Raw genomic sequence first — 121,896 nt, forward strand, 5'->3', positions numbered from 1 at the left:
GTATGATAATACAATACATACATGAAAAAAATTTGGCTGAATACATAGTTTGACCTCTGAATTTGTACCTTTTTATCCATCTAACCCCTAAACTTAACATCTCATCTATCGAACCTTTGAACTTGTTAAATAATTCGAGTTGACCCCTGAACTTGATGAATACGTAAACATTGAACCCCTTCGCACACAATTTATTCTAGAATGTTTCAAATGACAGGTGGACACGAAGGGGTTCAATATTTACATATTTATCAAGTTCAGGGGTCAAATTGGATTATTTAAAAAATTCAGAAGTTTGATATGTAGACGTTAAATTTAGGGGTTAGATGGATAAACGAGTACAAATATAGGGGTCAAACTATGTATTAAGCCAAAAAAATTACAGAGAAATTATGGCAACTAGATAATAACGGTATGATACCTACATAATAACGGAATAAAATCATAATTATTTTAAAACCAAGAGAAAAAACATAAATCTAGAAAAAACATGGAGTATTTTTTAAATTTTTTCCATGTTGAGGTAAAAACAATTATTATCATTTTTTAATACAAATACAGTTTCAATAGATATTTTATTCATAACCAATTAGAATTTGATAATTAGTCTCTCTCTATTTGAACATTATTTTTCATAATTATTTGTTCATTTAAATTTTTAAAATATATTTTAATTATTGTTATTAAAATTTATTCATTGTTAATAAATGGATCTACAATTATATTTATAAAATATTTATTAAATAATAGAAATAAATTAGTATTTGTATCTATAATTTAAAACAAAAGGAACATATTTTTGGTATGTTCTCATTTCGTTCCATTTTATTGCATATTTTTATTTATGTATATATTAAAAGAATATTAAACGTGATAAAATAATTTTTTATAAATCTTTTTATTTGTGTTGTGAATATGAGATAGTCAAACGCATCACTAATTTCTATTTAACAAATTTATTAATATAAAAAAAAGAATCATTATTAATGAAATAAAAATGACCATTTTTTTACATCAAGAAGTATAAAAAGTGAAAAATGTAGGGGTAGAAATGAAATAAGAAAAGAGTATGGGAAGGGAAGACATATTAGTTGGAAGAGAGGGAGAGGGGCATTTAATGGAAGAGATGAGGGCAGAGAGGGGACAACCAAAAACAGATTGAAGCGGAGAAATGATAAATTGGGGGACAAGAAAGCGGCTTTTTATTTGCATTGCCGGCCACAGAATACGACATTTAACTTCCTTCTCTCATTATTTTGCTTTCCCACGCGCTCCTTACTCGTTTGTTACGTCACGCTTCAGAATTCTGTTTCGCAAAGCCTTTTCGTACTTCATGTTCTTTTCCTTCTAGCGCCTGGGTTTTGTAATAATAATAGCAAGACTTGATCACTCAAAAATTACCCTATCTTTTCAATTTTTTTTATGAATTCACCTTTTAAGAATTTCAATTTGGACTCATTTTTTAATTTTTTTTTAATTATATCCATTTGTCCAAATTAGAGCGGAAAAAATTTTAAAAATTTTATTTATATTACTTTACATTTTTATCATAACAAATTTTAAAATAAAGCAATATAAGAGATTTATTTAAACTCTTTCTCATTCTAATTTAAACAAATGGCTACAATTGAAAGTAAACATTAAAAATTTGACTAAAATTAAAAAATTTAAAAGGTGAAACTATAAACGGAAAAAGTTAAAAAGATGGTGTAATTTTTTAGTTATTAGGTCTAATAACAATACGTCTTCTATTTTTAATTTTAAATTTATCTAGAGAAATAAATTTTAAAAAACCGATTAATAATTTCTTGAGATTTTGTAAACCTAATATTTTTTTTATTCCATTTTAAAAGTCTCATTTTATTTTATATAAAAATTTAAAAGTAATAGTGTTACTGGCGTTTTGCGTTTGTAACAACAAGCGTGTGAAATGCGGGCGTGCCAGGAAGCGGATTCCAAAATGTAACTTAACTTCTTAAACGAGCGATTGGGGTTTGGTTAACCTTATAACAAGTACTCCAATCAAGTAATGCTAAAACAAAGAATCCAATTGTAAATGTGTTTACTAATTGAATGAAATGAAAATACAAGTGTTTGAGTAGAAATTGCAAAAGTTCAATCGTAAAGTTCTTTACTGATTGAAGAAAACTGAGAATGCTAAGTGTTGAGTGTTTTTGCCTTTGGGCTGGTTTTTGTTGGATTTGATCGGGGGCTGCAAATTGGCTGCTCTTCTCTTATTTATAGCTTCATCATTTGAAAACTGCTGCTTCATGAACCAACTGCACACGTTCTTCCCCACCTTCAGGAACTGCCAATCGTGTCTTTACTTCTGCTGCACGTGCTTTTTAACTTCTTTTCTTCTGGAATGGACTTTCTTGGGCTTATGGGCCATTTAAATTAATATTTAATGGCCATCTCAAATTTGGGCTTAATCTTCTGCAACTGGGCTTGGACTTTTTGAATTAGCTTCTGGAGTAGTCAACTTCTAGAAATCAACCTTTAGAAACCAACCTCTAGAAATTAACTTCTGTCAGCATTAGTCAACCTCTAGAAATCAACCTTTAGGAACCAACCTTTAGAAATCAACCTTTAGGAACCAACCTTTAGAAATCAACCTTTAGAAATCAACCTTTAGGAATCAACCTTTAGAAATCAACCTTTAGGAATCAACCTTTAGAAATCAACCTTTAGGAATCAACTTCTAAAGTCTAGTCAACCTCTAGAAATTAACTTCCTAGTCAAACAGTCAATTTTTAGAAATCACCCTCTGAAATCAAAATTGGTCAACCTCTAAAAATTAATTTAAGCCAATCATTAATAATACCTCTTTTATCTTTTGAAAAGAATAGGGGCTTTATGGCCTTTAAGCCATATTTTTAATTTTGGTGCAAACAATGCCCCCTGTATAATTGGCTTTTTAAGAATAAAGCCATTTATATATATTCTTTTAGCCAAAATTAATTATATTCCATCATAGAGAGTCTAAAATTAGAGATTCTGAAAATTCGCGGCATGTGTTTTAGCCGTTAGATTTTCAAAAATTCAAATTTTTCTAAGAACTCCAAAGAATATGCAAAATTCATATGGCTTAATATTTTTTTTTTTTTTTTAAATTCAAGGCCTCTAAAAAGCCCAAGTGCTTTAATCTTCTTCCTCCTCTAAACCACAAACTCTTAGCACAAATCTAAAATCCCAAAAATTTAAATTAATGTATTTATCTTATATTCTCTCAACCCAAATTTTGCCCAAATCAATTAAATTAATAATTGGGAAAAAGGAGGTTCACCCGCCGGCCACCAACAGGGAAGCGGTGGCACCAACGGCACGCACTACAGCAGCTGATCCACCGCTCGGCAGCTCTTCTCTCCAACCTGCTGCTCGTCGCCGGCTACTCCAGCTGACCGCTCCTCGCCGTCCAGCTCTTCTCACCCAGCTCCAACGGCAGTCTTCTCAGAAACGGCAGTCCTCCCAGCTGCACGCCGTCACCGTACCCAGCAGCTCCAGGCATGACGGCGTTTTCCTTGCCAGCAGCAGTGGCGTCTCGCGTCTTAGCAGCAGCGGCGGCGTCCTAGCAACGATAGTCACCAGCTCCAACGGTCATCAGCAACTCTCAACCGGTCACGCCCAGCAGCTCGCCATCTCCCTCGCGGCTTTGCCCGCCAAGCTCTAGCTGCAACCCGACGGTGACCTTAACAAGTCCGATCACCATCACGGCAGGTATAACTCTTCAATTTACATTCTTACATTTTAGTTGCCGTAATGTGATCTTTGATTTGGTTTATCAGGCAAGATTATGAAATTAATTGCCTAAAATTGGAGTCAATGTCAACATTTAAATTTAATTATTCAAAATCTGTATCAATGTCAACAATTGAGTTTAACTGCTAAGAATTTTAGCGTCAATTTCAGACTCTACCACGGCTTCTTCATCTCTGAAGCCGTCGGTCTTTTACTTTTTAGACGGGTCAATAGCTACTCCGCCTTTGAGACCCACTATAGCAACTAATCCTTTGCAAGAAAATGTAATCCAATCAACATATAAAGATTAAATTTCAGAATTTTTGATATTGTTTTGTTGTTGATTTTGAATTGTTGAATATGTTTGTATTTAAATCTTGCAGAATCTCCTACATTGGCAACTACAAGCACCAATTTCTCTGACTTTGCGGCTCAGAAGCCAGCTTTTAATGCCTTTGCCATGTGATCCACATCCAACCTTTTGACAAGTACAAGTAAGCAAAATTTAGTTTCATTATAATTGCTTGTTTTTTGTGGATTGGTTGGTATGGATTTGGCATAGTGTTGTTTGTTTGGAATGGATTTTCATATGCAGGTATTGTTTTTAATGGTTTTTAGGATACCATTGCAGTATTAGAAATCTTGCAACTTCCTCAGGCTATGAATTAGTTAAATTGCTTTTAGCCTTTAGAAGTCACAAGATCTCTAAATAGTTAAGTTAAACAAAATTTAAGGCCATATGGCATTTTGGCCTAATTTTGTCATCTGCATATACCCTGTTCACTCTAATTTCCTTTGAACCATTTAAAAAACCAAATTGGCCAAGTAATTAGTTTAGATTCGCTTGTTTTGAAATTCATAAAAAAAAAAACCAATTACTCTGCTTATTTTCGCCAATTTTGAATAAGTGTGCATATTGCTTATAAGTAGAGTTTATACTTACAGGTTCTGAGTTAGTCACGCCAGCTGTGACTATTCCAATTTATCCTCTTTTGGAAGGGTTTGCCAATGGGAGAGAAAAGAATGAAGTAAATGGCATTGTTGATTATAGAGATCCTGTCTTTTTCAAATTTCAACATTTGCACGTCGCCATCCAAGAGAAACATCATGTCATGAATTTATAGGCCGTTTATCCAGAGTTTGTGAAAGTGAAGTCCGTTTGCCGATAATAATGAGATAAGCTGAGGTGTAGCATCTCTTTTCAAATTTTCCTCCATCTCACTTGTCACATACTGCTCAGGACTCCTCCACCAACTTTGATACTATTTAGCAGTATTTGTATATCGAACTAGTCAAGTAGTTGATGGTTGTAATAATTTAGTACCTTCAAAAGTTGTTGGATTATGTTCCTTCTATTTATCTCAGACGATATTTTTCTCACACGGCCTTTTGGCCATTACTTGCTTGTTGTGACACGTACACTTGCACATATTCACTTGTTCATGCATTGCATTACAGAGACGCCATTCAGGTACTTTCTAAACTTCAAATGTCTTGGTGTGAAGATGGCTCTCCAGCCATTTGTTTGCTTGTTGTGTTCCACACCAAGATTCACTTACAGGTACAGCCATGCATTGCATTTTCACTATGTGTTTATGTTCCTGGTATGAAGATGGCTTTTGCCATATACTTGTGTAGTGATGTGATGTCCATACCAGGACTTGTTTCACGAACAAATCACATATGTCACTTACAGCCATGCATTGCATTACAGGGCCGTTTTTGTTTGCTGTTGAATGTTGTTGAATTTTCTTTTTATCCCTTTAGCTTAGTTAGCCAAAGTTTAAGAAGTCTTAGCAGAATAGAGACTTATAAACATAGTAGGAGTTTGACTTTCCACCTTTGACAGTCAACTCTTGACATCAACTTTTAGAGGATCAACTGACCAGTCAACTTGAACTTCTAGGAATCAATTTTTAGAAATCAACTCCTAGGACAAACTTCTGGAATTAATTTTTAGGAGTCCACTTTTAGAAGTCAGCTTCTAGAACTTCTAGGAATCAACTTTTAGGAGTCGACTTCTAGAACCAACTTCTGGAATTAATTTTCTATAGTCGACTAATTATAGCCTCACCAATTTAGCTAAAGTAGCCAAATTTTAGAATTTTAATTATCAAAAATGGCTAAAAGCCATTACATTACATCTTGTGCCAAAATCCATAAGTTAATGAAAAAGTACAGGTTTAGCCAAAATAGCCAAACTACTAAAAATCTGATAATACACTCGGCTAAAAAGCCACAATGTTACGACTCATGTACTGATATTGCTAAAACAAGTTACATAATCTGCAGTACATGTATGGCTAAAAGCCATTAAGTCATTTCTAAGTTGTATTTCTCCCAGATGGTGGGAGTGTATTTCTTCAAGTACTTTCCATTAATAAATTTTCTATGAGGCTCACCCTCTAGACTTGATAGCCAGTACGCATTCCCCTTCATCACCTTGTGGACTAAGAATGGCCCTTCCCAATTAGTAGACCATTTCCCATATTCTCTATCTTTAGTACCAGGGGGTAAGATCAACTTCCATACTAGCTCATCTTCTTGAAATGTCTTAGGTCTAACTTTCTTGTTGTAGCTTCTGGAGACTTTCTTCTTCTGTATTATCATGTTGTTTAAAGCCTGAAGTCTCCCTTCTTCTAGATTTTCTAACTCCATCATCATGGTTTCATTGTAATCTTCTGGAGTCAAATGATTCTGCTTAGCTACTCTCAATGACCTCACCACCACCTCCATGGGTAACACTGCATCATGACCATAGGTTAGCATAAATGGACTTACTCCTGTAGCATTTCGCCTAGAGGTGCGATATGCCCAGAGTGCTTCTGATAAAATCCGATGCCAATCCTTTGGATTTTCTTCCAACATTTTTTGAACTATGTTGATGATAATTTTATTAGAAGATTCAGCTTGGCCATTGGCCTGAGCATAATAAGGTGTAGAGGTCAATAATTTTATTCCATAATCAGTGGCAAATTCTTGCATCTCCTTACCAGTGAACATTGTGCCCTGGTCAGTAGTTACTGATTGTGGAATTCCAAATTGATGAATAATTTCCTCTTTAATAAATTTAATAACATCTTTTTGCTCTGTCTTTACCAATGGCTTAGCGACTACCCATTTGGTAAAGTAATCAGTAGCTACAATTATGAAACTGTGATTTTTAGAAGATGGAGGATATATTTTACCTATCAAATCTATGGCCCAACCTCTGAATGGCCATGGTTTGATGACAGACTTCAACTCAGCAGCTGGAAGTCTTTGTATGTTTCCATACCTTTGGCACGATTGACAACCCTTTGCAAAAGTCATGCAATCTTTTAGGATAGATGGCCAGAAGTAACCATGTCTTCGGATCAGCCATCTCATTTTCACTCCGGATTGATGTGCTCCACAAACTCCTTCATGAGTTTGTTTCATGACCTCTAGTGCCTCTGTAGTTCCAAGGCATCTTAGCAATAGGTTGTCGAATCCTCTTCTGTATAAAACATCTTCTATGAGCACGTAGTTAACAGCTCTCACTCTTACTTTATACATCATCTTCTTGCTAGGATTCTCCAGGTACTTTTTAATGTCTCTCCTCCAATCCTGTACTAAGTTATCATCAATATTGAAAATATCTAGTTGTACTCCTCTTTTAAAAATTGAAGGGTGAGTTTTTCTTTGTACCATTACTAGTCGGTGAGTTAACTCCTCCGACAGACGTAGGCCAGATGCTAGCTGTGATAATTCATCGGCCTCCCAATTTTCCTCTCTAGGAACATGTACTAATTCAACCTCTTCAAAACTCTCTATTAACTGTATAGCAATAGCATAATAAGAAGTTAAAGAGTAACTCATACATTTATATTCGCCAGACACTTGTCTAATAACCAATTGAGAATCACCAATTATTTTGACCTTTTTAGCACCTAGATCTAGGAGGATTTCTAATCCAATAATCAAAGCCTCATACTCAGATTGATTATTTGTACATTCAAAGTCAAGATTAAAAGACAAGGAGGTCTTAGCTCCAGAAGGTGATACTATTATGATTCCAGCACCCGCAGACCTATCTGTACTAGACCCATCAAATTTAAGCATCCAAGGTCTATGTTCATTCATAAAAACCGGTAAGTCAAATTTACTTTCATCTCCTAGGTTTATACATGGATGGTCGGCTAGGAAATCTGCTAGAGCCTGACCTTTGACCGACTTCTGGGGATGATAAATCAAATGAAAGTCTGCCAAACTTAATAACCACTTTCCAATATTTCCTGATAAAACAGGTTTGTTTAGCATATATTTCATCAAGTCGGTTTGAGACACCACATAGACTCTATTACTAAGCAGATAGTGTCTTAACTTAGTGCAGGCAAAAAACAAAGCCAGACACAATTTCATGATAGGAGTGTATCTAACCTCTGTAGATGTCATCGAACGGCTCAAGTAATAAATAGCCTGTTCATGTCCATCTTGGTTGCTCTGGGCTAGCAGACACCCAATTGAACCTTCGGCTGCTGAAATGTACAACCTCAGAGGTATACCCTTTTTGGGAGGCATCAATACAGGAGGCTTCATTAGATAATCTTTAATTTCATCAAAAGCCTCTTGATGGATGGTTTCCCATCTGAAGACATCCTCCTTTTTTAATTTCAACAGTTCTGAGAACACTTTTGTTTTTCCTGCAAGATTAGATATAAATCTCCTTAAGTAATTAACCTGCCCAAGAAACCTCTGAAGTTCTGTTTTATTTCTAGGCGGTTTAGCTTCTCGAATAGCTTTGGTTTTGTTTTGGTCCACTTCAATGCCTCTTTCATGGACCAAAAACCCCAAAAAATTTCCAGCTTTTACACCAAAGGCGCATTTCAGAGGATTGAGTTTTAAACAGTGAACTCTCATCCTCCTAAATGCTTCCTCTAGATTTTTCAAATGATCTTTCATTAGTTTTGATTTTACAACAACATCATCAATATAAACCTCCATAGTTTTACCTAAGAGGTCGTGGAAGATGGCATTCATAGCCCTCTGATATGTTGCACCAGCATTACGTAAACCAAACGGCATGACCACCCATTCAAATGTCCCAATAGATCCTGGACATCTAAATGCCGTTTTGGAGATGTCTTCTTTAGCCACCATAATCTGGTTATATCCAGCAAAACAATCCATAAAAGACAAAAGAGAATGATTAGCTGTAGCATCAATAAGAGTGTCAGCAATTGGCATGGCATAAATATCTTTAGGAGTTGCTTCATTTAAGTCCCTAAAGTCTATGCATATTCTAAGTTTTCCATTCTTTTTAACCACTGGAACAACATTTGCTAACCAATTACTATATTTAGCAGGCCTAATAAAGCCTGCTTTACACAATTTTTCAATTTCCTCTTTTACCTTTAATTCAACTTCTTTTGACACTCTTCTTGGAGGTTGGCGGTATGGCTGAAACTCGGGCTTAATAGGAAGCCGATGTTCTACCAATGTCCTGCTTAACCCCGGCATATCAGAATATTGCCATGCAAAGCAATCTTTGTATTCCTGCAAGAGTACAATTAATTTTGTTTTTAAACCAACCTCTAGGTTTTTACTAACAAAAGTTACCTGAGGTTCCTCAGAGGTTCCAAGATTCACTTCTTCTAACTCCTCTCTAACATGGATGGCTTCATCATCTATCCAAGGAGGTGCTTGTTCTAGCTCCTCCAAGCCAATCTCATGATCTTCAGAAACTTCTTCTTCTTCATAAACCACTTCAGCATCTAGAACCTCTGCCAAGTTGTTTTCCTCCATAATTCCTTCCATAATGTACTGCATACGTTCTTTTAAGATAGCAGATGCAGCTGCTGCAAACTCACTAGAGGTGAGCTTAATCATTAATTTCTTCAATGGTGATGGAGGAACACGGCTTGTTGTATGGAATAATAGCCGTTGATCCAAGTATCTCAGTTGCTTTTCTTTTGACCTCTTCATGCACATTCAGAGGTTTGTCGGATTTCTCTTTCTTCTGCCCTTTTTTACTTTTCCTAGTAAATTGGATGGGGCCAACACATGAGTCATAATAACGGGCTTCTACCATGTTGGTGGCAGTGGTAAATGGCTTTGTGTCTGCCCATACCACCTCCACCTCATTTCCCTTCCAAAAGAGCAGAAATTGGTGTAAGGATGAAGGAACGCACCAATTGGCATGAATCCAATCTCGTCCCAAAAGAGCTTGGTAGCTGGCTGATGAATTTACAACAAAGAACGCCGATAGGGAAGTTTTGCTCCCTACAGTTACCTCTACTGGGAGAACACCAATAGTTTTTGTGAGCTCTCCAGTAAAGGCAGACACACTAACCTCTGTAGAGATGAGATCTTCTGTAGTTTTTCCTAGAGGTTGTAGCATGTTGAATGGCATAATATTCACGGCAGAACCATTATCAATCAAGACTCTGGAGGTTGGTCTGCCATTGAAGTGAGCCTTTATGTACAAAGGCTTAATATGTTTGGTCATTGCCTCTGCAGGTTTGTCAAAAATCACCCTCTTTGGTCCACCATCTGCAGCTTCTTGTATGGTGACCTGGCTGCGACACTCATCTTTTGGAGGTTTGGATACCTCCTCTCTCTGAATTTCTTCTACTTCCTCAGAGTTGTCAGGACCTTTGAAATCACTTGGAAGAATCAAGGAGAAAGCATTACAAGTGAGGGGAATCTCAATTTCACCCACTCTGATGGATCTCTTCTTATCACCTTCTGTGTCTGATTCTGAGTCGCCATTCTCCAGAGACCTCCTCTGAAATTTGCCGCTTTCCTTAACGGGTGGAGTATCATCAGTATCCTCTTTCAAGAGGTCGTTTAGTCTCATGCCCTCCTTTAGGATTTCCTCATCCACGAGATCATCCAACTCCATGTCGTCTTCTAGGAGATCATCTAAGTTCATGCCATCTCCTGCAAATTCTCCTTCAAGAAAAGCTTCCAACTCCATATCCGAAATTTCCTTCTTCGAAGGCACGTGGGAAGTTTTATTTTTCACTTCCACTGCCTTTGAAGATTTTTGGCTTCCAGATTGCTCTTTCTCAATTAAGATCTTCTTTGACCCCTTTTCCTCTACAACTTTTCTAGGATCTTCCAAGTGCCTGGACTGCCACTCGTTTCTTGCAGCAGCCCTCAACCTCTGGCGCCTCCTCTTTTGAGTTCTTGTTAGTGGAGGCGGAAACTTCTTGTGATAATTGGTATGCCACCTTGGACTAGGTGAGACCAATGGTGGTACCACGAATCTTTGTTCTTTTCTTCGGTTTTCAAAGGTAGAAGGAACCTCTGACTGTTTTTCTTTAAGTGCCAAAGGAGCTTTTGGCTTTTCCTCCCTAGGTGCCAAAGGAGCTTTTGGCTGTTCCTCCCTCTTCCACACGAAGGATCGCCTCTCCGGGAAGACATGCCTTTCTGGCCTCCTTTGATAGTAAGAGGCCCTGTTTTGTTTTTTCAAAAGAGGGCGGTTAGTAGAAACAAAATTATTAGAGTTTCTAGATACCTGCCTTCTTTCTCCTCTGTAATCCCGCTTTACCTCTGCTCTCCTTTCCCGTTCGAATTGCTCTCCCCTGACTCTTTGGTCATTTTGCTCCCTGATTCTGAGCTTTCTTTTTATATCTAATAACAACCTCAAGTCAAGTTCCGAGAGATCACTGGCATTCACAGACGCCACAGCCGGAAAAGGATCTTCATCTATTACCAGTGCCTCCTTTTTTTCTGGGAATTTTAAAACTCCCTTGGCAATCCTATCCTGTATAATATTTTTGAACCCCCAACATGAATTGGTTGAGTGGTTCCAGGAGTTGTGGAACTTGCAATATTCTCTGCCTTTCAACTCATCTTTTGAAGGCATTTTATGATCCGGAGGCAAAGTAATGAACTTCTCTTTCAACAGAAAATCAAAAATTTCTTCTGTTTTTGAAACCTCAAAAGTATACAGAGGTTGGGCATTGGAATTCTGTTTCTTCCACCCATCAGGTGCTTTTTTGATCAACATAGGGCAGGTACATGAACCGGTGGCCGTGAGGTCGGCTACCGCGGTTTCATATGCTCCCACCTCCTGATAGTAAGTGCCCATTGCCACCTTCTTCTTGTGGCTTTCTTCTCTTAGGAGTTCTTCATATTCAGAGACTTTAGCAGCTAACTCATAGAAGTCCCTGAATTCCATCCCCTGGAACTTTTTTCGGAGCTCAATGTCCAAGCCCCTCTGAGCCATTTTTACATACTCAGTTTCTGGTAGAACAATTTTACACCTGCTCCTCATTCTTTTGAAGCGGTGTATATACATGTCGGCATCCTCTCCCGACCTTTGAGAAACTCTTGACAATTCTGCTATGCAAACCTCTGGCTCTGCACGGTAAAATTGAGTATGGAAAAGCCTCTCCATCTCCTGCCATGTGAGCACTGAGTTCCTGGGCAAAGTAGCATACCAAGTAAAGGCAGTACCTGTTAAAGAATTTGGAAATAATCTCAGCTTGAAATTTGCAATGTTATCTAGGTTGGCCAAGACCCCACATTGAATTGTGAATTTCGCCACATGCTCAATGGTGGAGTGGCCATCCTCTCCAGAGAATAAAGAGAAGTTAGGAATTTTATAGCCTCTAGGGTAAGGATTCTCCCTGTCAATGACATCTGGATAAGGCTTGTGAAATTGCGGTCGGTCAATCTGCCTTAGACTTGGACCATACAACTCCTGAATTGCTTCTCTTACAGCCTCCATGTCTAGTTGCCTTCCCAAAGGTTGGGGTGGCACCTGAGGCTGATTTCTCTCTTGGGGCATGTAATTGCCCCCCGTGCCCAGAGGTTGAGGAAAATTTTGATTAACCTCTAGGTCGTCCGAAGTCGGACAATTAGCACCTGCATTAAACGGCCTGGAATTCCGGCCAGTTTGATTATTAGTTTTAAAAGAATTAAAATACACAGGTTCATCTCTTTTGTGAGGAGGAACGTACCTTTCTTCAGAGGGCGGGTTTAAGATTGGCACATGACTAGTGCTCCCAATCTCCTGGATTCCTCCAGATGGCTGCCCCCCGTGTCCCTTAGGATCTTGTTTGGCCGTGTTAACAGCCTCTGGTACATCACCACCATGAGATGACACTTTGACAGCAACTATCAATTCTGCCAAATAGCGTTCCATTTCGAACTGCTTCTTATCCATTACCTCATGTTTCTTGGTCAACTCGGCTTGTGCTTGGTTAAAGCTAGCCTGAGTCTGTTTCATGTCTAACATGGCTTTTGACAGCATGTCTAAAGCCTCTACCAATCTTGGCTCAGAATTTCGCCGAGTTGGTGTCTGTTGCTCTCCAAAGCCAGGAGGCACATCATCACTCGCCTCTCCTAGAGGCAAATTTTCTTTTTCAATGCTTTTGACCATGTGAGCCACATAGTCTCCATGTCCTACATTTGTAGTAGTAGGATCATCCACTGTATCCTGGGATACAATAACATCTTTTCCTTTTTCACTTCGAGTTCTAGCCATAACTCTTAGTGTCCCACTGGGCGTGCCAAAAATTGTTACTGGCGTTTTGCGTTTGTAACAACAAGCGTGTGAAATGCGGGCGTGCCAGGAAGCGGATTCCAAAATGTAACTTAACTTCTTAAACGAGCGATTGGGGTTTGGTTAACCTTATAACAAGTACTCCAATCAAGTAATGCTAAAACAAAGAATCCAATTGTAAATGTGTTTACTAATTGAATGAAATGAAAATACAAGTGTTTGAGTAGAAATTGCAAAAGTTCAATCGTAAAGTTCTTTACTGATTGAAGAAAACTGAGAATGCTAAGTGTTGAGTGTTTTTGCCTTTGGGCTGGTTTTTGTTGGATTTGATCGGGGGCTGCAAATTGGCTGCTCTTCTCTTATTTATAGCTTCATCATTTGAAAACTGCTGCTTCATGAACCAACTGCACACGTTCTTCCCCACCTTCAGGAACTGCCAATCGTGTCTTTACTTCTGCTGCACGTGCTTTTTAACTTCTTTTCTTCTGGAATGGACTTTCTTGGGCTTATGGGCCATTTAAATTAATATTTAATGGCCATCTCAAATTTGGGCTTAATCTTCTGCAACTGGGCTTGGACTTTTTGAATTAGCTTCTGGAGTAGTCAACTTCTAGAAATCAACCTTTAGAAACCAACCTCTAGAAATTAACTTCTGTCAGCATTAGTCAACCTCTAGAAATCAACCTTTAGGAACCAACCTTTAGAAATCAACCTTTAGGAACCAACCTTTAGAAATCAACCTTTAGAAATCAACCTTTAGGAATCAACCTTTAGAAATCAACCTTTAGGAATCAACCTTTAGAAATCAACCTTTAGGAATCAACTTCTAAAGTCTAGTCAACCTCTAGAAATTAACTTCCTAGTCAAACAGTCAATTTTTAGAAATCACCCTCTGAAATCAAAATTGGTCAACCTCTAAAAATTAATTTAAGCCAATCATTAATAATACCTCTTTTATCTTTTGAAAAGAATAGGGGCTTTATGGCCTTTAAGCCATATTTTTAATTTTGGTGCAAACAAATAGTTATTGCTATATTTTTTAGTTTTACTCTTATTGATATGATAGTAAACTTTTCCGTATAATTTATTGCAAGATGATTCAAAGAAGATGAAAAAATTAATTTAAAAAAAACGTCTAAAATATTTAAAATAAGACATCGCAAAATGAAATATAAGACTTCTAAAATGGGATAAAAAAATATTTTTATATCTAACTTTTGAAATAAATGTACACTTAGTCAGTTAAATTTTTGTATTTTAAGTCTTCAATTTTAATACGATAAGAAAAATCAAACTATTCAAAAAGGTTAATTAACGGGTAATTTTTACCAACTGTCCCTGAACTTTCGTCTCTCTCCTTCAACCGTCCCTGAACTTTAATTCTTACCCCAACAGCCCCTGAACTTTATTTTCATATTTCAAAGGTCTCTAACATCATTTTTATGGTAACTCTGTCCAATATGTTGACCTGAAAACGTGACTAGGCGCCTAGGTGGTACAAATTAAAAATAGTGAGATGACGCTTCCGAAATAAAAAAATAAAGACGTATAGTCATGTTTCCAGGTTAGCATATTGGACGGAATTACTATAAAAATGACGTTAGAGACTTTTGGAGTATGAAATTAAAGTTCGGAGATGGTTACGAATTAAAGTTTAGGGACAGTTGAAAGAGAAAAACGAAAGTTTAGGAATAGTTGGTGAAAATTACCCGTTAATTAACCATTAAATTTATTTTTGTAAAATAGATGCAGAAATAAGTTTAATGTTTGACAATATAACTCCATGATAAATACAAATAAGAAATTTATGAAGAGTATATTTGAAATTATCTTCATTTTAATTTGATCACCAATACATATACTAAAATCTTGTCAAGAGAAGAGCTGATATGAATCTGATGATGATTCGCGTACATGCGCGTTGATTTTGTTAATACGAATGAAAAGAAGGAAAAAAGAGAGATTTTATGACTGATCTGCCATGCCATCCATCACCTTAGCACGCCTTGCCTCAACAAATGCAGCTCTATATCTTCATCTTCCCACCTCATTCCTACGCCATCACCTTAACACAACTACTTTTCTACACTCTACGGATCACCGCTCCGTTTTTAACCATAACATTAGTCAGGAATTCGGTTAGGATAAAATGAGTTTTTTTGTTGTTTTTTTCTTTTACTTATCTAACTAAAGTTTAATTACATGAAATAAAATTGAAAATAAATGAAAATTGAACACCTGATTTATTAAAATAAACAAAATAACATGAAAAATTAGCGGAACAAATATTTTCCGCGTAACAGTAATGGAGACGAACTCGAATACCTTTTGCATCTAAAAATATTAATTTCTTGCTTCATTTTTAATCATAATATAATTTGTCAAAAAAAAAAAACTTAAATCATCAAGAATTTAATTTTGAAGACAGAGTAAATACCAATTTTTTTTGCATATTTCAATACTCGACACATATATTATTGAAATAAAACTCAAACAAAATACCTGACCTCTCGCTATGATTATAAAAGAATCAGAAATAGTTAAAAATGGCTATTTGTGCCGATTTTTAAACGTTTGTCTATAACTGACCCATCGCTCGTACGTTTAGCATTTTATTATGATTACGCCAAAAAAACATTAATACTGTTCAGTTATAAAATAATAAGAAAATGAATTCTATGTAATTATTATTAAATAAAGGATCAAAAAACTCCCGAATTTGATACGAAATATCAAATACGTCAAGGTCATGAAACCAGATCAAAAAAACTCACACTTATGGCAAACCGGATCAAACGCACCCCTTAAACACCCTCGCCCACTCTCATACCACGTATGAAACGTACTCTCCTGATAAAAACTCTAAAATAGTCCTTACTATTTTTAAAAAATCACAAATTAGCATCTAAATTTTTTTAATTTTTTTTGAAAGATTTTGGAGGATCAACTCCTTGTTGAGGAGCAGATTTGCTCGGCGGTTATTGATGAGTGTACGACAGTCCGTAGTCGGAATGAAAATGGACGGATAATTTGATCCGGTTTTTACACAGTTTAGGGGGTGGTTTCTCCTCACCTGAGGAGCAGATTTGCTCTTCGGAAGAGGAGGAGCACTCCGGATTTTAAAAATAAAAATAAATTATCGGTAGTTTCTGGTGAGTGCGGTCAATAGTTGGAATAGAGCGGATTTTGGTGAATGGAGGGTTAATTTGATCCGGTTTTTGAATAGTTTAGGAGGGTGGTATTTCTACTTTCTTTGGATATTTTTGAGTCATCTTCGCAATTATTGGATTTTTTTGACCCTTTGTGATAATTTTGGGCCTATTTGATATTTCGTGCCAAGTTGAGAGGGTTGGAGGTGGGCTTAATCGTTTGTTCAACTATTATTTCAGTTAATTATTATTAATCCCATGAGGTTTGGTTTGAAATACTATTCCTTCCATGAGTTTTACAAAATTAATTGTTTTATCTTTTGATATTTGCGTTTTTTGAACTAATACCCCTTTCATAAGGGGGTTTAGTTAGCTGATATATAAAACACAAGAGAAAATACTCCATTTTTAAAATTTATAAGAAAATATTATTTCACACCAAATCTCATAAAAACAATAATAATTAACCCTTATTATTAGGAAAATGATATTTAACCCACCTAATTTAACCCACCTTATTGTACCGCCTTACGTGGCATGTTTTTATTTGCTCAATTCCTATTCAAAAGTGTATACATTGATTTCCCTCATTAAATTGATCCACTCGTTTATTGCCACGTCAGGTGGTACAAGAAGGTGGGTTAAAATAGTTGGGTTATATAGCACTACTCTTATTATTATTATTGGAGACTTAAGGAGGGATAACGATAAGAATGGGCCTTGCTTTGTCTGCCAACGAATTGAAATGGATCCTACACGCGCAGATATTCCACTGTCTCCTTTCAAACCTGAAGTGACACAACCCAAGCCCATCTTTCCTTTAAATCAAATACTATATTTTCAAAGACAATTTAATAATTTAAATATTATTTTATTTACTTTTTTATTATGTCAAATACTTCAAAAATACATATTTTTACATTTTTAATATACATATATTTTTAATTTTATTATCTTTTAAAAGATATTAAATAATCAATAAATAAAAGTATTTTTTTTAACAAAAAGTGAGATAATGAGATAATTAAGTATAAAGCTAGTTCTTCTAAAAAAAAAGTATAAAGCTAGTTAAGGCGCGAATTTAACCAACATAATGGATGAATTAAAAAAAAAAACCAACATAATGGATTAGATATGGATTGGTGATATTTTATGCTAGCATCCAAGTGCAAAGAATTACAAGGTAATTCCCTACATGATAATGATCAATTGTTTGAATAATTCCCATTTGGGATAGGAGTGAAGCAATTTTTCTTTGTGATACATTTCACATAATTTATTTTCTTAAATATCGCTTTAATCTTTGATATATGAAATTAAAAATATATAACTATATCTAAATACATATTGATTTTTATCTAATTAACACTATTTTTAAAATTGATTATTTGTTTACATTATTTTATTTTGTTAATAAATTAATATGAGATAAATTTGCCAAAAAATAATAAATTTCCATTTTAGTATATTATAAATCGATAAATAATATGTACCCAGAGGAGAAAATATCAAGGCAAAAATACTTAAAAACCCCCCACCTTTGACTTTGTTTTCAATTGCACCCCCACGTAGGAGAATTTTCAATTACACCCTATTTAGGGTTTTCAGTTTTCGTTTGTACCCCAATTGACTAAAATGACCTCTTTTTATTTAGAAAAAAGTTTAAATTAATCCTTCATATACTAATTTATTTGTTTTTTTTTTCAAATGGAAACAATAATGATACAATCCCTCTATTTAGTTGGTTTAATAATTTTATCATAAAATTATTTTTTTTATTTTGAGGTACAGATGAAAACTGAAAACCCTAAATAGGGTGCAATTGAGAATTCTCCTAGGTGGTGGTGGAATTGAAAAAAGGTTTAAAGATGGGGGAGTTTTCAGTATTTTTGCCAAATATTAATATGAAAGGAAGCACTTATTTAAGTGGTTAGTCTCATACACTATGTTTTTTCTCATCCAACGATTCAATCAAGCAATTGAATTGCATTTTGAATCTTGTCTTAAATGTAGATTTTTTTAATTTTTTATGTTGATAAAGCTGCATTTCGTCCAAAACGAAATGAGTGCTAGTTTTATCCGTAGCTGATCAAGTACATGAAAACTATACTCAGCAAAAAAAAAAAAAGTACACTAACTATAAAGCGGCCATAGAAATTAATAAAGCGGGTGACAAGGATCCTTTTTCAGGGACCTATATTCGTTCAATAAATAATTTAAGGCTATTTTTTCATTTTCATGACAAAGAAAGATGATTATTTAGACATCTTAGCTGGCCCGGTTTGGATGGGTTCCAATGAATCGAGTCAAATAGTACTTGACGGATTTACGATCAATTTAATTCTGATTTAACTTTGAAATGACATTTTTTTAATTATCCAGACTCAAAATGAGTTTACGCGGGTTTATTTCAATTTTTTCAAATTAAAAATTTTATATCCATTTAAGAAACTTTGAATTCTTTACGAGTTTAGAAAACGTCAAGTTTTGAAGAAAATAGTATTCAAATTCAGTTCAAAATTAATGGATCACGAAAGAGATCAGACTAACATTTGTGAATAGTTTAATTTCCCTCTCTCGTCCCACCGGGCCGGTGAAATATTAAAAGAAATTAAAAAAATTGAAAAACAAATCAACAAAAATATATGCTATATGATTGATCAATCTGCATCATATACAATAAATAATTAACCACTGAAATATGAAACAGTGAAAAAAAAAAGTTAATTAAGTAGTAGCTTCTACACTTGCACTAAGATATTCTTAACCATAGGAGGCTGACGTGGACAAGATACTGCGATAAACTTTGGCATTTCATCTCCTGGCATCAATACTGTCAACGAGCTCTTCCCTTGATTTTTCTTTAAATCCTGATCCATAAAATTATAAAATAAAAATTTGCTCTCTATATTTCATGAGCAACACTGTTTAATTCACCATTGATATTTGAAATAATTATCCATAATGAAAATTAATACTCGAATTAATACCTAATTTATATAATCTTTCTATGCACGGATAAAAAAAATAGCTAAATCCATTTGACACGTGATTTAATTAGTTAAAATATACGATGAATAAAAGAAAAGTTAATATCAATAAAAATTCAAAATTTGTACGAAGAGGCAGAGAGATAAGTATATATACGTATAAACACAGGTACATACCTGATAAATCGGCGAAGATTTACGGGACGCATGCTCGATATCATCTTGATCATCGTCTTGACCGAAAGGAGTTGAAGTTCCGAGAACTGATCGGATCCGGTTCCAATGGAGGCAGCTAAAGAACAAGCCACTCATGAAGCATAAGAAGATTAAAAGAAGAGCTAATCCTAAAGGAAACCCTATGGAAGGTTGAGTAGAAATTGGATCTTCGTAAGCGTCACTCCCCATTTCTTGGTAGATTAATTATACTAACTTATTTTTGTTTCACTCTTCTCTTATGAATATGAAGAAAAAAGAAATAAAAAGTTGGTGATATGGCACCTTTTGACAGTGCTTGCATTAGCGAGCTGTAGTACCAACTTTATTTAGGTAGATTAGATTAGATAGAATTGGATTGGATTGGTTTTGTTGGCTCCATTTTTTTCTCGTACCTTTTGTGTTTAATTGGTACGGAAATAAAGTTGGGATAATTGCACCCCTAGTAAAATTAATTGGTTCTTTAATTATTCCTTTAAATTATACTCTATTTAGTAAAATCTCATATAATAATAAACTAAATGTATCGTAAATTGAATTGCATTTTATACATATTTAAAATTATTAAAGAGATAGAAATAAAAATTTAATATAAATTGACACAAAAAAATATTATATAGACTTTTAAAATGAAATATTGCAAAAGTGGAATATATCAATTTTAAACAGGACGGATGGAGTATATTTTAAAAGTAAATACTCAATCCTTTATTACTTGATTGAGTGAAATTCATCAAATGAAAAAAAGTTTGAGAGATAAATATTTATAATATTATTTGATACTTCATAAAACTAAAGGGTCTGAAATATAATTCTAATCAACATTTGAAAGAAAATAAAAACTAAATCTAAACAAAAATGATAAAAAAAATAGAATTGATGAAATATATCTTTAAATGTCCGATAAGTGTCTTAAAGTGATGACGTTTAGAACTGAAAATCTATCAGTTACAGGTAAATTCTATACTTAATAAAAATTTCTAAATGAGTTTCAATTTGGTACATTATACACCACGTAATTTCAATCTACTCAACAGTTATAGTCATCGAAAACTTATGCTCTGCATCATATGTTATGTGCATTTCATTGAAATATTATTTTTATTGATTTTCTTTTGTTGTGGTCTAAAAAAACAGTAAATGATGGTTATTGATGTTTTGTGCATGATTTATGTATAGATATAATTTTTGTTCCTAATTAAAAAGTCTTAAAATAAAATTTAAATTCATTGCACATTTTATATCGAATAGTGTAAGTGTTGGACATCATTTTTAAAATTGCGAGTTTCCTTTTTACTATAAGGTCTTCTATTTCACAATGATAAAACAAAAATGTAACGTAAACCATTTTTAAATTTGAATACAATTTATTAATTCAATTAAAACTCATTAAAACTATAGTAACATTTAATTATTAAAACTCATTGATTGAGTATGGGTCCTACTTTGTTCCTTGTCTATTACATTTCAATTATTGATTGATTATCTCTTTGATCATTAAAAAAGTTAAAATTTCTATATATTTTACTTTAATTTTCTACTTTCCACTGATATATTTGCATGTATGATTAGAGTAGAAAGTTAAAATTTCTATATATTTTACTTTAATTTTCTAGTATCTCTTTGATTACTAAAGTGTTCGTCCTTTTTCAAACAGTGGAATTACATGTGTAGTTCTATATATTTGCATGTATGACGTGTAGTGACTGAGACTATACATTCCCAAATAGATATCTGACTATATATTTAGAGTTTTTGTACAAACTGCCAAACCAAAAAACAGAAGAAATGTTATAATTTCAAGAGAGTGACATTTTACATTCTTACACAAAAAAACACATAAATTTGTAGACAACGCATAAGGTGCTAGTATTTGCATCAGCTTTGTGATGTGCCTTTTCTATTCAAATCAGTTTCTATATGAATAAAAAGGACTATAATCGCAGAGTCTTAATTTTTATATTTATGCAGCGGTTATACTACGTCATTTTTATAACAAATTAATGAGTAGTTGTGATATGAAATATTTGATCGTTATTTGTTTTAAATGTCTAAACATTACACACGTCATTATTTTGTTGCACACCGTTGTGTTGCGTAATTATTCTTATTAATCATGCATGGAGTATACAAAAACCGAATCAAAATTAATAACTAAATTAAATTTATACATGTTATATAAAAAATATTTATTTTTTAGTTCAATTAGTTTTGTTTGTAAAACTCTCAGTTTTCTTTTAGAGTAAAATGAGTTGAAAAATCGAAATGAATAAAAAACATTGATTAAAAATGTGTTATAATTCCTCTCAAAAAAAATGTGTTATAATTATTATTAATTCGGTCGATTTAACTTTTTTTTGAAAAGGTATAATAGTGTTGAAAAGTCAATTTCTTTTTGATTTTTTAAAAGTCTATTTAAACTTTCTATAAATAATACATTATCTCAATTTGAAAAGTCGCTGAAAATCTATTCAATGCTCTAAAATTGATTTAATTGTATTTAGATGGCACTGCCAAGACGCAGGTAATGCCAATGAAACGAATCCAACCAATTTTTTTACCATCTCAATGTCAGTATTTTGATACTGATTTAAGAAGAATATCAGCTAGGTAAACTAGCAAGTTATGTTAATTGTGAATGAATACTACTATTAAAAGGACAATAAATATAAAGAAACTACAACATTTGAGGCATTTCTTTATTTTATTTTTTTAAATGTAAAATGTAAATAAATACTATCACATAGGAAAGAATTACCTATTGTTACTATAACACTTTCATTAGTGTGATTATTATGAATTTCTTTAATAAATCACTTGTGATTTGATTGAATTGGATCAGCGATAGAGTTACCCAAAGGCGGAAAATATGGATATGGTCCTTTCAATAAATCTGATGAATGACAAGTAGACAGCAGGCCGATCAAGCCTTAGAGCAGCAGCCTATTTTGTCACTAGGCCCAACTTCCTGGGCACATAATATAGAGCTTCAAGCCTTAGAGCAGCAGCCTATGTTGTTCGAGCTCAAGCTCGAGCTTCAAAATTTAAGCCCGGTCGAGCTCGAGCCTATAAAACACACTCGAGCTTGGCCTAATTCGGGATCAGCTCGGCCCGTTTACACCCCTATCAATATCACATCATCAATAATGCAATACCAACGATATCCTTCATTAGACTGATCAATGGTGATAGGGATATACTCAGTTGTATGGGATGAAGTAGGGGTGTGCAAAACCGAACCGAAACCGAAAAACCGAACCGAACCGACAAATTCGGTTTGGTTCGATTTGAGATTTCAAAGAAATTTCGGTAGGTCGGTTCGGTTCGGTTTTGAATTAAAAAAAATTCAGGCAGATTTCTATGTAAACCGAACTGAAATAACCGAACCAAACCAAAATAACCGACCGAACCGACTGATTCGGTTCGATTTGGTTTGAAATTTCTTCTTTTCCTAAAATTTTGGTTCGGTTCGATTTTTAAAAAAGGCCAAAATCCGGTTCAGTTCGGTTCGGTTTGAACCAAATGCACACCCCTAGGATGAAGGGGAAACTTCCCCCAACCCCTAAATCTTTTGATTTTTATAATTTTTCAAGAAAGATGATTATTAAATTTCTATTGAATTAGCAAAAATACTCGTGGGGACGTACTTTGATTTCCGTTTAAATCGAGTTCATACCCAATCAAGGAACGCAAAACAAAGAAGTGCCCTGTAATGTTTGAAATTAAGTGGCGCGTTCCGCTACAACTATTTGAGATCGCATTACGTTCAAAAAATAAAAGGTATGTCACCGTTAAGCATAACTACCGATACAATCTAATTTGTCTTATAATACGATGGACATGCTAAATACAGTTCTATGTGGACGTTGTTACTGTTAATCTTTTGTCATGTGACGCTTATAGAAAAAATAAAAAATGGTGTTCGTTCATATAGAACTATAGATGGCACGGTGTGTCATTAAAAATTGGCAAAGACAGCTTTGGACTAAGGGCAGGGACAATCAAATTATAAAAAATATTTTAAGAATAATTGGAGCAATTAAAATTTAAGAACAGTTTGAAAGAGAGACGATAGTTCTGTGATTACTATTGAAAATAATCCTACCAACTGTCAATCATATTTGAAATTTCTTTTGGAATCATAACATATCTTATCATAAATAAAAACGTAAACAGCTTTAAAATATGCGTGGATACATTCTGATTCACCATTGCAGAAAAAGGCAAAATTATTAAATATTCTCAAAATCTTCATCTACAATCTTTTGAAATAATTGATGAACTCTAGTGATAGCTTACTGATTACAGGCCTCATTTTTGCTGAAAAGGACATAAAGTTAAGGGTGGGCTCATCTAAGATTCATAGGATGATGCCCTCTACATTGTCCTTACATTCAAAGCAAAATTGAGAATGATGTGTAACTCCATAATATTAGATTCTACCAAATTCCATTACCACATCTAAAAGTTGGTTGTTTCTGGATTTGGTTAAGTGTACAAAAATTTTGTGCACTATTGTATTTGGGTAAGCTTCAAAAATTGCCAAAATAATTTCCATTACTTTAAAGCAATTCAACTCACATATTCTCTAATTGAAGGAGATCAAAGCTCTCATGGTTACAACTTATTACCTATGTAGCATGGAACATAAAAAAAGAAGTTGAAATGATACATGCCGAAAAAATAACATTTTTATTAGAATATGTTGTAAATGTAATTTTTTTAGTTTTTAAAGTGCTTGTAAAATAAAACGAAAACCCGAAATATAAAATTTTAAAAGTTTCAATGCAATATTTTTGCTATTTTTTTATAAATGGCAAAAGGTAATACTGAGATTTGAACTCGAATTTTAAGGGCTCCTTTACACTGAAGCTTAATGCTTGTTTTTTTCTACAGACATCTGCCTACATATCCTGCAGTTGTAAATAGAGCTGCTTTTATATCTTCAGAACTTATCAAGCTTCTTTGCTTCAATTCCTATCACCACCACAAAAAATAAAATAAAAATGGAACCAGACATTTATGCAAAAGATGGTTGATTAAGAAATTAATAAATAAATCAATAAAACTATTCCCTCCGTCCCATTTTTTTGTCACATTTCAATTTTACACATATTAAAAATACATTAAATATGATGAAGTAATTTTTTAAAAAAACCCTTTTTTTTTGTCTTGAAAATATAATATAATCAAGCACGCCATTAATCTCTATCTAATGAACTCATTAATATCCAGGATAAAAAAGAAAAAGTAGTGTTAATAATATAAAAGTGGCATTCTTTTTGGGACATCAAAAAGTGTAAAAAGTGACGAATAAAATAAAGGCTTAATCACATTAAAATGCCAAACGTTTGCGGGAGAGATCAGTTATAGCCAAACGTTTAAAAATCGGCAGATATAGCCAATTTTGACATATTATGATTCTTTTGTAACCATTCTCGAACCAGACCAATTTTTTTGCCACGGGAGCTGCTTTGTCAGCGCTTAATCATCAAAACGGCGCCGGTTTGCATCATACGTGGCACATTTCAAACCCAGCCCGAGCTGGGTGAGATTACAAACCGGCGCCGTTTTGGTGAATAAGCGCTGACAAAGCAGCTCCCGTGGCAAAAAATTTGGTCTGGTTCGAAAATGGCTACAAAAGAATCATAATATGTCAAAATTGGCTATATCTGCCGATTTTTAAACGTTTGGCTATAACTGATTCCTCCCGCAAACGTTTGGCATTTTAATGTGATTAAGCCTAAAATAAAACATAGGGAATAATAAAATCTGAGTAAAAGATCATTGCAATCCTTAAATTTATGCGTTAAGGTCAGTTAACTCACATTTAACAATTTTCATTAATTAGAGAGAATACTCTTTAATTTTAGGACAATTAACCTCCAAATTATACAAAATGGACGCATTCACGGGCAGCGACCCAATTCGGGATTAAATGACCTAAAATTATAAAATATTGTCCCTAATTAGTCAAAAGAGCTAAATATGAATTAATGGATCTCGACTCACAGATTCAGGAACCATAATGAGCCTTTTGCAAAATAAAATGGTGTACCTCTGAGCAAGAAGCTTGCAAAGCAAAGTCATTAAAGCAGCTAATGACACATTGTTGAATCTCAAGGCCTAGCGCATCTAATGTCGTTACTGTTGATAGCAACAATCCTGGTTTTGATGAGCAGCAAATCTCAATCTGAGTCTCCTCATTTCGTCTTTCTACATCAAACTGCAAAATTTAAAACAAAATTTAAAATTTTAGTAAGGAATTGGGCAACTGAAGTAAGTTTTTTTTTTTTTTTTTTATAAAATGTACTATTTCGATGGCTTTTAGCCTTTTTATTTCCATAACACATAGGATAGAGTAGTGCACATAGAAGTGAGCAATCGACAAGTTTAGTTAAAAATCGACCGATTTAATTAAAAAATGAATGATGTTTTTTTAGCCTAACCAACTGAATTAACTAAATTATCCAAAATTACATTAACTAAATTGATAAAAATTACAAAAATATAAAACCGAACAAATATCAGGTTAAACCGATTGAACTAATCGAATTAACCAAAATAATTTGGATTACCGAAACAAATTGGTTAATTCGGTTCAACCGAATTTCTGCTCACTCCCAAGTGCAGAACTTACTTTAGGTGAATTTCTCACTAAAAATTCATTTGGCATTGTGTCTTTCAAAATCCTAAAATGAGTTGAATCAAATTCAATTTCTTGCTGCAATCTGTTGATTTTTTCCAGTAACTCCTTCACATAATCTACTGTATCTCCAACAATTGCAGTTCTGTCCATCTGCATAGATAAAAAAATCATGAAAATTTGCAAAACCATCCTCCATTATAAAAACATAACATTTTTAGTTAAATTTTTTGCTAATTTACCTTACTTATCTTAGGAACAATTGATCTAAGCATCGACAGCCGATCATTTAATCTCTTTCTTCTTCTTCTTTCAGCCATTAGATTCTTTGATGGCTCTCCTTTTATTTGTTTACCTCTAAATTTTCTTTCTGGACAAATGCCAGTTTTTAAAGCAGCTTCTTTAGTAGATGACTGATCCTGCTCAACTTTACTTTGATCTTGACTTTGTAGCAAATCTGTTCCTTGATCATCTTCCTGTAACAACATTTTAGTATAATCTTCTTGAACAGGAAACGGCGGCGTATCAGTAAACTGTGGAGCAGAGAGTTCATCAGCAAATGGACAAGAAATTACTTCATTGAAGTAATAATTGTTGAAATCTTGTTGCTGAAGAGAAGAAGACGAAGAGAAATCTTGATAGAAAAAATTTGCAGGAAATGAAATTGCTAATGAGTTTATATCATCAAAAGAATCAAAGCTCCATCTATTAGGGGTAATTTCTGATGGCAAATTTGGCAAAGTTTCTGAATTTTCTCTTCTTTCCCATGGAAAATCTTCTAAGAAGTCATGTTGATTCATGTTTCGCTTTTTTGTTTTCTTTCGGAAATTAAATGATAATACGTTGAGACGATAATAAGTTGCACCAGGTTTATGAATTTATAGTGCTTACAGGGTTTCTAGTTTCTACTGGCCGCTACTTCAACATTTTATTTAAAATTAAGAGCATTTGCATTGCATCTACAATTTGTGCTATTTTTAGCATAAATATACCAAAATGCTAAATATAGCATAAAGTTTAATTTTTTTTATTTCAATGTACAATACTATATTAAATGACAAATTTATAATTTTATATTACTTTTATTTTACATGCAATAAATATAAAATATTAATTAATAATTTCAATTTTCATTTAATATTTAAATCACATTAATAATTACTAATTAAATATTATAATATATATTTTAATAAACAAATTATTTTTTAAATTTAAATATATATAATAAAAAAAATCAAAAAATATTACAAAATATAAATTATTTTATATTTTTTTATAAGAAACACTATTAACTAATTATTTAAAATATTATTTTTAATAATAATAATTTATTTATTCTTGTAAAAAGTTTATTATATTAAATAAATTTATTATTTATGAGATTTTTGTAATTAATTTAAATGGATAGAAGAATTTGGCATATGCTAAATTTGGTGCCAAATTTATCACGAAGTTTAGCATATGCTAAATTTAGCACATGATATAAGAGCATCTCCATTGCATGTTGTATTTTTTATGCTATTTTTAGCACAAAATAAAATAAAATGCTACATATAGCACATATTATTGAAATTCACTCCATTGCAAAATGCTAAATTAAATGTTAAATTTATGATTTTATAAGTGATTATCATTATTGATGGCAAATCTGTAAATAATTTACATATAATAAAATTTGGCATATGCTAAACTTTCTAACAAATTTGGCACAAAGTTTAGCATATGCTAAATTTAGCACATGAAATAGAAGTGCAATGAAGATGTATTTTTTATACTAAATACTAAATTATAGCATTGTGAGGTAATTTGACACTATAGTGGAGATGCTCTAACATAACCATAGAGCTGTGCTTTTCATTCTAAATGTTAAATTTAACATTGTGAACCTAATTTACCATAGGAGTTGAGATGTTCTAATATCTTAAAAATAGTAAACATTGAAATTGGATGTCAATTTTAATCAAACCTTTTCAAACCACATTTAATCCGTTTTGAAGGTTTGTGTGTCAGTTATTATTGTTCAATTTGTTATATTTTTGTAATCAAATGTTCATTTTTATATTGAAGGAGGTTATATACAATTTAGGTCAATAATTGCTTATGTGGTAATTGGAAAGTTGTGTGGTTATCCATTTTTTTTTTCATTTCACATGAGCAATTATTGGCGTGAATTGCTTGCTACATTGACCTTTCTGTTGATATAATAGTGTATCAGATATGAAAATGTGACAAATTAAAAGATGATAATCGCTATATAAAATATGTGTAGTTCAGTAATCCCGTCAGACTTTAAACCCACTCATTAACAAATTGAGTTTTATCATGAATTTGTACTTATCAAACTTGTATGTTCATGAATCTTCGGTGTCGGTTAATGTTTATTTATGCAAGCTGTTTTCTGGCTCAAATGAATGATATTGCTTTGAAAGGCTTATCCCCTTAAAAACCCCTCACCTTTTACCCCCAATTCATTTGCACCCTCACGTTGCAAAACCACCAAATATACCCAAATTACGACCTTTCACTTTCAATTGCACCCTCAAGCATTAAATTGATCTCTTTTCACTTGAAAAAATAGGTTTATTTTTGTTTTAAATAAAATATTAAGTCCTATTTTAAAATATATGCTAAAATTTAAAGTATTGATTTGAACATTTTTCAAGTGAAAAGAGGTCAATTTGATGCTTGAGGGTACAATTGAAAGTGAAAGGTCGTAATTTGGGTATATTTGGTGGTTTTACAACGTGAGGGTGCAAACGAATTGGGGGTAAAAGGTGGGGGGTTTTTAAGGGGATAAGCCGCTTTGAAAATAGGTATGTGCTTTTTTTGGTCTATAATCAACATAAAAATTCCGAAAAAGAGGTAATTTTAAAAAGTTTAGCTATAATTGACTGTAAAAGTAAACCTTTGATATTTTTAAGAATAAACCTTTTATTTAAAGACTATTGTAATTTATTCTGTTCTATTAATTAATTTTCATTTTTTATTTGATATCTTTTCACCGAATTCTTTTAAATCAAACAAATTTAATATGCAATAACATGAAACATAATAAAAAAATAAAAACAAAATTGATTGTTCTTGAACACTTTGACTCTTCACTTCTGTCCGAAACGAAAAGGATGAAGTTGGCATCATTGTCGACCCTGGCAGATGGAAAATTATGCTTCTTTGGAATTATTAGTGGAATTAAATGGAACATTTTACATTTGAAAGATTGGCCCAGTTGGCTAAACTCTAATGATATGTGTATGAGCTTGAGGGCGAACCCTCAGCACTCACGGGCAATGTGCCTATTTGAAAAATGTCTATCATTAACTTCCGTTAACCCTTTCTAACAATTAAAATTGGCTATCTTTGATCAAAAAAAATGGAACAGTTTTAGTTTCTTAATTAAAAATAACTCATTGGCCGCTAGAAATTGTTTTCTTCTACACTTTTATTTTGAATTAATCTTTTATATTTCTTTTAGTATCTTAGCTTTTTTAAAATTATAACAAAAGAGTATTTCTGGTTGAATTTTAATCATTTACTACCATTAGCAAAATCTAAAATTTATTTTAAATTTGCTGATGTGAGTTGCTATTTTAATTTCAGGTATAAAAATGTATTGTTTTACACATTACTATCATTTTTTTGTTAAAATAATAAAAAAAAATATTTCTATTTAAGCACATCGCCAGATTTATTTAGGCCCCGTTTGATTCAACTGTTTCTTGTAACTGGTAGCTGTAGCTAATAGTTGTGAGCTGTTGCTGATAGCTGATACACTTACGTTTTGGAGAAAATCTATTAGTTGTTGCTGTTTATATGTAAAATGATCTTAAAGGGTATAATTTTTATTTTTACTTATTAAATTATAAATATATTAAAACTATATAATATTTAATAAAAAAATTAATTTTTTTAATTAGAAGCAAAATTTAGTTTAGACTTGTTTATATATTTTTTTTATAAATTTATGATTTATTTTGAAAAATTATTGAATTATAGTTGTTCTAATATAAATAAAATAATTTTATATAATTTATAAATTATTAGAGTATTTAAAAATAATTTAAATAAAAAAAATGATATATTGTAATAGGGGTAATTATGTCTAAATAATAAAAAATGTTGAAAAAACTATCAGCTGTTGGCAAAAAGCTCCAATATGGAGTTTTTGCAACAACAGCTGTTGGCAAAAAGCTCCGATATGGAACTTTTGCAACAACAGCTGTTGGAGGTTGAAAAAACTCCACCAAACGCTTAAATGGAGTTTTTTGAAAAGTAAAAGTTAAAAACTCCACTGAAAAACTGAACCAAATGCCCTAAATATATTTTTAAAAAGATAAAATATTAATAAGACAATGAAATACAATTTATATATTGAAATAAAAATTTAAATTTTTTTTTACATCAGTCATGTAATTTTTACTCCTTTACCACTTGACTAAAAAAATAATTTTTAAATTACTTTTTACAATAACTTCATTGGCAAAAAATGATATAAATGTACTCTCTAAATAACATAAAAAGTTTCATATATGGTTTTTTTATGGTTTTCTATTTTATAAATAAATATACTAAAAACAGAGTAATGGTCGAATTTTCTACGGTGATTTTTTGTAAAATTTAGAGGACAATGTTTGATCATTCTTAGAAAATTTAATGATATTTTTGCATTTTTGTGCATTAGTTATTTTAGGTTAAGTTGATGATGCTTGTTAATTAGTCCAATCAAGATTTATTTTGTAGATTAGGTGGAAAAACATAAAAAGTATACAATACAGCAATTGTGTTTTGTCAATCATATAACAAAGTATTGAGGCATTTGTTATATTGAAAAATTTAATAGTAAGAAAATTGAGTAATAAGTAAAAACTTTTGTAAAAAAATTGAAAACTTTTTATCGTATTTTTTTTGCCAAAGATGAATTATCTTTAATAATAAAATCAACTACACGAGTCTCAAATCTAGCCATAACAACGAGCTAGATAAGTACAGCAAAAAAGGACATTTCGGCAAAACGATCTATTACAACCCCGAACAAACTAAACCATATATAGATTTAGACAAATGGGCATGATAATATATAGGTTTAAAAAGAAATACAACAAGGAAATCATAAATCTATCACAAATTTAAAGGACAAAAATCAAGTTGTAAATTTTTTAAACCAGTAAGCTGATCTTCCAAACAAAAGCGAGACATATCAGATTTGTAGATTAGACAGCTTGGAGTATTCCTCAACAATCTCCGATAAATATTCCAAGAAAAGAACCACATATAAGGTAGAAAAAACAGAGAAAAAAAGGAAAACACTACTAAAACATATGATAGAGGCTAAAATATTATTTATTTGTTGTGAAAAGAAAAGCTTTAAAGGATGGGATGTGATTTTGGGCAAAACAATTGGCTAAAATCACTTTCGTCGGCTGTGGTTGAGTTTTAGATCTAGGGTTTGAAAAATGTGGGGAGGGAGAAAGTGAGAGAGAGATGATAATGTAACATTGTCGTAAATTTTTATTGACTTGTTGTGAATAAATATAATATGGCATAAATGTCTGAAAAATAAATGAAGTTGATTTTTTTTTGAGAGGGGAAAAAAAGAAAAATCAAGGGCTGATTTTGGCAGATATATTTGGTGTTAGCAAAGGCAAGAATATTCAATTGCACCACCACGTAAGAAAATTTTCAATTACACCCTATTTAGGGTTTTTAGTTTTCGCCTGTACCCCATAGACTAAAATGACATCTTTTCATTTAAAAAAAGTTTAAATTAATCCTTCATTTTCAACCTATATATTAATTAAATGTTAATGTTATTAATATTATAAAAATGCTTTCTTCCTTAAAAAAAAATCAACAATTAATGATTTACTTTTTTTAGTTTATATTAATTATTAATATTTTTTAAAATTAAAAATTGTAATCCTTTTTCCAGAAAAAATAAATTAAAACCTTAAAATTTAACAAATAATAATTATTTTTAATTTAACAGACCACCGCTGGTGGTGGTCTGTCCTTTCTTAACTGACCACCGCTGGTGGTCTGTCCTTTCTTAATAGACCACCACCGGTTGTCTGTAGAAGACCGCCGGTCCGGTGGTCTGTTCTAAAAACAGGCCACCGGTGGTGGTTTGTTTTTTTTTTTTTATTTTTTTTTTAAATTTAATTTATTTTAAAAAAATATAAAAAATCAATTAATTATAAGGATTTGTTTGAATTTTTTTAAAGATGAAGAATTTATTTGTATTTTTTTAAATGGAAAAAATAATGATATATTTCCTCTATTTAGTTGGTTTTAATAATTTTATCTTTAAATTAATTAAATTATTAATTTTTTTATTTTAGGGTACAGACGAAAATTGGAAATCCTAAATCGGGTGTAATTAAAAATTCTCCTAAATGGTTGTGGAATTGAAAAAAAATTCAAAAATGGGGGAGTTTTCAGTATTTTTGCCAAAAGAAAATTCAAGGGCTGATTTTGGCAGATATATTTGGTGTTATCGAAGGCAAGAATATGTAGATATAGTCACGCCTGGTCTCGCAGTTTTAGCTCGACATGCACTGCCCACTGTCTATGTCATTAGAGACTCCTCTGTATACTATTTGTCAGTTTCATGGCTCTATTTATCCTTCATTTATCAATTAAATGTTAATTTATCTCTCAAATTTTGTATCAATAATTCATATCAAAATTAAATTATTTTTTAAGTTTAATTGTACAAAAATCACTAATTTTCGCGTATTTTTAATATTTAATATAATTATTTTTAGCATATTCAACATTAACTTTCATTTTTTGGCATATTTGGTCACAAGACCGTTTTGGATGAAAAACGACGTCGTTTTGAATGTGAAACGGCGCCGTTTTATATCCGAACCAGCACAAATTTTCAAAGAAAACGCAACCGTGGACAAATATGCTAAAAATTAAAAGTTAGTGTCAAATATGTCAAGAAAAAAAAAATTATGTTAAACACTAAAATAAACACTAAAAATACGTAAAAATTGGTAATTTTTGGTGCAATTAAGTCTTTTTTTATCAATTAATTTAGTTTAATGTATTTATTATTTGATAAGGTGTCAGAATTTTATAATGGAAAGGTCTATATTTCAATAATTAACAACTTGGCTGTGAGAGAGAAAACCGTGGGCTGTTTTTCCCAACCATCCCGACGCTAAGCGGTTTTACTATAGTGTTAGTACTTACTCCAGTTTTCTGTCTGTGTCTATGAATATTACATAGATCTTAACTATGAAAGCCCATAATATTTGATTTAGGATTTTCATATTCCACCTAAAAATCAGTACTCTTCGATCCCTCACTCTCTAAATTTGGGGAGTGGCTCTCTCAAGTTTTTTTTTTTTTTTTGAGAAAGGAATAATTTCATTAAGACAAAGCTTGTACATCAGCCAGAACAAAAGGAATAATTTCATGAGGGACAGACCCCCTCCATGAGTATTGCACATAAGATTCAGAACTTGCCAACCTTGCCAGATGGTGAGCTACTTTGTTTGTGTCCCTATTGGCAAACCTGATTCCTAAACAACCTACATTCTTCAACAGAATAGAGCAATCTAAGGCTATCATACCAACATCATTACAAGACAATCTATAATTGTTGAAGGTGTCTACTACTACTTTTGCATCAGACATAATTACAAAAGGAGTTAGATTGCCTTCTATTGCCTGTAAGACGCCTTCTCGGATTGCGCAGGCTTCTCCCACCTCCACCGAGGCCTTCCACCCGTGGTTTTTGTAGCCTGCTTTCATGACCCTGCCGGTGTGATCCCTTACCACAAAACCAGTTCCAAACACGCCATTGCGACTGTTGAAGCTCGCATCTACATTTACACAATAGACCCCCGGATCTGGTGGGACCCATCTTTTGTCTCTGTCGCCTGCTTTCCTTTGACGCGCCTGATTCAAAACCACTTTCTTAGAGGCCATAGCCTGTTGAAACTCTTCTAAGTAGCTCGTTGCCCAAGTCAACAACTGTGGGACAGGTTTGCAATTGCCTCCAAAGACCTTGCTGTTCCTATTACTCCAAACTAACCAAAGGATCTCACAGAAAAGGAGGAAGTCTTCATTTTGCAGCTTGTAAAAAGCATGGATTAAAAGGTCAGCCATACTCCATCCTAAGCCAGGCTTGAGCGGAGTTGTCGTATCCCAACTATTCCAAACTTTCCTGATCTCTTTGCAAAACCAGAGGGAGTGAATACCCGACTCTGGAAAACAATGGCAGAGAGGGCAACGAACATCAATTTGCATCCCTCTACGCATTAGCACTTCTCTAACAGGCAGCCATCCATTAAAGCATCTCCACAAGAAGATTTTGATCTTCGGAGGCAGACTCAGGCCCCAGAGACTCTTCCACCACTTGAGATTCCCTAGGCCGTTTGAACTCGACGGGTTTTGTTTCATCTCCCACGCCACTCTGTAACCGCTTCGCACTGAGTAGGTCCCTTATCATAGTGCCAAATTAGTTGATCAGGGATATCCGACACTGCTAGAGGAATGCTGCAAATAACATCCCCATCATCGGGAGAAAAAGATTCTCTGATCAAATCTCTATTCCAACCACCTTCCTCCGAGAAAAGGTCCCTGACCACCGCATTGCTTGGGAGCTTTGGGGCATCAAAAATTTGGAAAGTCTTCTCTCTCGGCAGCCATTTGTCACCGTATATTTTAACAGATTTCCCGTTCCCAATCCTCCATCTCATCCCCTGTACTAACACTTCTTTTGCCCATATTAGACTCTTCCAAGTATATGAGGCTTTCCTTGGCGTTGTGGCTTGTAGAAAGGAACAATTCTGGAAATACCTGAACTTGTAAATTCTGGCCAGTAAGCTTTCCGGATTACTCAAGATCCTCCACCCTTGTTTCGCCAACAGACTCTTATTGAAACACTCAATATCCTTAAAGCCCATCCCTCCTTGGCACTTTGGTTTACATAGAGCAGACCACTTGCTCCAGTGGATTCTTTTTGTCCCTTCATGGCTGCCCCACCAGAATTTGTTGCAAATTTGTTCAATTTCTGCGATCAACTGTTTTGGGAATCTAAAACAGTTCATATAGTACGTTGGTATGGCCTGGATGACCGCTTTTATCATGACCTCTTTGCCTCCGTTAGAAAATAAGATGCCTTTCCAACCTTGTAATTTCTGCCAAATTCTTTCTTTGATAGATTTAAAACTCTCACCTTTCTTCCTACCCACCGACGAAGGGAGACCCAAGTACTTCTCGTGGCATTGGACGATTGGAACTTGGAGAATTCTTTGAAGTTCGTGTTTTGTAGCCAGACAGGTTCCACTTCCAAAGGATAGCGCTGACTTCTCGAGGTTGATAATCTGCCCAGACGCTTTAGCATAGACCTGCAACAGATTTTTTATATGCAAACACTCAGCTGTATTCGCTCTCGCAAACACTAGGCTGTCGTCAGCGAAAAAAAGATGCGAGACATGACAGTTGCCACCAAACTTAACCCCACAGATTCGACCTTCAGAAACAGCATTATTTATAAGACTGGATAGGCCCTGAGCACACACCAAAAAGAGGTAAGGGGATAGGGGATCCCCCTGTCTGAGGCCCCTACGCGGGATAACTTTCCCTTCGACGCTACCATTAATCAAAAAAGCGAAACTAACTGAGGCAATACAGTTCATGATCTTGGTAACCCAATCAATGCTAAAGCCTAATTTCAACATCATAGCTTCTAGAAATCGCCATTCCACCCTATCGTAGGCTTTTGACATGTCCAGTTTAAGTGCTAGAGGCCCATTCTTTTTTCTCTTAGACTGTTTTATGACATGGACACATTCGAAACCTATGAGAGCACTATCAACAATTTGACGGCCGGGAATGAACGCACTTTGTGCCTCATCAATCACCTCTCCTAATACTAGTCTGAATCTATTTGCAAGGGCTTTGGACACCACCTTATAGACTACATTGCATAGGCTAATAGGTCTGAAATCAGTCATACAAGTAGATAATTTAATTTTGGGTATCAAAGCAATAAGAGTCTCATTTACACAGTCAGCTCTAATATTATCATTCAATATGCTAAGGCATACCTTTGTAACGTCGCCTCCCACAATCGCCCAATATTTCTGAAAAAATAGAGCAGGGAAGCCATCCTTTCCGGGGGCTTTGGTGGGCGCCATTTCTTTTAGAGCTCTTGTGATTTCCTCTGCTTTAAATTTGCCACAAAGCTGCTGGTTCATCTCTTCAGTTACAGATTGGGTTACATGTCTGGTGACCTCAAACATTTCCTCCGGGGTTGGGTTGGTAGTTTCAAACATTTCTTGGAAATATTCCTGTACAATATTTGTCATTGCCCCCGGTTCCTCTTTCCATATACCCAGGTTATCCATGAGGCCCCTAATTCTGTTCCTCGCCTTCCGCTTTGAGGCTCTCAAATGAAAGAATCTAGTGTTGTTATCTCCGTGGGCTAGCCACTCCGCCCTTGCCCTTTGTTTCCAAACTATCTCTTCCTGGTGCATCAGATCGCGAAGATCAGCTTCCACGGCTCTAATATGGTCCACTGAAATATTTGGATCATTCAGATCAAGGAGAGACTTCAGCTCTGCCTTTTTTCTACCGATATTCTTTTTTAGGTCGCCAATGGTTTGCCTCCCCCACTGTTTAAATTTAATGGCACACCTCTTCAGCTTCTTGGGCATGGCCCCGACATCATCTACTACTCGGTCCTCCGCCCGCCAGACCTCCTCAACAACCGTGGCAAACTCATCTTTTGTAGTCCAAACCTCTTCGAAATGGAACCTATTCCTTCTGACTTGTTTATCTAGGGCTGCTTCCTGCTTCTTGCCATACATCAAAATGGGTCTATGATCTGATCCCCCAAAATCAAGGTGAACCGCCACATGCTCTGGGAAAACAAGCTGCCAATCAAAATTAATTACGAAGCGATCTAACCTCTCTTTAATTAAGCCATTTCCCCTGTTTCCCCACCATGTGAATCCACTGCTTGCATTTCCTGTGTCAAACAGGTTACTTTCTTCAAGAGCTCTTCTGAAATTCCTCATTAGATAGTTAGGTTTTACCGACCCTCCTAACTTTTCAGCTTCCACAAGGATCTCGTTGAAATCCCCCCCACAGAGCCAAGGTCCATCAAACATCTTGCTAAGTCTATACAACAGGGTCCAAGAATGGGTTCTTTGGGACTGAATTGGATTCCCATAAAACCCGGTAAATCTCCACTTAAACCCACAAACATCTTCAACTAGACAGTCGATATGGAAAGGAGAAGAGCTAAGAATGGATACCTTGCCGGAGCCGTCCCAAAACAGAGCCAAACCACCTCCTTTCCCTTCGCAACTGACACCAAAAAAACCTTCGAAATCCAGTTTCCTGCGAACGGTCTCCAACTTATCGAGCTTCAACTTTGTTTCCATCACAAACACCAGGCTAGGCTTAAATTTATGAACCATGTCATAAAGGAACTTGAACGTTCTAGGGGAGCCTAAGCCCTGAACGTTCCAACATAAAGTTTTCATTGCGGTCGGTGGTCCTGCTTGGCAGGAGCCACCGCTGGATTACCCACATTTTCCTTTCCCCCAACATAGTCTCCAAATTGAGATAACGTCGTTGGATTCGAGCTAATTCCTTCGTCTTTGTCACTGCATGTTGATGTTCCTTTCCCTTCTAGATCTGAGATTGGGTTCAGAACATTAGAAATGTCAAGAAACGGCAACGTTTTGCTTGTCGGCTGTGATTGGGCTTTTTTGTTCTGATTGGATTTTGACGTGGGCTTTTGGACCCCTCTTGCTCTAGCTTTCAACCTAAGCCCACTCATACTTTCCTTCTCCACTTTGAGTTTCCCCTTCACTCGCGCCAAAACACCCATATCTTTTGGCATGTTCTCCTTTCCCGTGTCCACCCTGCTATGGTGTGTAATTGTCAGAAACTTTTCAGTCTCGACGGCTGGGGGATTATCCTTCCTCAAATCACTCCTAGGTTCCTGGGGAAGGGGAGCAGCATGGTTCTGCATCTCGGGGGGCACGTGACCGCCATATTCATCCTTCTCTGAGCTCCCTTGCTTCACCAATGGCGGATTGCTAGTCTCTCCATCATTCTCAGGGCTTGGTTTATGTCTCTTCCCCCGCCCAACCAGCCCTTGGATATGGCCTGCTCGGATTAAATCCGAATACTTGTAGCTATCTTGAATCGAACCATCCCCTTTGCTGCACTCCAATAGGGGGTGACCCAAAATTCCACAGTTATAGCATAACTCTGGCAACTTTTCATACCTTAACACTGCAATAATGGTGGAGCCATTATCATCCATCCGGATTCTCAGGCCCCTCTTCAATGGCTTCGTAATGTCGATCCTCACACGAACCCTGATATATTTGCCCAAACAGTCACCTGAAGCTCCCGGGTCAACCTTCTCAACTACTCCAATCTGGGACCCCAATGAGACCCCTGCCTCCTTATTCAGGCACAGTAGAGGCAGATTGTGAATTTGGACCCAGAAGGCCATATGATCAAATTTCATCTCTGAATAGTTTCCCATACCTATTGGGATTTCCAGGACAATTAATTTCTCCTGGTATTTCCATGGACCACCTTGTAAAACTCGTCGTCTATCTTCCTGACAATCAAAATGGAAGACATACATGTTTTCCCCTAGGGATTCGACCACCATATTCTTTTTCGTCTTCCATAGGTAGTTTACTGTTGAGATTACTCCTTCACGATTCATCTTCTTCGTAGCGAGAATTTTGCCGATTAAAGAAGTAGCGACTTTTTGTTCACCAGCACTTCGTGCTTTTGCTCCCAGATCACACACCACTATATCCTCATCATCGGAGAGGGATAAGGACTGGCAAAGAGAGGAGATATCCATTTCTAACCCAATAGAACTAGGGCAAGAGGAGAAGCTGTTCTGCAGAGGCAGAGTAGTTTTTGGGTCAAGTCCCCGTTATTCGGCTCTCTCAAGTTTTCAATTACTTCATTTTCCTCCATTCCATTTTTAGATGATTGACACCACATTAAAATTTATCCAACGGTTCAAATTTTTATGATTAAAAAAAAAAAGAAAAAAGAAAATTAATACCTAGTAAAAAATTAAAAAAATATATCCAAATAAATCTCTATACTATATGAATTCAGCACTATTTATAAAAATTAAATAATAAACCTACATTTAAATTTATTATAATATATCGATTGACCAATTATTTAAAATAATTTCTAAACCTACATATAATTTCTTTATATACAACCACTGTTTCTAAAGCATTTGAAGAGATCCATGTAATTTTTTTCTTGCCACACCATTCCCATCTAAATTACCTGGACAACTAAAATAGATTCACTAGTAAATAAGTGGCTCGGAAATTTTCTTAATATCACAAAACCTGCAGGTTTAATAGTTTCTTTAAATAAAGCAGGGTAAATTTTACGGCCAAGCAAAGAAATGCTCAGGTATCATGTACGCTCAGGTATCATGGTTTTAATTTCTTAATAGTTAATACCACAAAATATGTAGGTTTAATATTTAATTGGATTTTTATAAATAGTGCTGAATTCATACATTGAGATTTATTTTGAATTTTTTTTTTACTTTTTACTAGGTATTAATCTTGTTTTTTATTTTTAGTCATAAAATGAGATCTGAACCGTTGGATAAATTTTAATGTGGTGTCAATCATCCAAAGGTGGAATGGAGGAAAATGGAGTATTTAGGAACTTGAGGGGAGCCACTACCCTAAATTTGTTCGATAGTAATTTGTTTGCCGGTGATCAAGTGTATTGCGAATCATGACTTATGTATCGTTCACCGGGACTGAACCGGCGGTTGAGCCGCTGATTTAACTGTTTACACCATTTTTTTTCTATTTTTTTTTGAAAAATCTAAACTTTATTTTTAGGCATAGTTGATTCAATGATGGACCGATAGTGGAACCGATTGAACCGGAACCGGTGACCTTACCTATCCGCCCTCCTCCTTCCGGTTCGATTTTTAAAACAATAGTATTGAGTTACTGTTTCAATATGGAGTATAACTAATTAGTAAACTTTTCGGAACTAATTTGCATTATTATTATCTTCTTCCTATAAAAAGTTGATTGATAAAATTTAAATTATATGAAAAGTAAAAAATAAATTTTTTATTTTTATATAATTTTTCATTATACTCTTAAATTAAATATTTAAATATTTTCAATATCATTAATTATATATTAAGTTATGCTTAATTAATTAAATATTATAAAATTAATGGATTTCTACGTAAGAAAAAAAATAGGGATGTGCAATCGGTCGGTTCGGTCGAACGAACTGAAAAAACCAAAAATCGAAATTGAAAACCGAAAAAAGTATTTGTGAAATTAAAAAAAAAAGTATTTTTCGCAAATAAAAAAGTCAGAAAAGAAAAGTCAAAACTTGACATGTAAAAGTGTAAATAAGTTACCGAAACATGTATTTCAGGAAATTACCACACATAAAAAGGATAGTAATTAATATGAACAATTTAGTAAAAATATGAACAAATCAAAACATATTTATTAGTTTCTTTATTTATATAAAATAGCTAAATGCGACAAATATAATGGACCAGCGGGAGTACTAGTTTGTTTTAAGTACAAGTCACATTTGATTAGCACATAGCTAATAATCCATTAATATCGCTTTTTAATAATTTCTTAAATTATGCAGATATAATTTTTATTCAATATATATATATATATATATTTAATCTTCAAAAATAAAATTGTATTTAATAGTTAAGTTTTTTTGTGTTTTTTTTAACTATTTTACTACTAAATAAATTTTATATTTAATCCTTTAAAAAAAATTGAAATAATATTAGTAAAACTATGATAAAGTTGAAATCGTTGTTTGTAATATCTTTTTGAAAATTTTACCAATTACAGTATATTATTAAAAATTTAAAAAAAAAATACTGCAATACAGCTGGTTATTAGTAAAAATGGATATTTTTATTCTATTTCCATGTCAATGACGCGGTTAAATTCAAAAAATGGAATATTCGAAAGATCTAAAAAGTGAAATGACAAGTGTAAGCAGTTGTGTAGTCAAAATGATGGCTTACGTTGTCAGCAAATAGCAAGCAGCCAATGAGGAAAGCACAACACAGCATAAACTCGTATGGGATTTCGAACATTAAAATAAAAAAAGACAAATCGACTGTATTCACGCTGTTCAAGCCCGACTAAATCGGAGCAAATGTCAGCTGTATACAATTGTTATAAATTTAATATTGGCGGCTCCATTTCCATTTCAACATTCTCAATCTCAAGTAAAAAGCAGCCTCATTTTCTAGTTCCATCGCCACTGCCACATCGTCTGCTTCATTCTCCGATTTGTAATCGTAAATCTCCTGTTATTTACTTATCTTCTATCTCAGGTAAATTTCTGTTGTTTGATATATAATTAGTGACTTTGATTTCGTTTGATTTATTATGTTATTATGAGATTTGCAGATATGGATGCCACAGCCGGACAGAGTCTGTACCCGCTGCACCGTACCAAAACTCTTCACCTGGTATTTTCTACTCCTAAATCTTTATTTAATTGATTCACTTTTTTTTGAAAAGAAATGATTTAATGGGTGATTTGTTTGATGAAGGTGAGGCATGCACAAGGGATTCACAATGTAGAAGGAGAGAAAAACCATGATAATTATTTATCTGAAACACTTTTTGATGCTTATTTAACTCCTCTTGGTTGGCAGCAGGTATTCATTCAGATTTTTTACTAATTTGGTGTCTTGTACAAAATTTAGTGTTTATTTTTAGTTTCAAATTGTATAAAGACTAACGTTTTCTTTGATAATTGGGGAGGGGAGCGCTTGTGGGAGGAATTGAACTCACGGCAGTCTGTCTGATGCTTATACCATTTGAGCTACAACTTGTTGAAAAGCCCTTGTAAATGTTTTTATAACTGTGCAATGATTTTGTGAAAACAGGTTGATAACCTGCGCAAGCATGTTCGAGAAATTGGGCTTAATAAGAAAATTGAATTGGTCATTGTTTCCCCTTTGTTGAGGTATTTACTTTCTGAATGTAACTCTTGAATTTTTTTGATGCAATTGTGCTCTTGAAATTTTTTCTGATTCTTCAGAAGGTTGTGTTCTGCTTAGTGCGTAAATGAATTTTTTTATGTTTATAACCTGAAATATTGCATTGTAGGACCATGCAAACTGCAGTAGGAGTATTTGGTGGTGAAGGGTATACAGATGGCATAAATGTCCCTCCGTTGATGGTGGAAAATGCAGGGAAAAGTAACCATCCTGCAATTTCAAGCTTAAACTCCCCTCCTTTTGTTGCTGTTGAGCTTTGTCGAGAACATTTGGTATTTTCTTTTATACATTCAATTGCTTTCCATTTCATGCTCTTCTCAATGCCAATGCCATGGAGTAACTTTTAATAAATGCAATTGCAGAATAAAGTATTAGAATGATCATCAAATGTGTTGAACAAATGCTGATTCCTATATCTGAATTCCCTGCATATTATAAGACAAAATACATCATGCCGCTTTTATCAATTCTAACCAAACTTTTTAATTTTGTCAGTTATAACCTGATTTGGAAGTTTTATGTCAAGTGTAGTCAAGTCTTCTTAATTGAATAAATTAAACATGAATTTGCTCACATTGCAGTCACAGAATGGTGGCAGGCATATTCATTATAGGGCTGCCACGTGAGCAAAATCAAACTCAATCCATTCATTTGTGCGGACTTGACTACAATTGAAACAAAATTCTTTAAATCATACTATAATTAATAAAATTAAAAGAATTAATTAGAATGATAAAAGCTGCAAATGTTTAGGTTCTTTTTGGATCATTACGCTTGAGGAAAAATGATAGTCTTTGCCATCAGTTTATTTCCATTTTTTTTCTACTTGTAATTTTATTTCGTATCAAACTATAGGGAGTTCATCCTTGTGACAGAAGAAGAAGCATCAGCGAGTATCGGCCTATTTTCCCGGCAATTGATTTTTCACTGGCAAGTACCTCGACACGGTTTCTCTGCCTTTCCTTTTGTTTGCGGTTTCTTTGATTATGGACTGACTGGAAACAGTTTGGTTTAATATTCTGCACAGATTGAAAGTGATGCCGACATTTTGTGGACTGCTGATGTCAGAGAAGAGAATGCACATGTTGCGGCAAGGGGGCAGGAGTTTTTGAAATGGTGATCACTTTGAAATTTGTATGGTGAAAATGGATTGCTTGTTAGAAAATGAAATAAGCTAAAAAATCTCATTTTAGAATTTTACATATGCAAGAGAATTTTGACTTGCAACACAATCAATCTACATGAACAAAAAACAAATTCTTCGTCTGTGTTTCTGTTTTCTTCACCTTCTTGCTCAATTACTCAGATGTGACATTAAAAGTGCATTATTAGTAATGGAATTAACTATAATCTTTTCAAAATTTGATTCAGGTTGTGGACAAGGAAAGAGAAGGAGATTGCTGTTGTTTCACACAGTGGATTCCTGTATCATACTTTAAGTGCATTCGGTAATGATTGTCATCCAACTGTGAAAAGTGAAATTTGCACACAGTAAGTGTTGTTTATGGTAGTAAACAACTTGAAACATCTTTTTCCATATGATTGATAAATAATCAGACATTGACTGAAAACCTTTCCGAATTAACCGAAACAGATTGGTTTACTATTCTGTTAATTCGGTTTAGATGAACTTTTGCTCACGGCCTACTAATCAGATGAATCTTTCCTGTCCATGCAGCTTTGCTAACTGTGAGCTTAGATCAATGACTTTTGTCGATAAAGGGTGAGCTCGTCTTTTCATAATGCTAACAAGCAACTTTTAAACTGATGCAATAAACTCACCTTCCTACTTGTTATGCAGCATGCTGGGGTCAGATCCTGCGGTCACTAATTACCCTGGAAAAATTCCTACTGGCCTTGATCTCCCAAGTGATGTTGCACAGGAGAAGCATCCATAGAGAGATAGGTCCAGATAATTATTCATAGTAAACGGATAAACTCTGTTCTGGTTTACGTAATGTCCTACAGAAGATCTGGGTCATCAAACTTTTTGGGAGCTCACTAGCTCCACTAGGAAATTTGGGATTTCTTTTTAAATACTAACATTTATGTTTCGAGACCCTGTTTAGATGGCTTCAAATAAATATGATATAATTATTGTTTATGATTGATGGACAGAGAAGAAAAACTTGTTCTTTTATTTATAAATTCTATTTCTTTATGTTTGGATTACATGTATTATCAGAATGTTACATTGATCAGCTGCTGTCATCAGGGGTGTGCAAAACAAACCAATCTGAATAATAAAACCGAGCTAACAAATTCTGTTCATTTTGATGTTACATTATGAAAAAACTTTAGTTTTCTGGTTCAATCCGATATTGATAGTAAAAACATTTTGGTTAAATTTTAGTATAAACCAAATCTAACTGTAAAAAAATCAACAGTTCGATTATTTCAAAAACTTTATACCCTCATAAATTCAATTCATTTCGGTTTTAAGAAAATAAAAATCTCAATTTGGTTTGGTTAGAATTGAACAGCTGACATAGCATCAGAATGGATTTTCAGAATATTAATTCAGTCCAGCATAAAGCACTTGTAATTTGTAAATCTATTAGTCAATAAATTCATGTTCAGATTCTGTTTATACTGTAAGTATATCTCTTGCAAATTCATAAGCCCAAAATTCACTCATCTCAAAACTCTCGCACTCTTTTTTCTTTGAACAAACAAACAAAAAAATCAATAAAATGAAGCCATGTGATAGTATAAGCCAAAACTCTCATTGTCTGACAAGTACAAAGCCTACCAAGATAGAAAATAGGAGAAAGAACACTGCAGCCAAAATGCTGAAGTTCAAAGCCTTTGGAGATGCATTGTTGCCTGCCACACCACTTGTGTCAATTTTCCTACTTTCCTCTAAAGAAGATGTAGATGTAAATTGGCCTGGATCTGCCACATCCCAAAAGGTTTTAGCAATAAACGGCCGGGCTTCTACTTCTGGTTGGAGAATTGTTGATGAATCAGTTGGAGCTTCCATGGACATCAACTCCACACAATGATCTTTTAGGACCTAAAAGGCATGAAAAAGTTCAATTCTATCCAAAACAATGAAAAGATGAATTCTATCACAAGAATTTATAATTTCTTCAGTAAGACAATAGAACAAACCTCAAGTGTCTCAGATGGTTGTAAGTAGTCACATACAAATGTACCCGCCAACCAAGGAATGAATACTCTCCGAGGAAACACAAGACTGCATGGTTTCCTGTTTGCAAATAAGAAATGTGATGAGTAGGTGGACATGTTCTGAAAGGATAACATATGAACTTTCTAAGTGGTGGTTCACAAATAACATTACCGACAGTACCCCTATAATGTTGACACTATTACTGTCGGAACTGAAAATATTACTATTATTACAGCTGACGCACCTCAATAAGCGAACGACAAGTCTGGAAACAGGCTGCTCAGATGTTTTTTCTTTGTTTGCTTTCTCATTATGATCATCTATTGGACTTGGATCTTCATCTGCTTCATCACAGATGATGTCCAGTCTGCTTTGTAGACTCCTGATAATATCATCCTGAAAATAAATAGCTAATCAATTGCAAAAGAAAAGACAATCAATCATGAGTAGAACACATACAAATCACTAGTCACTGCAGAAAAGATCCAAATCACACAACATTTCTAATTTCAGAATTTTTTAACAATGCTGTCTAAGACTCGAAACAGTTCACCAAGCTCATCAAATCAAAAGAGACTGGTTTCTCCAGAATGCATAAAATTTGGGGACACTCAAATGTCTAGAGATGCACTTCTGCACTGAATTGTGACATGTCTCAGATGTCCCCGACAGTAGAAGCCCAAGCTAATGCAGGATCATTGATAAAACATTTTCCTAAACACTAGAAGCATGGAACAGAATTGAAACAGATTAAAATTTCTTTAACACCTTTATATCAACCACAGCCTGTGAAACTGGTTCTTTTGAATTCAAGTATGCAAAAGAGCATACCGACCCACTGAGCATAAGAACACCAACAACCTCCTTTTGGCTGCATGCTTTACAGAATAAAACAATTCATTTGTTAGTAAAAGAACAAGTCAAAACCCCAAATAATAACACTAAGAATTATCTTGTCCAATATTTCAATAGTGCCAACACCTTCGCTTAATGTATTCTTCATGAATGGCAGAAGCATTTCAACTTCATGCACACCCTCAGCGACAAATGGTTCTTCATTTACAACCTAGAACCAAATAAGCAAAAATCACAAATTTTTACTCAAGGCTGTTGTAAGAAGCACCATAAGATAAATTTTCTAAAAAATACTATTCCAGACAAATGAAGTTAAAGATTATAAAAACAACTGTCCATTCCATGCCGGCAAAATGAACGGTAATCTGATGCAGACTAAATCTAATAAAGATGATGACTCTAGGAATATATCGACATCCGCCACACTTTCACTTTTCACCCGTGCATTACTAAATTTCTATGACGCATGTCACTTTATTTGAACAAACCATGAGCTTTCAGAACTCAGTTACAAATTTCATGATGTGGCGTAGCTGCAGGTACACAAATCCTAAGAAGGATGTTATTACAAAAAAATCGGATAATTTTCCATATTAAAATCCTACTGCAAAGTCATGCCACCTCTTACCATTAATCATACTCCAGATTTCCCTCTTAGAAGGATAAGCATAAAATTAGTGACCTACACACTTGATTTGCTTCATCAATTTATGCCTCTCTAATTTCAAATTCATGTAACAGTGGATTTGCACCCATCAACAGATGAATAAATAGATAGACTTCTAGGACATGTTAGTATTGAAATGAAGCATCATGATAAGAATAGTTGTGAGGTACATTTGGCAATTTATAGTAGCAGTCGATATCCACATGTCATGGATGATTAAGGTTCCATTTAGAGTATTAGATATATTTTGGTTTTATATAACCTCTCAGAGGAGATATAAAATAGATTCCAAGATCAGCAATGTCAAATTGCTTCTTACCAGAATTCCATCAATTAACGCCTTTGCACCTCTTAGCACTTCTATATGAGCTGAGATTCCGTCTAGAAGTATTGCACTCAATGTTGAGGCATTTGACGCATTCTCTTGATATATGGGCAGGCTGGTAAAACACAGCTTCAAATTTAGTGTTGGCATTGGTTGTTTCAGGAATTTTAAATAATGAGCCACAAAGCTAAAATTGTTCTAACACAGTGTTCTGCAATTGAGTATCTTGATACCAAATACAAACTAAATATCATAATCGAGTAGTTGGCCTCATAATAAGATTTGTAAAAGCAATATTTTTCTTTAAAATGGTGATCCAATCACATACAAAGATCAATATGCCACTGTACTGGACGGTCCTATTCAAGCCAAATTCAGATTTATAATATTTTTGTTCAATTTCTATAATAAATGACAGCCAAAAGAAAGATTTGATCCCCATCCATTGAAAAAATACTCAAAGAAAGGATTTACCTTAATTCAAAGTTGTATGTGCACCTAAATGTTTGAAGGGAACTTAAAACCCTTCCCATCTTGAAATCACAAGGCCGTATGTTGCTTGACGTGATATTTGAAGATAGCATACATTTTCGACAAGTCCACCTATACAAGGTTGCAAACTCTAGTTAATTGTCAACAGCAAGCATAAAACATATACTAAAATGGCATGTACATTGGAATTATAGAGTAAATAAATGGATATGTCTGGTTATGTAAGTAATACCTTCTGGGACTTAAAGATATATGAATAAGCAACCTTTCATCCCAATCAGTCTCTGAAACAGGTGCAGCATCAGCAACTCCTTTTACCGTTTGCAAAAGCTATCCATTAATAATAATGTATCAGCTCAATATCAACGATGGTTAATTAAACATGGCGGAATTACTAACAAACTCACAACTAAGAGAGAAGGAATCTGAGTAAAATTAAGTAAAATGAGAAATGTAAATGATCCACCTGGCAAAGGGTGATAGTAGAATTCTTAAAAGAGGCATCACCAACCCATACATAAATCCCAATCACCTTCATGCCACCTAATAACATTCTTGAAACCTAACAAAATCAGAACCCATCAACTGAATTACAAAGTTATAAAATAAACCAATAACTGAAATTGAAAACAAAATTAGATAAAAGGAATAAGTAAGAAGTGAAGAATAATAGACCTGGCGAGCATGCTCAGCGACCCATTCATTATCGATGGTCAAAGTGGAGGAATCGGCAATCTGTGACTTTGATTTAGCAGAAGAGGAACCCTTTTTCTTGTCATCTTTGAATGTATCGACAAGCGAACAAGCTGGCTGTCCGGCGTCGTTTGAGGGTGTAGGTACTAAATCGTAGACAAAACCACGATCCAGTGCGGAGCTGAGCTTGCCAATTACCAGACCCACCTAATCAAAAAAATGAAAAGCTGATCATGCTGATTTTGATATAAGAATGGGTACAGATTGAGAAAGGGATGAGAAAGAGAACCTGGGAGATGAGGCCGGAATTGCTGAGACGATTCTCGGCTAAATTGAGTTGGGTTTCATCTCCAATTACAGATTTCACCATTGCTTATTTTTTCTTATAACCGAATCTGATAAATGTACTGCGATTCGATAATCTAAGTAGTCAAATACTCATAATAAACCCAGCTCCAAAGGGTTTTTTCATTTTGGCGCGCGTGCTCTGTAAGTGTTTTTGACTCTCTTTTCTAATTGGGAGCCGACTTAAAAAGCACGTCCTTACCAATAAATACGTGGGAACAATCTTTTAAACACAGCTCACAAATTAAATAAGAAATTATGATGAAATGGCAGAAGTATGATGTTTAGTTTAGGGAAAATGCCCGTATGGGCCTACATGGTTAAAACGTCTTTAAATATATTATAAAATCATAAGTTCGAATTGTATACCTCCATAGCTAGAGGTGTGCAAAAACCGAACTAAAATTTTGATATTAGTTCGGTTTTTTTGGTTAAAATGGTTTAATTTAATTTTTATTAATCTAAAAGTTTGATATTTGGTTTTTAATTTGGTTTTTGATTTTTGCAAACCAAACCGACCGAAAACCGAATAACAAATTATTTTTATTTTATTCTTTGAAAAAATTAAAATTTATATGTTTATTTATACTTTTTAGTATTTATTTTTTAATTATATGTAATCTATAAGTTAATAAATTTATTATAATAGATAAAATATACGAATAACATATGTAAAATTATTATTAATCAATATTATTTTTTAATTTTTTATATTAAAAACTGAAAAAAAAAATTAAAAAAATCGGGTTTTAACCGAACCGAACTTTTCGGCTCGGTTCAATTTTGGTTTTTGGTCTTATTCAGAACCGATTTGGTTTTGAATTTTGGCCTATTTTTGGTTTTGGTTTTTTCAGTTCGGTTCATCAAGCCGACCAAAACCGATCGATACATAGGCCTATCCATAGCTAACAACTAACAATTTGAGGGCTAGTTATACGGTACCACTTAAGCTGTGGTACCATTTATGTCATTCACCTGCTATAACCTCCTATAGCAGATAATTTTATCTTTTTTCATTTAATTATTTTCTTAAAACATTTTCTCTGATTTTTTTTTGAATTGTTTTTCCTCGCTTCGTTTCTTCTTCTCTAGCTTACTCTCCCAGGTTTGCTTTTTTTTTTTTGGTTGAAATTGAATTAAAGAGATACTGGAGAAGGAAAAAAAGGTATGTATTTTAATTTTTCTCTTCTTTCAATTATAATTTTTAAGATGCCAACTACTTGACCTAATGAGGTGATTGAAATCATGTTATGAATGTTAGCTTTTTCAATAAACATTTTCATAACCCTTCCTATCAACAACAATCCTTACTAATTTATAAAATTGTCCATCAAGTCTATCAACTTACCCCTATTTTTAAAAGATATGATGCCAGGAAATACTTTGGTAGCAAGTTCCAACTGTGATGAATATTGCATGAGCATAATTAAGACTCGACTGTCTTCATAATTTTGAAAGCCTTTTCTATCACACAACTTTGTTCTGGCTATGTCTTGGCTAATTGGTTTTTCTTTCTTTACTTTGTTTGTGGTTTGATTTCCAGTTGTAAACTAATTGCAATTTAATTGTATAATTTGTCTTTCAACATGGAGGAGATCAGGAGATAATTAATTTTCTGGGCTGTATTTGAATTGGATTTTTGAATTACATGATTAAAGTATGACTTCTATTGGTAGAATTGAGATACCAAAGCGAACCTCTCTATATGCGTTTTATTATGTTTCATATGTAGCACGGGAACAATAGGACTGGCGAAATGGTATTATTTTAAGGTTTTCCATTTTAAAATTAAAGTTTCATGTCTGAATTGCTAAGTTTCCGGCATATTTTAGGAATTGCGAATGTTGATTGAAGAAGTGTCCTTGCTACTTCAGTGACTTTAGCTTTTTGTATTCTTTTTATTTGTAAGTCATTGGTATTTGTTTTGCCTATGAAAATAACCGTTTTTTCGATGTTCAAAGCAAATTACTATGTTGATTTGCAGTCCAAGGGTATCATTATGTGGATGCAGCATTCGTCATCCCTCGGATGCTCGAGTTAATATTCGAGTTCAAACAACAGGTAATCTTAGCCTCTGACTAGCAGGTTTTATGTAACACATTATCTACATTAGCCTTAAGTAGATTTTAACTGATTTTCAGGCTGCATCCTTATCAAGAGTTCAATCTTTTAACTGATTATGCAGAAATTTCACTACTCTTTTCTGTTGCGAGTTCGAGTTACATGGATTTATTTTTTCAGGTAAATCAGGAAGGGAAGTATTGAAAGATGCATGCCAGAATTTGATGTTCATGTGCCAGCAAGTTAGGAGCACTTTTATGCGGGATGTTATTGATTTTCTTCTTCCTGGCACATACTGTTATTTTTCCTTATATTTTCCCTTTTATCTCCCAAGTAGTTGAACTTTTTTTGGCCCTCTTTAGAATAATGAGGTCCAAGTGATGATGCTATAATTTATATTACCAATCTCAAGGAAACCATGTTTAGATTCATCTTCCGATTAGATATGCAAAAATGTTTAAGCGACAAACACTTCAAGTATTTCACTATTTATTTCATCTTGATTAAATCATTACTGCTGCTATTGTTGAAATTTGCAGATTTCAAAAGCTGAATATGATCTGTTCCAAAGTGTTTAAGAAAATGCAAACTTGCGATCCAGATACATATGCTAACTAAACTTTTTCTAACATAGATGCTATAAATCACGTTGTACCTTGGTGATTTAGTTGTGATAGTATGGTTATGCATGATCAAAACAATATTTCTGGATTTGGGTACACAGTACACTCAAGACATCAGGGAGAGTTTGACATTGAATTTTAGGAAAGCTCTTAAAAAATTCAACATTTTTTATTTTTGAAATCTTCTGTTTAAGAAAAGAAGGTAAATAGATAATATTTTTGTATCATGGATAATATTAAAATTATCTTGTATCATGGATAATATTTTTGTCTTCTATTTCAGCATTTTCTGCTTCAGAATTTTCAGTTTCTTAAACCATTAATTTGATGAGTTGGTGACACCAAACAGAGCATTAAGGGAACAAACCAGACACGAGTTTAGAATAATCTAATGTTAGTAGAGATATTATGTACAAACACGGAATTTCCAAGTTCAAACCTTATCTCCCATTTGTAAAAAGAATAAATAAATAGAAAGAGAACGTACAATTGAGAATGTTTGATACTAAAAAAATTAAATAATAAATAAATATCGCTGAAGAACATAATTTTGTCGCTACAGACAAATTGAGCTAAAGAACTAAGGTTAGTGCACATGCAAACTGTGAATCACATCATTCCATGGAAACTAGTTGAATCAAAGAGTACTGCTTTGTTTTTGCTCTGGTGACGCATCTTGACCTTTCCTGCATTGAGATATAAACAATTAAAATTTGATGTTCCATTGCTTAAATTTCTATTTATACATAAATTATTTACGATAATCAACATATTTTGTTCTTCACAGATGTCTGAAAACCCCTCAAACAGGCCATTCCTGATGATTAATTGGGCACCAAATCTGTATATGGGTATTTTGGTACCAGAAAATAATAGCTAAAGTTCAAAAATCCATTTTAACTATTCAAGCAAAAGACAACACAGAAAAGCAACAGACAACAGACAACAATAGATAATCTCAGAATTAAACCAACACTATTTATGTTGAAAAACCAACACTATTTATGTTGAAAACCAACTGTTTTTCTGTTTTATCAAAATCATCATGTTAGATGCAGTTTACATACGTTTTAATGTATAAATAAGAACAATAGTAAATCACATGTGAAAAGAATAAGAACAATAATAAATCCATATGTTTTTCTCTTTTATCAAAATCATCAAGTTAAATGCAGTTTACATACGTATTTAATGTATAAATATGTATATAAATGTAATAAATATCCAGTTCAGGATGTACAAGGCCTTAAATTATTTGAACAACAAATTAGGCTTTCATGTGCGAATATATTACAAGAGACTTACATCCGATAATAGAGGACCAAACTGGTTCATAATTTTAAAGAAAAAGTTTGCCGCATATAATGTTTTTGCAGTATTTTTGTAAACAAGTACATAATGAATCAGAAGGCATTTAAATGCACTATAATGCAATAGGTTTACTGATACCAAAGTCCCAGCATAAGAAAAGCAAACAGAGAAGCACAACAATGGGACCTTCTCATTATTTCTAAAATGCCCAAACAAAGAAGCGAACTCATGTCAAAAACCCACAAATAAGATTAAATCACTTCATTACAATAAGTTAGGGCAACAACTAATTTTGTTACTTACATAACTTAAAGCAAAATTTCCATATTCACAGTGCTGCTCATGTAGCATCTTCATTCACTAATGCATGATATTTCAGATGCAACTTGTGTTTTGTTTTACAAAACCAACCTACATTTAGCAAAGGGAACAAATAACAAAATCAATCCACAAAAAAATGGGTCAGTTCGGTTTGAAATTTTTATATAACCTTTATATTTAGACTAGTTCAATTTGAATTAAAAAAAAAGGTTTGATTTGAACCTAATCAATCCTAGCTCGAGGTACAACAAGATCATACCATTAACTAGTATAAATTATTACCTCATACGTTGACCTAAATTCACTTTTATTAAAAAATCTTAATTAATAACTAATCAAATTTATATCGTTAACCTAAATGGAGGAACCTCAGTAAACTGAAGAACAGTATATTGTAGTTAAGTATGACAAATAATAACTAGTTAAGTGACCCTGTCAAGTAACATTTTATAATTGTCATAACTGAAATTAATTTGCATATCCAGGAACCTATGGTAAACGGACCAAACACAAATGATTGCGAGCAGGGTGATAGATAAGAGGACATTTATGTCTGTATATGAAATTTCATGTTAAAACACTATGCATTTTCTTATATGCAGAATTGATGCATCAAATTAAATGAGAAATCATAATTGTACGAAGCATTATAAGAAAGCACAGCAGGGTTCTGTCAAGAATTTATAACTAGTCAAGTCTGCAAATGAATTTAAAAAGGAAATTAAATTTGCTTCAAGTCTGTTGTAACAAAAAAAGGGATTGCTTTAAAAATGATTGATTTACTTCCCAACGTACTAAGAAGTAGAAAAGGCTCCCATAATAAACAATTAACTATAACTACATGGCTTGAGCAAAACTCAGTTGGATATTTGGAATTAACAGTCACAGGCAATTTCATATAGAAATTTGAACTAAGCAAAGAAAAAGCACACCAGAAGAAACGGGTCCCTTCCAGAGCCAGGTCCAACAAGAAGACAATCAAAGCTCTCTAACCGTTTATCAACCTCGGTCGCATCCTTTTCTGATATGTGCTTTTTGTTCCCTTCCCTGAATCAATTTTTATTTCAACAAAGTGCAACGTTATACCTAGGCACAAGGTTCTGTAATCAAAATAACTATGTAGAACATACATTAAAGACAACCAAAAAAGAAAGTACCTAATTTTATAAGACTCCTCTAGAATAGGGTGCACAATTAACTCATGGCTATAGCTTTTGATCACCAGCGCAGCATTATTTTAACATCTTATTTAATCTCTGTAATAGAAACGTTTCGTAAAGAAATTGACAGAGTTTGAAGAGAGAAATGAGATGGGAGGGATGATGATCCTAATCATCACTTACAGTAGAACGACCCTAAATCGACGCTTACAATCTCGAAATTAAGCTTCCTTAGAACGTGGTTGCACTTCTTAGTTTCCTCGGATGCAGCGGCACCTTCCCCTTCCTGCTATAGACAATATATAAAAATGACTTCTCAAGAGGCACAAAATCAATGGACACTAAAGCAATTTATCAACAGTGATCAAATTTTCCCACTAAAATATGACCACATGCTTCTAGTACAAATCATACCATTTGCAGCAACACAATAAACTATCAAACCTATAAAAAAACTGAATACTATATTGCTAAGAATACTATATTGCTAAGTATGTCACCAGCTGAATACAATGGATGAAATTAATCAGAAAAATCTCATAACCGAGATAGAAAACTCAAGAAACAAAAAAGAGTCATTACCCAACATTTAAATTATGCTGAAAATCAAAGAAATTTCAAAATCTGAACTACAATGACATCAAAAAACTAATTGAAAAATTAAAAAAAAGTGTTTAGGTACCTGTTCCAAGTGTTATCAGTGTACAGTTTTGAGAGAACTAAAGGGAGGAGATTGTAAGCGTCAATTGAAGAGAGGAATGAGATGGGCGGGACGATCGGAGTCGGCTAGTGAAGAAAGGGAGAAGGGAGAGTGAGAATCTCATGAGAGGAGAGAAGAGAGGGAGAGGATACGGGAGCGTATTTTGGAGGTTGATTTTCACCATGAATACATTGAATCGGAGGAGGTAACGGTTGAAGTTGTGGAGGAATGGAAGTAGTTCTTCTTAGTGGTGAAGTTTATTCTTAGAGCAGAGGCATAATTGTGACTGTGATTTGCGTATGTCACCACCTGAAAACATAACCGGTCATGTAATCAACAGAGGAAATTAATCAGAAAATAATCCAACAGTTGTGAATGCCAGTGGTACCAAAGCCTAAGTGGTACAGTAGAACGACCCCAATTTGAGATCCTAAGAGTTATAAGTTATTTTTCACAAAAAGTGGAAATTATACAATACAACTGTTGCATCATATTATTCGTGTAATAAACTAATAATTCGTTAGCCTTTGAAAAATTAAATAATAAAAATTATATAATTATTGAAAAAATTTCTATCGTAAATATTGATTAGTTTGTTGTAAAAATAACATGATGGATAAACCCTCTTAACTTAGTCTTAATTGTTTTTACTAGGGAAAGATTACATTTATTTTTGGCTTAATGACAAAAAAATGTTGATTTTTAAAATATTTTTATATTCTTTTTAGTTCTCAACACCCGCAACAAAAGCATACTCCTTTATTTTGCCTTTTTGCTTTGACTCTTGGCAGCTCCATGCCTCTCTCTTCTTCTAAACCCTAATCGGCTCTTCAAGAAAGCACAAAAACATAACCGAATTCTAGCCATGGAAAACTTATCTTACTCTTCCTATCCAGATTCCACCAACTCCTCACCTCGCTCGCGTGACATAGACGATACCCAATCTTTTGACGAGCCGTCGTCCAACGCTAACAACAATTACAAAGTTAAATTAATGTGCAGTTACGGTGGTAAAATCCTACCCAGACCTCACGATAACCAACTCGCTTATATCGGCGGCGATACTAAAATCCTCGCCGTTGATCGTAACATCAAGTTCTCTCTCTTTATTAACAAACTCACTTCTCTTTGCAATACTGATAATCTTCAGAATAATAAATGTTTGAAGTACCAATTACCTGGAGAAGATCTCGACGCTTTGATTTCTTTAACCAACGATGAGGATCTCGAGCATATGATGCTCGAGTATGACCGCATGTACCGGGGTTCTGCTAAGCCTGCCAGATTGAGGTTGTTTTTGTTTCAAATTAATTATAAATCAGCCAGTAGTTTTGGATCTGATGAGGTCAAATCGGAGCAGCAGTGGTTTATTCACGCTTTGAATTCTGGTATACTTCAAAATCTACAAGTGCCGCCAAATGGGGCGGATGCGGCGGCGGTTGTGCCGACTGGGAATGCAGACTTTCTGTTTGGATCGGAGAAGATTCTCTCGGAAGTTGGACCGCCGTCGACGGTTCCGGAGAATCAATTATTTGGTAGTCACGAGCAGGTTATGAATAGGAAAATTGAGGATGTGAATTCTAGGGTTTACAGTGTAGAATATTACCACCAGCAGCAGCAGCAGAATGTAGGTGAACACATTACTCCGCCGTCTCCTCTGCCTCCAACAGCGGCACAGGTGCCGGTCGTAATGCAGGTTCCTGCTTACTCACCGGAAAGACACGTCATAGGTGGAAATGAGCAGACATTTTATCAAATGCCTTATCATCAGACGGCGGCGGTGAGACCGGTTGCCGGACAAGCAGGTCAACCTTATTACGGAATGCAGCAACAGTATCAACCACTGTATAATATGGCCCCACCACCACCAACGCAACAGCAGCAGCAGTATTTGCAGGTTGGTTATGATAGTGCAGGCAGGCAGGTTTATTATACTACTACTGCTCCTACTCCACAACAATATCAACCCATGGCGGCACCACCACCACCCACATCAACACCACCACCGATTGGCGGCGCATTAACTCAAGATGGTAAAGTTCAGGTTGTTGCTAATGTAACGCCCCCGCAAAATTCATCCGTGTGAGTTTTAATTTTTTGTAATACTAATATTGTTATGTTTGTGTTGTGGAACTAACTTGTAAGGTTCATTGTTTGACATTAATCTAATATTTTTTTTATGATTATTTGTAGTATGATCTAGTCAATCTTCTAGCAGTTTGTGCATTATCTTAGAACTGTTTTATTATGCAAATTGGGGATTTTAATATTTGCTGTCAAAACTTGAATTATGACACTATGAAGATTCAAATTTTCATCTCTTTTATTGTATAGAGCAGTAAAATACATTATAGAGGCAACGACTTGCTGGTAATTACATAGTATAAAACTTGCTTATGAACGCAACATTATTTAAACATAAAATAGGTAAAGAAAGCGGCTGTATTGTGTCGGCTGAAATACCGGTAGAGCTATTTATTTTCGTGGCCACAGCCGCCACCCAGACAGCTTCCTCCCCCACATGCACCACCACCACAACCCCCAGAAATACAACTACAGGCAGTGTATCCGAAATCAATGCTCTTAACTCTGTTTGCTATAATGCAACTGATGTCACACTGTGGAACATGATTATAGTTACTCCCTCCATTGCAATTGCCCCCTCCGTCCATTTTAACTGAGTTCTGCATGACCGGTGCTGCAATCGGAGTTGTGAAAGATATTGCGGTGTGTAGACTGATAAGCTCGGAAATTACTGCAGTTTCAGAATTGGGCATCAGCTTGAGCCATTTTTCGACTGACAGTGGTGAGCCGGCAGGTTTCATAAATTCCTGCAAGGAAATTGATGTTGCCCCCAGCACTTTGGCAGCACAAGCAGTTGGTGAATGTGAAACAAGTTCACAGACGAGTTCTCCTACTGGTTCACATTGGAATACTGCAATTTGTTTCTCCTTTCTTTCGGACAAGATACTTAATCTTGTCTGCCCTTGGAAAAGCATATCTGGTTGTTTCTTACTGAATGTTATAACAAGATTTCCTTTATGCTCAGCTGGTATGTCTCTAACTTCCATAATCTCTACCATAACCTGAAAAGAATAGCAATATTATCCCATTTATGCAAGTTTGTTTGGCATTCATGTACGCATTCTTTTGAAAAATGATCAATCCATTCAAAAACTCCAAATATTTTTGACTTTTTACAAATATTATCGAAATTTTATTTTCGTTATTTTAGTCCAATTTTAAAGGTTGAAAGCAATTCTATCCAAATTTTCAAAATTGCTTAGTTGACATATGAGATGATGCATTAAGAAATAATTTTTAAAGTTATATGTGCAAAATTATCGAAATATTAAGTGAAACTTCACAAAAATGCATATATTTACATTTTCTTAATTTATCAAGAAAAGCACTAAAAGCACGTATCAAAATGAATTAAAATTACTCGTATCCTCTTCATTGGACTAAAATTGCTGAAGTTGAAAATTTTGTTTAGATTTATAAGAAAGCGAAAACGTTTTGATTTTGATTGTTTTTAACATGAGGCCTCTCAATCATGAGAAAAACATCAATTCGAGAATACCTCCACAAACATTTCCTTGGAAATTTGATTGGAGTCCTCCACTTTGTTGCTCAGAAGTCCCAGTTTGGTCGCATTAATTGCGAGAGGAGACGGAGCATTGCCTCTATACATAGCTCCTGCCCGGCAATATCTAGAACCAAATGTGTCTTCCCATTGCTTCGTAGTTCCTGAAAATCCAGTGTCCAGCTTATGACCTTTGGCTCTATCAGAATCAGTGTCATCATGATCCAACACCCTCCCCATCATCCCCACCAGATCCTCACAATAAGCAACAGGCTGCAGTTGGTGAGCATGCCAGATGAGATCAATATCATAAGTTGGAACACAGAATTCCCCAAGTGCCCTCTCCTGATTTCTCTTGATCAAATGCAGGAATCCTCTATATCTAGCCACAGATCCTTCGAGATAAGCATCGTCATTCATATAGGATCCTGATACCTGTAAGGCAAATTTGATTAGCAAGACTCAATTGTCTTTAAGGTATATGTTTTAATTAATTTTAATTTCCATCACCTGATAATAGAATGAACTCTGTCTTTTGACAGCAGAAATCAGATCGTAAGTGGTGCTAATACTTCTGTCAGTAGCTGATGATATCTGAATGTTCATATTTAGCTCATATGGCTCGTCAGGATACATCTGATTCCAGATTTCTTCAGTTTGGTCTTTGTAGATTGCTTCAGTGGAGGATACTACATTCCGGTTGCCGAGGATTTTCCCGTAGAGTTGCTTGCAGTCAACTATGTAGCGCACCTAAAAAGACCAAAATCGAATTAGTTAATCCCTAATGCTTTTCAGAAACTATATCAGTATGCCTATAATTTTGTGTACAGAAATATAAATAGTAAAAACGGGAAACAGTCAAAGGAATTTCTTATAAGTATATGTATATATTATAAATATAAATTTCAGAGTTTCAGAAGCGTTTCTGCTCCAAATTTCCGTGCAATATAGTGTATAAATATCATTTCTTTACCGGATTGAGCCTATGACAATGCCAAATCCATTCACAATCAAGCGGCACGACTACAGCACCTTCTGAAACCTGGCCTTCAACATGCTTGGCAAGCAAAGGAAGCCAACAGTATTTGTACCTGAAGTTGGCAAAATTATCTTTCAGAAAGTTGATGTGGACTAAGCTATCTCTATATATGTATACGACATTGTAATTTGTACCTGTGAATGGCTCTGTCCAAAGCAGGACCGTCATGGAGTTGTGGATTCTTATAAACCTCAGCAAGAAAACGTAGCTGCTGTTTAGCTGCAGCGAAAAAGTCTACACTTATTGCAATCCTCTGTGCTTCAGCCCACTCCAGTTTTTGCTTCATATCCATCTTTCAAAATTTTCAAATGGAGCTAAAGGGACTTGTTTGTTTAATTTTTGCTTTGAATGTGTTGGATATTTATAAGCTGAAACTTCCATTTCGGATAAGATGGCAAGCATATAGTAAAAATGACCAAAACGGGTATTCTTCCTGAAAATAGTGTCATGTATTGTGTATGTCTCAGGTTTCCTTACTATAATGATTTCTTACATCAATTGCTTGTGAAGGGAAAAAAAATTAGATGGATTAACAACGCTAGTCTTTTAAGTGTTATTGGAAACCCCTTGAAAATGAATTTTAACGTTTGTATCCGCCGAAACGGAGAAGAAGTGGTTGCGCGGATTGGATGGCTAACTTTGGTTTTTCCCATTCACTAGGATTGGTCCTTTACGAAGACATAGAGGACGGAATTTCTAATCTCATCATGAAAGATATTACCGGAGTCTCCTTTCCTAGAATGTATAGAGCATTTTAACTTTGACTTTAGTTTCTCCTAGTGTGGGAAAAAAAAAACTAGATGGAAACTTGACTACAAGAAAGTTGGGTATAGCAGATACTTGTTACTAATAGTATAATGGGGATGTAGCTCAGATGGTAGAGCGCTCGCTTAGCATGCGAGAGGTACGGGCCCGCATCTCCATTTTAAGTAAATTCATTTTTACGAAAGGATTACACCAACTCAAAATGTCATTTGGCCAATCCATCCTTGTCCTCTTACTCCTAGAATAGCATTATACTTTTATAAGGGTAATTGTAGAGTAAATTACAATATTTTATAATTTTAGCATATAATTCTTTTTTAATTTAATTGATTTAAAAATTATAAAATTTAACGTGCTTTTTAAAATTTAATATAAATTTTTTATTTTTATAATATCAGACACTAATTTTTAAAATTTTATAATTTGAAGCATTGAATATTTTTTTTGTTTAAAATTTATTGATATGGTGCCGGAACAATGTATATTCCAATGTCAACATCAATATTTTTTAAAACGGAAAATTGTTTGTTGTTTCGAATTATAAATAAATGAAAATATATATTTTTATTTGTCAAAATCAAAATTTTATATTAAAATTGCAAACACGCTAAAATGTGTGAATTTTAGAATAATTAATCAATATTTTATCTGTGACTTTAAAATATAAATAATTATTTTATTGTCATATAAGACATCTAAAATAAATCGAATAAAATACTGATATTGAAGTATTTCTTTAATATGTGTTGGCAAAATACTGCAAGCGTACAGTGTCAACTCGTAATACAGACTGTGAAGTCCGAATATCGTACCCACAAAGAAAGCTACTAAAGACAACCAATTAGGAGACTCGATTCGGATAGTTAACAAGATAATTTGAACGATGTAATTAAACTAAATAGACTAAATAAACTACAAACAATAATAATAATTAAAATAGACTAAAATTTGAATTTAATAAGCTGAAATTAAACTAAGAAGAAACTATGTGAGAAGGAAATCAGGGATTATTAACTATACTTATGTTATTCAATAAATTGGTTATGGATTTAGTTGTTTTAACTGCAGTTCAGGCTATTTTAAACTACCTATATCGCTCTCTCAAGTCGCTACAGGTAAAAACACACACACAACAACTAATAGGCAAATCACTCACTCTCGTGTTATAATCAAACTAATTAATTAATCAAATGGCGTTTATTAAGCAAACCCTAAAAACACGTAATCGTCAATTCACTCTCGCGTAATTAATTTCTACGTTGTTAATTGCTATAGTCTATCTCAATTTAGCTCTCTCGAGTCAAAACTAAAACACAAGGCAATAGTCTAGTTGATCAGATTAAACTAAGCATTAAGAACACAATTAACATGCAATTTGAACAATAATCTATAAACCCAATTCAATTAAATAAGCATAATTCAGTTAATAATCCTCAATTAAGGGTTTAGCTACTCATTATCGAATATAATTCAACAATAAGATCAATATAATTCATAATGGAAAAGATAACAATGATATAGATCTCTCTAAAATAATCGTACCTTAGTCGCAATAGATTCCACAATAATAATGAAGAATAATCCAGAAAATTCAATAGAAAACGATGAACGAAACTCAAAATAAGCTAATCTAATGTTTAGGTCTAATACAATGATAAACCAACCCTAATTATGATGTAAAAAGTGTTATTTATATGTCTTCCGCCTTAACTACTGACTTTAGGTCGAAGTCCTCTGAAAACCCAGAAACGTCCTTGAATTTGGTGAAGATCGGTGACATGTCGGGTATTTTTGTCCAATTTTCGTCAACTTCTGCCGTCATGTGCGCCTGCACATTTCTCCTACGTGCCCGCACATTCCTGTGTATGAGCCCGCATACAGTCTCTACTCGCCCGCACAAAATCATGTTTAGAAGCCAGTATGCTCCCGCACATAATACTTATGCGCCCGCATACACAAGATACGCGCCCGCATATCATGCTGATGATTTGCATCAGAAAATCGATCGTTGATTCTGCGACTCAGCTCTGATTCATTCCAACGTCGAGTAGCTTCTGAATTTCACCAATTTAGCTCGATATCTTCAATATATGCACATTTATCCTGAAAAGCTCATAATGCTAATAAGATGACAAAACAACTTAAAAACATACAGAAATATGCATATATCGAATCATAAACGCACCTAAATATAGGAGTATTTCTACTCCTATCAATATGCACATGGGTATTTTTATTAGGAAATTATTTGATATTTTAAATAAAAAAATTGATAGTTTATAATCTAAATTATTAAAATTAAAAGTTCGCGTTATAATTATAAAATAGGCTGGAGATTATTAATATATTTTGAAATTACAGTTGACTTATACTATTCTCTTGTTTTTTTGTTGCATTGGATAAGTATAGTTACCTATCAGTAGGGATTTTTCTGTAATTATTACAGTTGTATCCTAAATATAACTGATAGGAGTAGAAATACTCCTATATTTTATGTGCTATATGTCATATATGTGCATTTGACGTTGGTTTTGAGCTTCTTTATACTCATTTTTGTGTTTGAGCATTTCAGGCATAATGTGGAGTTTTTCATGATATTCAAGCCATTTGGAAGCCATTGGGATCATAATTGAAGTTTTGAGGAAAGTTGTGCGAAAATCCGATGAAAATAGGTGCCGAGAGCACAAGTTTCTACTTGTGGAATTGACCCCTCTTCATTGATTGAAGATTTTGGAATACTTAGAGACTTCAATCTACTTTATGTTCTTCTAAAAAAATAAAGTAGACATCCTAAGCTTTCCATAGAATCAAGAATCGACTCATTCCGACGTTTCCACACTGAGTTATGACCTTTTGAAGTTGACAGTTGTGCAGCAGAAAAAGTGCACGAACGTGTAACCTAAAGTGCACGAACGTGTACTTTGGCCGAAGGGAAATTGAAGGCGAAACTGAAGAAAAAAGTGAAAAATTGGCTAAGTGTTAGAGTGCACGAACGTGTACCTATGGAGCACGAACGTGCACCCCCAGAATCAACAAAATGTGCACGAACGTGCACCAAAGTGCACGAACGTGAACTTGAGGTTCCTGCGACCTGTTTTGGACAAAAATGCCCCGAAACATTGCCAAACACCACCAAACTCGAGGGCACTTCTGGGTTTTCACTTAAACTCGACCTAAAGTCATTCTCTGAGCCAAAAGACATATAAATACCGCATTAAGACGTTGAAGGAAGGTTCGCTTAATTCGCCACATTAGACATTAGTTATTACATTAGATTAGCTTAGTTTTTGATATTCGTTCATCGTTTTAGCTTGTATTCTGGATTTTCTACATTATTGTTTTGGAATTATTGTCGATCAAGGTACGATAACTATTAAGACATTAATTTTATTGTTTCTTATTCAGCCATGAATTCTTACTACTTTATTGTTGAATTATCTTTGAATATGTGCAGCTAAACCTTTCATTAGGGATTATTAATGGGATTTATGTCTGTTTAAACGAACTGGATTTGTGGGTTGTTGTTATTACTATATTTTAATTATTGTTCTTAACGCTTGAATTTATTTGGCCAATTTATTCATTGTCGCGTGTTTTGGTTTTAGCTCGAGAGAGTAAAACTGGGATAGACCAACATAATTAAGAACATATGAGTTAATTGCGCGAGAGTGAATTGACGAGTACGTGTTCTTAGGGTTTACTTCATAAACATTAATTGATTAGTAATTTAGGTTAATCATTGTGCGAGAGTGAGTAATTAGCCTGTTACTAGTTTGTTGTCTGTTTTTGCCTGCAATTACTCGAGAGAGAATTTTAGGTGCTTACGATTAGCCTGAACTTTAGTAGAATAACCAAATCTATATTCCAATCTAATTAAACAACATAATGAAGTTAATAATTCCTGTTCTTTCCATTATTGTTAAAACCTTATTTTTGTTATAGCTTTAGTTAATTTTAGCCATAATTGTTATTTCAGTTTATTTAGTTTAATAACAACATTCAAATTATCTTTTAACTATTCAAATCGAGTTTCCTAACCAGTTGTCTTTAGAAGCTTTCTCTGTGGGTACGATATCCGGACTTCGCAGTCTGTATTACAAGTTGGCATACGTACGCTTGCGTATTTTCACCAACAAGTTTTTGGCGCCGTTGCCGGGGAAAGCGTATCTTTAACAACTAAGTTAGGATTGCTTGGCTTGTTTTAGTCTTTATTTTCTTGTTTTACGCGTGGGTTTTGTTTATTTATCTCCAGGTGCTTCTTCTATGGTGTACTTATTTAAATAAGTGTAATGGCTTGGAATCAGAATTGCGTTGTTTGTGGGAGTTTCTATCACACTGAGGCCGAATGTCCTATACTTTTTCAAGCTTCAAATGAAGATGTCAACTTTGTGGGCAGTCAATGTCAAGCTAATGATCCCTATTCCAACACGTACAATTTGGGGCTGGACAACCATCAAAAGTTTTATTGGAACAACAATTGGGGGAACTTCCATACATATCAAGACCAATGTAATTCTAATTTCAACTTTGGCGATGAACTGCAGTATTCATATGAGACTGAAGAGCATCAGAGAGCTCTAGAAGAGTCACTTTCTCGCAAGATGGATATGCTACTTGATATGATGGAAAAGAGTGATGCTGAGTTCCAAAAGATGTCTAAGATTCAGTCTGAATCTATTCACAATCTTGAGGTACAATGTACTCAATTTTCCAGTGCTTTACAAGTTGAAAACCAAAACGGGTTACTGACAACAATGGAAGCTACTCCAAAAGAACAATGCATGGACATGGAGTTGGAGTTGGAAAGCGACAAGGCATTAGTGGAATGTCATTCCATAAAGGTGTCTGCAGAGGGCGAGAAAGAACAGTGTGAGGGTAGTAATCTTGAAGCTTCAGTTCCTGACCCACTTACTTTTTCCATGAGCTTCAATGAGGAAAGTGGGGAGGAATTTGGTATTACAGTACTCTATGAGGAAATCGACAAAACCTTTGATTACAAGGATCCATTCTTAGAAGGGTTTGATTCCGAGTATGATGGAAATAATATCAAACATATGAATATGCTTAACACTCCTCCTGTTCTTTATTACAGGGACAATGATTATTCTGTATTATCTGATCTATATTTGAAGGAGCCATCAAAGGAAAGGAGGGAGAAGATGCTACCAAGACGGCTTCCTCATGTTAGGTTGTATTATTAACAACCTTACACGAAGAGTCTAGCTTTGGACTCTAACTAAAGCGCGCTTGGGAGGCAATCCCAAGGGTATCTTTCCTTTCACCCTTTACACTTTTATGTTTCAGTTATGCTTTATTTTTTTTATTTCATTGCATTGGGGACAATGCATGAACTAGTGTGAGGGTGGGGAAAACATTATGTTTTATGTTTTTAGCTTAGTTTTTGTTTTTGGTTTTCGTTTTTTGTTCATGTTTGGTATGTAGGATGATTTGTGGCGAACCTCTTTATAGATGTTTTTGTATGTCTTTTGCTTAGCATGTCATGCCTTGCTTGTTTTGTTTGTCCTCTATATCATGCCTATGCCGTATTTCTTGCCAATGTCAGAATTTTGAAATTTTATTGTTTTTGTTCCCCCTATTTAATGAGTTAGTTAAGTTGTGTTTTTGTGATTGAACAACATGTTTAGAATGACAGTCAAATAGCTGTGTCTTTTAGCCGACATGATCTAATAGGACTGAGGTGAAAATTTGTACTTCACAAATGCATAATTTATATTGAAAATCATTTTTTAGGGCATATGAACTTGGCAAGAACATTGTTGAACAACTGAATCTCTGAGCTTGTAAGCAGGATGTATAGCAAATCGTAGAGTATTCCCCAATTTGTGAGAGGTTTTGAGCCATATCGAGCATATTATTTTTATGTCTCATTTGTTGTGGTGTGAGTCAATGAATGTTAATTCTCTAGAATTTGCCATGTGTCCGTAGTAAAATTGCATGATTGGTTGAATAAATTGAAAATGATAATTGGCACCTAAGATTACCCATTTCCTTAAACTACTTTAAATAGCCTACCCAATTTCCCCTAGATAACCCAAGTTGAGCCTTAGCCTTATTTTTTGTTACACCTATGTTTACACATTTTCCTTTTCTCATTTACCTCTTTCTACCCATTTGACTTTGTCAAATTGAATAAGTATTAAAAGAACTAGTGTGAGGATGGTAAACATCCAAAGCTCGTGTTGTTAGTTGATTATCTCTTGTGCTATATGATTAGTATGCCTTGTGAAGTTAAGAAAAAAAAAAGCGAGAAAAAGAGAAAAAAAAACTTGTTGGTAAAAAAAAAGTTGAGCTTAAAAGATAAAAATTATGAAAAACAAAAGTGTAAAGCTTGAGGCATGAAAAGTAAAGAAAAAGAGATTGAAAGTGTTTATGAGCTAAGAGTTTAAGTGTTAGTTTCTTTTGATATTTTTTTAGTTTGTCAAGTCACTTTACCCATATTTGTTTATCCGTACCATACCTTAACCCAAACCCCATTACAACCCATGAAAAGTCCATTTTGATTCTTTTTATTTGATTTAATTAGTAGTGGAATTGTGGACTATTGGCAAACTTATGGTAGAATTGCATGTTTTGGCATGAGAGTTTTATTGATTACCCTTAAACACTTGTGTGTGAGAGAGTACCTTGTGAGACACATACTTCTTAGTTGCTATGCATGTTGTTTTTCCGCTCAGAGTTTGTTGTTCATCGTTGTTTTGAGATTGTTTAGACCGCCTTAGAGATTGAATTGATTTTTGAGTTATGCAAGAGTGAGTACATTTGAGTATTCTCGGTGTTATTATTTCATGTGTGAGCATTGGACATCATTATTTGTTGTTTTTCTCTTTACGTTGTTCTTCTCTAAAGCATAATTTGATTGATTCATTACTTAGGGGGGGTGAAAGTGCTTTAATTTCTTATATTCTGACATGGTTGTGGATTAGCATTTGGGCATTGTTCGGTAATTGCTTGAGGACAAGCAAAAGGTAAGTGTGAGGGTATTTGATAGGAGTAGAAATACTCCTATATTTTATGTGCTATATATGTCATATATGTGCATTTGACGTTGGTTTTGAGCTTCTTTATACTCATTTTTGTGTTTGAGCATTTCAGGCATAATGTGGAGTTTTTCATGATATTCAAGCCATTTGGAAGCCATTAGGATCATAATTGAAGCTTTGAGGAAAGTTGTGCGAAAATCCGATGAAAATAGGTGCCGAGAGCACAAGTTTCTACTTGTGGAATTGACCCCTCTTCATTGATTGAAGATTTTGGAATACTTAGAGACTTCAATCTACTTTATGTTCTTCTAAAGAAATAAAGTAGACATCCTAAGCTTTCCATAGAATCAAGAATCGACTCATTCCGACGTTTCTACACCGAGTTATGACCTTTTGAAGTTGACAGTTGTGCAGCAGAAAAAGTGCACGAACGTGTAACCTAAAGTGCACGAACGTGTACTTTGGCCGAAGGGAAATTGAAGGCGAAACTGAAGAAAAAAGTGAAAAATTGGCTAAGTGTTAGAGTGCACGAACGTGTACCTATGGAGCACGAACGTGCACCCCCAGAATCAACAAAATGTGCACGAACGTGCACCAAAGTGCACGAACGTGAACTTGAGGTTCCTGCGACATGTTTTGGACAAAAATGCCCCGAAACATTGCCAAACACCACCAAACTCGAGGGCACTTCTGGGTTTTCACTTAAACTCGACCTAAAGTCATTCTCTGAGCCAAAAGACATATAAATACCGCATTAAGACGTTGAAGGAAGGTTCGCTTAATTCGCCACATTAGACATTAGTTATTACATTAGATTAGCTTAGTTTTTGATATTCGTTCATCGTTTTAGCTTGTATTCTGGATTTTCTACATTATTGTTTTGGAATTATTGTCGATCAAGGTACGATAACTATTAAGACATTAATTTTATTGTTTCTTATTCAGCCATGAATTCTTACTACTTTATTGTTGAATTATCTTTGAATATGTGCAGCTAAACCTTTCATTAGGGATTATTAATGGGATTTATGTCTGTTTAAACGAACTGGATTTGTGGGTTGTTGTTATTACTATATTTTAATTATTGTTCTTAACGCTTGAATTTATTTGGCCAATTTATTCATTGTCGCGTGTTTTGGTTTTAGCTCGAGAGAGTAAAACTGGGATAGACCAACATAATTAAGAACATATGAGTTAATTGCGCGAGAGTGAATTGACGAGTACGTGTTCTTAGGGTTTACTTCATAAACATTAATTGATTAGTAATTTAGGTTAATCATTGTGCGAGAGTGAGTAATTAGCCTGTTACTAGTTTGTTGTCTGTTTTTGCCTGCAATTACTCGAGAGAGAATTTTAGGTGCTTACGATTAGCCTGAACTTTAGTAGAACAACCAAATCTATATTCCAATCTAATTAAACAACATAATGAAGTTAATAATCCCTGTTCTTCCCATTATTGTTAAAACCTTATTTTTGTTATAGCTTTAGTTAATTTTAGCCATAATTGTTATTTCAGTTTATTTAGTTTAATAACAACATTCAAATTATCTTTTAACTATTCAAATCGAGTTTCCTAACCAGTTGTCTTTAGAAGCTTTCTCTGTGGGTACGATATCCGGACTTCGCAGTCTGTATTACAAGTTGGCATACGTACGCTTGCGTATTTTCACCAACAATAACCTTCTTATTAAATAATTTTATTAAAAAGTAATTCAATTTTTAAACTAAATTATTCACTCGGGGAATTTGTATTTCCGTGTGCAAAGGTAAATTCTTTCATTAGCGGAATTAATAAACATAGCTTATTTTTTATAATTTAAAATAAAAAATTTTTGATATTTTCATTAGCAATTAGTTGAGGAAATCTCACAGAATATTTTGATTTAGATTTTCTTTACCACGGTATCCAGTTTTTTTAACACTTTTACATCTCATATCTTTTTTATTTTCCAAAATGACCTTTCTTAGTTTGTTAATTTCAAAAATACCTTTTTTACATTTTCGTTGACATCTTATCTCCTTTATTGATTTTGTCATTCTTGTCGGCAGCTAATCTCTGATGTTTCTATAGTGTTTTTTTACCTTTTTTATTTGGTGTGTTTATATGTATTTTTATGGTGTATTCATAGTTTTTAGTGTAAATAAACCAGTAGCATCAAAACAAAAAGTAAAAGAAGATATAGATTGAAATAATATGTAATCTAAAGAAAAAAGGACAAAATTGAAAACATAATGGACAAAGAAAAAATGTTAGTAATTAAACATATTAACATGAGATCTAAAATAATTACGTGTACAAAAAAAATCAGATTACAAATAACAGTTATGAATCTTATAAAAAAATTTACACATTCACAGAAAACGATGGAGTAAAAGAAGTATATGCTCATGACAAATTGTCGGATGCCATCATTTTTTGAACACAACACCACCAAAAAAAAAAGACGACGGTGACGTTTTATTTTTGTTGGAGTTGCATGATTTGAAAAGGAAATCAAAATAGACATAAAAAAAAATGGGGGACCTATATGATTTAAAAAGAGAAATGGAAGTAGATGGAGAAAAGAAATGGCTAAAAAAAATTAATTTTGGGAAAAAGAGGTGAAGAAAGTATTTTTATGAATAACCTATAAAACTGAATACTAAATGAAATTATCAAATGACAAGTATTTATAATTTTATTTTTAAATTAGAGTAGTTTGATGATAATTCTAATTTAGTCTACATCAAAAACTAAATAAAAATTGAAGAAAGTATATGATAAATTGGAAAAGATCAAAAGATACTAAGTAGAATAATAATTTAAATAAGTCAAACAAATTGAGTGTTTATTCTATACAACGAATCTTACGTTATTTAATAAATTAATAAATATTTACGATAAAAATATTTATTTATTATTTGTTCTTTTATTATTAAATATTCATCCATAATAAACATAATTGTTATATTGTATAACTTTCCAAACAAAATGACTAAAATGGCTTTTGTAATAAATGTGTTATATTTTCCCATCCTCCTTTTTAAATTAGGCCAAAACAAGTAAAATGCAAAATTGTCTTAACCAAAAGTCAGAACTAGTGAACAAAATAATTGTTGGTGCTGTTTCTTTTTTTTTTCCCAAGGAAAAAACACCCAATGTTGAGTGTTTTAATAATTTATAAGCTCCATACATTAATACACTTTTACATCTATAATTGTTATGTTTATTAAAATAATCATATTACATATAGTAAATTGTATACATTTGATTTTTTTTTGTTTTGCTTATAGCTAAAATCTTCTAATCTTTATACGGGAATAATTATATAATATAACAGTAGCGCCATGTTATTTGTAAAACAAATCAATGAGGCTAATATTTAATGATAAAAAATACTTAAATATTTTTTATCGCAAATGCTCATTGGCTTGTTATAAAAATGACGCGGTATAACTGATGCATGAGATAAACACTCCTTTATATAAATGTTGTTTTGAAATAAAAATAAATATGAAGTATCCAAATGCGTCAATTTTTTGATTCATCTTAATTAGAAATGATTATTAATTTATTATAAAGTAATTAGTGAAACAAATACAGAAAGGCAGGCAGAAGCTATGCCCCCAAATCATGGAAGATTGTTTTAGGGAGTCAGCTAAACAAACAATCATGGAACACTAAAGGTGTCCATTTTTAAAAAATATTATCTTTAATTTTTTATTATTTTTTGGGGTACATTCATTTTACATGATAATACAGCTTAACTCACCTAATCCAACAGATCATTCCTAGTTCATATAAAAAGTTTAATCTTCAAACACTAATCACAAGAAATGAATCAAGTTGGTTTCAAAAGATGAATTAAATTAATTAATAATAAACATTCTTTTAAAGAATATTAAATTAGTTAAACAACTCTCTAGTTTTTTAATCTCCGATTAAGATAAGAATCAGCGGTTTACCCCTTAATATAACAGTCAATGAATAATTATTTTAATAGAAAATAGGACAATTTGTATTAAACAAAATTAAGACAAAGATCAAAGTTCCCGTAGCACCTACCTCCATTAGCTTTACTCTTAAGACAAATACTAATCTTCTTCACTTTTTAGCTGTCTTAAAAAGAATTAAAGAAATTCTTCCATTTCTGACCTAACATTACCTGCATTTCATGCTCTACTTTGAATTTAAACATTAACTAATCTAATTTACTCTATCACTTTCTTCCCCAAACAAAAAAAACATAATTTCCAATCCCAAACAACAATCTAAAGCAAAAGCAAAAAGCTTGTGGTTTCTTCAGAACCAAAGCAAAGCTAAGAAATCAAGGAGCTATAGCTAAAATAGTATAAACATTGGATAGTATTTTTTTTAAAATTATAAGTTCAATTTCTCCCACAAGCGTTCGTTCTGTAGTTTTATATTTAAATAAAAAAGAAGAAGAAGCAAAGCTAAGGAAGTTTCAAGATAAGTGTTTTTGTTTCTGGAGAGAAGATGGTGGTGAGGAAAGTGGGAAAATATGAAGTAGGAAGGACAATCGGAGAAGGAACTTTCGCCAAAGTAAAATTCGCCCAAAATACGGAAACCGGCGAGAGTGTGGCCATGAAAGTTCTTGATCGCTCCACCATCATCAAACACAAGATGGTTGATCAGGTCATCTCTCTCTCTCTCTTTTTTCTTATCACTATTTTAGTCTTTATGCTTTGAATTTAGTCATGATCATGCTTCCAATTCATTGATTCAATGCCTTGTGCTCATGATCTCTTCTATGGTTTCTGTTGCAGATTAAGAGGGAGATTTCCATAATGAAGCTTGTTAGACATCCTTATGTTGTACGCTTGCACGAGGCATGGGGTTTTATTTTTATAATTCTATTATTTTCTTGGATTTTGTTAAGTTTTGAAGTCTTGTATGCCATGCTTGACACATTTTTGCTGCTTTTCTTTAGGTTTTAGCGAGTCGAACTAAGATTTATATAATCTTGGAGTTCATTACAGGCGGTGAATTGTTTGATAAAATTGTGAGTAGTTTAAGTTGTGATTTACATTTCCAGATGGATAGCTCTCCTCAGTATAAGTTTAGGTTTCATGTTTGACATGTCGATGACTCAGGTGCACCATGGACGTCTTAGTGAGGCTGAAGCTAGGAGATACTTTCAACAGCTTATTGATGGAGTGGATTATTGCCACAGTAAAGGAGTTTACCACAGAGATTTAAAGGTTTTTCTTTTAACATCTGAAATATTCGGTGTGGTTTCTGTTGCATTAGAATCTTAATGCTCTTCTCATCTTGTTTGCAGCCTGAAAATCTTTTACTCGACTCTCAAGAAAATTTAAAGATTTCAGATTTTGGCCTTAGTGCATCGCCTGAAGAAGTAAGGACTCTTGTTGTATCTTTATTTGGCATCATTATAATTGAGGAAATAACAATGACTGAATTGTTACTTGATCTTTGTTGTACGCAGGGAGTTAGCTTGCTGCGAACAACATGCGGAACTCCTAACTATGTAGCACCTGAGGTAAATGCAAGAGTGTATGAGCATACATGTTCTTGCAAGCTTATTTTTCAAAAGTGCTTTTGTTGATTTTTCATTTGTCTGCTCTAGGTACTTAGTCACAAGGGTTATGATGGTGCTGTCGCAGACGTTTGGTCCTGCGGGGTTATCCTTTATGTTCTGATGGCAGGATATCTTCCATTTGATGAACTCGATCTCACGACATTATACAGTAAGGCATGAAACTACATTGCATGTACTTTTATAATATAGTGTACAAAGTGATTTTTGTGAATGAAAGTCTAAGTATAGGCAAAACTGAATGATTGTCTTTGTATATGTCCCTCCACAGCCCAAGAAACCAAAGCAGTACTTTCTAGTGCTTAGTTTTATAAAATAGCATTCTCGCTATACTTCACTGTCATTTTTCTTGTCCAAAAGAGTTGTTGAGATTAATATATACTTTTTCAAATTTTCTGCAGATTGAGAGGGCAGAGTTTTCGTGCCCTTCATGGTTTCCTGTAGGAGCAAAATCCTTGATTCACAAAATTTTGGATCCAAAACCTGCAACTGTGAGTACTCAATGCATTGGTTTTATTTGCAATTTAAGCATCTATAGAGCATGCTTGAAAAATTGATAATAAATTAAAATAGATTAAGCCACCTTGATGAGTACATTTGGGAAAATAAATGAATGCTTAGCCAAAAAAATATAGTATTATTCTCTGACTGAACCCCATTTCTTGAGACTCCCTCTCTCTCTCTGCGCGCGCGTATATAACACACACACACACACATATATATATATATATATCCTAGTGTGCAAAATGCTAAATAATCTAGATTTTTTCTTTCGTATCATAGCTTCTGCTGCTGCCTGTAAATTGTAAATTTTATCAAAGATATTGCAGTGGATTTAATAGAATTTAAACTAATTAATGGTTTTGATTGTTTCTAAGAAGCACTCTGTCTCTATCCATGCAGCGTATAACCATTGAGCAGATAAGGGATGATGAGTGGTTTCAGAAAAGTTATGTACCTGCGAGACATACCGAGTATGAAGATGTGAACCTTGATGATGTAGATGCAGCTTTTGATGACCCAGAGGTTGGTGCAGTGCCACATGTCTTTCAATTACAGTAGGTTTTTGAAAGTTTAGCGTATCAGCCATGCTCATGGCTTATATTGCTGATCTAGCTGGTCAATCATTTGGTTGCATGCCAACAATATTAAGTCAGTCCATAATGTTTCATATACATCACATATTTTGATATGTCATAGTTGGGGACTAATAGTTTCCATAGATTCTGCTTGCCAAAATCTGGACTAAAACACACTGGCTCAAATTGCTATTTTTGTCTTCTGCTTTAATCTAAAAGAATGCTTATAATCCATTAAACTTTGTTAAATGTCCATCATGATTAACCAATCAAGCATTTAGTTCCCGTTTTGCTTGAGAGTGCCTGTCATCCACACTAAAGTTTTTTTCCTGAAAGAGATGGAATCTTTACCAGATGTTACATAATGTTTTATCGTTTAATATTCTACTCCGTTATAGGGTTCTTGATGGTTTCTTATAGGAACAGAATGCTGATGAACAGTGTGGAAATGAGGATACTGGTCCTTTGGTTCTAAATGCATTTGACATGATAATTCTGTCACAAGGATTGAACCTTGCAACACTATTTGATCGCGGAAAGGTTCGAATCATCCAGTTGCTATTATTATTCTCTTCATTGGGTTTCACCTCAAGAAAACACTTGTTCCGATAGAACAGCTTTGTATTCATTGTTTAAGTAGCCAAAACCAAAATGTGATTATTGAATTTCTATTTTGTTTCTACTAGGACTCTGTGAAGTATCAAACACGATTTGTCTCACGCAAACCAGCAAGGGTTGTGTTGTCAAGCATGGAAGTGGTTGCACAATCAATGGGTTATAAGACACATATTCGTAATTATAAGGTAGAAAGCTTGCAACTCATTATGATACTCTTGCTCTTCAGTTCTTTATTTGTTTCTTTTCAAAAATATTAGTTGGCTTACACGCTTGTAACTTCGTTATTTGGTTGTTCTTTTCAATAGTTATGCATATCTCATTTGAATTTTAGTATACAATTTGTCTAACATGACCTTGCCTAGTATTTTTACATTCTGCCTAAGAAATAAAATGTTCATTTCATAGATGAGAGTGGAAGGCCTTTCAGCTAATAAGACTTCTCTTTTCTCAGTATTTGTTGAAGTAAGCCTTCAATCCCACCTCTGAACTGCATTTTGAGCTTCTTGTTAACTACTTAATTTATATTTAAAACTTTTTTTTCGTGACCGAAGGTGTTTGAAGTCGCTCCATCGTTTCTTATGGTAGATATTCAGAAAGCAGCTGGAGACGCTGCCGAACACCTGAAGGTCAGTCATATAGTATCATCTTCATTAGCCGACATATGTGATACACCTTTCTTTAGACTTGACCTGATAATTTTTCATTTTAAATTCTGCATTTTATCATTCTTAAAACACTCAGATTGTCATTAGAAAATGTTGAGCTTTTTTCTTTTGCAGTTTTACAAGACCTTTTGTGGCAACCTTGAGGATATTATTTGGAAACCATCGAATGAATCAAGTAAATCCAGGATTACCAAGTCGAGGAGCAAAAAACGTTGATTGGACATCACAATTTCTACAACTTTGGGCATGTGTATCTGGTTTCGTTCATGCTCAAGAACTACAATAAGGTCTTTGCAACATTTGAAGTTGCAATTAGAGCTTACAAGGATCTGCTTTTGATGTTTTACCTAACATCTTCAAACTATTTCCATCTCTTCTGCGGAAGGCGAAAAAGGGTGAAGGAAAATTGGAGGAAACTGGTATTTAATGATTGTACGTGTAATGTATTTATATTTGTAGATTTTTTTGTATGGAGTTTGTTTGGTCTCCTAGAATTTCTCATGCTATTTTATAGCTGTGAGCCTGCTGAGTTTTATAGATTTCAACCAGAGTGTTGTAACCCTGTAATTTTACCCTTGATTGCAAGGACTAGTTTTTGATGATAATGGATTTTACTTTTTGGACTTACCCTTGATTGCAAGGACTATATATAGAAACTATAAAATTTTATAATTTAAAAAAAATAGAGAAAAATGCATAAAATTTCCTAATTTCTGATTGCTTTATTCATGAATAATGTATGGATCAGGAAAAGGCAAGAACTTTCTGAAGCCAATAGTTATCCCAAATATATTTTAAATTGATTTCTCTTTACTACATTACAAATGTCAAATTTGTCAAGAAAACATTGTATATGATTCAACTCACTGCATTAAAGAAGATCATCAAAATCTGCACATGAACACTGCCCATTAACAAACTTGTGAAGCCGCCTGCTATCTCTAATAATGATTTCCCTATTGCAGAGTGATGAAACAATCTTAACAAAATCATGGCAGTTTTTGCACATTGAAACACTCTTGATAACCCTTACTGGTGCACCCTTTCCCACATTCAACAACCCAAATGCAACAGCCAACCTCTCACTATGTTTCAATGCAGAAGAAAATTTATCTTTCTCCATTTCATCCTCCGCCACGTCACCATCCTCGTCCTTACCATCATCATCATCATCATCATCATCATCATCATAATCGTGATCCTGCATACATTTTGGTGGCAGGTATCCGAAATCTTTTGCTTTATCAAGCAATTCCTGCAATAAACCATACACCTCTGCATTCTGGCGACGTGAACGCCTTTTGGTTTTAAATGAATGAATCCGATCCTTTATGCTAATCCAGCTCCAATCGTTTAACTTTCCGAGTTTTTCCTCTTTCATGAATTTTCTCAACCGGGTAACATCTTGCCACCTCTCTGCAGATATGTACATATTCAACAGCATGACATAAGTCTCAGTATCTTTTGGCTTGAGCATTAGCAACTTCTCAGCAGCATAAAATCCCAGTTCTTGCTGATCATGATTTCTGCATCCTGCGATCAACAGTGACCATATGAACTCGCTAGGCTCGAAATCCATTTTCTTGACAATATCAAAAGCCTCATCTATCCGATGCATTTTCACAAACATAGCAACCAGGCATCCGTAATGGTCCATTACCGGCTTGAGTTTATATTCCTTTTGCATCATATCAAAGTATCGAAATGCTTCATCAACCATTCCAGCATGGCAACAAGCGGCGAGAACACCCACAAATGTGATCTGGTTCGGCCTTAATCCGGCTAGCCTCATATCCTCGAAAAGTTGCAGTGCTTGCTGAGAAAAACCATGCTGTGCAAAACTTGTTATCATTGTAGTCCATGAAATTAGTGTTCTCGTCGACATCTCCACAAAAACTTTACTTGCTTTCTGAATGCTTCCACACTTGGTATACATATTAACAACGGCAGTTCCCACAACTACATCCGAAAGAAATCCAGATTTGATTGTGTGAGCATGAAATTGTTCCCCTTGTTCTAATGCCAACAGCTTACTGCATACAGTCAATACACTCGACAAGGTGAATGGATCAGACTTCATGCCTGTACGATTCAGTTTTAAATAAATATGTAGCGCCTTTAATCCACTTCGGTATGCGACGAAATCATCCTTTGCAGTATCCATTGCCTGAGCATGGCCTGCAATCATCGCATTCCATGTAACCGAGTTAGTTATTTCCATCTTATCAAACAAATTCCGCGCCTCATCCATGCACCCGCATTTGAGGTACAAATACATGACAGAATTTGATATCCGTAGGTTGGATTGATAGCCACGTTTAATGCTCAACGAGTGAACCTGTCTGCCTACATTCAAAGCCAGCATCACGCAGCACAAGCTAAAAACAGTTGCAAATGTGAATTCGTTAGGCATAATATCCTCGTGAAGCATCTCATCAAAGAATTTCAAACCCTTAGCTGCATCACCATTACCACCACAAGCCGAAATTACTGCAGTCCATGAAATCACGTTTTTTTCTCGAATGCTCCGAAAAATATTAATAGAAGATTCCAAGCTACGAAAATTTGAGTATAAACTACAGAGAGAATTTCCAATACTTGAATCATAGTCAGTCAAGTACTTAATAACAAAAGCATGCAACTGTTTCCCCAATTCAATCGAATTAATCGAAGAAGAAGCGTTTAAAGCGATTCCCAGAGTGAAATTTGAAGGCAGAATCTCAGAATCCAACATATCTTGAAAAACTTCAATAGCTAAATATGGTTGAGAATTTTGAACAAACCCAGTCATGAGTGAAGTCCAAGCAACAACATTTCTTCTACTCAACTTATCAAAAACTGTTTGAGCATTGCTCATTGATCCACATTTTCCATAAACATTGACAAGAAATGTCATGAGAGAAAGATCTTGATGGGCTCCTGTTTTAATGATGTGGGCATGAATTATTTGTGTTTCTGAGATAGAATTATTGGCTATGCATTCATGTAATAGGGGAAAATAATAAGAGGGCTCAACCTTTGCTGCTTCATCATCTCTAATGAAAGACAAAGCTTCTTTAGAGTCCAAAGGCTTAATAATTGCTTCAAAATTTCCATCCAATTGAGTGTTTATTGAACCTCTTTGGTGTGGAATACTCTGGCTCTGAGATACCAAATGTAATTTGGTATTAACAACAATTCAAAAACATCAATTCAAGAATAAAAACAACAACAGCTTCATAGCTCCAATTTGGTTAACATCAAATACCCGTAAGTTAAAACACTATCCTCAAGAAATCTAACACAAAAGTAAAACTTCTTGAACATATAAATCCACTGGTTATTGTCATGAGAGAGAGAGAGAACCAGAGATACCCAAAAGAAAAGAAAAAGATTGAAAGTACCTTTTCAGTAGGAAGAGAAGAGGAGGGATGTCTTTTGAGTTCAGGTTGAAGCTTGAGAGAGCCGGTGAGAGTAACTGAAGGCAAAGAAGCCATAAAAGGAAGAGAAAATGAGTTCAGTAGCTTAGCTACCAGGATAGAATTGTGGAGGGAATAGAGGCAAGGCAGGCACCAAACTCATATCTTTTCCTATTTTAAACCCAAATTAACAACCGCTAACCGTTAAAACAACACATTACTTTAGCATATTTACACATTGCTCCCCCAAGACCTCATTAATTATACTATATCTAAAACTTTTTGCTATTTGGGTTTTCCGCCTGGCTTTGTTTTGTTGAGGGGGGGCTGACGGAGGGCAAATTCAGAGTATAATTGATCATGTCGTTTCAAAGGTCGTTTATGTTCAAACTCTAGTTCCTCAACACATAAACAGGTAGTTTAGTGAAAAGGGCTCTCGACTTATATCATAAGGTCAGGATTCGAACCCTGACTGCAATATGAAGGTAGATTTTTGAGCAAATTACTCTAAGACCCCTCACGTTTGTCATAATTCACAGTTGGGTACCCCTTGTTTGAAAATCAAACGATTTGGTACCTCAGTTTTGATTTTGTAAGCTATAAGGTTCTTCTGTTAAATATAGATACCAAATCGTTAACGGAATGAAACGTGAGGTACCAAATCGTCTGCAAACGTTTGAAAATGAGGTACCAAATCGTTAAAATAATTAAATGTGAGGTACCAAATCGTTTACATAATTGAAATTGAGGTACCAAATCGTTTGATTTTCAAACAAGAGGTACCAAACTGTGAATTATAACAAACGTGAGGGGCCTTAAAGTAATTTGCTCTAAATTTTTTGTGTGCAGTTGTATAATGGAATGAGGATTGCCTCCTATTAAAAATAACTCTAGTACCTTGCAAACAAAATTGATACTCTTACAAATGGCAATTAGTCCAGACTCGGTGTACAATTTCACTTCATTTCTGCCTTTGAATCATCCTCATATATTCAAATGATCGACATAAAAAGAATGATAAAAAAAACCCTTCAGGCAGCAAACAAGAGCCAATAATTATTGTACAATAAATTGGCATTTTGTTTTTGAAAACAATATATTGGGATATTAAAGTTGGTTTACAGTTGCCACAGCTTGCAAATTATCTTCTGCGATCCGTCCATGCTCCTCAAATGAACAATATTTTGATCACTGGAGCACTCAATCTTCGCCCATTAAGGCTTTAAAGAAATTCGTGGTAGGTTCTCCACCAGCTAAACAGATACACCATGTCACCACCCTTCATATATATGTAATACATTCCGCTGAAAAAAAAAAACTCAAGCCCCTACAAACCTAAATAATGATGGGGACGGACATACTTTTACTCTCTTAGTTCTTGTATTTCATTGCTTCTTTCTCAAAACCAACTGTTGGGAATTGCTTCGCAAATTCCTCAACACCATGGCGTAGCTGTGCAATCTCAGATTGAATGTCTGAGGATTCCATGGCAGCTACAAAATCCTTTAATTTTGTTCCTGAAAATGAGTAAAAGAAGGTTTATTTTTATCACTTGTCGTTATATGCCTGTCACACACCAGAACATTACAGGTTAATTTACGAAAATACAAACTGAAGGAAGAAAAAAGACCTGTAGCATTTGCCTTGATTTTCAATGCCAACTTCACAGCTGCATCAAAGAACTCTGCTACCTTTGCAAAATCTTCCTCAACAAAACCCCTGGATGTGAGAGCCGGGGTTCCTGAAGCACCATAAAGCTAGTAGTGAGAAAACTGAAATGTCAATCAGTTGGTGAAACATGTGTAAGATGGATAAGACTTACCCATGCGAATTCCACCAGGAACCATGGCAGATATATCACCAGGAACAGTGTTTTTGTTAGCTGCAATATGAACTGATTCAAGAACTTTTTCAACTCTTGACCCATCGATTCCCTGTTAAACAAAACTCATCCATATCACATGCTATAGATCGCAGCAAATGCAGCCAGTAGTTAGTCGGCAATATGAAATCCAGATTTTCTTGAATAAATAATAGAATTCAGAAGCAACATTCTCATGATACTCTCAGTAGCCAATCGCCTTAGTGAAATTTCTCAAACTGAAAATAGAGAAGTGTTCTCGAGGATGTTATCAACCATGAATCTCTTAGTACAGTTCTAATACAGATATTATCTCGTTCTTTCTTTCTACCAACTTTTAAGAAAAAGCTTTACAGATTAACAGTTTAAACAATATTTACCTTGTCTCTCAAGTTGACCAAGACTAAATGGTTTTCTGTTCCACCAGATACCAGTTCATAGCCCTTCTCTAGCAAACTCTGCATAAAATGTTGAACTTTTGAGCAGAACAACTACTGTTATAGCACTCGGCAAGATAAGGAAAATTCAGCCGTTATGTGAATATTTGCACCAATACAATGTTAAAAGGCATTATAACAATACCTGCGCAAAGTTTGAACAGTTACTCAGAACTTGCTGTTGGTAGGCCTTGTACTCAGGAGTCATAACCTGAAACAATAATTAATAATCTGAATTACGGACTTGGATTAAAATGATTCCATCAATTTCCATTTCCAGCATTAAACACCAAAATATTGCTTTATTGTAACTAGTAGGGCAGCAATTTAGTAGGCCGCTGGGGGAAGCTTACCTGCTTAAGAGCAACTGCTAAACCAGATATCGTGTGATTATGTGGACCACCTTGAAGTCCAGGAAAAACTGCCTGATTAATTTTGTCTTCAAAATCATACTTCACCTGTTGGATTAGGATGGAACTGATTCATCAATATAATAATCCATGAATTTTGCCGGCAATGGGAATGACAGAAATGAGAATGGAAAAGCAGCAATATGAAGGTGAGTGTTAACACAGCTAAGTTGAGCAAAGAATGAAAACAATGTTATTCCCTTTTATAAATTTTTTCTCTTTTAATTGAGATTTAGACTCACTTCTTGCCCTTGTTTGTTGATCTCCTTTACTCCCTTCCTGAAGAAGATCATAGCTCCACGTGGACCACGAAGGGACTTGTGCGTAGTGGTTGTCACGACATCCGCATATTCAAAAGGAGATGGAATGACACCTGCAGCAACCAACCCACTAATGTGTGCCATATCAGCCAACATAACTGCTTTTTGCTTGTTGCAAACCTGTTAATTGAACAATTGTTTATAAGAATCAAGGGTATTAAGCATCATGAATAGCATATTATCACACATGTCAATAGTCTCTTGAAGGACATTCACCTTACGAATACGTTCATAGTCGTACAGGCGTGCATAAGCGCTTGCACCAGCAACTATAAGTTTTGGTCTAAAGAGTGTCGCACTTTTCTCTAGCTGCAAATTGTAATCAAATTCAGAGATTAATCATACATCATATATAGAATGAAAATAGAAAAAAACATAGCAACCTCTATAGAACAAGTATTATGAACTTTTTAAACTCTTCACCAAGCATACCATAACCTGAACTAACATTAGGAGCATTCTGAAGTGTAGAGTTTCTAACAACTGAAATGAGATCAAAATGGAAAATTACCTGATCATAGTCAATATAACCAGTACTCTCATTCAATCTGTAAGGCATTGTCTCGAAAAATATGGATACGGCAGATATCTTCTTTGTGTCAGTCTGCAAAATGGGAACAAAACAGAAATAATAATCTATATCGTACTCTACCAGTCCAACATATACAAGTAAGATATTAACATAACTTCAGACTTATCCAGTTAAAAGAATCTATTATGAACGCATTGGATGGAAATGAAGTGGAGAGGACAAAGTTGGAGGAAAAGCATCTTCGCAATAGTTAAGGAAAATAAAAGTCATACTAAAAGTGCTTATACATGAAAATTATTTCTCTATGAAGTTTCAAGAGCATGCAACTTAAAAAGAAAACAAGGAAAATAAGGTGGCTGGACAGTAGAAAACAAGTGTGGTTTACAATTAGCGAGACAAGAAAAGATGCAATGGAGTCGTTCAAATAATTGTGTGAACGTGTGCATGTATAGAGGAGGTTATACACACTTGATAACCATGTGAAAGGTGTCCACCATGAGGAAGATCCAGTGACATGATTCTCTCATGAGGTTTCAACAATGCAGTGTAAACTTGAAAGTTAGCAGGAGATCCAGAGAGCGACTGCACATTTACTGTAATAAAAAAAAGTGTGCTATGAGTAAGCTGAAGAAATAGAAAAAGTGTCAACATAAACCCCATAGAAAGCATGATACATTTAATCATCATAATCAAATTCATCAATCAAATCTCTAGTTATAGCCCAATATCTTAAACATAGATCCACAAGACAGGAAATGCACAAAGGTACAAGAGCAGTACTGTAACTACATGATAAACCTGTCAACTTGTATCAATTTATCAGCATAAGATCATTCATTTACCTCCCCACTTCTCAGGATCCAATTGAAAAGCTTCTAATGCACGCTTCTGACATAACGTTTCAGCCATATCAATGTACCTAATTTTAACAAACTTAAACGGTTAGGTATCATTTAATCCGCAGTGTGCTAATCATTTCACACTAGTTAACTATGCCAATCCTTCAATGCACACATCCCGTACAAAATGATGAAACATTACTAACAACATACTCATTTCCGCCATAATATCGAGCTCCGGGATATCCTTCACTGTATTTATTAGTCATAACAGAGCCAACCGCTTGCATTACTGATACAGATGTAAAATTTTCTGAAGGAATAAGTTCAAGTCCCTAAAACATTCAAAAATAACTATAAATATATAAAAGAAATACAATCAAATTTATTCATATGCATATGAATAAAAGGAATAGAAATAGATTACCTTCCATTGCCTAGCTTTCTCATGTTCGATGATGTCAGCAATTTCAGGATCTATTTCCTCTAGTGGAGCATTCAATTGCTTTATCCACTGGTGAAATCGGAAACATTAATTTAAAAAAACATTGTATGGATCTTAAAAAGAGAAACATAATGCGAGCGTATAAATAAAGCAAAATGAATCTGCAGAAAGAAATGGCATACAGTGGCACGAGCTTTTTCTTGATCCGGAAGCGCTGGATTAGGCAAAGAAGACTGCAAAAACAGATTTAAAATTGGAAAGAAAAGAGACAGAACCAGTTCAATATAAAACTAACAATTAATTTAGAATATAAATGAAATGAAATGAAGGTTTCAGAAAGGAACCATGTAGTAGAGGGAAGCGCCATGTTTGGCTGGCTTACGGAGAGAGGAAGAGAGTCTGCGAAGAGCCATCGCCATTTGGTATTGGTGGATTCTGTGCGTGCTTGGCTCAAGAGTTGGTGCTCTGTGTTTATATTCGTGTTATGCTCGAACGAGAGAGTTTAGTTTAGCACGATGGATTATTCTTGGTTGGTGTGATTGCGAGTGCGGTTGGTTGGTGTAGTGACGAGTGACCGATCACTCTGGCCCCATAGTCTTTGTAGTAGTCATATTTTGGTTAAGTCAAAAAGACAAAAGTGAGAGTCCTATTCTGCAAATCTCAAATTTTGGAAGCTGGTTGTACTCGGCCGGAAGCCCACTCAATCGCGGTGTAATACCAACGTCCATGCCGCGACGCAGTGGATCTCCCCTTTGGGTTTTCGGGTATGTGAAACGTTACTGTCTTATCATCCATTGAAGTATGAGCCGTGGGCCAAGGTATGTGGGCTTTGATACATGGGCTTTGGTATGAGCGTTTTGGAAAACTTAAAAAAAAATTCAAAATATGTACTTCTCAACAAAATTTATGTTTAATATCTAAAAAGTTTACAAAAATATGAAATAGATTTTCACGTTTTACGTACTGTATCAAAGATATATTAATTATGTATTAAAGTATTAATAATGCATTTTTGTAGTAAAAATATTATATAAATTATGTAAAAAATTAATTTTTAGGTAAATTAATTTTTTTTTTAACTAAATACGTATTTTTATAAATTTAGTGATTTTTTAGGATAGTTTTATAGTTATCCCAAACGCTTTTGTATGCCGGCTTTCTAAATGTGTAAATATATCAATAATCATCAACTAACTATTATATAAGGAGGAACATATAAAATTACAACACCAACCTTCAATAGGTAAAAGATTTTCTAAATAAAAAAAAACTCCTACTTTTAGTTAAGAACCAATTCTAAATTAACTACAAATAATTAATAGTTAATAAAAATTAAAAACAAATACACAATCCAATATATACTAATTGCTACAAACTCAACATGTGGCATAATAATTTCAACATAAAAATTAGGAAATTACCTAAATAGGAAAAATATTAGCATTTGTTAACTTCAAAATTCTAACTTGATTTACATACCCTATCGTGTTTGCCGATTTTTTTATACCCCATTTATACTTTATATGTTTTAAAGCTGCTTTTGCTTTTGCTTCTTCTTCTTCTTCTTCTTCTTCTTCTTTAGCTCATTCAAAGAAAATAACTAACAAAATAGCAATTTAATTTAAAATCTTCAACTCACCATAATTTAACAAACTGATTTCTCTAATTATATCATTAATTATTGAAAATTTATTGCAAATTTCAAATTTAGTTTTCGATCCGCTTGAAATTTCAATTCGTAATCAAATCATTTCAAAATTTGCTCAAATTCATGTTCAGCGATCAAAAAATTTTCCAAAAAAGGAAAAAAAAATAAACTATCAGTTAATTTTTTCTAATTAAAAAATCTATTAACAACATTTTCAAACTGTTTTAAAAGGTTTTTTAAACACAATTTTATTATCATTTAAAAACAATTATATAATGGTTTCAAATAGTTTATGAAGATTTCAAACCGTTTAAAAGAAAACAGTCTCAAACAGTTAAAAGGTTTCAAATAGTTTATATAAATTTCAAATAGTTTATAAATGTCTAAAACAATTTATAAAGGTTTCAAACAGTTTTAAAAAATAAATATTTCAAACAACTTACATAGGTTACAAAACAGTTTATAAAGGTTTGAAACAGCTTACAAAAGTTTCGAACAGTTAAAAACGGTTTCTAAAAACAGTTTCAAACATTTTATAAAAAATTGAATTTGTTATAAAACAGTTTCAAAAACACTTTCAAACAGTTCTCAAAAACACGATTTGCAGCCTTTATTTAAAAACAGTTTCAAAAATTTTACAAATGTTTCAAACAATTATAAAATAAAAATGTTTCAAACAGTTTACAACGATTTCAAACATATGAACAAAATCGTCAATAAAAATTGACAACGGATAAAAAAAATAAAAAGAGGAAGAAGAAGATCCAGAATAAAAAAATATGAAGGCGGCGATGGTAAATTATGTTGTTTCATGATACTTCAATTTTTTTATCGATAACTTTTTACTGGTTTTATATTTTTGATTGATTATATTATAGATCAAAGATGTTAAATGAGTTATAGAAAAATTAGATAGAATTTGTTAGGAAAGTCTAGTGAAAAAAAAATAAAAAAAATGATAGAGAAGAAAAAAAAAGAAGAAAAAGACGGATAAGAAGAAAAGAGAAAGAGAAAGAACAACAAGGAAAGAGAAAAAATGAGAGAAAAAAAATAAAGATAAAAGAGAAAGGAGAAAAAATGTGCAAGTGTTAAAATTAGGTATTTTTACAGATAGAAAATAGACATAATTACAACTAAAAATATTAAAAAAATAAAATAAAAATCTAAAATTGAAATAATAAATACATATAAATTTAAAATTAGAGTAGTTTTTGCAAATTCCTCAATTTGAATGGCTTGGACTCATTTTAGCCCATTACACAACTGTTTTATAAGAAAAGTTGAATATAAGAGTCCCTTTTTATTATTATTTTATAAAAAATATTTCTTTTGATTTTTTTTAAAAATATTTTGGTTTATTTTGGTTTATAAACATACTTTATAATGTCGAAATTTTTGGAACTTTTAACACTTTGAACTTATAATATAACTAGTTGTAAGTCCCGCGTATTTACGCGGAATTAAATTAATATTTATTTTAATAACAATTTTATTAAGAAACATATATAAGAAAATGTACAAAAAAATCATTTATATTTTATATAAAATATGAATTTGTTAAAATTTTAGATTAATTTTATTTTTATAAGACTAATATTCAATAAAATGAATAATTTGTAGAAATTAGATGTTAGTATATATTAGAACACTATGTTATGGAGAGATTAATTTTATATAGATTATAATACTTATTAAAATAAATATAATTTAAATAAGTGATATAGCAAAAATGGGAATTGATGAGATTACTCTATTTGGTGAGAATTAATAAGAAAATTCTATTTACTGAGAATCAATAAGAGGGATCTGTTGATCCTCCCAATTGTATAAGTATTAGTCGTAATCCCGCGCATTTGCGCGGAATCAAATTACTATGTAGTTTAAATTATGATTTGTTTAAAAAAATGAATACAAACAATGCCAATAAAAACTAAAAAGAAATCATTTAGGATTTATTTTAAAAGTTAAATACAAATAATGCCAGAAATACTAAAAAAAATCATTATATGTAAAGTAACAAAAGAAAATTAATTAAAAGTTTTTATTATAATAGATTTTTTTTACTATATTGAATATCAACAATATTTTTTTGTTGATGAATATTAATATTTTTTTTCATATTATAATTTTATAATTTTATTATGAAAGGAATTTGTTTATGAAAATGGGCAAGTTTTATTATTAACTCATAACACATTTTAGTAAAAAAATTTATATAATAACGTATCAGTTTAGAATTCTTAATAAAAAAATAGTCATCGGTTTATTAATTTATATAGAAGTGTTTGTGCATCAATCTAAAATTTCTTGCAAACGTTAGAAATTATCTCTAATTCTATTTAGTTTGGAACTTAATAAATAATTGATTTCTAGATAATATCGATATTATGTATGGGTGTGTGTTTTTATTAATTGAATCTTATTAAAATTTGAACTTTAGTATATAGCTTAATTATAATTTTAGGCATTTAACTAAGTAATTTCACTAATGTCATGTTTCTTTAGCTAATTCTTCTTTTGGACATTTTTTTTTAAATATGAAGCTATAAAAATATTTAATTTAATTTATCATGCTGTACATCAAAAAAAAATTCTAAAAGGAAGATAAGAAACACAGAGTTTATTTTTTGTCAAAACAAAAAAATAAAAATATGCGAATTTTAATTTATTCAGTTTAACATTGGAATTAATGATATAGCTTTTTGATTGTTATAATAGTTAAACTGATATTTTAACTGTTTTTATGAATATTTAAGAAAACCATAACTTATGTCAATAATCATTAAAAAAAGGGAATTAGAACATTGAAAGAATTTAAAAAGAATTCAATAATGCACACAAAGTGGAGAACTTAATGAAAATAAAAGAAAAAAAATTATGGATGAAGAAGATGGGTTCTTAATCTTATTATTGATTGCATTTTTCAAACCCTAGCCGTCTCTCTTTTTGAGAAACCTCTCAAACCCTAGTAAGTTTTCTTCTTTTTGTCATTTGGGAGGTGGTTTTTGGCCATTCTTGGCCTAAAATCACCTCCCTAATCTCTCATATTCAGTCTTTTTAGCTTTGTTCATATTTTTTATCTTTAATTTTGAATAAAATTTCTTTTTTGGCCATTTATGGTCTAGATCTAAAAATTATTTTTTATTCTAGTATCTTAATTTCATTAGATCTGATCTAATCGAAATTAAGAATAGTTTATTTTCATCGTTAGAGATGAAATTGTTTTTTGCGATGCAAGCGACTTGGATCTCTAAAACAATTAGAGCCACCATCTTACGACGGATTTCATCAAATATCGGTATGTCTTGCGTCAATATCAATGATGTCTTTAATGTTCAAGAGAAGAGATATGTCACAAAAGATGTGATCAGAGACTTTAACGATGAAGTTATAGCTGCTAGCTGTAGCAGTCGTGCGATTAAAGGTAGTATTATCATGGCGAGCGAAGCTAATCTAATTCCTTTTATTTTAAAGGTTGTAATGGATGTCTTCAACAACAACTCTTTGCTTTGTAATATTATCAGTTTGATAGCACATGACTACTTTAACTTATTTGAGATGCATAAATGTTGTTTTAATAGAAAATCTCATGTGGTAGCATGTGACTATTTTAGTTTATCTAATTGGTTGGGGCATGTCCCTCCGATTATCAAATTCTATGTATTGACTGATCAATCAGCTTTTGATTAATAGAACTTTTTATCTCAAAAAAAAAAAGAATTCAAAAATTAAATTAATTAGTGTTGGGGGTTCTTCCACACATGGGATTCACTTTGAATCAAACCTGTTAACGTTACTTGATCAAAACCCAAAAGAAATTATTACACAAAAAAAAATACCGTTGATCAAAATCCACTTTCATATTCATCAATAATCAAAGTACAATTACACAATTCTTTTTTAGGTCAAATAAATATCAAATCATTAAAATAAATAACTATTAAATTACCTCTATATATAATTCATGCTTGTGTAATATTTTCTTTCCTCCGTGCCATAATTAGAGATTTTTTTCGGTTGTTATTTAAACTAAGTAGTTTAATTCTTTAAAGAGATTGCTAATAACTAAAATAAATAAATTTAATTATTTAAAAAATAAAATTAAAATAAGAAGTTTAAAGAAAGTGGCAACTCATGAGAATGCTCCATTTGGTGAGAATAAATGAGAGAGCTCCGTTGGTCCTCTCAATTATAAATATTAAAAATCAATAAACATAAATTATTGTGTACATGAATCAAATTTAAAGAATAAAAATCGGTATCACTATAAATCATACTAAATTTGATGGGTAGGACATAAAAAAAACAAAAACATCCATTAATCGTCGCATGTATATCGTCACATGTATGTGCAATGTCCGTTGCTAAATTTCCTTTCTCCTTGGTGCAATATATAGAACGGATTAGTTTCAGGGGAGGATATCATGAGAAATAAATGTCTTTCTGTTGATTTAGAAAAATGCTAAATTTCCTTTCTCCTTGGTGCTTCATCATATTAGACTATTGATGATGAGTGATCAGTGGCGGATCCAGAATTACAATGTGGTGGGGTCCATATGTATATATGTATATATTGAAAAAAAATTAATTATAAAATATATAAATTTTAACTAAAAAAATTACAAAATAAAAAAAATTAAGATAATCATGTATTGAAGATTATAGATAGATTAGATTATAAAATATTATATTAAATTTAAATAAAACAATTGAATAGATATAATGTTTGAAAATTTAATAAGTATTTTTTTATTATTGGAAAGATAAATTATTTACGTTTATGGAAGAATTTGATATCAAAATCTTAATAGAAATTTGTCTGATACATACTATTTGTATTGTAGTTTATTGATAAATTAATAAACATCGAAAATAAATAAAACATATACATTTTATTAAAATTTTCGACTGAATTTATTGAAATTTCTATTCATAAATTATAAATTTTACATTTGAAATTTAAAATAGTAAATATTAACAATATTGTTGTCTATTTTTTTAGGCATACGGTTGTCTATTTTTCTATTGTCAAATTTGTGGTGAATTTGGGTTTTCAAACTTTGTGCTGCAACTTTTAATTAGGACTTGTTTTATTCTATTTTACTTATTTTTATATGTAGAAAAGCTTTTATTTTGAAAATAGACCCCACCATGCTAGGCATAGATCCGCCTCTGTGAGTGATAACACAGATGGAAGACAATGTCTTTCTGTTGATTTAGAAAGTTGATATATAGTAGGATACTAATTATCAGTTGGCAGGTTTGATTTATTTTGTTTTTTTACCGAATCACTTACAACTTATGATAATAATTTAATTAAAATAATTAATTTAATATAAGTAGTTTAGAAAAAGTGGGAATTAATAAGAATGCTCTATTTGGTGAGAATTAATGAGAGAGTTTTTTTGGTCCTCTCAATTATATAATACTAGACGTAAGTCCGCACATTTGTGCGGAATCAAACTAATATTTAATTAAAAAAATAATTTATCTTAGAAATTAATACAAATAAATATTAAAATATCATAATTTACAAATGGCTTAATTTCTTAAAAAAACCCGACCTTTCATCCCCCTTTCAATCATAACCTGACGTTGAAAAGTTGTCAATTTTACCCCAGTTTGCATTTTTTCATTTCAATTGTACCCTAAAGCATAAAATTAACCTTTTTTTATTTGATAAAAGTTCAATAATTTATTTTAAAAATGGTCAATTTAATATAAAAAGTTAATCTAATGTAAAAAAGGTCAATTTAGAGAATTTTTGCCAAATAAAAAAAGATCAATTTTATACTTAAAAGAAAGTGCTTACATTAAAGAGCAGGTGAAGTCCACGATCATATATAACACGCAAGGGAAATTGAGAGTTTCCACAATTAAAGGAAAAAATAGTTAACTTTGGTGGAACATCCCAACGATTTTTGAAGTTTAATTATGATCAAATACTGAATTATTTTAATGAATATGAAGACTAATTTAAATTAAAAGTATAAATTTGAAGAATTATAAAATTTAATTAAAATAAGTAGTTTGAAAAAGGTGGGAACTAACAGGAATGTTCTACTTGGTGAGAATGAATGAGAGAGCTCCGTTGGTCCTCTCAATTATATAATATACTAGTCGTAATCCCGCGCATTTGCGCGAAATCAAATTTATATTTAATTTAAATAATGACTTAGATAAAAATATTAGTATAAATAATACTAAACCCCCCACCCCCGTAATTTTAAATTAATAAAGCAAAATAATGTATAAAAATATTCAGATAATTTTAATAATAAATTGTTATAAAATTTTGAATATTGTAAAATATAATTTTCTTTACGATACTAATCAAATCTTTTTATGTGGTATTGGTTGTTTTGAAACTAAAAATAGCATATTTTTTGCACTTTTATAAATTAGTATCATATTAATTTATAAATCTTTTACCGAACCGCCTGAATTAAATAAATTTAATTTAATTAATCAAATTATAAAAAATTTAAAAGTTAAAGAATGAAGAGAAAATCACAAAATTACCACAATAATGATTCACTATTTCACAAATTACCACCCAACTCATCTATTTTACATTCCTACAAAAAAACATAAAAACTTTACACCACCACCATCCCTATAATACGAAGACACGTGTAATAGAGAGATTATTATTGTTAGGGAGAATCAACCACGGGATCTGCGCTGAAATTAAACAAACATAGAATTTTTTTTTCTTTTTTAAAAATATCGAATCAAATCTTCAACTATCGTCTTCTTCCTCAAAAATAGCATCTTGTTCTTCCTCAATATTGAATCATCGTTCAACATATTGTATCTCAATATTGTATCATCGTGGACTATATTCCAGTGATGATACAATACAAAGGCAAATGGGTAGAAGCAAATCAATATACAGATTTTGAAGTTATTGGTGTCCTGATTTATCACAACTCTACATATTTGGATCTTCTATACATAATAGCACAAGAAAAACAGATAAATTTGAAAAAATAGAATATTGAGGTAAAATATCAAGTAAAGATTCAGTATCCACCACTTAAAATCAGTGATGATTCAAGCTTCAGATTTTACTTAAAAATCAAGAAAAGGGAAATCGATTTCACTGTGTATCCTCTCTGCATAGTAGTTATCAGTGATACTAACCAGATACAAACAATTCTTCCAGATGCATCATCAAGTGTTTCAACAGCTATTTCACAATCAAAGATAGATCAAGATACTGTATCGATACATGATTGATACATGTCTGATACATTCGTCGAAATAGGTCAGTATACAAAACTTCTTGCAATTGATACAATAGACTGTAACAATGATCAAAATCAAGAATCAGTATCAGATCCACTACAAGATATAGATCTGACAGTTGGACAATCTTTCAAAGATAAAGCAACTCTTCAAGCATGCTTACGACTTCATGTAATTAATAATCACTACCAGCAAAAGACAGTCAAATCATGTCAAAAGAACATTTTTGTAAAATGTATCGATGATACATGTAAATGGTATCTGAAAGCGTCAATTACATTAATTCACTGAAACTACAGGTATGTAAATCTCATATTATAAAGTACAAACACTATTTTATGTTGTATGTATATTTTATATATCTGACTTGCTGTGAACTTCATAAATTTGTCTCTTCTATGTATCAAATATGTATATAAACGGTATCTTGATATTGTTTTTATTATACTATGTGAAACCATCTTCAGATGATATCATAACAGTTCTCGAGAATGGTAAAGAATACACAGTCAATATGGTCAAGAGAACATGTACATGCAAAAAGTTTGATATCGATGAAATTCCTTGTAAACATGACGTAGCATTTCTAGCCGACAAGAAGACTGAACCTTATGCGTACTGTTCAAGATACTATACAAATGCAGCTATGTTAGCGACATATTCTGAAACCGTATATCCATTGGAGAAGGAAGAAGAATGGATTATTCCAGAACATATCAAGAACATGATTGTCTTACCACCCCAACATAGAACAAGAACTGGAAGGCCTAAAAAGAGTAGGTACACGTCAAAGTGGGAAAATCCGAAAAAAGGGAAATGTGGAAAATGCGGACAAGCTGGACATAATAGGAAAACATGCCGAAACATGCCTAAAGCTACCTAGATTATCATTTCTTTCAGTATTTTTTATTCTATTATAAATTTCCAAGTATTATATACAATTCTGATACATTAAAGATTGTTGTATGTCAATTTCTAATTGCACAGAACATACATATCCGATATGATATTAATTGCAGATACATATATTATACAAGTCTGATACATAAATGATACACAAGTATTACATTCAGTATCACAAGAACATTTATATATGCATATCCGGTAACATGTTAAGTTTAGATACATTTATTATATATGTAAGATACATACATTATACAACATAATAACTTTCAATATCAGAATAACATACTTTATACATACATTATACAACATAATAAATTACAGCCAATTTAACCGCGTCTTCATCCAACTTGAAAACCTTGTTAAAAAATATGACACTCAATCCATCTCGAGTAACTTCACTATTTGGGAAATAGGTATCAATCAACCGATTCTGTAATGGAGCAAAAGAAACAGGATTGAAATCACCAACACAGTATATAATATTTAAAAAAAACACAAATCTTAGAACCTACAAATGTAAACTTAAAATGAAAACAACTGTAAGATACATATAATATACATAAATGATACATGTATTAAAAAAGCTTATTTCATAAACTAATTTTAAAACCGAACATAACCTAACATATCAAAAATGAAAACTTAAAATGAAAACAACTGTAAGATACATATAATATACATAAATGATACATGTATGAAAAAAGCTTATTTAATAAACTAATTTTAAAACAAAACATGACCTAACATATCAAAATACATCTGTTATACATGAAAAATACACATATAAAAAAAATACCTGAACGAAACGAGTTGGTTCTTCAATATGTAAGGATTTCTCAACTTTCTTAGGATCAAGTACAACATCAAAAGCCAAACGCCTTCTTTTCAAACCAGTGTCATCCACCTTCTTTCCCTTTGCTTTAACATTCTCAGAGGCAGAAGCAACAACACTTCCTTCAACATCTTTTTGCGCTTTTTTTACTAATTTCCGCTTCATTTTGACAGGAGCAACAGAATCAATTTTTTCTTTTGTAGGAGTTGATCTTGTAGACATAACCATGATGATATTTATAGAGGTAATATAGTTAATAGCAAATGTGGAGCCCTAAAAATTAAATTCACGTTAGACACTACACTGATAATGGCTAAAAAGTAGGAAGGAACAAGAAAACTGTAAATGGAGAAGCAGAAACGATTGAAATTAGAGAGATCGTGTGAGAGAGGGAAGAAGAAATGAGAGAAATCAGGAAAAATTTGAAAAAACGGTAAAAAAAATCAATAAAGAAGGAAAGAACATGAAAATCAGAAGGGCGACACATGTGAGAATTGTATAGGGTTTTTTACACAAATCCCCTAAAAATGCTATGGTGTTTCACTTTTCCCTCACAATTTTGATTTTGGCAAAAATCTCTCAAAAAAAATAAAAAGTTTACAAAAATCTCTCATAATCCAAAATAAAAAAAATGAGACAGTATTGTCCTTGATATTTGTCAACATTTTATTGGTCTATGTTTGAATCAATCAAATGATGACACGTGGCAAATGTGGATTTGGTTAGACAAACTAACCAACCGCCACCGACCAATTTTCGGTCCGACCGGCCGGACCACCGCGGTCAACGGCGGTCAACCAACGGTCAACGGGCAATCAACTATAGTGGTGAGATTTTAAAAGAATTAAATAAAATATAAATTTGCTGTTAGTAGGAATAGAACCCATGACCTCTCACTCTTTGTCCATGTGTCTAACCATCAAGGCAAGACATGTTTGTTGTCTTTATTTACTCTTTTATATATATACATATACTCTTTAATAATGTATAAGAAAGCATTTAAACTAAATATAAACATATTAAAATGGTTGATTATAAATAATATATTATTATAAAATACTAATAAAATATTACGCTTGTTAAAATTTAAATTAATTTATTCTAATTAAATTAATACTAGTGTAAATTAAATATTAACTTAAAGTAAATTAAGTTAAAATAAATTTATAAATTAATATATTAGAAACACAATTAACTTAATGTCAACTCGATATAAACTCAAAATAAATTATATAAGTTAATTTAATTGATATTAAGTTAGTTTTTAAAATTATAATAAATTACTAAAAAAATTGCTTCAAATTGACATGTAACCTTCATCAAGTTTACATTGAGTTGACATTAGGTTCACATCGAGTTGATATTAGGTTCACATTGAGTTTACATTGAGTTGATATTAAGTTACATTTCAAAATTAAAATAATTTACTTTTTCAGATTGACATTAAATTTATATTGAGTTGACATTAGGTTTGCATTGCATTGACATGATATTTACACTGAGTTGACATTAGGATTACATTGAATTGACATTACGTTTACATTGAGTTGACATTGAGTCGTCATTAAGTTGATATTAAGTCGACGTTGAGTTAATATTAAGTTAATTTTTAAAATTATAATAATTTACTAAAACATTTACTTTGAATTGACATGTAGTTTACATCAATTTTACATTGAGTTGATATTAGATTTACATTCACTTGACATTGAGTCGACATTGAGTTGATATTAAGTTTACATTTAGTTGATATTAGGTTTATATTGAGTTGACATTGAGTCATCATTGAGTTTACATTGATTCGACGTTGAGTTGACATTATATTTATATTGGGTTGACACTGAATCATCATTGAATTTACATTGATTTGACGTTAAGTTGACATTAATTTACAAAAATAGTTGCAAAAAATCTTAAATAATTTACTTTCAATATACAATTAGTTTATTTTTAAAAGTATGAATTATAAAAAAATAATTTTACTATTATAATAAAAAATAATTTCATTTAAAATTTATAATTATTTATCAAAATATTTACTTTGAGTTGATATTTAGTGAACATTAAATTTACATTAAGTTGACATAAATTTATATTAAGTTCACATTAAGTTTGCTTTGAGTTTATATTGAGTTGACATTGAGTTCATATTAAGTTTATATTAAGTTTATATTGAGTTGACATTGAGTCATCATTGAGTTTACATTGATTCGACGTTGAGTTGACATTAGGTTTATATTGGGTTGACACTAAGTCATCATTGAGTTTACATTGATTCGACGTTGAGTTGACATTAAATTTACATAAATCATTGCGAAAAATCTTAAATAATATACTTTCATTCTACAATTAGTTTATTTTTAAAAGTATGAATTATAAAAAAATAATTTTACTATTATAATAAAAAAAAATTTCATTTAAAATTTATAATTATTTTTCAAAATATTTACTTTGAGTTGATATTTAGTGAACATTAAATTTACATTAAGTTGACATAAATTTATATTAAGTTTACTTTGAGTTTATATTAAGTTGACATTGAGTTCATATTAAGTTTATATTCAGTTTATTTATTTTAAATTTACTTTCGACTCATGTCAATAAAATCTTAGATAGTTTGCTTTTAAATTACTATTACTTTATTTGTCATTTTATAAATTATTTTTAATAGTATAAATAATAAAGTTAACATTAAGTTGTCATTTAGTTGACATTAAGTCGTTATTAGGTTTATATTGAATTTTTGCCCACCATGGCGGGTCCCACCACCACGTATCTGACCACGACCACCTCGGATTTGACCAACAAACCATTATATTTTTTAATTTTAACAAGTGAAATATCTTACTAGTCTTACTCATGTATTAATAAAGAGTGTAAAATATAAATATATGTATATTTATATTTTTACTGTGTAAATATTTATTAAATAAATTAAATTAGACTTATTTAATAGTAATTTTAATTTAAAGTGATTTTTAGTTTATATTTAATTTATACTATAAAAATAATTTCATTCTAATAAATTTATAATCAGATGTATATAATATATATATACATTATAGAGCAAATGTTGACAGCAATAAGCCTTTGCCTTAATGGCAAAGCACTTGGTCATTCTTGTAAGAGGTCAAGGGTTCAAATCCCCTTAACCCCAATATGATGTTTTATTTAATTTTTAATTATTAAACAAGTATTGATCCAACTATTAAAAATGGTCAGACCACCAACCATTGGTGGTCCGACTGGCGTTCACCGGCATTGGTCTGACCGTTGACCGCGGTGGTCCGGCCATTGACCGCGGTGGTCCGACCGTTGACCGGCGTTGACCACGGTGGTCCGACCGTTGACCGGCGTTGACCACGGTGGTCCGACCGTTGGCCGGCGTTGACCACGGTGGTCCGACTGTTGGCCGGCTAATAACGGTCTGACCGGTGGTGATTCGGTTAGAATTGGCCGGTTTATGTAAAATGAGGAGAAATTATTAGGTGTAATGAAAACACAATAGGTAAAATACACCATAGGGATAAAATAGTAATCACAACTATTAAAAGGTAGGGATGAAAAGAATCTTTTAAAATTGAGGGATTTTTGCAAAAAAAAAAAGTTGGGTGATTTATACAAACTTTTGAGTTTTTGGGTGATTTGGTGTAATTTTCTCAATTGTATACACGTGTTGGCTAGGGAAGAAGGTGGTGTTGGTTGAAAACTAAGAGTGGGAGCTGGTATTTGATGAAAGAATAATTGCAAGGAAGTAAACAAATGAATTGAAATGGTAATTTGTGAAAAAGTGGGTGATTATTCTGGCTTTTCTGTTATTTTCTCAAGAATGAATCGACTAAATAAATAGGTTAATTCAGTGAAAGTGATAAAGTTTCGAGGTCCACGAATATAGCCTTGAAGTGGTATAATGAAAATATCATCAACATAATATTTGTTGATGCCCATTGTCATCATTATTGATTCAAAGCAAGCTAATAGTTTAGAAGTGCTTGTCATCAGGTTTAAGGCCCAATGCCTTACGTAGTAAATCAAACAAAAAATTTGTTCTATATTTAAAAAAATTTCATACTATTTTATTATTATATCTTTACAAATTCAATAAAACGATGATCTTTACTTATATTAACAATAACAAACTATTTAATTTTTTGACGATGAAATCTACAGAAAGAAGATAAAGAGGTTTTTGATATTCATGGAATGAAATTGATTGTGCTATTGTGTTTTGCCTTTTGATAGTATACTGGATTTATAAAGTTTGGCAAACTTATTATGAAATTTGGTAGTTTTTTTTTAGAATCAAAATTTGGTAGTTAATATACTCTAGAAGTCTAAAAAGAGTGGTAAACCAAACATATGGATAAATAGAAAACTAATTAAAAAATAAAATTAAAATAAGTAGTTTTAAAAAAGTGGAAATTCATGAAAAAATTCTATTTGTTGAGAATTAATGAGAAAATTATATTTGGTGAGAATTAAAAATCTAAATTAATAATAAAAATATTAATGAATAGTTTATATTTTTACATTAGTGTTAAAATTTAAATTATATATTATTTTTATTATATGCAATTGATACAAATATTAAAAAGAATAAAAGAATACAAATGTTTTCAATAGATACAAACATAAAGAAAATTAAGAAAAATTCAGTTACATCATTATCCAAGAATAAGAATAGCTACACCTTGAGACTATTCTCTTCTTTGAACCAATCCCTAAATTATAAACTGGTTATATGCTAAATCTGTAAAATTGATATCTAAGATTTTGTTAATTATATCGATTAATCAAAAAAATATGAATACATACATTGGTTTGTAAAAAAGTGCCATCTAACATTAATTGTTAATTGATTTTTATACACTCATAAACAGTAAACTAAAGAAATAAACAAAGTTGTATCCACTCATTATCATCAAAACACCTATATTATTTTTATTATATGCAATGGATACAAATATTAAAAAAAATAAAAGGATACAAATATTTTGAATAGATACAATCATAAAGAAAATTAAGAAAAATTCAATTACATCATTATCCAAGAATAAAAATAGCCACGCGTTGAGACTATTCTCTTCTTTGAACCAATCCTCAAATTATAAACTGGTTATATGCTAAATATGTAAAAATTGATATCGAAGATTTTGTTAAATATATATCTACTCCAATCGGTTAATCAAAAAAATATGAATACATACTTTGGTTTGTAAAAAAATGCCATCTAACATTAATTGTTAATCGATTTTTATACACTCATAAACAGTAAACTAAAGAAATAAATAAAGTTGTATCATTATCATCGAAACACCTATATTATCTTTATTATATGCAATGGATATAAATATTAAAAAAAAAGAATACAAATGTTTTCAATAGATACAAACATAAAGAAAATTAAGAAAAATTAATTTACATCAGTATCCAAGAATAAGAATAACTACACGTTGAGACTATTCTCTTCTGTGAACCAATCCCCAAATTATACTGGTTATATGCTGAATCTGTAAAAATTGATATCTAAGGTTTTGTTAATTATATATCTACTCCAATCAATTAATCAAAAAAATATGAATACATACTTTGGTTTGTAAAAAAGTGCCATCTAACATTAATTGTTAATCAATTTTTATACACTCATAAACATTAAACTAAAGAAATAAACAAAGTTGTATCCACTCATTATCATCAAAACACCTATATTATTTTTATCATATGCAATGAATACAAATATTAAAAAAAAATAAAAGAATACAAATGTTTTCAATAGATACAAACATAAAGAAAATTATGAAAAAATCAATTACATCATTATCCAAGAATAAGAATAGCTACACATTGAAACTATTCTCTTCTTTAAACCAATCCCCAAATTATAAACTGGTTATATGCTGAATCTGTAAAAATTGATACCTAAGGTTTTGTTAATTATATATCTACTCCAATCAATTAATCAAAAAAATATGAATACATACTTTGATTTGTAAAAAAGTGCCATCTAACATTAATTGTTAATCGATTTTTATACACTCATAAACAGTAAACTAAAGAAATAAACAAAGTTGTATCCACTCATTATCATCAAAACACCTATATTATTTTTATTATATGCAATGGATACAAATATTAAAAAAAATAAAAGAATACAAATGTTTTCAATAGATACAAACATAAAGAAAATTAAGAAAAAATCAATTACATCGTTATCCAAGAATAAGAATAGCTACACATTGAGACTATTCTCTTCTTTGAACCAATCCCCAAATTATAAACTGGTTATATGCTGAATCTGTAAAAATTGATATCTAAGATTTTGTTAATTATATATCTACTCCAATCGATTAATAAAAAAAAATATGAATACATACTTTGGTTTGTAAAAAAGTGCCATCTAACATTAATTGTTAATCGATTTTTATATACTCGTAAACAGTAAACTAAAGAAATAAACAAAGTTGTATCCACTTATTATCATCAAAACACCCACACTAACAATTTTACAATTTTTTTTATTTGAATATCATAAGTAGTTTGTTGTTATCCATATTAGTAGCAATTCAATTAGATAAGAATTAGTAATTTATTTGAGTTAGGATTTTAATTAAAAACTAAATTTATAATAAGTGTTTTAAAAAAGGTGGGAATTAATGAAAATACTTTATTTAGTGAGAATTAATGAAAATGCTCTATTTAGTGAGAATCAATGAGAATGCTTTATTTTGTGAGAATCAATGAGAGAGTTCGGTTGATCCTCTCAATTATATAAATATATAGATAGATATAGATATAGATGTGGTGCACAATTTTTAGTGAGTCATAACTCATAATTATAATATAAATAAAAGGCCAAGAAAAAGAGAGGAAAAATAAAAAAGTATTTGACGATTTCTCTTATTTGGCGATTCACACACTGTCATGCATATAAATCATCCGTGAAAATGCAACTATTTAAGCTTCATGCAATTTGTATTTCTATTAATGTATAGTAAACATATTGAACAGCAAAAGAAGCTCAATTAGAATTCTAAAATAAATTCACTGCACCATGTAATTCGTAAATTGGGTCAATTATATTATAATCCGCTATTTTATAATTGCGTATACATGGCATGTCAAGTTGGCATTAAATTATAAAATTTTAGTTTTCCAAATCATACAATATCTCAATCGGCAATTATATTTCTTTCTATTCATTTTAAAATGCGATTATAATATATGCACAATTAAATTAATGTTAAAAAATTGGATAGACTTTTAGCGAAACTATTAAGTCGCGATAGATTTACAATTTTTTAAAAAATTCAATTACAAAAAGTTGAGAATATTTGGTTTTTGACACCATCAGATCCATTTATAAACATAGTCAATGATATTTCATTATATTATTGAAAAAAATGCTAATTAGTTAATTAGTTAATTCATTTTTTTTATAGAATTAATAGTGGGACAAAGTATCATTGCATATATCTACACAGATTTAAGTAGCAATTTACCCCTTCAACTTGTAAGCAATGAGCAATTAACACACAAATTAATTTTGTTGGCAAATCAGTACACGAACTTGTTGATTATGGACAATTAGCCCATTTTGGCAGATTAACTTACAAGTTAAGGGGGCAAATTGCCAATTTAAGAGACAATTAACTTACAAATTAAGGGGGCAAATTGCTAAAATGTGGCAAATTGTCCATAATCATCAAGTTCGTGTACTGATTTGCCCACAAAGTTAATATATGTGTTAATTGCCCATTGCTTGCAAGTTTAGGGGGCATATTGCCACTTAAGTCTATCTACAAATAGCTCAGAAGATAAATTTATTTAAAATAAATCCAGAAATGAAGGGAATATAGTATGCATTTTCTGGATGGTTACTTTTCCTGTGTGATTGGATTTCTTGAATTTAATATCATCATTTTTTAAGAACTTTTTCATTATTACAAGTTTGCAACAGCAAGAATAAAATTTAAATATGGAACTTCTAACTTGTAAATAGTATATGTTTTTTTTTAATAATTGGAAAGAGAGTGTTTGTGGGAGAATTTGAATCCACGACCTAACAGTTTGCTGCTGAGCGTTAATACCATTTGAACTATAACTTATTAGTAAATTATATTATATTTTGTTATTAGTATAAATGGTAAGAAATAGAATAGAGATGAGCATCAAAATATGTTGTAAAAGATTGATGTGAACACACCAAATATAAAATGGTTAAGACGACTGAAATGGATGATATATGTATGTCTTTTTCTTTGAATTCACACTTCCATCGTAATGAATTGACTGAAATGTTTTCTAACCAAAATTAGCCTCTAATTAATACCTTCCCTACCTTAACCTGTTGAAAAAATATTTTTTATTTATAATCCGATGTGAAAGAGTGAATGTTCAGTTGAACTGAGTACGTTATACATAGTTTTTAGGTTCGAATGTCACTTTACATCAAAACATTTTTCTATTTTAAAATAATTTTTCTATTATAAAAATATTAAATTTGTCAACGTCAGCATATGATAATGATAAAAAAAATATTCATTTTGATTTGTTTTATAATATTAACATATGTTTGATTTATAAAATGAAATAATATAAAATAAAATAGTTTTTTTTCCGTAAAATATGGAATAACTTTTTCATAAAAAATGAAATAGCAGACATGTTTATTCCACATTATACAATAGTGATTTTATGAACTAAAATAAAGAACAATTATTCTATGTAAAATAGCAATTCTTTCCGGGCCAATTGTATGGACTAAAAACATAGTCTAAGTATTGGACTTAATCATCCAAAAATGCTTATTTTTCTATTTTTTTTTATTATAGCCTTATCTTTTGAATTCTCTATTAACTTATTTCTCAATTCTTCATATTAAATTGTAGTCATTTTTTTAAATTGGAGCGGCACAATATTTAAATATACTCTTCGTATTGTTTCATGTCGAAATTTTTATGATAAAAAATAAATTGGCACAATATAAAGCAATGTAAAAAGCATATTTGAACTTTTTTTGAATTCCAATTTGGATAAATGGCTACACTTAAAAATGAAAATTAAAAAGTGTGTTAAAATTGAAAAACTATAAACAAAAATAATTAAAAGAATGGAACATTTTTAGATGAATAGCTTAAGTAAAAATTAAATTGCAATCCGAACCTGGGAATTTTTGATTATATTTAAATGACAGCTTGATGATAAGAATTATACTAATGTGTACAAAACAAACGTTGAGGTTGTGAATTTGCGTAAAATGTTTCATTTTTGGGCACAAAACAAAAGAGTGTAAATATGATTTGAAAGATTCTATAGGGTGATTCATCTACGGAATATTCAAGACCGATTCTTAGTAAAACGATTAGCTGGTTTATCTGTTAACAACTGCCCCCTCTTAATTAGGGATTATTTTTATACCATTTGCTTAGCCTGTTCAAATGTACAGCAGTAAGCAGTTAGAATTGTTTAATTGTCCAGCTTGGATTAGTTGGTAAAAAGTAAAAGCTATTTGACTCCAATTCCATAACAACTCACTCCCGTAATTAAATTTAAATGAAGTAATTAAAGTTTAGGCAAATACTTTCCATATAGAGCGGACCAATTTATTTAATAAAATTTAATCTATTAAAACGGTGAAGAAATTTTAATCAATCATCTCCCTAATGTTTTCTGATTCTAACTTCTCAGATTTCTTTTGGCAACATTGTCTGAATTCTAATATTTTTAACTTGAAAGTTGAAATTCATCTTCAATTATAATACTAGCATATCAATTAATTTTAACGAGTACAGTTATTTGGTTTATTCATTAAATGTATGCAACTTATCTATTTTAAAAAATGATTAAAGCATTGATAAAATTGAAAAATAAATGATGAAACTGATTTAACTTAAGTTATTTTGACATTATAATTGAGAAAATTGTAAATTTTAGAAAACTTTATAAGATTTTTCAAATACGGGGGAGTGGAATAAACCCATAAACGATCAAGACAAATCAATGAACTTTAAATAAAAATAATATAAAAATTAATTTAAAAAAATTATAATTTATTAATAATTTATAAGTATTTAGAATAAAAAAGGTGGAGAGAGTATAAAAAAATAAGTTTGTTTAAATGGGAGTCCTGAATCGAAAATAATTCCTTAATCCTCAACAATTAAGATCCTTTAGAAAACAAAATTATGGCTATAAATAGAGTCGTAGATTCCAAACTAAAAACAAACTCAAAAGCTTGAATTGAATCTCTATATCCTCTGCATTGCTCCCCACACTCACCCAAAAACTCTCTCCTCTTCTCCTCCTCTATCTCCGCCGTCTCTATGGTAGGAGCAATGGAGATAGAAGCGCCGAATCCAAAACAGCCGCTCGACGAAGACGATATTTCACCCATTGAAGAAGTCCGTTTGACCGTTCCGACCACCGACGATCCCTCACTTCCAGTATGGACTTTCAGGATGTGGTTTCTGGGTATCATATCGTGCTGTCTTCTCTCTTTTCTCAACCAGTTTTTTTACTACCGTACAGAGCCACTCGTCATTACCCAGATCACCGTTCAGATTGCTTCGCTTCCTATCGGACGCTTCATGGCTGCCGTTCTTCCTAAAACCCAGTTTAGAATTCCTGGTTTTGGTGACCGTGAGTTTTCGCTTAATCCGGGACCGTTTAATGTTAAGGAGCATGTTTTGATTTCTATATTTGCGAATGCTGGTAGTGCCTTTGGTGGCGGTTCTGCTTATGCGGTTGACATTGTTAATATTATTAAAGCTTTTTACGGACGGAATATCTCTTTTATTGCTTCTTGGATTCTTATTATCACTACACAGGTGCGTACTTATTATATACAATTCTACAAATACCCTCTATTTCAGCTTCATCTTTTAAGCAGATTTTTAAATTTTGTTGGTTGTTTAATCTGCAGGTTTTGGGTTATGGCTGGGCTGGGTTATTAAGGAAATATGTAGTGGAACCAGCACACATGTGGTGGCCAAGCACCCTTGTTCAGATCTCCCTTTTCACGTAAGTCTAAATTTCTTTGGTTTTTTTTTTGTCAATTCGATTCAACATAATCGTTGAAATTGGAACTATGATTTTATATTGGTGTTAAGTTATAGTTATTGAAAAAATTTATAATAATTAGTGCTCTAAAACTTTATGTTTTGTTTGTGTTGGGATTTCATTGTCATTATCTTTTTTCTGTCGAAAAATCTGTAAAGATTTCATTGTCATTATAGGTCAGTGTTTTTAAATATGCCAAAATATTTAGATGTTCAGTTTGGATTCTTGGGAATTTCCTTGTTGAATTAAATTATGTGCACTGCACCTAAAATTTTAGAGCTTTTCTAAACTAATTAGGTATCCGTTGCTGTTTCATTCCAATCCTTGTCAACAAACATTTGTTTATTTTGTTTTGTAATTATAAATTAAAAAATGGTTACATTGCTGAACCTGCTAACAACAGAAGCAAAGACAAAAGAGGAAAAGCACCTCTATGTTGCAGAGTACAGGCCAAGTCTTGGTTAAAATATAATTTTTACTCGCAATGCATGTGATCTTACAGTGTTATTTTGTTTCTATTATAGATCATCACCATTAATTCACCACCTTCCCATGAAAAGCCAAACAATAGCCTATCAACATCATCCCAGTTGATTGTATCATACCCATAAAACAACTTTTCCAAAGTATCTCAATGATCTTTTTAATTATTGTTTCCCCATCCCTTAGATACAAATCAATTTCCCACTTGATCCATGAATAAGCTGTCCTGTTTGATACTTAGTTAGCTGAATCTACAAGCAAGTTACACTATGAAAACTATATAACAATATGTTCATTAAATTTGCAGGACATTACATGAAAAAGAAGAAAAACAAAATGGACGGACCTCAAGAATAAAGTTCTTCATGATTGCAATGACATGTAGTTTTGTATGGTACTTAGTTCCTGGTTACCTGTTCCAAACATTAACAAGTGTGGCTTGGGTATGCTATGCATTCCCAAAGTCAGTCACTGCTCAGCAAATTGGATCCGGAATGCGAGGACTAGGACTCGGGGCCTTCACGTTGGACTGGTCGACAGTAGCTTCTTTTCTGTTTAGCCCTCTTGTTAGTCCTTTCTTTGCAATCGTCAATGTCTTTGCAGGATATGTATTGATAGTATATGTGATGACACCATTATGTTACTGGGGACTAAACGCGTACAGTGCTAAATCATATCCAATCATATCTTCTCACTTGTTCGATCAACAAGGGGCAGTATACAATATAACCGGCATCATCAATGACCATTTCGAGATAGATTTGCCTCAGTATGAGAAGATGGGACGTGTGCACTTGAGCACTTTCTTTGCCGTCACTTATGGACTTGGATTTGCCACTATTGCAGCTACTCTTGTTCATGTCGCCTTGTTTCATGGAAGGTATGATATTGACTTGCTCTTCGGATTCACTTCCTTCGTGATTTTGATAGTGGTTTCTTTATAGAATTATTCTTTGTAAAAGTATTTAGGGCGCAATTTGGCCAACTCTCAGAGAATTATTATGCTTGCTATACATATAGTTGCTAACTTATAATTTACAGGGAAATTTATGAGAGATATAAAGCCTCTTCTAAGGGAAAGGAAGATGTCCATACAAGACTAATGAAGAACTACAAGGACATTCCTCAATGGTGGTTTTATGTGCTTCTTGCTGTGACACTTATTATTTCCCTTGCACTATGCTTATTTATGCAAAATCAAGTTCAAATGCCATGGTGGGCACTCATATTTGCAGCTGCCCTTGCCTTCATTTTCACCCTTCCTATTAGCATTATCACGGCCACTACGAATCAGGTATGATCGATCCACACATTTATTTCTCTCTATACTCCAATTATCTCATGTATTAAATGACATAATCAATTTTTCACATTATGCAGACACCAGGACTGAATATCATCACAGAGTATGTTATGGGACTTATATATCCTGGAAGACCTATAGCCAACGTCTGCTTCAAAACCTATGGTTACATCAGCATGGCTCAGGCAATTTCCTTTCTTAGTGATTTCAAGCTAGGCCATTACATGAAGATCCCTCCAAGATCCATGTTCATTGTCCAGGTAACTATCTAATTCTTTCATATATCTTGTTCCCGTAATAAATTTGATTGTTTTCCTTTTTAAAATTCGATAACTAAGTTCAAGAAACTTAAATATTTCAGTTTGTCGGAACAATCATTGCTGGAACAATCAACCTGTGTGTAGCATGGTGGCTTCTTGGTTCAGTAGAACACATATGTCAGGACAATCTTCTTCCCTCGAATAGTCCTTGGACTTGCCCCAGCTCTCGTGTCTTCTTTGATGCATCAGTCATCTGGGGTTTAGTAGGGCCAAAGAGGATTTTCGGATCTCTCGGAAACTACTCAGCTCTTAATTGGTTTTTCCTCGGAGGATTACTCGGACCAGTCATTGTATGGCTGTTCCACAAGAAATTCCCAAAACAAACTTGGATACCACTCATTAATCTCCCTGTACTCCTCGGAGCAACAGCTATGATGCCACCGGCGACAGCAGTGAACTACAATTCCTGGATTGTGGTGGGAACAATCTTCAACTTTTTCATCTTCAGGTATAGAAAGAACTGGTGGCAGAGGTATAACTATGTTCTGTCAGCAGCTCTTGATGCCGGAGTGGCATTCATGGCGGTTCTTATTTACTTGACGTTGGGACTTGGAAATGTTAATCTTCACTGGTGGGGAGCTGATCCTGATATTGATCCTGAGCACTGTCCGCTCGCTCGTTGCCCAACTGCACGGGGTGTCGTTGTTGATGGATGCCCAGTGTTTTAAACCTGTCATATAATTTCATAGTTTTAAGTTTATATTTGTTAGAACTGTAATTCTGTAGGATGTTTTATTATTTAGGTATTGTGTTGGGTTTAAGATGTCTCAGAATGTTATAAATATGCATTTATTTTTTCGTTTTAGCAGTTGCAAATTTCTTTTTCATTTTGTCCAGGCCATTAAAGATTTTATATTAAGCTTGTCGTATGTTATTTGTGCATTATGGGTTGGGTCTCGTTGCCAAAATTCTCTACTCCTTAGGAGTAGCATTCTTTTTCAATTCTAGGGAAAAATATGTATACAGTGTCAAATGATGAAGATAAATTTTAGGCATATAATTAGAGAAAATAGGTCTAATCTTTTCATGCCAATCTGAAATTAATGAGATGGAGATCCCAATTCCCGTGATCTATGCGTACCAGCACACAACGAATGATTATTAAAAACATTATGAGGTAGGTCAATCTAACTTATTCTTCTCAAATTTAAAATGTTTTTTAATCATAAAATACTAATTCATTCTTAATTATGTGAGTTGATTTTAGTCAAAAATCTAATTATCAAACATAATAATCATTTTGATTTCATAACTTAATTTTTTTTCTTCTAAAATCTAAAGAATCCATTTCCTTGGTTCCATGGAATCGGGCAAAACCATAATAGTAAACACTAAAACTTTGATATAAGAATAATGAAGAAAAAATGATCATGTATGCTCCTAAGATTTGATTCCAGGATCAAATAAGTCCTGACGTCCGAAATGGTTCAAACATGTTCCTTACGTCTTGAAAAATGAACAAGACCCCTCATTTTCGACAAGCAGGCCCCAAAGTCTCATTCATAAGTTAAAAACGGGGCCTAATTGTTCGCCTTTTTAGGCGTTAGAGATATATATTAAATTTTTATGGATGTTTAGGGCTTACTTGATTCTGAAATCAAATTTTAAAGACATAAATGATTCTTTTTCCAATAATGAATAAATACCCACAACTCATCACACGATTAAACAAACCAAAGGAAACTATTTCCACCTGATTTTTTTTTTTTGAAAAATGATTATTATATTAGCACGACCACAAGAAGTGGAAGGCGAGAAAAAAAATACAAAACTAGCTTCTTGCGAAAAAAGCTAGATTTCTAAAAACATCAAAACTCTGGTTGTGAATTTTGTAATGATTCACCCCCTTAACAATGCAAACAAAAACTAGATCCTCATAATTTGCTACTTCTTGGTCAAAAGTCCTTTTATTTCTAACTTTACACAGCTCCCAAACGCTAAAAAACCAAATCGTTCCCCAAAGATTCCTCGTATTAGATTTTGCTAAGCCTAGCCATTGATAATAAAAACTCTCCGGGTCATTCGGAAAAGACCAACCAGTTATGCCCACAAGACGAAGAAAAGCATCCCAAACCCTCCAAGCCGATGAACAATGAAGAATGATGTGATTACTATTGATTTCATGAGCTGAACAGTAAGTGCAGCTGAGTTGATCCTCCGAGATCAAACCTCTCCGAAATAAGAAGCCCTTGGAAGTAACACGATCTTTGCAAAGAAGCCAGATGAAGAACTGTAACTGAGGTGGAATTTTCTGCTTCCATAGACTCACCAAGAACGGACTTGACTGCAGATTTTTTGATTCAAAATGCAGCTTCACAAAACTTGCTGCCGTGTAAACTGAATCAGAATGCCATAGAACCAGGTCGCGACGAGTTGGAGAAGCAGAAACTGTTTCAATCTGATCTAGCAAATTACATAAATCATCATATTCACCAACCCGAAGTCTTCTTCTCCATCCGAGCTGCCAAGAAGAAACAGTAATTTGAGCATTTTGCTGGTTCAAATAATCTGTCGAAAAAGCTTCTGGACGAAGAGCTAAACTGAACAAGTGAGGATAACGAACTGAAAACGGAACTGATTGGTTTCTCACCCAATTATCATGCCAAAAACGAATCTCAGCTCCATTACCCATAACAAACTGAATATTTGCTTTGAATAAATTCCAAACAACATCATTCAAAACACAATATTTACGGACTCCACGCCATAGAAAAGATAAGTTCCTGTTCCTCGGATTAACAAGATCATACCACGAATTAATTCTAGAGCTCTCACGAACAACCAAAAACCACATTGAACTTCTATCACATGTCATCAATTTCCAAATCCATTTTAGAAGTAAACTTTGATTTTTTAAACGCAAGGAAGGAACGTCTAAACCGCCAAAATTAACTGGACGACAAACATTATCCCAACTCATTTTGCATAAACCTCTCGAATCCGTTGAACCATTCCATAAAAATTGTCTCATCTTACTCTCCATTGAATTGATAACATTGTTCGGAATACCAAAACAACACATAGAGTAAACGGGTAAACTACTAAGAACTGATTTAATCAAGATCAAACGACCAGCTGGGGATAATAAATTACCTTTCCATAAGGACAAATGGCTGCTGAAATTCTGAACCATAGGCGCAAAATTATTAATTGAAAGAGATTTCCTGGATAGCGGCAAACCAAGATAATTAATCGGAAGGCTCTCGATTTTACAGTTAAGGATGTTGGCAGCCGCATTGATATCTTCAGATGTCATATTTAAGCCAATAACTGAACTCTTTTGAAAATTAATACGGAGACCTGAAATTAATTCGAAGCAACGCAGGATTCTAAGAAGATTCCTAACCATTTCTAAATCGTTTGGAAGGAAAAAAAAGAGTGTCATCTGCAAACTGTAAAAGAGATATAGATTCATGATATCCGGTTATATTGATACCTTCAATTAAGCCCAAGCTCTTGGCTTTGTCAATGAGAGATTTAAATCCTTCCGCAGCTAAGACGAACAGTAAGGGAGAAAGAGGGTCTCCTTGTCTGACTCCCTTTTCCATGAAGAAGTCATCTGAGGGGCTTCCATTAACAAGAACGGATAATTGAGAAGTGCTCAACAACGAAGAGATCCAATGAATCCAAGTTTTGCTAAAATTCATTGCCTCCATAATTTTAATAATGTAATTCCAGGAAACACTATCAAAAGCTTTTTGAAAATCCAGCTTAATCATGAGAATCTGGTCACTTCTCCTCGAACACAGATGAATAATTTCCGAAGCTATTGAGTGACAATCGTGAATACTACGTCCCTTTATGAAGCCAAACTGATTTTCAAAAATTAGATACGGCAGGATAGATGGCAGCCGTGTAGCTAGCAGCTTTGAAAGAATCTTGTAAATTCCGTTAATGAGACTAATTGGTCTGAAATCTGAGATGTTGTTAGCGCCTTTCTTTTTAGGAAAAAGAATCAAGAAAGCTGTATTTAACCCGGTAGGAAACACACCTGTGGAGCAGCTGGTGATCAATTAATTAGGTCATAAATTTTCTGAGATGAGGAGGATTCGTGCGTATCTGGCGTATTTGAAATCATTCGGTTGACAACAGTCCAACCGGTTCAATACCAGTTTAATGACCAGTTCATCCGGTTCAATCAAATTCGAGTCGGTTCAATCAGGTTTTCAGTTTTTAAATTTTTAAACTGGACCATTGGCTAGATTTCGGTTTGATCGGTCTGGTTTTTAAAACACCAGTAAATAAAAGAGAATGAAAAAAATTAGAAAATAATTATAAAAGCAGAAATCTCTAAATTCATATCATCATTTTTATTGATCTAGTATTTTTGGTTTTTAATAATTGAAGAAGTTGAGCGCTTGTATATTAAATTTCAATTTTGATAATCAATAAGTTATTGATAAGCGCTAGATAATCAATAAGTTTATATTGATTATCTAGCGCTTATCAAAAATAAGCGCTGGACAACAAATTTAATGTATTTTAATTTTCAATTTTGCCTCTTATATTTTAAAACTTTAAAACTCAATTTATTTTTTAAACTGAAATTGATGGGCTTTTTATCCCATTTTCCATCTATTTCTCGCTGGAAACTGAGGAGCAACAGCTCCTCGTTTTTCCGGCGAGGAGCTGAAAAACGAGGAGCAAAGCTCCTCGTTTTTAGAGGAGCTGTTTGCTCCTTGTTTTTCCGGCGAGGAGCAGCGGCTCCTCACCGAAAAAACGAGGAGCTCTGCTCCTCAAGAGCAGATATGAGTCTCCCTAGATCTACTCCGGAACTGATCCGACGGTGGTGCAAGGGCAGACGGTGGCGGCGGTGGAAGGGAAGAAGAAGAAGAAGAAGAAAATGGTTAATTGTTTTAGATTAGTGTTTAATTTAACATTTTAATTAGTATTAATGAGGATTAATCTTTTTAATTAGACAATCCACTCTCTCTTTTTTGTCAGAAGGGTGAATTTGAGCCGGTTTTGCTAAGTTGCGGTTTGAAATGATCCGGTTTTGCTAAGTTGCGGGTTAAATTGTACCAAAATCGTCCAAAATGACTCATTTGATATTTCGTGTCAAGTTGAGGGGGTGAATTGATCCTTTGTTCATAATTTTGTTAACAAAAAATCTAAAAACAATGTCGAGAAATCTGTAGCGCGAATGGAAGAGTCGAACGGAAAAGCGCGAATGAAAGAGAACGAAAGAGACGAACGGAAAAGCGAACGGAAGAGATGAGAAGTCCACCGAAAGTAGACGAACGAAAAAGCGAATGGAAGAGACGAACGGAAAAACGACCGGAAGATACGAACGGAAAAGAAGAAGAAAATAAGAGAGAAAGAGAGAGTGTGACTATGTAAAATTTTAACCTAAAATAAAATAAGAATTCTATATATAGTAGGATATTTTTATAAATATGTTTGTTATTAGCGTGGAGCGAAAAATTATGAAAAGATGGTGTAAGAAGTGATGAATATTTTTCAAAGTAGTGTATTTGACAAATGATTTCCTTTTAAATTTAAACATTTATTTTCATTACCAATTGCATCTGAACTTTTAAAATATTGTCCCAATTTAAAAAGAGACTATTGCGACGGAAATCATATTATATTTGTGGTTTAATTGTATTGGATAAAATACGTACATATTTAGATTTAAAAAGTGGAACGCAAATGTTTGGTCATAATTTCAAAAAATCTTCTAAATTAAGACATAATTAAAAAATTAGTCTCATGATAAAATTCAACATATAAAGATTTGGATTTAAAAAATAATTTGACCAATAAATATTAATACCATAGATGAAAGAATATATTTTTTATTCTCTTAACTAAACAAAATCTGGAAAATACAATTGAAGATCAGTGACACTAATGTAAAAGTATGTAAATTAAAACTCTGTATATATGAAGCTATTATCTTCAATGCAAGAAGAATTGAAAAATATACTTGGAATAAATTTGACTTTATAATCAGTATACTATGCATATCAACAATTCACTCCATTGAAATTAATAAAGAAAATTCTATTTCCAACATTTTAATCATCATGATGATCTGCAATTAATCTTGAAGAAGTTGGAGGAGCAAACCTTGAAGAGAATCCACGATGTATTCCATCTTCACTACAATCATCAAAAAAACCTTCATCAAAATTTTGAGCATAGCTTAAAGGGTCATACCTAAAACCACCACCCGCCGGTGTTCGTTGCCGATTGTTTCTCATAAAAAGTGAGGACATGCTCCAATTTTCTCTTATCTGCCTCGTATCAGTGATGCTGCTGCTGCTGCTGCTGCTTCCGCCATAGCTACCGGCATCGTTGCTTACTCTTTTCTTTTTCCATGGAAGCTTCAGTTTTAGACGACCCCAGCATGAAACCGAGCCTTCTTCTTCTCTGCTGTGGTATGAGGAAGTTGTGTCCATCACATTGAAACCAAAATCTTGATTCGTTTGAATTGCTTGCTTTGAGACGACGATAAAATATGTGTTCTGAAGAATTTGTGGGGTCTTTATTACTTCTCTATCTCACATGTCTGCATGCTCTCTCTTTATTTTGCTTTTTTTTAATGTTAAGGAATAATAAGGATTTTGTGGGTGGTAGAGAAGATTGTATAGAGATTATAAGAGACAAAATATTTTGTTTTTTGTATTTAAAGAAAATTGCAAGGGATGAGGCCACAAGAAAAAGTAGACCAAAAGATAATTTATTTCGAAATGTTACAGTAAATATTCATAGCGAACCATTTGCAGTGGACAAACGAAGTTGAGATGACAAAAGGTAAATAATGCACCCTCCAAAAGTGGCAAAATAGCCTCCTTTTGTTCTTAACTACGGCGTACACCTAACTAAATTAACCAAAAAAATAAAGCCGGACCAAACCGAAATCGGTTCGGTTTTGTATATTATAATTCTTTTACAAGTTAGGTTTAGTTTAAATTTTAGAAAACCAAAAAAGTTGAAAAAACAGAAATAAGTAGATATATTATAATTTTTTGAAAATATCATTTTTTTTTAAAATAACACAATATTTTCTTACGTATTCAAATGCTAAAATGTACTACTATTATACATTACAATTTGACTTTAAATTTATAAATTTAATATTTTTACTCATGTTTATTTTTTATTTTTTATCTTTAAAATTAAGGTAAAAAAAAGAGCTAAACTGAATTCGGTTCAATTTTTAGTTTCTTAGAAACCAATTGGTTTTGACATTTTTACTTTCAAACTGAACTGAAAAACCGTTTGCATACTCCTACCAACAGTCACGGGAGTACGAAAAACAAACTGGACAATATTGTAAGAATGTTTTGAGAAAATATAATTTAGTTCGGTTGGTGTTTTCATAAATATTCGGTTTTTGATTTTCTGTTCGGTTTGGATAATCTAAAAAACTAAAATAACCAAAAAACTTAAAAACCAAATAACTAACTTAAAAATTACTTTTTTAAAATTATTAATACATGCTTGTATATTTCTTTGATAATTATTCAAAAATAAATATGAATTATATTTTATATATATATATAGTGCATTTTCTAACATATAATTCTGACTATTGCTTATGGATTCTTAAACTGAAATTACCAATGGGGGTTGCAGCTGAAAGAGTCTATTAGTAGTAAATTTGGATTTGATGTTTGACAAATTACTAAAAAGAAAGATTGTATTCATAAATGTGCATCAATAATACTCATTTAGTACTAAAACATCTACTATACATGATATTTATTCCTAAAACAGGTCGAAATATATGTTCTCGCATTTCACAAAATTCAATTTCAGATACTCAGTATCAAGTTCCCAAAGATTTCTATTTCAAGTAATAATTCATCATTCCTATTCATAAAAATATAATTCATTTTAGTAATTAACATAAAATTATTGAAAAGCATAAGCATGGTCCAGAACACCACCCACGGTCACGGACAAATCAATAGCTAATTACTTAAATAAGTAATTTGAATTATTGTCCACATGCCACTATAAAAAAAGAGTGACAGAATCAAATTTGCTATACATTTTTGAAGGTTATTATTTTAAATTTTATGTTGTTTATAGCGAAATAAATTCATCAATAGCCCATATTTATGGCAAATTTAATTCCATCACAAGTATTATCCATCACAAGTTTATGACAAAATTATTCGTAATAATTCTATCATAAATAAAAGAATGGCAAAATCATTTTATTTGTCATAAAATTCATTATATATTTGTCACAAGATTCATTTCAATAGTATTAATTAATCCGTTATAAATTTGTGACGGACTAAATCTGTCACAAATATATAACATGATTGTTTTTGGGAGTGAGCCACAGTTACATTGTACATAAAAATGACAATGATAGAAGAAAATATCAGCAATAAGTGAAATTTGGTGGAGCAGAAATATTTGGAAGCATTTTGCAGAGAATATCCATGAAGAACATATTGTTGAAATCACTCGTGTAGATAAATTACTTGCAACTCTACTGTTCACATATCGGCAGGCGTCTGTCACTTTTCCCTACACATATTTGCTCCCTACAAACTCAAATTTGCTCTAGAATCTCTTAATTAATTTTCTGATTATGAACAAACAGCAACATGGATTTTAGCTTATTTATCTGAAAAATCATATACCAAAACTGATTGTCTTTCCTACTCAAAGATTTAAAAGGATAATTTTAGAATAATAAAATATTAGAACAATTTATCATCTATAAAAGATAATGATTTCAACTTTCATATCTAAGAGGTAAAGTTTTAAATAAATGATTTTGGAGAACCATAGATTTTCAAAATTTACGGATTCTAGTAACTTTTTAAATCCATGAATTTTGCAAAATATATAAATATTCATCTAAAATCCTCAATTCAAACAGGGCCTAAGAGGAGGTTACTGAGCAATAATTAAAAATCGACAATGGTTTTTCATAATGTTACTGAAACCAGCATGCAGTGTTTGCGCTAGTTTTCTGAAGTCTAAGTCATGTTTCTCCAGGTCTAGTAACGAAGTGAAAAGCCTAAATTATGAGACACAGTATAATTTATATCTACCAAAGGGCAAGAGAGATATTTGATAAACAGTTTTCGATTCATACTATAATTGAAGCAGCAATAAGCAATTTCAGCCCAAAGTCATTCATCCTAATAGAAAAGAAATACAGTGTTTTATGATTGTACAACTACCATATGACATATCAACTGTAGGATGAAGAAGAATGCAAACTTGGATAACAGGATAACTATTCATGATCAAAACCAAGCAGAGTATAAGAACATAATAATAAAACTGAACTTGAATTTTGCTCATTATGAGAATGTTAAAACTAGAATATGAGGAAAAAAGTAAAGCAAGGCTTTTACGACGAGCATGGACAGCAAAATTCAAGGGAATAAGTAACAATAGGCCAGAATGGCATAATCTGACCTGAGAGCAAAAGATGACATAACAGCATCTACATCCTGACTGCCACCTGTTCAGCTGAACTTTTCCTGACAGCTCCTCTTAAGCACAGCTCATTCAACAACTCTAAAGCCTCTTTAGCTAAACCTTCATAAGCCAGGCCTTCAATGAGGATGGTGTACGATGCTTCAGTAGGCTTACATCTCCTTGACACCATATAAGCCAAGAAGTCAATTGCACGCTCAGTCTGTCGAGCCTTACAGAGTCCAAGCATGATCGCATTAAAGGTAATAGCATTGGGTCTAACACCTATAACTTCCAAATCATGAAAAAGCTTAATTGCTTCGTCAACTTTTCCTGCTCTGCTTAGTCCGCCGATAAGTGAAGAGAAGGTGATTATATCAGGCTTGAGACCCTTTGCGCGCATCTCATCCAAAAGTTCCAAAGCTTCATCTGTTTTCCCTGCCTTGGAAAGCCCATCAATCACAGTATTGTAAGTGATTAAAACAGGCGAGCACCCTTTGCTACTCAGCTGATTAAGCAACTCAACTGCAGCTTCAACTTTCCCGTCTTTGCATAATGCAGTTAGTAAAGTGTTGTAGGTCACGATATCAGGATAACAACCCCGAGAAATCATTTTGTCTAAATACTCGATTGCCCTTTCCATCTTCTTTTCTTTACAAAAACCATGAAGCAATGGGTTGTAACTTAATGAATTTGGAGTGCATCCATGCTTAGGCATCTTCTCCAAAATGTCAATTGCCCGACCTAATAAACCCTTACGGCATAAGAAATTAATCAATATGTTGAAAGTAACAACACTAGGAGAACAACCCTTACGAACCATATCAGCCAGAAGCCTCTCTGCATCCATCCACCTCCCAGTACTGCACATGCTGCGCAAAATAATGTTATGAGTAATCACATTAGGTTGGCATCCATATGATGGCATGCTGTTTAAGAACTTTATCGCTTCATCCAACCCCTCTTCCTTGCAAATCCCATTGACGAGAACGTTATAAGTAACCACATCTGGTTTGCATCCTCTCGTCCGCATCTCATCTAAAAGCTTCATAGCCTGCCCAACTCCACCTTCCCTACAAGTTGCTTCAATCAATATAGTATATGTAATCACATCTGGATAACATTCCTTCTCCAACTGCCAATTAAGAACTTCCATTGCTTGCTTTAATTTCCCATTATCACACAAAGTTCGTAAAATTGTATTATAAGTAACAACATCAGCAGCCACACTCATTCGGTCCAAAACCTTTAAGGCATTATCAATCTCGCCAGCCTTACAAAACCCACTAATCAATACATTGTAAGTAATTACATCAATAACCGCACCAGAATTCTCTATTTTCTCCATAATTTGGGTTGCTTTCTTAGTCTTTCCAATCTTACAAAACCCACGGATTAAACTAGTGCAAGGGATTATATCAGGAATTTCCCCACGATAAACCATGCTCTCGAGAAACCTAAAACCTTCCTCTAATTCCCCATTCCTAACCAATCTACGGAGATGATTATTGCTCTCAATTTCCTCAAAATTGGCCAAAGAATGTATAGGATTCAAATTAACATGTCCATTTCCAAAATGCCCATTTGGTGGCTTATCAAGACTTTGAAGTTTATCATTGGTCCTAGAAACAGCAAAAACTCGACCCTGTTTTAACTTTGTAAGACCTACGTAAGTTTTCTTGGTCAAATTTAGTCGAGCCCTAACCCTAACTCCAGTAAAACCACTGCTAGTTCTTCTTGTATTTTCTCTAAGTAACTGCTGATATGAGCAGTACCCTTCATGGGAATGATTAGTATGAACTATGAAATCCATATTATCAACAACTTATACAGCACTGAACCTAGAAATCAAGCATACATGCTGGAAACAGAACTAGTATGAGGGCTGTGCACACTCTGTTTATGTTTCTTGGATAAATAGGTACACAGCTGAACGTGGCGTTTTACAAGTGGCTATGAATTTAGCGAAAAAGAGAAAATTGGTAGGCAGGCTTACCTTGAAGATTGTTCTATGAAATAATTTAAAATGTGAAGAAGCTTATGTTTGGAAGCCTTGCTGCTGCTGCTGCTGCTGCTTATCTAGTTTTTATGTCGTCTTGCTTCTGCAGAGGTGAGTGTTAAGAGCCGAATTGTTAGAAGGATTTTTTTCTTTCTTTCCTTTTATATGGGAAAATATGGCCTGTATATATTAACATGGGCTACATTGAAAAGGTCTGGCCCAAATAGATATGGCCGAGGTTTTATTTGATTTATTCCAATTTAGATTTTACGTAAAATTATTTACAAAAAGGAAAAGGTAAGAAAATGACTCAAATGTTGTCACCGAGAAGAAAAAATGACCCTAGTAATTTAGTAATTTTATAGGCGCCAAAATAATTTTAATGTTGCCAACGAGGTGAAAAAATGACCTTAATGTCTTGAAACTAAATCCAGACCCCTTTATTAGACGGGACTAAATTTCACTGTTAAACTAACAATCATTTTTGCACCTTTCAAATCATTATGGTCATTTTTACGCCTAAACATTAGAATTATTTTTATACATTTTTCCTTTTTTGTATAAATGATTTAAAAACTTAAATTGTTTATTTCTCATTTTTTTACATGGCTAGCCGAAAGCTAATACCAAACACACATAAACAAAAAAAATTACATAATATCGTAAATCAAATATTTTTATCTGGTCTTTTTGAAAATCTATTCACGATTATGTCTGATCCACAAAATATAAATCATATATTTAAATTTACTTTCTCAAAAATAAAAAAAGTTAACCAATTAAAAGCATGCTTAATTAACAAAATTAAAGAGATGACTCTAATGTTTAAAAATGGTTGGGCATGTTAAAAAAAGCTAAAAAAAAATAATTCAAGTTTTTAAAGTTACGTCATTTTTTTAAAATGTATAAAAATGATCCTAATGTTGTCACCGAGGCGCAAAAGTGACTCTAATAATTTGAAAGGTGCAAAAATGACTTTCAGTTTAACAATAAAATTTAACCCGTCTAACAAAAGGGTATAAATTTTAGTTTTTAAGACATTAGGGTCTTTTTTCACCTCAATGGCAATACTAAGATCGGTTTTTTGCTTAAAATATTATTAGGATCATCTTTTCTCCTATGTGCCAATATTAGGCTTATTTTTGTAACCTTTCCCTTCATAAAAATAGACTAAATAGTGCAAGTTTCACTTGTATTCAATAGAATGTTTCAACTCATTTTTTATAGTTCAAATATTTATCTGATGTTTCAATTTGGAATTATGATTCTCTCAGGTTCATTTAAACTTGAGTGGGTCAAGTTCATTTAAATTTGAGTGGGTCAAGTTCATGATTTACACCGTTCATTTTAAAATGAATGATGTAAATTAATTTAATAAAAATTGAACTTTTTTAATCTACATTATTCATTTAGTAATTAACGATGTGGATTAAATGAACCTGGCCCCTCAAGTTCATTTGAACTCGAGAGAATCTCAGACTTTCAATTTGTGATTTAAATACAATTTTATATAATTTAATTACAGTTTCAGTATCATTTCAATATATATTTCACTTAATTAAATATATTACTTCAATAAATAAATAATAAAAAAACATATGAAACAACCATAAAATCATAATAAAATGCACTAAAGAATAATAAAATTATATTAGAATCTATAAAAATCGTGCTAAAACATTGTAAAGAATCATGGAACTATTGTAAAATCAACTAAAGTTATACCGAAACAACAGCAAAATCATATTAAGCCAGCAAATTATTAAAATATATGGTAAAACAAATTTTAACGTTTCAATTTTTTAGCAATTTAATCTTATTATTCAAAACATTACAAAACAAATTGTAACCTTTTCCGTTTTTGTATTTTGTAGCCCAAATTCGTTTTCCGGCAGTTTTATCTTTTTTTTAAGCTACATAGTGCAAAAATGCGAATGGTTTGGATTTTATTTGTAATGTTTTTAAAACGTCGGAATGTAATATACCAATACATGTATCTAATATGGTTGTCACGTATGCACATAATTGCCGGAAAATGGTTTGAGCAATAAACTACAAAAAATGAAACGGTTATTTTTTTAACGTTTTGAACAATGGGATTAAATTGCTAAAAAAATAAAACGTTAGAATTTAATTTGTCAATATCTCTACAAAATATATCGAAAATCCTATAACCAATCAATAAAAAAAATTGTAATTTCAATCAAAGTCTTAGAACTTAAGAATCTTAATCCCATTCCAGACATTTGGAGCGATTTTAACTAGTTCATCCCAATTGATTTATATAACAAATATTCAATTCCAAGTAGCCTCCATGCTATCAAAAAGATATACCAACGTAGAATTCATGGACCATAAATTATAGTGAAGTCGCAAATATTTTTTATTTTTAATTAGAAGTGTAAAAGGTTGAAATATTTTAATGGTAAAAGGTTGGCCTTAAGCCTCTGAAGTGAACAGTGGCTCATTTAAACCTCTATGATCATCAAAAAATGGTACAAAAAAAATCATACTGTTAAATCTGTTAAATTTTTTGTATATTTAAAATAAAAAATCTAGATAAGCTCATGTGGTCAAAAATTAGAACATTTATCCCCTATAGTCTAAAATAAATCCAATTTTTAAAAAAGCTACTTCAATTAATATAATTATTTTGATTATTAATAAAATATTCTAAACTAATACTTATTTTTTTTCATACACAAAAAAATTATTTTAATTATTTAGCATAATTTTTTGTATAATTAAGCTAAATAAAAAATTATTTAGAAACTTTATTATTTAATTATGTTAAGTAAAATAGTAATTTTTACTTAATAGAAAATATTTTTAATTACAACGTGAATAATTTATTAGCATAATTAAATAGTAATTATTCTAAGTTATTGCAATCATTATTTTAAATTTTTATTTGATTTTTTTATTTAATTATACAAAGTATAAAATTTATTATAATTACTCAATATAATATTTAATTTAATTATACTAGAAATAAAATTTATTACAATATTTTAGTGTAATTAAATAAAAATCATACTAAAAATAATTATAAATTTTTAACATAGTATATATAGACAATATACTATATAATTTTAAATAAAATTTTAATAATAAAATAAGTTGAACTCATTTTAGATTATAAAAAGTTAAATGTTCTAATTTATTTTTTACCACGAGGCCTTAT

General features: G+C 32.6%; 15 protein-coding genes and 1 long non-coding RNA gene across 20 annotated transcripts; 6 read left to right on the forward strand and 10 right to left on the reverse strand.

Moving 5' to 3' along the window:
- Positions 1-5,703: 5,703 nt before the first annotated feature.
- LOC130014998 (uncharacterized) lies at positions 5,704-7,602 on the reverse strand. The gene is made up of 2 exons (XM_056104270.1): positions 6,927-7,602; positions 5,704-6,482 (listed from the first exon to the last, which is right to left on the reverse strand). Exons 1-2 carry the CDS (start codon positions 7,576-7,578, stop codon positions 6,052-6,054), a joined length of 1,083 nt encoding a protein of 360 aa, XP_055960245.1. The 5' UTR covers positions 7,579-7,602; the 3' UTR covers positions 5,704-6,051.
- An 11,395-nt stretch (positions 7,603-18,997) lies between these two features.
- LOC126664852 (uncharacterized protein At5g65660-like) lies at positions 18,998-19,880 on the reverse strand. The gene is made up of 2 exons (XM_050357434.2): positions 19,533-19,880; positions 18,998-19,235 (listed from the first exon to the last, which is right to left on the reverse strand). The coding sequence occupies exons 1-2, from the start codon at positions 19,758-19,760 to the stop codon at positions 19,107-19,109; spliced, it is 357 nt and encodes a 118-aa protein (XP_050213391.1). The 5' UTR covers positions 19,761-19,880; the 3' UTR covers positions 18,998-19,106.
- Positions 19,881-24,348: 4,468 nt separating this feature from the next.
- On the reverse strand, positions 24,349-27,132 carry LOC126677859 (transcription factor bHLH93-like). The gene is made up of 4 exons (XM_050372673.2): positions 26,457-27,132; positions 26,209-26,367; positions 25,627-25,794; positions 24,349-24,545 (listed from the first exon to the last, which is right to left on the reverse strand). Exons 1-4 carry the CDS (start codon positions 27,012-27,014, stop codon positions 24,459-24,461), a joined length of 972 nt encoding a protein of 323 aa, XP_050228630.1. The 5' UTR covers positions 27,015-27,132; the 3' UTR covers positions 24,349-24,458.
- A 6,459-nt stretch (positions 27,133-33,591) lies between these two features.
- LOC126673998 (uncharacterized) lies at positions 33,592-34,626 on the reverse strand. The gene has a single exon (XM_050368350.1). The coding sequence runs from the start codon at positions 34,624-34,626 to the stop codon at positions 33,592-33,594; it is 1,035 nt and encodes a 344-aa protein (XP_050224307.1).
- A 6,721-nt stretch (positions 34,627-41,347) lies between these two features.
- On the forward strand, positions 41,348-44,435 carry LOC126665963 (phosphoglycerate mutase-like protein 1). The gene is made up of 10 exons (XM_050358910.2): positions 41,348-41,599; positions 41,676-41,737; positions 41,822-41,929; positions 42,161-42,240; positions 42,384-42,546; positions 43,130-43,204; positions 43,302-43,390; positions 43,646-43,765; positions 43,953-43,997; positions 44,076-44,435. Exons 1-10 carry the CDS (start codon positions 41,419-41,421, stop codon positions 44,170-44,172), a joined length of 1,020 nt encoding a protein of 339 aa, XP_050214867.1. The 5' UTR covers positions 41,348-41,418; the 3' UTR covers positions 44,173-44,435.
- A 372-nt stretch (positions 44,436-44,807) lies between these two features.
- On the reverse strand, positions 44,808-48,971 carry LOC126665305 (uncharacterized). The gene is made up of 11 exons (XM_050358063.1): positions 48,729-48,971; positions 48,422-48,646; positions 48,213-48,308; positions 47,979-48,076; positions 47,729-47,857; positions 47,249-47,369; positions 46,389-46,473; positions 46,176-46,285; positions 45,652-45,803; positions 45,389-45,485; positions 44,808-45,290 (listed from the first exon to the last, which is right to left on the reverse strand). The coding sequence occupies exons 1-11, from the start codon at positions 48,807-48,809 to the stop codon at positions 45,000-45,002; spliced, it is 1,485 nt and encodes a 494-aa protein (XP_050214020.1). The 5' UTR covers positions 48,810-48,971; the 3' UTR covers positions 44,808-44,999.
- Positions 48,972-49,855: 884 nt separating this feature from the next.
- LOC126665918 (uncharacterized) lies at positions 49,856-51,305 on the forward strand. 2 transcript variants are annotated; one of them, XR_007637726.2, is made up of 3 exons: positions 49,856-49,949; positions 50,769-50,845; positions 51,026-51,305. XR_007637726.2 is itself a non-coding variant. In XM_050358850.2 (2 exons), exons 1-2 carry the CDS (start codon positions 50,755-50,757, stop codon positions 51,184-51,186), a joined length of 252 nt encoding a protein of 83 aa, XP_050214807.1. In that variant the 5' UTR covers positions 49,956-50,754; the 3' UTR covers positions 51,187-51,305. The 2 variants fall into 2 exon arrangements, 1 of the variants encoding a protein (XP_050214807.1); XM_050358850.2 differs by lacking the exon at positions 49,856-49,949 and having other exon boundaries at positions 49,956-50,845.
- A 1,783-nt stretch (positions 51,306-53,088) lies between these two features.
- On the reverse strand, positions 53,089-55,209 carry LOC126665337 (uncharacterized). Of its 2 annotated transcripts, none has more exons than XR_007637591.2 (3): positions 54,943-55,209; positions 54,444-54,546; positions 53,089-53,190 (listed from the first exon to the last, which is right to left on the reverse strand). It is a non-coding gene; the product is annotated as an uncharacterized LOC126665337 (long non-coding RNA). The 2 variants fall into 2 exon arrangements; XR_007637592.2 differs by lacking the exon at positions 53,089-53,190 and adding an exon at positions 54,283-54,356.
- A 492-nt stretch (positions 55,210-55,701) lies between these two features.
- LOC126662043 (uncharacterized) lies at positions 55,702-57,177 on the forward strand. Its single transcript, XM_050355932.2, has one exon. It carries the CDS (start codon positions 55,826-55,828, stop codon positions 57,044-57,046), a length of 1,221 nt encoding a protein of 406 aa, XP_050211889.1. The 5' UTR covers positions 55,702-55,825; the 3' UTR covers positions 57,047-57,177.
- An 86-nt stretch (positions 57,178-57,263) lies between these two features.
- Positions 57,264-59,928, reverse strand: LOC126662038 (glycine-rich domain-containing protein 1-like). The gene is made up of 5 exons (XM_050355926.2): positions 59,720-59,928; positions 59,520-59,637; positions 59,057-59,296; positions 58,544-58,981; positions 57,264-58,046 (listed from the first exon to the last, which is right to left on the reverse strand). Exons 1-5 carry the CDS (start codon positions 59,875-59,877, stop codon positions 57,432-57,434), a joined length of 1,569 nt encoding a protein of 522 aa, XP_050211883.1. The 5' UTR covers positions 59,878-59,928; the 3' UTR covers positions 57,264-57,431.
- Positions 59,929-71,375: 11,447 nt separating this feature from the next.
- On the forward strand, positions 71,376-75,898 carry LOC126665833 (CBL-interacting serine/threonine-protein kinase 8). 3 transcript variants are annotated; one of them, XM_050358764.2, is made up of 14 exons: positions 71,376-71,987; positions 72,119-72,181; positions 72,283-72,354; positions 72,446-72,553; positions 72,634-72,708; positions 72,799-72,852; positions 72,940-73,065; positions 73,311-73,400; positions 73,813-73,935; positions 74,415-74,528; positions 74,675-74,791; positions 75,012-75,068; positions 75,158-75,232; positions 75,386-75,898. In XM_050358764.2, exons 1-14 carry the CDS (start codon positions 71,829-71,831, stop codon positions 75,485-75,487), a joined length of 1,335 nt encoding a protein of 444 aa, XP_050214721.1. In that variant the 5' UTR covers positions 71,376-71,828; the 3' UTR covers positions 75,488-75,898. The 3 variants fall into 3 exon arrangements, with proteins under 3 accessions (XP_050214721.1, XP_055960246.1, XP_050214720.1); XM_050358763.2 differs by having other exon boundaries at positions 71,379-71,987; positions 74,409-74,528; XM_056104271.1 differs by lacking the exon at positions 75,012-75,068 and having other exon boundaries at positions 71,378-71,987; positions 74,409-74,528.
- A 135-nt stretch (positions 75,899-76,033) lies between these two features.
- On the reverse strand, positions 76,034-79,114 carry LOC126665831 (putative pentatricopeptide repeat-containing protein At3g13770, mitochondrial). The gene is made up of 2 exons (XM_050358761.2): positions 78,655-79,114; positions 76,034-78,413 (listed from the first exon to the last, which is right to left on the reverse strand). Exons 1-2 carry the CDS (start codon positions 78,745-78,747, stop codon positions 76,143-76,145), a joined length of 2,364 nt encoding a protein of 787 aa, XP_050214718.1. The 5' UTR covers positions 78,748-79,114; the 3' UTR covers positions 76,034-76,142.
- Positions 79,115-79,567: 453 nt separating this feature from the next.
- Positions 79,568-84,150, reverse strand: LOC126665832 (serine hydroxymethyltransferase, mitochondrial-like). The gene is made up of 15 exons (XM_050358762.2): positions 83,858-84,150; positions 83,696-83,746; positions 83,496-83,582; positions 83,282-83,403; positions 83,072-83,148; positions 82,698-82,822; positions 82,209-82,301; positions 81,914-82,006; positions 81,620-81,817; positions 81,321-81,425; positions 81,113-81,178; positions 80,911-80,988; positions 80,492-80,603; positions 80,300-80,410; positions 79,568-80,186 (listed from the first exon to the last, which is right to left on the reverse strand). The coding sequence occupies exons 1-15, from the start codon at positions 83,930-83,932 to the stop codon at positions 80,041-80,043; spliced, it is 1,539 nt and encodes a 512-aa protein (XP_050214719.1). The 5' UTR covers positions 83,933-84,150; the 3' UTR covers positions 79,568-80,040.
- An 8,256-nt stretch (positions 84,151-92,406) lies between these two features.
- LOC126674015 (uncharacterized) lies at positions 92,407-93,295 on the forward strand. Its single transcript, XM_050368369.1, has 3 exons — positions 92,407-92,583; positions 92,712-92,715; positions 92,880-93,295. The coding sequence occupies exons 1-3, from the start codon at positions 92,407-92,409 to the stop codon at positions 93,293-93,295; spliced, it is 597 nt and encodes a 198-aa protein (XP_050224326.1).
- Positions 93,296-104,296: 11,001 nt separating this feature from the next.
- On the forward strand, positions 104,297-108,119 carry LOC126657317 (oligopeptide transporter 4-like). The gene is made up of 6 exons (XM_050351987.2): positions 104,297-104,976; positions 105,072-105,169; positions 105,999-106,571; positions 106,733-106,985; positions 107,072-107,254; positions 107,356-108,119. Exons 1-6 carry the CDS (start codon positions 104,473-104,475, stop codon positions 107,980-107,982), a joined length of 2,238 nt encoding a protein of 745 aa, XP_050207944.1. The 5' UTR covers positions 104,297-104,472; the 3' UTR covers positions 107,983-108,119.
- An 8,393-nt stretch (positions 108,120-116,512) lies between these two features.
- Positions 116,513-118,848, reverse strand: LOC126664829 (pentatricopeptide repeat-containing protein At1g09900). The gene has a single exon (XM_050357397.2). The coding sequence runs from the start codon at positions 118,524-118,526 to the stop codon at positions 116,742-116,744; it is 1,785 nt and encodes a 594-aa protein (XP_050213354.1). The 5' UTR covers positions 118,527-118,848; the 3' UTR covers positions 116,513-116,741.
- Between the last annotated feature and the right edge of the window lie 3,048 nt (positions 118,849-121,896).

The sequence above is a fragment of the Mercurialis annua genome, linkage group LG1-X (assembly GCF_937616625.2).
Source record: "Mercurialis annua linkage group LG1-X, ddMerAnnu1.2, whole genome shotgun sequence".
Lineage (NCBI taxonomy): Eukaryota > Viridiplantae > Streptophyta > Magnoliopsida > Malpighiales > Euphorbiaceae > Mercurialis > Mercurialis annua.

Excerpts from the sequence above, each read along its gene's own strand:
- LOC126664829 (XM_050357397.2), bottom strand. The coding sequence starts at position 118,526 with ATGGATTTCATAGTTCATACTAATCATTCCCATGAAGGGTACTGCTCA.
- LOC126665963 (XM_050358910.2), top strand. The coding sequence starts at position 41,419 with ATGTCAGCTGTATACAATTGTTATAAATTTAATATTGGCGGCTCCATT. Across the intron at positions 41,738-41,821 it reads GTACCAAAACTCTTCACCTG|GTGAGGCATGCACAAGGGAT; the intron begins GTATTTTCTACT and ends TGTTTGATGAAG. Across the intron at positions 41,930-42,160 it reads CTCCTCTTGGTTGGCAGCAG|GTTGATAACCTGCGCAAGCA; the intron begins GTATTCATTCAG and ends TTGTGAAAACAG.
- LOC130014998 (XM_056104270.1), bottom strand. The coding sequence starts at position 7,578 with ATGAGTTACTCTTTAACTTCTTATTATGCTATTGCTATACAGTTAATA. Across the intron at positions 6,483-6,926 it reads TTGGGCCATAGATTTGATAG|TGTTACCCATGGAGGTGGTG; the intron begins GTAAAATATATC and ends GTCATGATGCAG.
- LOC126674015 (XM_050368369.1), top strand. The coding sequence starts at position 92,407 with ATGTCTGATACATTCGTCGAAATAGGTCAGTATACAAAACTTCTTGCA.
- LOC126665832 (XM_050358762.2), bottom strand. The coding sequence starts at position 83,932 with ATGGCGATGGCTCTTCGCAGACTCTCTTCCTCTCTCCGTAAGCCAGCC. Across the intron at positions 81,179-81,320 it reads TAGCAGTTGCTCTTAAGCAG|GTTATGACTCCTGAGTACAA; the intron begins GTAAGCTTCCCC and ends TTATTGTTTCAG. Across the intron at positions 80,989-81,112 it reads ACTGTTCAAACTTTGCGCAG|AGTTTGCTAGAGAAGGGCTA; the intron begins GTATTGTTATAA and ends CATTTTATGCAG.
- LOC126664852 (XM_050357434.2), bottom strand. The coding sequence starts at position 19,760 with ATGGGGAGTGACGCTTACGAAGATCCAATTTCTACTCAACCTTCCATA. Across the intron at positions 19,236-19,532 it reads AATCTTCGCCGATTTATCAG|GATTTAAAGAAAAATCAAGG; the intron begins GTATGTACCTGT and ends TTTATGGATCAG.
- LOC126665831 (XM_050358761.2), bottom strand. The coding sequence starts at position 78,747 with ATGGCTTCTTTGCCTTCAGTTACTCTCACCGGCTCTCTCAAGCTTCAA. Across the intron at positions 78,414-78,654 it reads CTTCTCTTCCTACTGAAAAG|AGCCAGAGTATTCCACACCA; the intron begins GTACTTTCAATC and ends TTGGTATCTCAG.
- LOC126677859 (XM_050372673.2), bottom strand. The coding sequence starts at position 27,014 with ATGAATCAACATGACTTCTTAGAAGATTTTCCATGGGAAAGAAGAGAA. Across the intron at positions 26,368-26,456 it reads TTGTTCCTAAGATAAGTAAG|ATGGACAGAACTGCAATTGT; the intron begins GTAAATTAGCAA and ends TTATCTATGCAG. Across the intron at positions 25,795-26,208 it reads TAGTGAGAAATTCACCTAAA|TTTGATGTAGAAAGACGAAA; the intron begins GTAAGTTCTGCA and ends TAAATTTTGCAG.
- LOC126657317 (XM_050351987.2), top strand. The coding sequence starts at position 104,473 with ATGGTAGGAGCAATGGAGATAGAAGCGCCGAATCCAAAACAGCCGCTC. Across the intron at positions 106,572-106,732 it reads GTCGCCTTGTTTCATGGAAG|GGAAATTTATGAGAGATATA; the intron begins GTATGATATTGA and ends TATAATTTACAG. Across the intron at positions 107,255-107,355 it reads GATCCATGTTCATTGTCCAG|TTTGTCGGAACAATCATTGC; the intron begins GTAACTATCTAA and ends TAAATATTTCAG.
- LOC126665918 (XM_050358850.2), top strand. The coding sequence starts at position 50,755 with ATGTTGATTTGCAGTCCAAGGGTATCATTATGTGGATGCAGCATTCGT. Across the intron at positions 50,846-51,025 it reads TATTCGAGTTCAAACAACAG|GTAAATCAGGAAGGGAAGTA; the intron begins GTAATCTTAGCC and ends TTATTTTTTCAG.
- LOC126665305 (XM_050358063.1), bottom strand. The coding sequence starts at position 48,809 with ATGGTGAAATCTGTAATTGGAGATGAAACCCAACTCAATTTAGCCGAG. Across the intron at positions 48,647-48,728 it reads ATTCCGGCCTCATCTCCCAG|GTGGGTCTGGTAATTGGCAA; the intron begins GTTCTCTTTCTC and ends TTTTTTGATTAG. Across the intron at positions 45,291-45,388 it reads AACCATCTGAGACACTTGAG|GTCCTAAAAGATCATTGTGT; the intron begins GTTTGTTCTATT and ends CATGCCTTTTAG.
- LOC126662043 (XM_050355932.2), top strand. The coding sequence starts at position 55,826 with ATGGAAAACTTATCTTACTCTTCCTATCCAGATTCCACCAACTCCTCA.
- LOC126662038 (XM_050355926.2), bottom strand. The coding sequence starts at position 59,877 with ATGGATATGAAGCAAAAACTGGAGTGGGCTGAAGCACAGAGGATTGCA. Across the intron at positions 59,638-59,719 it reads TTGGACAGAGCCATTCACAG|GTACAAATACTGTTGGCTTC; the intron begins GTACAAATTACA and ends TGCCAACTTCAG. Across the intron at positions 59,297-59,519 it reads ATTGTCATAGGCTCAATCCG|GTGCGCTACATAGTTGACTG; the intron begins GTAAAGAAATGA and ends TGGTCTTTTTAG.
- LOC126673998 (XM_050368350.1), bottom strand. The coding sequence starts at position 34,626 with ATGAAACAAAACCCGTCGAGTTCAAACGGCCTAGGGAATCTCAAGTGG.
- LOC126665833 (XM_050358763.2), top strand. The coding sequence starts at position 71,829 with ATGGTGGTGAGGAAAGTGGGAAAATATGAAGTAGGAAGGACAATCGGA. Across the intron at positions 72,355-72,445 it reads GTGAATTGTTTGATAAAATT|GTGCACCATGGACGTCTTAG; the intron begins GTGAGTAGTTTA and ends TCGATGACTCAG. Across the intron at positions 72,709-72,798 it reads TTAGTGCATCGCCTGAAGAA|GGAGTTAGCTTGCTGCGAAC; the intron begins GTAAGGACTCTT and ends TGTTGTACGCAG.